Genomic DNA, 144,179 nt, shown 5'->3' on the forward strand with positions numbered 1-144,179 from the left:
TCGCAAATTAAACCGGAATCGGAAATATATTTTTTCCACTTTACATAGTCTTGTAGCTTGTTAAAAAATGTTCACCCCATATTAAAAGTACTCGTATGTAAATCGATTTTGTTTGTTTAGAGTTATAATAAATATAGTTTATTAATTTTTTTTTATATTTAATCTTAATATTTTTTTTTATTGAATTTCCACATTAATAATGTTTTATGTGTTTTTTTATATTATTCTTCTTTCTATTTTAATTTTATTAAATTTACTATATTTACAAATAATATGAATGAAGAAGGATTAAGGGGAAATTTTACATTTAAAAATAACTTAACTACTTAAGCGATCAAACATTGTTTGCTTGCATTTAAATTCAAACTAAATTCATGGAAAATATTTATTTAATATTTTATTTGCATGCACATCCATCCATCCATACCTACATACATATGTATGTTAATATGTTGGTTAAACTACTAAATAAAATTAATTAAAATTATATATACTACATATTTAAATATAACATTAATTATTATTGAAAAATATTAAAAATAAACACTTTTTACGCTCATTACTAGTTGAAAAAGCATAAAAATATTTTTTTTATATTTTTATTGTACATATATTAGTGTCTTTTTCTTAAACCTTAATTTAAATCGATCCTGTTTTCAAAACAAATATTTCAGGTGTTTTTAATTTATATTTAATACGCTTAAGAAAATGATCGTGCATTCGAAATTGTAAAAAATACAAGGCGAATTGTCAAACAGCAATGCAAAAAAGTTCAAACGTAGAAGAAATGTCAAAATCAAGACGAATTGTATGAGAACTGTCAGTTTATCGTCACGATAAAAAATAACCAGAGATGGAGAAAATGGGGAAAAGAGCTAGTTTCTTACTTGTCAGTTAAATATGTTAAAATTTTAACTTTGTAAAAGAAAAAGTGACATTGAAGTCAATAAAATGTATATTAAAAATTCTATTGACGTTAATAAAGCAGATCAACACAAAGAACAGAATTGTGCAGAATTGTTTATTTTATTTTTCAGCTGTTTGTGCTTTCGCATATTTTATTTAGGTTTAGCTCGCCAATGATGTTCAGTTAAACCTAGATTATATACTAAATAAACCATAAGTGAGAACACACAATTTTTAGTTTAATCAGGGTTTAAACAAATAATGTAGATTATCTTTATCCCAGAAACTAGCACTAAGTCTGACAGAAGACCTACATTAAACCACGGCGAATTAGGAATCAGATGATTTTATGTGGTCACCTTATTAATTCGGAAACATGAAATTATAATATGTGATCTTTATGTTCCTGTACTAGTAAAATTATTACAACAGCATTTGGTCAAACTTCCAACTAAATTGCAAAATTCTATTCTAATTTTCTATTTTCTTGCAGATTTCGATTTATAAAATATTTAAATAAATATTTCTATAAAAACTACGCCATGAAAAATTACTTAACATCTTAACATACATATCGTTTCCTTAATATACAAAGGCCAAAACTCGCGTTTTTTTAGGTGAGATTTTTTGGCTAATTATGATATAAGAGCGGACCATTTATCGATTAAGGTAAGAATATGTATATGCTGAAGTTTGGGGAAAAAAATCATGTTTGTTTTAAGCAGTTTATGAAAAATTCATTCTACGTATGAACTTTTTGTTTTTCTCTTTGAACAAATATTTATATAATAAAAAAACCTTTAATTTTGAAAAGATCACAGTAAAAAGTCAATACTTATTATTTAAAATATTTATTATAGTAATTTTAAATTAAATAATACTTTGTATAGCGTCTAGTTTTAATACAATTTTAAAAGAATACTTCGGGAGTACAATATAAAGAATTATTTAAAAAAAATTCAATTTATTCGAACAGTTTTCAAAAAAAAAAACAATGTGCACCAAGAGAATTCGAATTTCATGGAGTGTCAACTGAGAAAGAGAATATTTAACAAATACAGTGCCTAATTCATGAATATTTGGAATTAATATTTCTTTGTAATTATTTGTTTTTCTAACATTTTTAATCAATTTCCGCACCAAAAATCACTCTTTTGTTTTAATATATAAAACACTGTCAAATTAAAATCAGCAAAGCAGAATTATTAAATATTTTTGGAATTAATAAATTACACGGAATCTAAAGAACCTAAAACGATATCGATCGGAATAAAAACTACGGAGTTCAAACCATTCCGAAGAAAATGTGTGACAGGCCTGTATACATATATATACTACAATAAACAGGCCTGTCACACAATTCCATTCCGATAGGAAGTGGAATTAATTCCGCATTTTGCTTCTTTAGAAAAAGTAAAACGAAAATTTCTTTCGTAATGAAACCACTTTCAGTTTTCAAAGTGGAATAGATATTTCTTTGTATTTATTTGTTTTTCTAAACATTTTAATCAATTTGAGGAGCAGCAGAACAAAAGGTTTTTTTTCGCACATTTAAAATTTTTGGGAAAGTGAGTTTTATTTATTTCGCCCCCTTAAAAAACTGCATGAACCTGGAAATGAAGTTTTTACTTATCAATAGATACATTTAACTGCCATAAGTCACCAGATTAAATGTTAAGGTTTGATATAAAACCATTTTAATATCGGAAAAAGAACCTTTTGTTAAAAAATAAAGAAAAAAAGTACGTTTTGTTAAAAACAAAACCAAAAAGTATGTTTTTTATGAGATTTTTTTTAACGATAATATTTTAAATGAATGTTTTTAATCCTGATCTAATATATAAACAAATTACACATTGAAATTAAATATTTTTTTTTTCGTTTTATACTAGTGTTGTACTCTTTATTAAGTACAAATTTTTTTAGAACCCATTTACTTAGTAAAAAAATTTGCTGACTTGATTGTTTCTAGAAGATTTCAACCCAAATATTATTAAAAATACTAATTTTGTTTTAATATTAAAAATGTTGTCAATTTAAAATCAGAAATACAGAATTATTAAATATTTTTTGAATTAATAAGTTACACGGATTTTGAAGAACCTAAAACGAAATCGATCGGAATAAAAACTACGGAATTGAAACCATTCCGAACAAAATGTGTGACAGGCCTCAAAATATAGAGATTCAATTGAGCATCTTAATAAATCCATATTTTCGATTTATCCCAGGAAAAACTTTACTTACTTAGTAAGCCAGCAAGTAACTACTTATTATTTGACTGAAACACTATTTATCTTTGTTTGAGATTTTTAAAAAATTCATTCGAGATTTTTAAAAGCTTACAAATGTACTTACAATCAGTTGAGAAATAAGTAGTAAATTCACAACAAGAATATGTAGCTAAAAAAAACACACAAAAATATTGCCTTGTGTGGGAATCGAACAGTCACATTATTTGCTTGTGTTTGATAATCAAGCTGCTAACTCACTGCTCCATATACGAGTTATTTTATTGTAAGTTAACAATAGTTTTAACATCAACATATAAATGAATATGATATGAACAAAAAAATTAATGGCTTTGACAGGTGGCGAACCACTAACCTCCCGTTTTCCAGTCAAACACACTAGATAGCTGTGCTAAATGCAAAAGTTCATTACCAGCCTGTATAAAAATAAGTACTTATTCTAGTAAATAAAACCACTCATTACAAAATAATGCATGAAATGACTAGTTGTCATTACAAAAATTCATAAAATTTCGAAATAAAGTGCGGACTTGTTTTACTTTTTCCGAAGAAGCGAAATACGGAATTAATTCTACTTTCGATCGGAATGGAATTCTGTGACAGGCCTGATAAGTACATATATATTTTATAGAACTAACACAAACTGCGAAGGGTTTTGCTTAGTTTTTTATATACATATATTTTTTTATGTAAGAACTTTTTTTATAATCTATTTAATAACATATATAGTTTAACAAGAAAAATTAATCGAAGACGTCTTGAAATAAAAGCTCAATCAATTATTGAGGAAACTGCAGAATTATGCACAGAGTTTATTAGTTTTGAAAATGTATAAATAGATGCATTGTTTAATAATAGTAGATAATGAAAGAAGAAATTGCTTGATGGTCCATATATTACCACCTTTCGACTTTTTATCGCTCTGCACTCTACATTATATAGAAGAAATTTTACGAAAAAGTGATTAATTTTCGAGACAACTTCGAATCCTTTTGCATACTGGGTAGTCTCTGGTTACTTTAGAAAATCATTTGATACCGAAAATATTTAAAAATCTTAATGCAAGGTGCTCTTTAATATAGATGCTATACATATATTTAAATTGATAAATAAAGTAACACATTCTGGAAGAAACTTGTTTGTTGTTCTACATATTTAAATCAAATGAAAACGTACGTATGTAAGTAAATATTTTATAAAGTTACGTTTCGATTCCAAGTCTGTTTATTTATTTTAAAATATGTACAAATAAATTGTAATACATACCATCTACAAAAGACGGATTTATTTTTCTTTGAAATTTTATACAACACATCATATTTGTTACTATTATTATAAAGTATTAATCATTTTCGCAAAGCTCTTTCGTTTTCGAACTATGTATAAGGACAAATATAATTTTGATACTGTTGTATTTGTTTTATTATTATTATTATGAACTTATATACTTAAAAGTAAATATTATATAGGAATATAATATATGTATGTATATATGTAGTATATATTTAGTAGAATAAGAATATTTAAATACTTAAATAAATATACATTAAATTTTTAATTTAATATTAACTTAATAACACTACAAATCTTTTGTTTATTTTTTATTTATTTTTTTTATTTATTCATTTTTGTTTTAGCGCATGTAAATATAATTATAGGGGGTATTTTGACTGTATATAAAGTCGGTCTACGTTGTATTTGAATGTTATTTAATACGTTTTTTTTAAGGTTTTTTATTTTTTTAACTTTTGTAAATTCTTTATTTTCTTAATTATGGAAATAATTGAAAATGTTAGATTAAGGCTAGAGTTTTTTAAACTTAAATACAATTTTTGTTTGATCCTTCAAACAAATGCAAATATTTACAAAATTTTCATTTCCAAACAATACTATCGCAGCATTGGTAGATGTGAGTGTGTGTGTGTGTGTCTGTTGCTACACACGTGTGTATTTATGGCATGTGAATGGAGTGGAAATGAGTGAGTGAGTGGCTGGATGAATTGGATCCCTTGTATTATTTTAATTTTTCTGTTGTTTTTGTTTTAATTAAAAATCATATGTCATGCTGTAGAGTTGTAGTAGTTGTTGTCGTTGCTCTTGTGGTTTTAATAGAATTTTAGTTTTATTATTTTCTGTTATTATTTTTTGTTTTGCTAACTTTCCTTTGGTATAAACTTATTTGAGTAGAGTCGATGTCTACTTTTAAGGACCTTTTTCCCCTACACATGCATATACATACATCGAACATATACATTAAGGTATTTGGCTAGAAAATCCATCCAGAATCATCCAACTACCAAACAAACATACGTAATTGAAATACGTAGTATTTTACTTCAGGGCAACAAGTCCTTTTCGTTTGTTGTATTTTTTTTATTTTGTGTTGCTCCTCTTTGAAATGTAACATATAGCGAAAGCAACAACGGCAGCAGCAATAGCAATAGCAACAGCAACATTAAGGTTAAATACCACTGGACATACCAAGTTCTCTTGATCATTATGCTCGTCCTTGGATACTTGCGTAAATGTAAGCAAATATACTTGTATGTATGCGGCTGTGTGTGGCGTGTTTATATTTCTTTGTTATTTTCTGCTGTATCCTTCTCACTCTTCGAATCATTTTTGTTGTCGTTATACTTAGTTGTTTAAATGAATTTCCAAGTTTAAAATTATGTTTGATTCTTGTCAGTCACTTGTTTACCTGCTTGTTAATGTAGTAATTTTTTCGTTTTTTTTTCGCTTTTTTCCAGTTTAACTTTACTTTTTCCATCTCTCTATTTACATGCTTCCGACAGTTCATTTTTGTTCGTTTCCTACTTTTTTTGTTGAACAGTAACACAGTACTCAAGGTCTTTGTTTAACTCTATTCAACAACTTGATTATATACATACGTCGTCTGTCTATTTGTAAGCGTGTGTATGAGTGTTTGTGTGTGTGGGTATGAGAGTGTGTGTTGTTTCTATGATGTTATTAGGGCATCCTTGAGTGGGTTAGTGCTACTGTTGGGACCATTTGCTATGACAGCATTTGTTTGATTCGTTGCTATTGCTGGTGGTGTTGCTGTCATGGATGTGTTTGGTGGTGTTTCAGTATCACGCATTGTCAATGCACTTGTGTCTTCCACTGCATCCATGGCAACGACTAAATCCTTGCCTGATTCATTGGTATTGTTAATGATGTTGGTGGGAGTGTGGCTGTGAGTGCCGTTCTTACGGCTAATGTTTACAATATTGTTATCGCTTTTATTGGAATTGTTGACATTTTTGTTGTTGCTGATTGACGACATCGTTGTCGTCGACGTCGTTGTTTCGGTTGATGTCGCCGCTATTGATGTTGCCAGTTTTGAGGTGTTTGAAATAAGTATACCAGAGTATTTAATGCCGTTTAGTTCAAGGTTAACCACTAACTCTTGTTCGCCGTCGGAATTAGTACCTGCATGAGGAAACAAATAAAAATATTTAAAACTCTGAAGTACTCGTATGTCTTTCTTAAATAAGAACTTGTGAACCAAGTAACCAATACATATTTTATAAAAAATGCTTTTTATAACATACCTTTTCGTGTTAGACGAAATTGCATTCCAGAGAGCAAGTTCAATGCCTCGAATGGATCCAGCGAGGTAGAGTTACCCGTCGTCATATTGTCAGCGGTGTTAGTGTTAGTGTTGACCGTTGCTGTGTTGTGTTGCTGTTGAGTCTGCTTTGACAAGTGAATTTTCTTAGTAGATATGGGTGAAATGTGACCATTACCGGCCGATGCCGCTGAGGTGGAAGGGGAATTTTCAATGGCCGAATCGTCAGACTTGTCATTGTGAACACTGCTGTTACTGCCATGATGTCGAGGTGCTCGCAGCGAACTGCCATTTAAATGCTGGCGTTCGTTGGGGTCATCGTGCGACGAATTTGCTGTTGTATTATGGTCGCATCCGTCATCGTCGTTTTCTTCGTCAGCCTCAGCATCGGAATCGTGCTGGCCACCTTTATAGTGAAAGTTGGCCGCTGCGGCAGCAGCCGCCATGTCACTCATGCCGGGTGGTAAATAGAAACTGGCAGGAAATCCGGCACGTTTAGCAGGAGGAGGTTGGTGGTGAAAATCATTCTGTTCATTCATTTCCGGGCTGGGTTCGCGCTCACGCTCACGCTTTATTGAGGTCAGATTTGGTGGTGAATCCGAGAGGTTTAAAGCCTCGCTACTAGAATGAGTCAAATGTAAAGGTAATAAGGTGAAAAGAAATTCAACATACATATGGTGGATGTCTTCGCTAATACTGTTTACAGCTTTTCAACTTACCGTTGTGCTTCGCTAACAACATCATTACTTCCACCACTATTTACGTTGCCACCACCTTGTGGTGAAGTGTTGACAGAAGCTGGTGGGCTGGTGTTGTTATGGTACATTTGCCACAATGCCACACGTGACATTTCCAACGCATTCAAGGCTTCTCTTGTATTTATCTCGGGACTTTGAGATCTCTGACGCTGCTGCTGTTGGTGTTGTTGTTGCTGCTGTTGCTGTTGTTGTTGCTGCTGATGATGCTGGTGGTGCGGCGAAAGACCCATAGGTCCCGCACCATTGCTCATAGCATTTTGTTCCTTCTTAACTTGAATTAGCTTCAAATACTCGATCATACGCTGCTCAATTTCCTGTGTTACCAAATTCGGAACTTGACCAAACGAGGGAGCCATCAGTCTGTGGTGTGCAGCTGCAGCAGCTACTGCTGCCTGTGCTTGTTGGTTGTTAGCCGCATGTGTTACCAAAGCTAACGGAGACATCTGTTGCATGCCGCCTGGCAAAGATTGGCGAGCCATTTGAGGCTGCATGGTGAAAGAGAGAAGAAAATTATAGAAATATTCATTAGCTTCGATAAGAAATTAAATCTATGTATTTATACCAACCATTTGCATTTGATTGTGCATTGCCTCATATTGACCATAACTGGAACGACGTCCTTCCCGACGGTTGCCATCAATTGCAGCCTGTAATTCTGCTGGCGTACTTAGATTCTTCTTCTCGCATTCATATGGATACAAATATTTCATATATCTGAAATTAAAGTTAAAAATGTACATATAGTAAACCGTTTATAATATTAGATGTTTAAGCACTGTTCTAAACCGGTTTTTTTTTTGTAAAACGGTTAACCGGTGTGTTTTTTCAAAAACACACTTTTTTGGTTAAACCGGAAACCGGTTTTTTGGATACTCTTATATTAATTCTAAATAACTATATGAATATGCATACGCAGATTTAGTTTAAAAATGTAGTTGGCTAGCTCTGGTCTTTTTAGAAAAGTTTTAATACAAAATTAATCAAATTGATGGAATCGATTTGGTTTATAAACTCTGTCAAATCGACACAAGCATGATACAAGGATTTTTACTCATTGTCAGTCAATTGGTACGTGTGTACGACTGATAAAATACCACCTGTAGCGTTTTTCTCAAACACAAATAAAAATCTTTCATCTCTGCTTCTACATACATATATGGACGTTTTTTATTCTTTGACTCTCTCACTTTCAGTCAATGATCATGGCAAATATGTTTGAACAACCGGGACGTTGAGAAGTTTTAACATGTTTTCAACTTCCATTGGCGGCCGCATGTTTAAATCAATTTATTCTTTAAATCATTCATTATGATACTGATTATTTTAAACTCTGTATGTCTATAAATTTGGTCCTTTAATTTTGAAATATTTGTAGTTATGGTTAAAAATAAAAAAAACATTTGAATTCACTTTGCATCAATTATGAAGAAAGTAATGAATTATAAATTACCTTTCTATAGAATGAACTCTTTGGTGTTTCAGGCAAACTCAAATTATTGTAGGTATGTAAATTTGTGGTTGTTTTGTTTTTTTTTACATTTTTTTTGTTAATATTTTATTATTTGCTTTGCTTTGGCTTTTTGTTTATAATTCATCAACGCATACATGCAATATTTTGCATTTAATTTAATAAACACTTAAGAACTCAATCAATAAATGTATTAATGTACATACGTATGAATGTATCTACGTACGTACGAATGTACAAGAGTAAGTATTTATGCATGTATCTTAAAGTGTAAGTATTCAGCGTATGAATGTGTATATAAAAACTATTTAATTTTCTTTTTACTCATATAATGGTTATTTGTAAAACAAAAAACCAAGATTCATTTAAGTCTTAAGATGTTGTTTGTCTGTCCGTCCGTCCGTTCGTCCGTCCGCTCATGTATCCAATACAAATTTGTATCTTTAGCATCATTATCCTTTGTGTCTGGTTGTGCAAAGCATGTGTATTTTTGTTTTCTGTGTGTGAATGTTGTTTGTTCATGACTACACATTCTGTGAATTATCAAGTAAACATAACAGTTGAAAAGGAAGATTTTTCTTCAACTCGCTTACATTAACACTAAACAATGCACAGTGGTTCCTAAACCACTTTTCTGTCATACATTTGAAATTCCTTTTAAATATGAGGTTTAAATTTATATGGAATATATTAATTGTTAAAGCCAATCAAGCCTCTCAAATTCAAATACATAATGTAATAATGAATTTCTGTTAAACAAAATCTATACCCTGTCCCCAGTGTGCGATGTGAGACATGATGCTAATTATTATAAGCATGATTACGATAATTCATTACAAGTCACATACATACTACATATGTATGTATGTACTTATGTTTATTAAACCAGCCCTTAAAAAGTAGACTGGATTTTCTTATTTAGTTGCTAAAACTGATGGGATAACTAGAATCCTTGCCGGAAATCCATTTTAAGTTGTGAAATTGTGTAAACTAATTGTATGTACTTTTTAAGATATCTTCAAATGTTTTGCTATATAAATAATATTTCTTAAAAGTTTGAAATAAATCTTATCTTCTAAAAGATATAAATCATTAAAATATATACATAAGCAGCTAAAAATATTAATTACACCTCAGACATACCATTGAGTAGTAGTATGGATCTCTAAAGAAAAAAGTACTTTTTAAGATTGAAAGTACTAAATTATTTATATGCTGGATTCGCATATGGGCATTTCCATGTCATCGTACGTGACATTTGTACGCCTATGATGTGGAATAGATTTTGCAATAATAAGAGTATCAGAAAAGTAATTTGGTTTTTTACGTTCCATTCAGAGGGTACTATATTTAAAAAAAATAATAAGTTCTTTCTAAACATTGTTGTCCAAAATTAGGGTATATCGTATGTGACATAAAACGAAAGTAATTTTGGAGTACATTAAAAATATGCTAAAATTTGCGAATCGTAAGAGGCGTTATTTTTTCTTTTAATTTCTATCCGACATATTTAAATAAAAACAATCTTTGGATGATTTTATAATAAATAACATTTAATATCGTACGTGACATACCGCACGCGACAGAGAATACTCTTATAGTAAAACAATATATATTCTGTATATATATATATTAAAGGCCTTATTCATAAACAATTTTTAAATTGGTCGATTGGCCAGTGGACCGCACAACACACTACAGGGAAAATTCGTTCTTTAGCCGTACTGTCCGTATGTGAACAAACTTGCCGCTCAAGTCTTTCCTGTCATTTTCAACGTCGGAAAGTTCAAATCGAATGTCCACAAACATTACTCCCTCTTTCCTCCCTCCCATAACCTATTTTCCTAGTTCCAACACAATGCTTTTCATGAGTAGGGGTCCAAAAAAAAAAAATTAATTTACAACGTTTTAAAATCAAATTTTGTATGGAAATTTTGCTTTAAAACTTGTTTAAATTTAAATTTTTTTTTATGAATATGGGGGTAAAAAACTAAAAAATAACTGAATAATTATTCGGGTTCAAACAGCAAGCTGATAATAGCAAAAAAAAAACATCAGACCCAAATTCATTTTATACTACATGCTAATTGGGCGCTTAGTTTTCGCCGCCATCTTATCCTAAAACATACTAATTAAATTAAAAAATTAAATATGTAAAGTCAATTTAAATTACATATTATTTTTCACGTAGTACAATTTTAGTGTTTTCTCCTAATTAGATCATCATCTTGAAAAAAAGTTTTAAGGGTTCCAGTTTTTCAGTCGTGGTTATCATTCTCTTGGAATTGCCCATATAACGAGTTAATAGGTAAATGACATGTGGTTTTGATTTCGTAATTCAACTGTGAATTCAATAGGACATGCGCAAAGATTGAAGAAAGTATTGCTTCAAGTATGAACTTGTCTTAATAAAGTCATTGATTATGTAAGGGAGCTGGGTAAGCAATTAAGAATACCAAACGAATAATAGCTTAACGTCTCCTTTAACACACTCATGAAAAAGCTTATTTTATATAAAGTTTTGTGTTGGGAACCAAAGTTCATTTTGAGGAGGTGACTGTAATTTTTTTATGCATTTTTATGTGAACATTGGTTTTTTATTCAAACAAAATAGACGTAGATTCGTTCAAGAAATATCAGTGAAGTTTTAATTGAACTGTGAACATCCAACCAAGATAGAATTGAGTTTTTGGCTAAAGCAACTTAACTTTATTGTATATTGCATTTTCATTAGCATTTTATTTTGCAATTCAATTAACACAATGTTAAGTCAATATGCATGCCAAGAGTATTTAAATTTAAATTTGATTTTAAAGCACATTTCATTTCCTGTTTAAAATATTTAATTAATGTACCAAGTCGTACAATTATAATGATGATATGAAAAAACAAAGCTAAAATTAAATTTGTTTATTACAAGATAATATAATTTAGCAAATACAAAAAAAAAAAACATTTCCCAAATCAAATATCTATCCACATAGATGTTGGTTCTGTTTGTTTGTCATCTTTATTGAGTTGAGATGCATAAAGAATTTGTTTTTGAATTTTCTATTGTTTGTGGTGGAATTGTCTAGAGAAAAATTTCTTTACAGGTAAATAATTTTACCATCGTATCTCACTCACTAACCAAGATCACAACGCATCATTGCCATCATTGTCGCTGTTGTCATCATTATCATCTTATTAGCATTTGGTTGTGTCACTTTGTTTTTTTTTTTTCGAGTACAATGAATTTCATTTGAATTTTCAAGTATAAGTACTAGTGTATATGAGGGTGTGCGTGAGTATAAAGCATGCAACACCACCGTGCAACATACGTACATTAATAGTACGTATGTATGTAAGAACGTATAAGTATAAATATTAGTTGTAATGTTGATTTAGGCATGTCTACGAATGATGATAAATTTATGTATGTATGTATGTATGGATTTTTATTTACCATAAAAAGTTAAATAAAATTCTTATGAAAATTATTTTTTAAAGTGTTGTCTTTAATGCATGCAACTGCCAGCGACGCTTAATATCAAAGAGTTAAGTACACATACACTTATACGAATAATAATTCTTAATTCTTTGTAATAGACTTTGAAAATAGTAATTCAATTAGGATGGATTTTAAAAAAAAAACTATACTGTGTATGTGTGTACATAAATATATTCTTTTGAATTTTGTTATTATACTCGTATTTGTTTGACTGTGAAATAGTCAATCATTCTATTCAATAATATATTTTAGTTTGTAAACAGAACATACAACTAGATTTTTATTTAATAACTAGAGTAGCAGCCATGTTCCTTTGATTTGAAACGTACTACAAGTATGCCGAGCTTTCTTTGGAGAGCTTCAGATAGCTCTGAAAAGAAGCAAACACACATTGACGAGCATAGGAAATTATATTTATAACTTTATAAATCCAAATCAAATTGTGATTCGACTGTTCGGAATTCCGAGAGACTTAAGAGAATCTTGTATGTAGAATAATTCCAAAATCTTTCTACTCAATGTGGATTTACTGCATGTAACATGTCCGTACTGTACAATAACGGTCGAAAGAGTTCTTCTTTAATTCGAATTTCAGTCGTTCGAATTTACATATTTAAATGTTGTACATAGAAATTAGTCTTTTATACAAAACATATGAAATATTACTGCGGAAAGTTTCTAAAATCCGTACGATCAAGTCCCTGTATTTACATTGCAATTACAATTACAGCAACATTATAATTTAACACCTTTATTACAAACTGCCTATAACAAAAAGCAAAAATAAATGTTTAAAATGAAATCGTTTTATTCTACTACAATCTGGCATATCTCAAAAATATGAGCGAAGCTGCGCATTATTAGAAAACTCGATGGAGAAACGTTGAGCTGAATATGTATTGCAGTGCAAAATGGATTTAAATACATGGCACACTAGCACTATTCAATGTTTAAGTTCAATTCATCGCTGAACAAACACAAGTTCAAAACGAAAACTGTGAGAAACTATTTAAGAGTATTTTGTCTTACATATGTACACGTAATTGCCCAGTAAACAATTGCTGTCGACATGTAAGAGTTTTCTAAAAAAATAACCGAATTTTCTAAAATTCATACATTTCTGCAGATATTCTGGGGTATCATTGGATAATTATGTGACAAGTCTGCACATTTCCTGAAGGAAATTTGTGGTTTATTTGCTTCAATTAGAAACTATTTTACTTTTAAAATTCACAGACTGTGCTTTAAAAAGCTACTAATTTTTTTATTTTACCTAATATTCAACAACCAACCCGAAACTGTTCTAATGTACCTCATATTTCCGAATTAATTTAATTATTTTAATTGTAGAGCCTGTTTAGCTAATTTTTTAGGTCCCTGCTTGACTTCTTCTCAATTCCCTCTTGTATCTTCATCTTTAACAGAAAATTGTGGATACTCCAAATACTGTCCGGAATCGAAAATGAGTTTGATGACATTTTCGGTTGCGAATGCCGCGAGCAAATCTGTATTCGAATGTAAGTATGTAAATTTTCTTTTGGTGTATCATTAGCTTAGTGTACACTAGGGATGCCAAACGGGACTGGGTTTTACAAATCCCGGGGTTCGGGATTTTAGAAATGTAAATCCCGGGATCCCGGGATTTTTCGGGACCCCGGGATTTTTCGGGATCCCGGGATTTTTCGGGATTTCGGGATTTTTCGGGATTTTTCGGGACTTCGGGATTTTAGTTAAACGTCAAAAACATCAAATTCAACAATAAAAACTATTAATTTCATTAATATATTTAAGTAAAAATATAACAAATCAAAAACTAATGCATTAAATTAAAATAAAATGGTCCATGATTTCCCCTAGCTCCATACAATTGTCCCCCGGAGTACTGTTTGAGCAGTCATAAATATCTTGATTATGCGGCAATCCTTATAAAATTTTGCACAAAATAAGTTGTAAGTACTCTGAAATTATACTGTAGAGTACTGCGGAAATCAGGCTACATTTGCCCCTAGTCCCCTTCAGAAAATAACTTGAACATAAAGGGAGACGTGCTGCTCCCTGATTCAAATGAAAAAATCTGGCTGCGTTTGGATTCGAAGCGAGATTAGTATTATAAATATGCTGAAATTTAGCTTTCTAAGTATTTTGGGTGCTTCAAAAATCTTCCTAAAATATCAAAAATCTCATAATATTTCGGGATTTGTTAATCCCGAAAAATCCCGGGATTCTTTTTCACAAATCCCGGGATTCGGGAAATCCCGATCCCGAAAAATCCCGGGATTTTCGGGATCGGGATTTCGGGATTGGCATCCCTAGTGTACACACGTTACGTTTAAATCGTAATTAAGTAAAAATACACTCATTCTGGCCGACTTCGGCAAAAAATGTTTAATGGGTATAAAGTGCATGTACATTTACACGTCTTCAATAAATCAATATTCACGTACATACATGTTGTACTCGTACGTGAAAATATTAGGGTATCCATTCGAATAATGTTCTTGCGAATAGTTATTCGAATAAATTAAAAATGGACATTTTAGAATAATTCCAATCATATTATTAATTATTTCACATTCTTTATAATTTAAATTTAAATAAATAATAATGTCTTACATATATAGATGAAATTATTTTGACAAATTTCAAATAAGATATCCGACAAATAATTAAAATTAGATGGGGAGTTTCCATCACAGTAAATAAATGGCTCGATGGTATCTTCTTAATCACGCTATATGTATATATTTGTCTGTTACTGTTAAAATAAATAATATTAATCAAGATGTTAGCTCAGAATAATGTGGTTGGTATTAAACGTGATATTGATGATAACATTGTTGATTATTGCATTGAAATAAATGAAGAACATGTTCTTAAAATCTATATAAAAGATACTATTAATTAAACGTTAGACGATGCGACTTTATGTTCGAATTGACAAAGAGAAAAACTTTATTTAATAAATTCCAATTATTCCAATGATTCGAATAATTTTAAATATGTGATTGAGTTAAAATCTCTTATTCGTTTTATTTAAACAAAAGAAAAATCAAATAATTTGGATACCCTTGTAAATATACATACATAAGTAATATTCATATTCATATACATATCTATGTATTTGTAAGGAAATAATTGTATATGTATCAGTGAATACATATGTATACGTATGTTTGTACATATTTAATTTTATTTAACAACAAATAAACTTGTTATTTAGTGTATCAAGCTCAGCTATTGGTCGTTGGTTACTGTAACTTGAAAATAAAATGAGTACAATCACATTGTGCTCGTAATTGTATTACTGAATCTTTTTATATGTACATATCTATGTATGTATGTATGTGCAAATGTATCTATGTGGGTATATTATGACAGTGTGTTGATTAAATGTGAATGTGACGGCTAATTCGTGTATGAGCGCGAATAGAGAAATGAAAACAAATGTTTCAATGAAAGTAATACAATTAATTTTATGAACGCCATTTTTCATTTACATCTTTATTTATTTTTTAATTGTGAGTACTTAAATGTTTTATTTTTCATTTGACAGTTTAGCTTTAAACTCGCATCGAGTACAGGTTTATTCTACAGACTAAAGAAACCCTATTAAAAAATCATATAAAAAAATTAGCTAATGTTTAAACATACATATGCATGTACGTATTAAGGATTCTTTTAGATGAAGCGTCATGTCTACTAGCGTGTGCTTCTCGTCAAGTCATTGACACATACCACAACCAGTGCAAAACCAGACAATCAGCCATCAAAAAAAAAAGAAAAAACATCAACCAACAAATAAACTAACCATCCATCCAGTCCGTCTTGCTAACCCAACTACCGACCACCTCTGATATTTTCCAGTGTTATTATTACACCGTTACTACCACATTTTCCATGGAGTTTTAACTAAAAACTAAAGTTCATATATTTCCTCTTTTTTTTTGCTCATATTTTTGGTTGTTATTGTTGTTCGTTTTCTGGGTGTTGGTCTAAGTTATAGACCGAGACATAGAGACGCATAAAAATCATGTTTGAAACATGATTGACTGGCTGACAAACTGATGGCGGACCTTAAAATTTATAAAATGCAACAACTACAACGACTGCAATACATATTCAAACGCACACAAGATTTAATGCTGTGTTTCCTTTTACAATGTTGCTTTAGTGCAGCAACAAAATAAGCTATAAATTATGAATTAAATTTTATTATTTTTAATATTTACAGATACTTTGTACAAATAACTAAAACTGCACAATAATAACACTGTGCTACAAAGTGACATACATAGTGTTCTTTAAACTCTGCTTATCGATGGTAAACACATTTTGAGAAATAATTTCTTAAAATGAAGTAAACTCTCAACTTGAATGAGAACAACGTCAACTTCTTTTGCGCCACCCTAATATATAACAAGTAAGAGAGCTATATTCTTATATACCCTTCACCAAATTATACTTCAAAATACAAATTTGAAATATTTTTAGGTAAACAAAATTTATTTTTTTTTTCGAAAGTTTTTTTTTCATTTTTTGGAAAATTATTTTTTCGAATTGTTATTTTAAATTTTTTTTTGTAAATTTAAAATTTTTTTCCGATTTTGACCCATTGTAGGTCCAACTTACTATGGTCTTATATACGTCGTTGCAAAGGTCTTTGAAATATCTATCATATTGTCTATATTAATGACTTAGTAATTCAGATATAGGTAAAAATAGAGGTTGTCCTGGTTTTTTCCTCATATCTCAGCCATTTGTGGACCGATTTTGCTGATTTTAAATAGGAAACTTATCGAACGCATGTCTGACAGAATTATTGAATATTTGGATCCCGAAGATATCTGGGGTATTCGGAAAATTGATTTCAACAGACAGACGGACGGACATATCTTAATCGACTCCGCTATCTATAAGGATCCAGAATATATATACTTTATAGGGTCGGAAAATTATATTGTGGAAATTACAAACCGAATGACAAACTTCCCTTCACAAAGGTGAAGGGTATAAAAAAGCCTCTATAAAAATTAATTTGTGGTTGTTTTAATTTTTGCTTAGCATACTTTTATAAACTTTGGAATTTAAATAATTCTAAGTTGTGCATTTGAAATTTATTGGTACTTTTTTAAATCCCTAATACATCCTTGATATGTTTGATAATAGTAAAATTATCGGAGTTTCCAACATTGGATATACAAAAGATTGAACTTGAAATATTGCAGAACCACTTGCACATAATATTGAATTTTTGTTGATTCAAGTTTGTATACTTTGAAAGAACTGCAGTGTCAATAATAACGACAATAGCATAAACTAAATAATAAGTTAGTAGTAAGTTGTACATTGGTACATAGATCCAACATTCGCCGGGATCCTATATTTGCCAGAGATTTGTTTTATTGTTACACCAAAACAGTTGAGTACAATGTATTATCGTTGGCTGGCAACAATTTAGCTGCTGCTGCTGCCGTTGCCGATGTTATTGTTGCTGTAACCTTTTTATTATTTTACATTTTTATTGTTGTTAGACAATAAACGTCTGTTTAAAAACTAATTTCATTGTGGTTTGTCATAATCTGCCATCTTTTCATATTTCTAAATACATGAAATACAACTTGTATGAGAATGAATATTGTTTTTGTTGCCGTATTTTTGTATTTGCTCATGTAAAACTAAAACTAAATGTAAATTTTGTATTTGTATTCCTTTTTTTTATTATTATTGTTGTTGATGTTTAAATACTAAAATAGTAAAATAGTTTGATGTGGAAAATTTGCCCATTATTTAATAAATTTTACTGTCATTTATTTAGTACAAGTACCTACAAGTACAGGGTGGCGCAGAATGAGCTATATGGTTTGAATTCTGTATACCTTTTTTAATTATTATTATTTTGTTTGTTTTTTTTTCAGCATTTTGTGAAGAAGACTTGGGGGATTTGATTTTAATTAATAAATTAATTAATGGGCATTACACCCGAAATTTTAAGAAAAGTTATGGAAAATGTGTTAGAAGAGCAGTGATCGCACACTTATAGGATATCATTTTCAAAGCTTATATGATATCATTTTCGTATAGCTAATTCTGCGCCACCCTGTACATACATAAGTATATATGTATAAATGTACATACGAATACCAATATGAGAACAACTGGTATTATAACAATTAAGATTAAAAACTTACTGTGTACGTAGTGTGAACGCTGCACTTGTTATACTCGATGGCAGATGAAGTCCCTTTATGATTTCCTGCCACAGCTTTTTGTTAATAACATCGACGAGACCTCCTCGAGCAATCACTAAATTATACAGTTCATAAAGATCCAACACTGATTTTGCCATTATTGGTAAACGATTGATGGGTGTGCCTAGAAATATTAAAATATCAAATAAATATGTATGTTAAGTATACGGAACAGGTAAAATAAGTAATTTAATAATATTTTTTAATTAAAAAATATATCTATGTATAAAAGGTAATCTTAAATTTATATTTCACAATTTTAAAATAATTCATTTAGTTCTTACAATGGTTGTATGATATGCTGAATCTTAAAGATATTTTTATATTCTTATAAATGTTTGTACAGATTTTAATTCAAATGGTTTTATTATGTGGAATGTAAAATCAAAATTATAAATTTGAATATTAATAAAACATAATTATAAACCCAAGAATATGTGCTTAATTTTATGTAACGGTTGCGAAAATATTGTTGTCCAGCTAGATTTAAATTACGAAATTCTGCCATTATTGAGATTTCTAGTTTTCTAGAATTTAAATTTGAATAAAAAACAAATGATTTTTTTCGATTGCCCATATTATTAGTACATACATACATATGTATGAACATTTTTTAATAATCAATTGTTGTTTTTTTGTTTTATTTAATTACTGGTATAGAGTATACAAAAAAAAAAACACATATTTAATAGCAATCATACATATTTAACAACATTAAACAAGAAAAGAGTATAAATTATCAGAGAATCATTAAAAACAATTTAATGATCTTAAGTAGATCTTTAAACACCCTCACACATTATTGCCAACAAAAACAAAAGCAACAACAACAATAATAATACCAATAAACTAAATCGATAAACAATAAAAAGAAAAAAAACATCAACAACAAATTAATGAAAAGAAAACAGAAACAATTTATAATAAACAAAAAAAGTAATTTGTAGTTTCATTATGTTAAACGTTTTTTTTTTCAATTTTTATTGGTTGCATTTTATTTTATTCGATTTTTCTGTTTTGCTTTTAAATTTGATTTTTACAAATGAAATGAAACGTTTTCAGGCACACAGATCTGGGATGTAGCTATTGTTGTTGCTGTTGTTGTTGGTGCAACATTTATGGATATTTTTTTGTGTTTCTGATCTGTTTTTTTCTTTTTGGCATCGCTCAAAATATTTAGTGAGTTGTGATCTACTTAAATTATACAAGTATAAACAACAAATACTATCACTCGTAGTGTGTCTGTGTGCCTCAGTATGGATCGATGGATGGATGTATCTTGACGTATTGTACTCCTCGTGCGATGTGTTTTGTTGTTTTTAGAGTTGGCCCTAAAGGTATCAATCAAAATATATGTATGTTCGTTCATATATAAATGTATGTATGGAAATAAATCAATGTATGTACAAGAGAGTGTATGTGTGTGGTGCATACAAATATTTATGATGAATAACTGATACTGAAATAGCAAGGTTGATGGACATGTTGATTGTTGTACTGAGAAACCAAAAAATAAATATAAATTAATTTATATAAAAAGTCAATTTGTGCGCCAGCAAATGGATTTAACAATTAACAACACTCAATTGATTGGTGATCGTAAAAAAACAGTAAATTATTAAAAATCTAATCATCGATTTTATTGTAATGATTCTGTAAATGATATGTAAGTATGGAATAGTAATTATAATGGCTTATATGAAAATCCTACAATAATGCCAGTAAAAAGTTTTAAAAAAAATAATTCATTTATCAAAGGGGCAACTTTAAAAATATTTTGTGACTATTAAATCTAAAGAAAAATACTTTCGAGTTTCTGCAGAAAAAAATATTTTCAAAATATGTATGTTTTATCATTATCGTGATTTTACGGCAACTATATCAGAACTCGCTATAAATTATAAACCAACTGATGAAGTCATATAACTTCATCAGTTAATAATTCAGTTTGTTCATAGATGGCGCTGTTACACAAAACAGTAACCATTTCAATTCGCTTTGAAATGTCTAAAAATCAACATCCACAGTGAAATCTAGTGTATTGAAGCAGAGATGGCACTGTTGGCACAAATACAGGGACTAAAGAACTTATTAATATTTCGAATCTGAAAATAATAATAAAAAAGTCAGACAAGTTGTATATTCGGCATTGACGTTTAAAAATCCTGCATTTGTAGTAAAAACATTTTTTAGGGAAAGTGAATAGGGAAAGTGAATAGGAAAGTGAATAGGGTAATTTTAAAATATACAGGGTTGTATAACTACCCAGCAAAAACTTACATTGAAATGTAATAAGTTAAAATGCTAATATGTATAAATACTCTTCACCACTTATACATTGGCATTTTAACATATTATTTTAACACCGTGATGTCATTGGAGGCAAGTAAAATAAGTTATTACCACATTCGCTTACAAATAGGGGCAAATAAATAAGTATAACATACAAAATATTATTTTTCTTCTCATTCATATCACACGTGGATATTTTTAGAAAATATTTGAAAGTTTTCAAGATGTATTTTCAATTTGTATTAGATTTTAATCAACTAAAATTTAATCAATAAAACGTTAAAGCGTTTTATTATGAAATAATTCTGAATTTTGTAAATCAGCTCATAAACAAGTACTTATGTATCAGATTATATGCCAGCCATTACTAAATTACTTAAATGTAATGCAGGTGGTATGAAGTAGTCATTGAAAGGTAAGCTGTTCAGTAATTGCAAGTCATTAAATCTTAAGAAAAATCTAGAGTATGCAAATAAATAGAACAATTAAAAACTAACCAATAAAAATACACCTTCCAATAAGCAGCTCTCATTGTTGAGCTATTAATTGCTACAAAAGTACATACACACATTCAAAAAGCAAAAACCAAAATGAAATATTTTAAAAGACATAATCGAATTTAAATAAATATCTGCTGTAAATACTGTATTAATAAATACTAGACATTAAGTAAGAAATGTGAGGTACTTAAAGAAATGTGTATGTACAAATATTTTGCATATTATACCCTCCTGATATAAACTTTACAATTATGGCTTAATTAATAGTGTATTACAATACCCCCAAAAAAAGCCATAATGTGTTTAATTTTTTTTTATTTTAAACATTTCTGGTGTGACATTTAATCACTGACTACAATACGAACGAATATTATACATATGACTTTGATGACTTTTTCACAAGGGTCGTACATTGACTACTGTATGTACATTAGATGTGCCCTCAGATAATACATATGCTTTGGATGGGTCTTATTTTGTTCTTTAGCTGCTAAAACTAACTGCTGCAAAATTGGATAACTACAACCCGAGACGGAAATCGAATGAAAGTTGAAAAATTGGGTAATTTGATTTAATAAAAAAATTTTCTATTTAACTATGTATTATATTTTTAATATTCGCAATAAATCGTATCTTCTAGAGAAAATTAATCTAAAAATGTATACATTTATTATTTAAATATACATTTTTTTAGAGAAATCGAATAAAATTTACATTGTTTACACAATTTCACATCTTTCAAGCGATTTCTGGCATGGGTTCCCGTTATCCGATCATCCTTTAATTTTAATTTTAAAGACAAAATATCACTTATCTAAGGAAAATCTGTTTTTTAAGGGCTGGCCTAATGTACACAAGTCTTTATTTGGCATATGTGTACATATGTATGAGTTTTTGTATTTTGTTACATCAAGAGTAGTCAATACCGTCTTCCCCCAATTGTAGAAATTGTATAAGAAGAAAAATAAATAAATAAAATCAAAGAAATTTAATACACCAAATAACATAAATTAAAAACTCAACTAAAAGGGGGTCTTGCATAAGTAGAAAATTTTATTTTTATTTTGAGAAACGAGGTGTTTTTATTTTATTTTAATTTATCATTTATTTCAGTTTTTAATACTTCTCATACATTCTCACACCAAAGACGACAACAACGCAAACACACAATCACTCAGACAGTAATGTGTCACTTCAATCATTATTTTATTGAAAATGAACAACAACAACATCAAAAATGATCGCCATCAGTAGGAGCAACAAAATTGTGAAACATCACATCAACAGCAGCAGCAGCAACAAGATGTGAAACATGTGTTTTATTCATGCATTTAATTCATGTTGTTTTTGTTGTTTTGTTATTATTTTGTTGCTGCATACAATTACGATTTAAACTAAAGCAACTACAAAATTAAATAAGAATTTACATTATGTAGAGTACGCACATGGATACATATGAATATTAATATTTATGCATGTCTGCCACTAATGGTGGATTTATAAAGAAACTGTTGTTACGATTCAATGAATTGTCAAAGTGTCATTATCGTTTGTAATTTGATTGATATAAAGAATAATTTTTTAGTTCTAACAACCATAAAAAATTTCTGTTTTTGGTTGCACTTAAAATTGTTTTAATTTTTTTTTAATTATTACATATGTTTTTTCTTTCGATTGTTTCTTTTACTACTACATTTTTATTCTTCTAGATTCAAATGCATTTATGTAGGATTTTATTAAATGAAAAATGTTCCTCAAATGCATCAAATGTCATAAAGAATATTAGATTTTTAATATGAAAACATTTTGAAATCTACATTTATGAGGTGACAGATTTTGTCACATGCACTGATGGATGCAATATTGAAAATGTTTTTGGGTGTGTGTGTTTGTGTGAATCTGATCTACAAAGTGTATGTACATACATATTTTAAAAATGATATTAATGTTACTTACATAAATAATTATGTATTTACGTAAATAATAAATGAATTAAATTAAATTTAAATGTGCCTTGTGATGCATATAAAATTAGTTATGTTCTAGAAACCCACAGCAAATATGGAAAATTAAATTTTTTATATCAAAATAATATTGAAATATTTGGTAATTTTCAGAGAAATACTGCGCTATTTTTGAATATAAATATATAGTAGGAGAAATATACATCCATATTTATGTAAATCGGCCTTAAATAAATCAGAAATAAACCTAAAAATATTGAATGTTGCTGTCTTTTAGTCAAATTAACTGAACTATAATTTCTATAAAAAGTGTTATTTATTACCACCCTTTAACTATTTGAAATGTGTTTTAATGAAATCTTTTGTGTGAAGAAAATTTCTACTTTTCCTCCTCCCAAACATGCGACTGGTGTTCCGCCCGTCTATAAAATTGTTTATGCAAATAATAAAGAAAAATGTTCATATTAAAATACATTTATTAAAGCCGTAAATGAAATACGCTGCAATGTCACGTCCAAAATACATCATTATAAAACACTTAAAATTAATAAACAAACAAGTATTAAAAACTGACTAAAATATTTTTCAAAATCTTAAAATGATGTATGAGGTACATACTTATGTATGTATGTATGTATTTATTTATTTTTATTTAATTTTTCATTTTGCTTTTGTTTCACATTTACGAAATGAACAATAACGTTCATTTGACATTTAATTAACATAATTTTTATTATTAAAAGCATCTGAAAGAATAAACAACAACAATCATGAATATGTTTGAATGTACATATGTAGAATGTACGTTCGAAATTATTTTAATTTGAAATGCCACCGAATGCTCCTTGCAGCATCCAAACGTAGTTTTGTTTTTTTTTTTTGTAGAGAAAAAAAGTATAAATGAATGTCTGAGAGTGTGAATACATTGGGTAATAAAAACGAATTCAATGACGGACGGACGGTCGGTCGGACCGAGAGAGACAGAGTCACACACACAGGCAGGCAGACAGACAGACGGACACGCCAAATGAATGACTTTAGAAGTGACGAATCGTTCAAGTGTTGATCATGTCATTAGCAATCATGTTGACGTTGATGTGCTTGAGATTTTAATGAAAATGTTCATTTCATTTTCCCCTCAAAGTAGGAATAGCTATGTGTGTACATTAGATAGATGGACTCTACTAAATGCAGGAATGGAAGAGAAATCCAAATAGTAATAATTAAAATAATAAAAACAATCTACGAAAACAAAAAGAAGACGACTCAGCATGTGCATGTGCTGTTGCATATAATTTAGTACCATTTCATACCAAAAAGTACCAAAAAGTACCAAAAGACGTAAATATTTCAATTTCAACTTACATCCTTATTCCCAGTAATCTAGCTTCAATCGTGACTGTTTTGCAAGTTTAAATTAACAACCAATAATTTATATAAATTTTGTATCATTTATTAAATATAAATGGGAGGTACTATAAAAAATGTACTTTTAATATGATTTTCATCCAGAAAGTTGCATTTTGATACTTTTTAGTACTAAACATTACCGATCGTTTATGTGGTTTATTATTTATTTATTTTGTTTGTTTGTTTCTGTGGAATGAATAAATGTTGTTTTTGTTTAATGTAAAACAACAGTAATATTTAATGCATTTATAAATAATTTTATGGCCAGTCATAATACTCATAATAAAAATGCATGAAATTTATAATGAGACAGACGCCTTTAAATAAACATTTTCCTCGATCGCTCCCGTATGCAATGTTTTGACAGAGCAGCCACAACATTGACAATAAAAACAATTATCCCTCTTCTCTCTGTGTCTGTGGCTACTGTGATGTCATTGAAATTATTAATAATTACATATGTATGTACATATTTATTTGTATGGCCTACACAAAATATTAATTATAAATACGTAGTAGTATATGCTACAAAAATAAACAATATATACATATATAAAAACTCACCTCTTTTTTGCATAAATGAAAACAGATCATCAAGGAACTCTTTACGCTTCGGATCATCATTGATCTCGTACAACTGTAAATACAAAGATTTGAAAAGAAAAATAATTATTGAATAAATGATTATAGATCGGCAAATAGTAATAATAACAATAATAATAATTGAATAATACACATATGAATGTAGATAAAGAAGCACAATAATAGGTGACAATAGCAATAATAGGTGATAAATATTACAACAGACCCTCCAAGTCAAGTCAATAAGTACTTATGTATGGATGTGTATGTTTGTATAAAGTACACAATGGGACTATTATTAACATTATTAACCCTCAAGTGTCAGCATGCGCCTGTTCTGCATTCAAAAAAAAAAAACAAGAAAATCAATAAACTTACAAAGATACGAATGAATGAATAACAACAGCAAGAACAATAAAAAGTATGTAGTTTGTTGTATCTATCGGAGCTAAACACTCAAAACAATCACAACAACAAAACACAAAAAACGACAATAATAACCCGCAAATTTCATGACAAGGCAATCATTTTGTGCCCAAAAGACAAGATCATTATCGGACACAGTCTGATGTTCACCGACGTCAGTTTAGCACCACAGTAGCGCAGGGGTTTGTATTTTTTTTAATCTGGTTTTTGTTTTCTACAGCTCACAGGGTGGTGATGATGACAATGTATTGTTGGTTGGAATCGTACAGACTCAGATAGAGAGAGATAGGTAGAGTAAGAATGCCATAGAGAGATGGATTCATCATTGGTGGTTAGACTTGCCAACCGTCCCGTTTTCGACGGGACAGACCAGTTTTAGAGTCGAATGTCCCGTGTGCCGGCGATACTCTGAACGGGACGCCATTTGTCCCGTTTTGAAAAAAAAAACATAACTTTTTCATTAATTACCACAAAAAATATAAAGAAATCAAAAATTGGAAATACCAATAGACAAGAATGCTTTAATTTCTGAAATATAGTATTTTCTCAAAAAATCACTATTTAACAACATATTCTTACTCCATATTCATATTTTAAATTTATAAAAGCTTTATAAAATAAAATTTTCATACAAAATATTTTTTATAAACCTTTAGTGCATTAACTTCTATTATATATTAAACTAGCTGTCCCGGCAAACGTTGTTCTACCATAGCTCCCACAAAGTTTGAAGACTCCCACTATAATAGTACTCCAGATATGCATTAATAAATTTTTACTTTGTATCGGAGGTGCCATGCCCATTGTACCTATATAGGTCAATTGTGAATCTAAACCATCCAGGGACTCAAGATGAAGAAGATAATGTTTACAGTATACATTCATGAAACATAAATGGCACGATACTCGTTCTAGGATGCTTGTACCTTTAGTTAGAGCTGAGTTGTTGGTCCATTCCAATTTCAGAGCTAAGATGTGCTAAATTTGTTGAATTTATTACTTCAAATAAAGATTTAATAAAAGCTGATAAAATTGATTAAAAATATAAATTCAAAATTATGGACTGAAATAATTAAACTTTATTAAAGTTTATCGTAGTAAAATAAAAAAATGTGAAAGATTTTATAAACAATTTTTTGAAACAAATTAGATAAAATTATAAAAAATAAATTTTCAGACAAAATTTGAAAATCTCGCAGTCTTAATTATCCAGATATTTAAAATTGACTATGTACTTTGTATGGAAAGTGCCACACCCACTGTTCCGATCCAGACCATTTTTAGCTAAACTCCGTACAGTAATTAGAATTTGATTCATACTTAGTTTAAATACATTACAATTATAGTACTCCAGATATTCGAAATTATGTATTTACTTTATATGAGAGGTCCCACGCCCACTAACACAATATCATATTCACCCAAACTATGTAGAATAGTAAGGGTGATATTAGGGAAAAAATTTAAGACTTCCACTATTCGATAATTACTATTTACACTCTATGAAAGGTGCCACACCCCCTATTCCGATCAGTCCCATTTATGGTAAGACTTCATACACAGATAAGAAATTGGGTTGTATAAAGTTGTAAGACTTTCACAGTTATAGTTCTCCAGATATTCGAATATAACTATTTACTTTGTATGTGTCACGCCCATTTTTAGCCAAGATGTGCACAATTATACCGAAGTAAATTCTGCGAAGTTTTGCGTCTTTCACAGTTATAGTTCATCAGATATTCCATAATAATATTTCATAATATTTACTTTGTATGGGAAGTGCGACGAACACTTGAATTTTTAAAATAGCCTATTGGTCCATCCAGGTATAGGGGAACATACATAACAAATTTCAAGACCATCGGTCCAGTGGTTTATTCTGCTATAAGTCACAAACAAATAAACATATTCCTATAATATTAACTATTCCTATTTTATTTACGTTTATGTTTTTTTAAAGTCTAGATTGTTGACTTTAATAAATAAAATAGGACAATAATTATAAACGAATTTATTTGAATTTTTCCCAGATCATTTAGTGGTGTCCCGTTTTGGAAATTTCAAAAGGTGGCAAGTCTATTGGTGGTTGTCAACCTTTTTGTAGATTTTTACCTTTGCACACGAATACCAAGTAATTATCCGTAAAAAAAGGTGTGGAAAACTAAATGATTTTTAATTTGTTGTGATATTTTGTATACAAACAATAGCAACATTATGAATAGCTCTAATTAAGAGTAGCATAGCTTGTTTTATACTCATAATTGAAAAGAAGAAGGACACACAAATATCACGTTCCTTAGTGTCAGTAATGACACTAATCAAACGATCATATTGAGAGATTGTGGCAAACAAGGCGATCGTAAATAAATAGTTGTTGTGTAAAACAAAAAACAAAGAGACAGAAATATTTTCCAAAATCATTAATTTGTCTCAATTATGTGTTAAAACTGCAAATTATGGTCATAACGTGTGCTTAGCTACCGGTTATAAAATAAATGTTGCTTGCTGCAACACGCACATCATCTTACCAGTGTAGTGTAGAGTAGAGTAGAGTATTTAAACGACTGTAATTTAATATTTTGACGAACCCTGTAATCAAAAAAGCTCCCCAACTCACTCACACACAATATGTACAAACAAAAAACAAATATTTATGTATGATATGACTTTATAAACGATCACTGAAATTACATACATACATACATACATATTTATGTATGTATATACAAATAAACATTCGTACATATGCATCCACATACCCACAGGTAATTTGAACAAGTACTAAGTTGATTGAAATTTAACTGTCTTAAAGTCATAAAATACTGAAAATTAAAAATATCAGAAATCAGTTCGGTTCAAATTATTATTATTTTTTCTAGACAATCTGGATTATTTAAAAATTTTTAATTGTTATTATAATAAATCATTAAATTGAAATTTACAATCTAATTGCTTAACAAGCGACTTCATTGGTATCGCTTTCCAATGAGACGTCCCACTCCCTTGCCGAATGTAGCTCATGTATAGGGTGTTTTCAACTTTTTAGTTTACTTTGACAAGATAACAAATGAAAAATTATTATAATTTATTTATTCAAATAACGATGAATCAAATTGAAAAGAAGCAATACGATTTTGGAAAAAGTCTAATAACCGATCCCGAATAACCCCACTGAATACTATATTGATGATGAAGGAATATTTTAAAACGCCCACTTATTAGAACTCGCTCCTTTAAGATTTAATTGATTTTTAAATGCAATTAAGTTAAACTCATTTTGTTGGTTTAAATATTAAATATGTACATGAGCATTTTTATGATTAATATGATCCTAAACTTGTATATTGATTAGGGATGCCAAACGGAACTGGCTTTTACCAATTCCGGGATTTTTTTGGACTTCGGGATTTTTGTTTCATATCAAAAACATCAAATTCAAAAATGAAAACTATTTATTTTATAAATATATTTAAGTAAAAATATAACAAAAACAAAATTTGACTCAAAAGATATTTCATATTCTGAACTTTATGACAGTACGAAATCTATAACAAAATTAACAATTTTATAACTTTTGTATGGAAATTGATATTAAAAACATTTTTGTTATTGTCATAAAGTTCAGAATACGGGGGTTAATTTAAATAGGTTTGATAACAAAAGTAGTAACAAGTGTTTTCGTTTATACAATATTTTCTCTTTCACTACTTTTTACTTGAAAAAAATTTCCTAGTAAAAAATATTGTATTGATTTTTTTTTTAAATTAATAAAATTTTTTATGCTTGGATTTTGTTCGTTAACTCCTTATATTTTTGAGAAAATTTTTTATTGTTCTCTTATTAAACAAAAATATATAAAAGTAAGGTTTTATTTTATAACAAAAAATAATAAAATTCTATATATTTTTATATTCATATTATTCAATTATGGAGCTGATGAAAACATCCGTCATAGTCAACGTGAAATTACTAATAAACTTGTGTATAAGACTTTGAATGCTAAGGAGACCCGCTGCCTAACTGAAATGAAAAAATCTGTCTCCGTTAGGCTTTGAAATTAGTATTATAAGTATGCTTAAATTTAGCTTTCTAGGTATTTTGGAAGCTTCAATAATGTTCCAAAATATCAAAAATCACATAATTTTTTTTAACAAATCCGGGATTGGCATCCCTAATGTTGATATAAATATTATTTATATGTGAATGATCGAATGCGTAAAAAATTCGTATACATTTATAAGTATAACTATTTATCTATACATACGTATTAATTAATGTATGTATGTGGTTTTAAATGTAATCTTGTATACAATATCAAATTGTAATATTAAAAATATTTATTGCTGTTTTGATTTTCATTTAGACATCTACAAGGTATGAACAAAGAGAGTCATATCCACATATGTTTATAATAACCCAGCAAACATAAGGATCATATTATATTTCTAATTGGTTAGGTTTCCACCCCAAATTAATGTATTAATTGTTCGCTGTGTGGTTGGTGGAATATAAATAAAATAAAACTCAATTTAAATTTTATGAGCTCGCGGCATGCATCACCATTATTAAATTTTTGTTTTTTTTTTGTTAATGTACCACCAGTCTGTCATCATCGTGATATTCGTTGGTTGCACTACTCCCCAAAAAAAAAAAGAAACTAAAATGTTTGGTTCGTTGTTTCTTTAGCGATCGTTAAAAGGTAAAACCTCGAATGTGTGCGAGTGTGTTAGAGCTGGTTTACGAAGTTTACTCGTGCCTTTTTTTAGTAAAGTTCAGTTCAGTTGAGTTTGGGTTTCGTTTCAGCTTTTTCACTAAATACACAGATGCATTTGTATGAATATGGATCCATATGGCCATCAAAAAGTGAAATAAATATGAAAGAGATTCTACTCTAATGCTGACTGTTGATTTTTTTTAATTTTTCAGCTTTTTTTATTTTATTGTGTTTTTAATATTTATAATGCCTTTGGGAGGAGCAACACTTGTGTTTGGAAAACTAAAATAAATTAATGTACAACAACAACATTGCTAATCCAAAATGTTCTGATACAAACGGTTGTGGCAGATAAACAAATTTAATTCCAGTAAAGAGTTGCAATAATTTCATTGAGGATTATTTAAAAAAGTTTTTATTTTTCAATTTGTTCGCTTATATTTCCATTTTTGTTTTTATAATTTTGAAAATCTTTCGTAATCTCTCTTTCCTCTTTTCGAAAATTCTATAAAGTGTCAATCTTTTGAAGCATTTATAAACCCATTATCACAATAAATATTTAAGCTCTAACGTAAATTTATACAAAAATTATTTTAAGACAGTACATTGGATTTTTATATTCTTTACCATTTATTAAATTGAAATAACATATGTAAGTGATTTATAAAAATTGGATTAGATAGCGAGTTTATTTTGTTTAATCTAGTTAATGATCTATGCATAATAGTCATGAGCTTAATACGAAAAAAATTTATTGAAACATTTTACATAGAAATTGCATTCAAAGAGATTAATTACAATTAGTATAATAAGAAAACTGATTCAATTCAGGCATCTATCTTTCGCAGAACGTAATTTCTACAATATATTCTGAATATATTTTGGATCGATCCATATGGCCAAGATATAAGCGAAAACTGTTCTTTTGGTTCTAGTGAAATGTGTGATAACCTGATCCAAAGTTTACCTCTAATAAAGTATATAGTTTTGGGCGTGGCTTTAAATTTGCAAATATTTTAGCCTTTCAGATACTAAGTACAGAACATTGAATTTCGTGAAAAATATTTTTTAACCCGACATTTTGAAGAAAATCTGAAACATCTTGAAAAGTGCAAGTAAGGCATAATCCCGGACACATTAGCCAATTTTTCACAAAAACCAGACTGTCTGGGTCTCTCTTGTTAGGAAATCTATGTTAGGAAATCTAATAAAACTTGATAAGCCATTTATTCAAAGCTTTGAATTACTTGGCTAATGATATGCCCGAATAACAGTGTCATTTGTCTGACATACACGAATATAAATTATGTAATACATTTAATATATCTGTATAATTGTATTGCATTTTTTGCCTATACATAGAGGCCTGAAATATATAAAATAATAATCTCTGAAGGGGCTGGATAAACTACAAAAGTTAATTTATGGCAAAACTACAATGAAAATACTTATTCATTATTTCGAATACCTAGATATACATATGTACATACATAGGTATGAATATAAAGTACTAAATGTTCGAGAAATAGAAATGAGCCACATTATTTCCTGAGCCTTAATATACTTTCATGATTAAAGATTTTTAACTCCTTCTTAAAAAGTGGAGTTTTTCTACATTTTTCTTGAGTTTTTTGTGGTAATTTTGGTATTTATTTTTTTTTTAAATTTTTTTTGAATGTATTAAATAATGAAAACTAAAATGAATATGCCAACATTTTATACTTTTGTTTTTTTCATTATTTTATGATATATTTATGTTGTTGTTGTTGTTGTAATAAAATGAATGTTGCAGAAATGATGAATGTATGTACGTGTGCAGCAAGCAGTGTGTTGCATAAAACGTTGTTTATTTTGAACATCAACAGATTTGATGAATGCAACAAATACTCGTATTATGCGATGTCTACGATGGAGCAAAGAACCAAAACAAATGTATGCGCATGCATGCATGTTTATGTGCAAATGTTTGTATCTATGTATGTCCGTCCGTCCGTCCGTCTATCTGACTGCATGTAAGAGCTCATATGTGTATTAGGATGGCTCCAAAAACAATTTTGTGATCAACTAAAATAAAAGTTAAATTCATTTTAAGATACCGATTCTCAAAATATTTGTCTTGGCATCAGCATTTGATGAGCTGGATCTAAGGATAAAAATATCTTTTTTAAGGTTTTTTTGATTTTTTCATATTTCTCGCAAAGAAGAGCTTGTGCAATTACTAAAATTAAAGTTAAACAAACGAAACTTTTATTTTAGCTGGGAACTTTATTGTTCCTACATAGAAACGGGGCCATCCTAATGTGCATATGTTGGGGCGGTAGTTATGACTTGCTGAGTTCTTTTCTTTTATTTATTTTTTTTGTTATTTTATTTGAAAGTTTCGCATTTTGTGTTTTTATTTCCATTTGTTTGTATGTGTGTGATTAACCGTTGCACTTTTGTGTTGTAGGCGTAACACTTTGATATCAATCAAACAAGTATCCTGAGACTGAGACCATAAAGTGGAGTTATGTTCCCTTTGGTTTCTGTTTTTTTTTTTGTACATTTCAGTTTATTTAATCATTAAGTTGCGAAAAATACAACTAAACGAACTTCCATAAAGACTTAGACTGCCTGTATGAATGTTTTATCAACAACACCTCAGCTTAATTACCTCTTGAATTTGATCCTCGGAAATCAACATTTTGAGTAAGTTCTTCTTTGTTTGTTTTTATTTATTTCTTATGTATTTTTTTTTATTTTATTTCACTTTATTAAAATTAACAAATTTTCTTTTAAAATAATTTTTGTATTTATTTAATTTATTCTCATATTTTTTTATGTTTGATAATAAATTTTAATTTTTTTATTTGTTCACAATTTCACGATAGTTTTCACTTATTTTTTATTTTGTTTATTTGTCTTTTTTATTATTAATAATATTATTGTTAAACCGCTTTTAATAATTCGATGATGTTACAATATCAAAGGTCTTTAATCAACTAAAAATAGAGAGACGTACGCACAATCAACCAAACGTCATACAAATTCAAATAAATACACACTCTCTTACACACATACACACACTAAACCATCCAATTGCGTAGCCGCACGCACTTTCACTCACACACACACAAAAATGACATGTACCTACACATGTGGTACGTTCAAATACTCATTAGTTTTATTGACCTGAGCTCAAATCAAATCAAAACATACATATGAGTAATTTTATAGATACACAGATAGATAAATTGTCATGGTTTTAGTGTCATTATTAAAATGGAAACTTTGTTATTTGTGAGATACTGAGATACAAAATACACACTTCTACAAACACACACACCCAAATAAATGTTCTCCTAGTTGTTGTTTTGTGTATGTGTGATATTAATTATTTTATTATTAGCTGCTGTTGTTGTTGTTTTTTTTGTGTTTTTATAACTAACAACCCTTGTTATAACTAAGAGCTAAACCTGCCTCGAAAAAGAGACACAATAAACTCATAGATACACAGGCACTCACACACATAAATACGACACTATGTTGCTAATGTGGATAATTACAACAATAGTCGAGTAATAAAATTTAATAAAAATACAAAACCATATTAAATGCGGAAAATTTAGACCAATCATAAACATAGTACTCGTATAAGAGTAAAAAGGTTTAATTTTTTTACATCATTCGGGTAAAAGTGTATGTGTGTGTATCTATGCAGTACTTAAGTGAGTAATCCATATCTGTATAGCTACATATAAATATGGAATATAATCTGCCAAAGTAATAAAACTAATATACAACTAAAATCGTTGTATATCGTTTTATTATTTCAGTATTCGCTACCTAAACAAGTATTTATTACCTACACAACATGTATTTGGATTATTTTTAAACGTTAGATACGACGAATAGTTTGCATTTTGTATGTTTAGGAAACATGTCGAAGATCACAAATAGGACACTGTAAATAAGTAGTTGGCGTACATGTGATTTGATACTTTAGTTCCTGGAAAAATACAAAACAAAACACAATAATGAGCAGTTTTGTCCAGTCTTTCTATTATAAAATTTACATATGTGCATTAGGGTGGGCCAAAAAAATAAAAGTTTATTTCATTATAAGATACCGTTAAGGTTCCTAGTTTCCAGGACTTTTTTCTTTCCCGGGAGGAAATTAAAAAATTGTTTCTTTCCCGGGGATTCCCGGGATTTTTTAATACTAAATTAAACCAAAATCCAGAATTTTTTTTCGAATGAATTAACCAGGGTTTTAAAAGAAGTATAAAATAACTATATTTGGTTGTACAATGTTGGTTCAGCCTTTTTAAGGGTTTCTAATCTAATAGTAGCATCATTTTATCGGTATTGTCACAGTCGTAGTTTTAATCAGTATAAAATCAATAAATTGTTTGTTTAATTGAAAAACTTAAGAATTTCGACTATGTTAATTCTATAAACATGCGTAGTTAGAGATATTTTTAATATCTGAATATGAATAATATTCATTGAATATCTCTAAAAGTTGTAATGTTATTAAGAATTTTTCTGCTGTGGCTTGAGTTGAGTGAAAAAATTCCGTTATTTCTACCGTAATACTTCTTTGCCAACTAACTATCTGTTGCTAATTAGCAACAAATTTGTCCATCGAAAAGAATCTGAAAATTGTAACATTTAGAAGAAACAAACATTTCCTGAAAATTAACAAAAAAAATATTCCCAGGAATTCCCGGGAAATTTTTCCCGAATATTTTTGAATTTACATAAACATTTCCGATACGACATTGAAATAGCATCTCAAATTTCACATAATACCAATATTTCATGTTTCCTTTGCGAGAAATATGCGAAAAATCATAAAACCTTAAAAAAAATATTATTTTATCCTTTGATTCAGCTCACCTAATACTCAACCCAGGAAAAATTCTATTGCGGGATGATCTGCTCCTGGGAATATTTTTCCTCCATACAAACAGGCCACCCTAATATGTATGTATACATACTAAAATACATACATATGTTTGTTCTTGAATCATTGTCTTTTTACAATTCCTGTCTAATATTTGATTATACATAGATACATGCGCATATTTATATATACATATATATTCAAATATGTATTTTTGAGTATTTATTAATTCTTGGAAAATTCCTAGTTTAACTAATCTACTAAAACATGTTAGCAGGCATCTTACTAGTTATATTTGATTTAATATGTACTAACTGCCACATTTTGAAATCCAAATTTAGATATGGACTATGAGAAATAAAATATCCATCATTACTTAATTAAGATAATGTTTTAACCTTCGCTTTACCAATACAATGTGGGTGACCACATCGTTTTTATTGGTTTAATATTTTTTTTAATTTTGTTTCGATTTAAATTAAATTTATACTCACTGAACAAATTTTAAGGTTCTATAGAATTTAATAGAAACATTTTAAACTTTTTATAAGGTTTTTTAAATTTTTTAAAATTTCATTCGTCGCATATATTTATAAAAGTGTAGTGTCACTCGGGTGGGTATTGGTAAACCATGTACATAAAAAACCTTTGGTAAAGCGAAGGTTAAATAAAAATTATCTATCAGTTCAGAACAATTAACCAGGTTGGCTACCGATTCAAGAAGGCTAAAAGATATCGTTAATTCTAATTTGTCATTATGTTTAGTTTTAAAAAGTGTAGACACAATGGAAAATGAAGCTAGAGATAAAACTGTGCACAAATATCTAGAAAATCCGACTTTGTCAGGTTAAAAGATAGCCAATATCTGATTTTCGGCAGATATCAGGTCAAAATTTGTATGTCTCGGCAGCTCGACGTTGTGTGGCCTTTAAATATGAATACGTAAAATTGAAAAAATATTAATTTTGCAGGCAATCAGCATCTGCGGTTTGAAGAGTCAAGCTTTTCAGACATGTTTTTAAAGAATTGTTAAACGTAAATTGAAAAAGAGTGCAGGTACAGTAAATAACCGGATTTTGATGAGAACAAAGTGGAATAAATATGCTGGAATAACGGAAGAAGTGGGAAGAAAAGTTGTGCAGCTATTAATGGGAGTCATAAGAAGAAAAGCCAGAAAATTTATTCGCAATAAAGACACATAAACCTACAGTTATGTATATTTTTTAAATCGTAATAAATTACCTTTAATTTCATGTACAAAATGTTAACATACGTTGTTTCATTTAAAAGTTAATCCGTAAGGATTTTAAGTGGCCACTTCTTCATTAATTTCAATTAGTTTTTACTCACTTATCATTTCATTTATCTCGGTTTTTAGCCATGTGTAAAGTCCAATATTTCCATTTTATGTGCTAAAGGGTTGACCAGTTTGACTATGACCCAGTTTAATAAATTTTGGCACTAAAATATAGATTGATCCTCACATAACTTATCAGTGTGTTTTCTATTAAAATTTGGGGTATATCGATTTTGTCATTCCGTTTGTAACACATCAAAACTATTTGTCGCAGACCCATATTTGTATACATATTCCCGGTATTCAGAAGATTCTAAGACGATATGGCCCTCCGTATGTCTGTCTGTTGAAAGCACGGTGGGGCCAAAACGTAAATAAAGTTTGTTGATTATGCGCCAATCCTGATAAAATTTTGCAGAAGTACTTTCAAATTATACTGTAAAGTATGGCGAAAATTTATTATAAATAATATCATGATGAATACATAAGATGTATTCATTCTGTTTTGATAAGAATTTAATTTGTAGCAAACAACGATTCATTAGCTTTAATATGAGAACCAGAATAAGACAATCTGGCTAACTGTTCTAATGTTTATATACTACACCACCATAGTGAGGAGGGTATATTGGGTTAGTGCTTTTGTTTGTAATGTGCAAAAATGTTGTCCTAACCACCTTAAAGTATACCAATCTGCTCAGGATCACTTTCGATTAAGAGATGTCCGTCCGTCCATATAAACCTTGTCATCAAACTACAGGTCCTAATTATAAAGATAATTCGACAAAATTTGGCACAATATTGCTCTTATATTGCCCCAAGGACTAAGCCTATTGAATTTGGTTAGAATTGGTGCATTATTTCTCCTAGCCCCCACACAACTGACCTATCTGAATATGTTTTGTATATTGTTTTACTAAAGAAGATAAAATTTTATTTCGAATATCCAGTTCGACTTTATATCAAAGTAAAATTTAAATACTCATTACATATTATCAATAGGGTGTAAGAATCTAAAATATATCAATCCTTGTTAATTTATAGCCACTCTCAGAGGATCTCTCTCTTTGTCTAACTATTTTTAAAATTAGTAATATAAAATTTGGATATCTTATAGATACATATGTATGTACATCTATGCCAGGATACAAAAATAATAGAAGAATAATTTCTAAATATATGTATAAATACATTTACATATGTATAGGTAGAAAACTAAAATACAAACATACATAAGTGTTTTTTTTTATTTCAGTCGAGAGGGTTTTTCGTTATTATTTCTCATATTTTAACAGTTTTTTTCTGGATTGTATATTTCAAAATTAGTTTCATAAAATGTCAAGAGGTTTAAATATGTTTCATATTTTACTATCGTTACTCATAGTTGTTGTTGTTGTTGTTGTTTTTCGTGTTTTGTTGATTCTTATACTTGAAACAAGAACAACAACAAAAAAACTCATAAAATTAAATAAAATAAAAATATGTTAAACAGATTTGTCACCAAATGTCTGCATAATCTCATCTTACATTTAATACTTCGTTTTTATTTGTTATTTTTTATTCTTTATGTCCTTTAGTTTAATCGTCGCACATACTTATGATTGTGTACATGTGTTGGTTTATTCCAAGCTAACACGCTGGCCTGATCGTAAATCGGTAATGATTTGAAGATTTCGCAGGAATATTTTTCACATAATTAATTTGAAGTTTCAAAAAAATATAGAGAAATAATTCAGTTTGGATTATATTTGATATCAAATTAAATAATACATATAATTCACAAACGATTAACTTTGTGTATGCTGGGTTAGTAAGTATGTATGTATAAATTTGAGTGGCAATATTTTGTATGATATTTTCTTTATAATTTTTATAATCATATCGAGCTCTTAGCGCCAAATTATCGTAAGCGACAAAACACAAATTTTACTGAAGAAAGTTTTTTTGATTATTTTGAAATTTATACATAGAATTAAAAATTTTATGATGCGATATAATATAATTTCGTTCAAGCTATCTGTCTATTTTTCAAAAATATTTATAACTTTTGACAATTAAAAATTCATGGAATACTTTATTGAAAAATATGACAAAAAAATTTCACAGTTATATAGATTTTTCTAAGGAGTGAGATCGAAAAATTCTTAACACACGTTTTTCATTACATTTTTTAACCCAAGTATTATTTGAATTTTTTTTTGATCAAGTTACCTTTGAAAAACATGTCAGTTATTATGTGTAATGTCAATTATATTAATTTTTTTGTTAATCTGATTAAAATGAGTGACCAGAAAAAAGTGCGTACTGAAATTATTAAATATTTTCAACAAAACCCAACTTGGTCTTACAAAAAGTTGGCCAAGCATACAAAGGTCTGCCGTCAAACTGTTTCCAATGTTATTAAACAGTACCGGGAGAACTTGTCAGTTGATAGAAAACCTGGTTCAGGTAGAAGGAATGGTCCACATGATGTTTCTAAAGCCAAAAAAATAGAACGCATTTTCAAAAGAGCTCCCAACACATCCGGTAGGAAAGCAGCCCGGTTAGCTCAGTGCTCGGACTATTTGGTACGAAAAGTTAAAGCTAATGCAGGTTTAAAAACATACAAGGCTCAAAAAGTTCCTGACAGGAACGCTACTAAAAATTTAGAGGCCAAAAACAGAGCACGGAAATTGAAGTCAAGTTTTATAAAAAAATATTCTTGCTGCATAATGGATGACGAAACGTATGTTCTGGCAGATTTTTCGCAACTTCCAGGTCAAAAATTTTATGTTGCTGATGCTCGAGGGAATGTTGAAGAAAAGTTTAGGACCCAAAAGCAGACAAAATTTCCCAGAAAGTTCTTGGTATGGCAAGCAATATGCAGTTGCGGCAAAAGAAGCCACTCATTTGTTACAACGGGCTCTATAAATACCGAAATTTACATCAAGGAATGTTTACAAAAAAGGCTGCTTCCATTCATAAGACTTCATAATGTGTCCACTTATTTTTGGCCTGACTTGGCATCCTGTCACTATGGCAAACAAGCCCTTGAGTGGTACAAGAACAATAATGTGGTATTTGTACCAAGAGAGGCAAATCCTCCAAACTGCCCGGAGCTAAGGCCAGTGGAGAGATATTGGGCTCTTGTTAAAAGAGAATTGAAGAGTACAAAAAAGGTGTCCAAAAGTGTGGTAGATTTTAAACGGAGATGGACTACATGTTCGAGCAAAGTGACAGAAAGCACTATAAAAACGTTAATGGAAGGGTTTCCGAAAAAGGTTCAAAATTTCATCACTAGTGATTAAAACTATAAAAATAATTTTTTTTGTAAATTGTAATAATAATTTCAATCAAATAAAAAAAAAATTAAAGCTGTAAGTTTAGTGGTTTCTTTTTTATAAACATATATGTATGTTAAGAATTTTTCGATCTCACTCCTTATTTAAAATGGAAAAATAAAAACGAATTTTAAAATTTATTATCAGCAATCCCGCAATTCCCAAAAAAGTGTTGAAAAATTCCAAAAATGGGATTTTTATTTTTTGTTGGCTATAATATACATACCAGAGTCGGGGTTATCGGAACCCTTTACAAAATAATTAGAAACATATTGTGCCACCTAAAATCGGTTACTATATTTTGATATTGAATATGCGATTTGAGAATTTTTGCCCTAAAGTTTAATTTTACATAAAAAATGAGTTTTTTTTTTAATGGACTTGATCCCCTCGGTAACAACAATTTTTAATTTTTTTTCATTTTAAATATTTTATCGAAACTTAGATTCCAGAAAGTATAAATTCCTTATACATTATCTTAGACATTTTTTGCGATAACTTAAAAAGAAAAAAAGTTATTTTTTGCCAAAAAATTGGCGAAAAATCGACATTTTAAATTTTTTTAAATTCAAATGCATATAACTTTAGACTTAGTCATTATTGTTAAACAATTCTTTTTCTATTTGAGAAATACATGTGTTGTAAGTCCAACAGAGGAAAACTTGAGAAAATCGGGAAATATTTGGATACGCTGCTATCAAAAAACTGGAGTAGGGTGGGTAAAAATGTTGAAAATATAATTTTCAAATGCGAATATCTCCTAAGCTTAAGATATAATTGATAGCTACTACTAAGTTTTTTGTAGTGCTCGATGAGAAGATTCTATATGTGTAATGTTTTGGAAATCGGAACTCAAACCAAGAAATAGGATCATTTTAAAAATGTAACATACCCGAGGTGTCCTACTTTGAGGACCCTTGGTCGCGCCCATGGTAGACCTATGAGGTCTACTTAAATTCGAGAACACTTCTTCTTTGCGCATGTGAAATTTCATTCAAACCAATCTAACCATTTTGAAGTTACAGATTTATCCTCTTTTTTCTATACCACTGTGTGTCGCTTACGATAAAATTCGTTTACTGTAAAATGTAAACATTGACTTACGATAAAATCTTACCCCCTATAATTTTGAAGTTATTAACAATTTTGATATTCTGAGAAAGCGAAAACATCAGTTGGTCCATAAAATTTTAATTTTTGCAATAAAAAAAAAATTAAAATGTCGCTTACGATAATTTGGCGCTAAGGGCTCGATATCATCAATTTCTTATCAGCATTTGGGGTATTCACACGGTCTACTATTTGGTCATATTGTCCTAATTAAATTTAAAGAAATAGTGTTTATAAATTATCGATTTGTTTGATAACGATGTTCGAAGAGACCAATTTGACCGGGTAACCGACATTGAAAGGATTTTTTTTTAAGTTTCAATAATAAATGTTTAGATGTAGAAAACATAAAATACCCGGTATAATATAAAAATGTATTTAGTACTAGGAGGAAACAATCACATTAATCAAGTTTAATTTATGGAAAGAAGATAATGAAAGTCAATTTAATATTTGGCAAAATCAGTTTTGAATGAATCATTAATAAGATTTAGCCAAAACTTTTTGAAGTATACGGAATTTCATTACATCAGAGGTAGAATAATTGTTGAAATTCATTCTGAAAAAGTTTGTATATTAACTAATCATTCTCTGATATTTAGAATCATTGTAATGCGTGAAAATTTGTATTGATAAAGCAGCAGTTTAGACAATCAAACATTGATAATAAATAAAAAGAATTCAACTAAACACGCAAAATTTTAAAAACCGGTTAACCGAATGATAAAAATCGGTTAAACCAGTAAACCGAAAACAAACATTTTAAATTAACCGGCTCACAACGTATCAAAATTGTGAAGAAAGACCGGGTTTTAAGTTAACTGGTTTATAAACACTTTCCAATAAATGGATCAAAGATATCTAAAAAGAAAATCTCAGTCAGTGATATTTATTATCAATCAGCAAGCATCGGAATTGCGCTCACAGTTTTGTGGATTTGAGAATGAAAACACAACGCAACATTATAATAAAGGTATTGAAAGTTAATGATTTCCAAAATATATTGTTTGATTATTAATATCAAAAACCTTATAACAAAACAGAATAATAACCACTTTTCGACTCGTTATCGATTTGCACTCCACATAGGAAAACATGCATATTCTCGACATTATATCGGATTATATATCGAAGAAATTTTACAAAAAAGTGATCCATTTTCTTAACAACTTTGAATCATTTTGTGATATAACAAATACTTTAAAGAATATACGAAAAATAAATGCCAAAATCAATCTCACAATTTTTCCTTGCCTGCTGCTATTTAATTTTTGGCAATAATTTGGAATAAAATGAATTCTTAATATTATAATATGCAATCGGGAACTACCGAGTTTCAATGTAAAATTGGAAACATTTAAAGTTAAAACCGATCAACAGTATAAAATATTGCCCAAATTATTGGCAACATCTGAAATACTGAAATCATTACAAATTATTTTAATTTAATTAAATTACCTAATTTTGTTCACCTTTTCTTCATGCATATAACTTTAGAAATTTTAAAAATGGCATAAATAAAATTTTCCTTTTTTGTCCGCAGATATGACTGTTTAAATGTTACCCATCTTAAACATAAATTTAGATCAGAGCTTTGAATATTTAGAATGTGAAAGTAGACTTGTCGTATAAAATTTCCTAAAACGAGTAGAATTTATTCCTTATATCTGACCGGGAACACATAATGGTCGGGTCAATTTTTAATAACTCGAAAATGATTTTTGACTTTGACTCAAAATGTTTAAATTTTCAGTAGATGTCAAATGTTTGTGGTTACATTTTAAGATAATTTGAATATACGAATACATCATAGTAAGCAAATTCCATTTGAAAATATATACATTGTTTTTCTTTTAAATTTTTGGAATTATTGCAAATAAATCTAAATTCTCTGAAACTTTTCGATATTTTTTTTTTGTATTATTTTATCAACATAAGTCAGCTTTTACACAGGGTCAGTTTTCTTGAAGAAAAAAGTACACTTGTTTTCTCATTTTCACTATGGCGTCTATTAGGTTTTTACATACAAAATTGAACACAGACTGACTATCAGGGTTGTCAGATTTGTTTTACCTCCATCGCCAAAAGCTAAATGAAAAATCGCCAAAAGTCGCCAAAATAATTTTTTTGGAATTCTACATACATATTTTATGAATTATAAAGTCAATTTATTTCTGTTTAAATCTAGTGCATTAGTTATTTATATTAAATTGATATCAAAAGTTTTTTATTTCAAAAATTAATTGCAGTTTCATTATCACTGCATTTTATCTGGAGGCTGAAATCAATTGCAACACAATTTATTAACGTTCATACCTATAACTTATTATTCTTATCAATGAATCTAAAAGTTCGTATTGAATTTTATTACGTAAGCGTTGCTGGTTGGTAAAATTAACATGTTTAGAACGGCCAATGCTAAGCCTTTAACAATTCCAGCTGCATCGCAATAATTGTAAACTTGTGGCCAAAAATCTAACAAATTTGTTGAAATTTCACCTTTAAAGATCTAAGTTTAATTGATATATGCTAATTTTGAACATTACAATTCATATTCCCCTGCAGATACTTTTGGATTTAAATAAAGTTAATGAATGAATTGAAAATTCATTATATACTTTAAAAAGAGTTATATTTTCTGGTAATTGTTTAAGCATTTCTTTTAAAAGTTTTTTAAATACACAAAACAATTTTCTTTTAAAATTTCTATATCATATTCCTCCATTTTTATATTTTGTAATTCCGTTCCAAATTCTGTGCCAAAATCGATAGATTCCAATTCCAATAGCCAATTTTAATGAGCATATTAAGTTATCAATATTTCCATTATTATTTAAAAATGACGGCTTAAATATTTTAGAAGAAAAAATTAATATTGTTCAAACTATTTGATCGTGTATGCTACCTGCATCCATATGATCAGATAATACGTCATTAATTTTAATTATAAATTATTGGGTTAATAAATATCAAAGAATAATTTCTTCAAGAAAAACAAATAATTTGTTAAAAATCGTCGCCAATTGGAAATTTTGGTCGCCAAAGTCAATGAAAAATCGCCACGTTTGGCGAGAAATCGCCACATCCGACAGCCCTGCTGGCTATGTGTAAAATGACGAGCAAGTTTAAAAGTAAATCGAAGAGACTTGCGACACGAAAACTTGCCCTGTGTAAAAGCAGACTAACCCTCATTTTCTCAATCTCTGGTTATTTTTTATCGTGACGATAAACTGAAAGATCTCATAAAAAAAAAATGTTAATTGGAGGTTTATCGTTACGAAAAACTATAACCAGATATTGAGAAAATGGGGGTAACAGTATCAACTCAAAATACATCCAAATTTAAATAATCTTTATATGTAATTCTTCTGTACGTGTGTTAATAACTGAACTCCTCCTTAACGGCTGGGTCGATTTCGATGAAATTTGTTGTGTGTGTTTGAGTGGGTCCCTGGATGGTTTAGATTCACAATTGACCTATATAGGAACAATGGGCATGGCACCTCCCATACAAAGTAAAAATTTATTATTGCATATCTGGAGTACTATTATAGTGGGAGTCTTCAAACTTTGTGTGAGCTATGGCAGAACAACGTTTGCCGGGACAGCTTGTACTTTTATATAATATAATATTTTTAACTTGAATTAAGACTCAAATCAAAATAATACCTTTTTTATGAAAATGTACGATGCATTTCTATTTCAACTTTTGCATTAACTCAAAATAATATATTTTTGTTGATATAAAGGTAGTCACTACACTACCACGAAAATGGTCTCAAATGCGGTTTTCGAGATGAAAGAGTAATCGGAATACGTTGAAATTTTTACAGTAGATAGATATTGATGTTGTTAGTTGATTTTTTGCAAAAAGTGAAATTTTACAAATTTTGTGTTAATACTCTCTTGTTGATCAAGTATTTAGTATTGATTCCGGTTACGTTGTAATGTGTAAATAAAAATCCTGATATTTTTTAAAATCTTTTTACAATAACTAAACCGTTAAATCTTGTCGATTGCCACCTACATCCCAGGCGAATGTAACCCATAGTAAGGGCAGTTTCAACACTTTGATTCTTTTAAAAATCATAGTTTAATGCATGTTTATGTAAGACTCTGTAAAGTCACTGCCAACAAATGTTATACATATATAAAATCTCACAATTCAATAGTAAATCGTCTTAAATTTAGGGAAACTTTCTAAAAGCCACACAAAGAATTTCAAATTTGTTTGAAGAAACTAAATTGTAGCCAATTAAAATATGTATCTACATTTTGAAAGTACATGTCTATGTAGTTTTAAACAATTCAAAGAAAAAGTAATGAATGCCTTTTCCATTTTGATTAAATTTAAGCCAAATGAAAATAATAGATACTTATGTACTTCAAATTGAAAATCAACTAATAGTCAACTATAGAACTATAATTAAAGAAAAAATATAATTATTTTGTGCGAGTACTAAGTAAGAAAAAATAAATAAATAAAAAAAAACTACACACAATTGACATTGATTAATGAAAACGAAAAGAAGAAATATTTAAATATTCAAAAAAATATATGTAAAAATATATATATGCACATACATATGTATGTGTAATCGAGTGTATGTATGAGTATTTAGTAGACATGTTCAATGTCTATGTAGTAAGTAAGTATTTTCACCCTTTAAGATTAAAAATGGAAATTTAAAATTCAATTTACTAAACTTTAAAAATAAAATAAAAAACATATTAAGAAAAAAGTAACAATAAAATAAGACAAAAAACAACAACAACAATGTATCGAATATGAATATGAACCAAGTTGTATTCAATCTATTCAAGCAGCAACAGAAAACAGTCAACAACGAACCAACCGACCGACCGACATATTTTTTCCGTTTTTTTATGCTTCTCATATTCATACTCGTAGATACATCAACCAAATTTGACTTTTGTTGGTCTGAATGAGTAATTTTTAATAAACACACATACTTTAGTACTACATTTGTATGTAGTATGTGTGGATGGATTCCTTTTGCCGTGGTGTGTATAGGTAATCGTACGAATGTTTTAATATTCATACTAAATCCACAGTATTTTTTATAAATTAAATTTTTTATTATTTTTAGCATTTTATTTGTTTGTATGCGAGTGTACGTAATTACTGTTTAATGATATTTTAATATGGACTCGCACAATACACACACTCATGCACTTTTATACCTAAACATTCTGTAGAACTGAAAGTTATATCTTTCAGCGGAACTACGAAATATTCTAAAATGGAGAAGACTAAGTAGTTCCCAAAAAATCTAAATCAGTCAGATTCGCCTTTCAACATCTTCCCTGAAATTTATTTGAATAAGCAGACATGAGATTTAAATATAAGCGCGATATATTGCACGCCACTCTTTTCAATGACCAATGAGAAGTTTGAAGAATTCTTTAGCACGCTAGGAGGTCGGTTTCTGGCATGTGGCGACTGTAATGCCAAACACACCTACTGGGTCGCTTTATAAATCACTAGTTGATCGTAAAAATGGCCTGGATTGTGTGTCCCCTGGACAACCAACATACTGACCTTCTTATCCTAAAAAAATTCCTTATGCAATAGACTTTGGAATGATCAGAAGATATGATTTATCTTCTGATCATTCCCCAATTATAGTATCTTTTTACGGGAGCACTAACATTTCAAAACATATTACTTTAGAACAAATTGGCTTAAATATAAAATATATATCAGCAGTACAGATATTTATATTCAGCGTGAGGAAGATGTAGGTAAATGTGTCAATGACTTAACGTTGTATCGGCTCTAAATTATTCTAAGATTCAAATATTTCCTAAATCTAATACGTACATTTCCAATATGAATGAAATGGAATATTGTATGTGGGGGATTTCATGTCAAGTGAACTTCAGATCGGGATGAAAATGAATCAAGATTAGTCATATTGGATAGTAATTCAGGCACAATTTTTCAACCACATCGGTTAAGAACTCTCTGAGTTAGAGGGTGTCAAAATTTTACATTTTGGCCAAACTGGTGTTTCTTCTCATCCATTTAACCTATTACCTATTGTTCTTAGCAAAATGTGTCCCAAATAGTTTAGATAGCTATTTCTTCAATCTTTCGATTTTTTTTTCTGAAGCAAAAACTTTTTTGACTTTTTTTCAAAATGGGCATTTTTGTTCTTTTTTCTCAAAAGAAAGCTTAGATATTTTCCTTGAAGACCTATTTGGTCGCTTAGTGGGATGCGAGTTAAATATCTATCCAAATAAATGTTTTGTAACTCAAAACATAAAATTTTTGACTTTTTTTGCGAAATCGATTTCAAAAGTTGGTTGTTCACTTGACATGAAATACCCCATATACAATATATATGTACGCCTTTGTACAAATATCATTATATGTATATAAAGAATTGAATTAAAAATGTGAAAAAAGATCTTCAATTAGAAGAAGATAGCAGAAATAGAAAAATATCAAGTAGAGAGACAAATCTCTTTAAGGAATGCGGACGTTATGTATGATTCCTTCAAAAATCATCTACGAAATATATGGAAATTGAATTTCTGTTGCCAAAACTGAAGCCGTGTGTAGCACAGGATATAGAATAGTTGTACATGTTAATTGTAAACTCTTAAATTGTTACCAAATGAAATTGAAGAAACTAAAACTCAAGAAATATTGTTGATTTAGTCGGCTAAATATGGCACAAGTATGACTATGTATTTACAAATTAATTTTCATAATCTGAATACGAGAGCAACTCACGGGACTACAACCTAAAATATACATTGATAGACAGTCAAACAGACAGATAGACATACATACAGACAAACAGTCAGTCAGCCTGTCGTATTTTTACACAGGAAATGCCATCATTAATTAATTTAAAAATAGTTGTTATTTTGATTGATAAGTTATTTGTTTAAGACGACCAACAACAAATAAATTAGACGAAAACTTACTCATACATCATATAAATACATACATCCATACATAGGTACATATGTATATAGAAATAATCGAACTAAAACCCCCAAATAGCTTTGGGCGCATCAAACATCATTAAATATTTTAATATTTAGAGCAAAATTTCGGTTGTACGTTGTTCATCTTACAATTGTGTGTGAATATTTATGTATCATAAGCATTTAGTTTTCAATAGCAAATATAAAGAGTAACAAAACCCAAACAAAAAAATTAAAAACAAAATAATTAATTATTAGGTAACGCCTTCAAAATAGTGGATTTTATACGGTTCACTCACTCATTCACACACTTGTTTGTGAAAATTAACTGAAAAATAAAACAAAAACAATTAAATTAACTAAATTAACTAAAAAACAACAACGGCAGCATTCTCTTAATAATCTTTAAATGCCAACTGTACTTATTTATTTACATCAGTGCAAGTTATTAAGTACATATGTGAAACAAATTGATTCCATTTAATTTGTAGGCATTTTGAGTATTAAGAGATAATTTGTGTGTTCACAGGATTCGGCTCTTTCGGTAAATCAAATTTTCAACAGAAATGAAATTTGTTTAAACACAAATCTAAGCAAATACTTATATACCCTTCACTATATAAGAAATGTCTTAGCTGTTTATGCCTGTATCTTCATCAGGCACGTGTTAATCAAAAAGTGTCGTTGAAATTATTTCGCACGAAAATGGGCAGTTGTTGAAATTTGTGATATACGGCCGATTTCAATATCAAAATTTTCATGGATATAACTCATATACTGTTACCACATAGGTTATCTGTGTACTAAAAAGGGGCATCGTTAAATCCACATCCCTACCTATAAGGATCCGATTATATATACATTCGTAAATGTACAAATGTGCAAATGTACAAAGTTTCAAAATAGGTTTACAAGTGACCAATTGTGAAAAAGGGTATATGAAAGGGCATAGAAGCAAAGACTATAATGTCCATTTATTTAGTTTCTGTAATAAATGAGAAAATCATACATTTCTAATAGTTCTAATATCTTTCTAATATATAAAAATCTCACAATATTTTTCAGGAATATTTTTTTGTAAATTTTCGGGAAATCTTTGTCGGGAATTTCCTTATAAGTTTTCTTCTTAAAGTTGCAATATTAAGAATCGTTGCGATGGCCAAATTAGTTGCTAATTGAATTATTCTATTACATCCATATATTTGTTCGGTTCTAGCAACAGATAGTCAGCTGACAAAGAAGCATTACGGTTGAAATAATCCAGTTTTTTCACTCATCTCAAGCCACCGTAGACAAATTCGGTTATTAAGAACGAATGTAATTTAAGTTTAATTTAAGTTTTATGTTCTTAAAGCAATTATTAAAGGATATTTATATTTAGAGAAAGGAATAAGAATAATTAATAGTGGTTTAAATTTGTTTATCAACAATCTGATTTCTCATTTGAAACTAACTACGCATGTTTTATAGATTTGACATAGTCAACTTAAGAATTTAAGTTTTTTAATTGACAATACCGATCAAATGCCACTATTAAATTATAAACCCTTAAAAAGGTTGGACCAACATTGTACAACCAAATATAGTTATTTTATTTATACTTCTTTTAAAAGGCTGGTAAAAGTCTAAGACAATTTATTCGAAAAAAATTTTGGTTTAATTTAGTATTAAAAATTTTCCGGAAATTCCCAGGAATGAAAAGATTTTTTAGTTTCCTCCCGCTAATGGAAAAAGTCCGGGAATTTAGGAACCCTAGTTTGAACTCCTCCGAAACAGCTAAACCAATTTTTATGAAATTTTGTATGTATATTTGGGAACAATGAGTATAGGTCGTAGAGTATATTTCATACCGCTAGATCATTAGATCATCCATTTGTTTTAGTATTTTTTGCCAACAAATTTTGTTTCTCTTCATTTGGCATCAAAAACACCTATAATGCCAAATTCACTTAGAATACTTTCGATATTTTTTATTTAACAACCAAAATATTCACTAGAAATAATTGGTATGGCAGAACAACCTTTGCCGGGACAGCTAGTTAATTATATCTTTTGTAAGTCAGTATTTCAGAATTAAATGAAGATATGAAGCAAGTTTGAAACAAATTCATATAGAGGTTTTCGGGCAAATACGATAAAAAAATTGGCGATAAAAAAATTGCTACGTTTCAGATAGTTTGATTAGCTTTAAAATTAATCTTCTATATATATATAAAAATGGATGTTTGTATGTGGGTATGTATGTATAAATGTTCGAAATGAACTCAAAAACGGCTGGACCGTTTTTTGGGAAATTTTTGATTCGAAATTTTGAAGAGATGGTTTGTAAAGAAAAAAAATTCAAAAATTCCGGGTAAAATTCGGATTTTTTTTTAGCCCAGTCAACTGTAATAAAAAAAGCTCCCTAAAGTATGCAATACAAATTTAGATATTTTATTTGCAAATAAATAAGAACATGCAGGTGTGTGTGGGTTGGAAAAATTTGAAGAACTAACATTAGTAAATGCTACCATTTCATAAAAATGGACTCAAAAATAGCTGAACCGATTTTGATGAAATTTTCATGGAATCTTCAGAAAAGCCTTTTGGGTAACAGTCTAAAGTCAGATTTTTGATTTTCTTGCATATTAGTTGCATGAATAAGAAATTTTAATATGAAATCTAAGTATTAAAAAAACTAATATTTTAAATAAGCCTCCACTTTTAATAGAAAAAAATTAGAATCACGGCTTCAGCAAATGCATCGCAGTGCATCTTCATCGAGAGCTGCAGAGACACCTCAACAGTATATCGAAAGACCAAAAGCCAATCGCTCCCGGATTGGCTGTGGGATCGTGCAATTTTGGCATCAAAATATTATGATGTTAAACAAGCTCGATGACCAAATACAATTGAAAGTTCCTGGCGAAACAATAAAATACAAATACACAGTAATGGACGAAGAACAAGCCGTCAATTATACTACTGAATTTTTGAATTCTTTGGAACCAGACGAAATGCCACCACATGTATTAACATTGAAGGTTAGATCACCGACTTTGTCCGACACTGTATATGTATTAAAATCGAGATCGAGATCTAATATAAAACATTTGTTTTCTAAAGACCAGCAACGCGGACCGGTTTCAGCTAGTAATATACATATATGTTTGCTGGAGAAATACACAGATTTCTCAAGATTACTAGAATTACATATATACCATTCGAACTCAGTTTATATTCAATAAAGCTACTGGCTCATAAATGCATAAAAGTACGAAAACGTGGTTTTTGATCCGTAACTCAAGATTTGGAGGTGTTTGCCAAATTTCAAAAATAAAAAATAGTATCACATCCCAGGTATTTCTACTTCATTCTTTTTTCTATTACTCTGTTAACAGAGTTGGACTATTATATCAATTGTCACAATAAACCGATCTGCACTCCGAAATTCCCAAATAAAATTATTTATTTAAAGAAGTATAAACATTATTTAAATTATTCGAAGTCGTTTTACAGGCAAAAGGTTTGTTTTTGGGTAGAGATGGTCAAATGTGAAATACAAAATTAATAATTTCTATTGAGTTCGTACTCGTACTGGGTTATATAGTATATTAAAATGTCTGAGAACAATGTAATATATTCCAGCTATATCTACATTAGTGCAAATCAAAATATTGTGTAGAAGTTAAGAACTATGAAGACGATTTCAAATATAATAATTAATTTTGTTTGTAATCATCTGAAAGTCTTAGATTAACATTTCTGGTAAATTTAATTAAAAAACTACAGGTAGTCATTCCTAGAAAATCTACCTTGATAAAATATCAAAAAGTTCTATTGTATTTCAGGGTAAAGTAACGTAGAAACACATCAGTAGGGACATAAATACATTTAGTTTTTCTTACTAAAAGGATTAATTATATTAGCGATCTAAATGTTACGTGCATCAGTCTCTGTACGCGTTATTACCTGGTTGTAATACAAATATTTTTACTGCCACAAAAGAAACACCCACATTTGCCAAAAGATGCTGATCTACATACGTACATCCATTTATGTATTTACATGATCGTAGTATAACTGACAGATAGTATTGACACAAACGCGCAGACACACAGAAATCAAAGCAAATTCTGTCGCTTTCTAACAGATAATAGACGACGAACCACAATATTTCACCACAAAAGGTGTTAAGGTGGGTTTTAGGACTTTGCTCAGGATTATGCCAATGACCAGACAAATAGTATAAATCAATTTAGCGGCAAACTTTTAAAAGAAACTATAAATTCAATGCTTTAGTTTCATACTTATTTGTGCGTTGGTGTACGTGCGTGTGTACGAGTACAAAAATAACAAAAAAAGTTAAATTTTCGTTAAAAACGAATTAACGCACAGGATTCATCAGGGTCAATATTTATTAAAGCGTAGAACGAATGCAACTTTATGGCAAATAAAATTAAAACAACAAAATTCACACAAACACAATCAAACCGAATCAAAATAAAAACAATTACAAAATATTTAACACCGATGTACATATGGGCAATTCCATGAACATGTCAATCTAGACTAAAAAAAAATAAAAACCCCTGAAACTTTTTTCAAGATGAGTTGAATAGCAACAGTTTAAACTGACTATCTTCAGTATGTAATAGGCTGGGTTAACGGCGAAAACTAGGTGCCAATTTCTATGTAGTAAGAATATATATATATATTTTTTATTTGTTTTTTTAGTTTTTCATATATTTACAGAATATATATTTTAGTTATTTAATTTTATTTGACCTTTTAAATTTATTTTAATATAATAATTATTTATGCTTAAGGTCTTTTTTATAAAAATATTCAATTTTTATTTCAATATTTCGCTACACATTGATGTAGCGGAATATTGAAATAAAAATTAAATATTTTTATAAAAAAGACCTTAAGCATAAATAATTATTATATTAAAATATATATTTTATTACTATACTATGTTGTGTACGGTATTTTACGAACGATATTAAATTTTATTCATTATAAAAGCATCCAAAGATTATTTTTATTTAAATATGACGGGTTGCAAAGGAAAGATATTTGGTTTATTTTAAGAAATTAATAGAACAAAAAAACCTCCTACGATTCGTAGATTTTCGCATAATTTTAAAGCTACGAAAACCCATATTTCACTCGATATTTTGGATAATAATGTTTCGATTCTACTTATTTTTTTGAATATAGTAGAATCTGAATTACTCTTATTTTAGCTATTCCCCTCTATAGTCGTACAAAAGTCATGAACGATGATATGGAAATGCCCATATGTAATTATAACTCTAGATGTGTAAGTATCTACATTCCTTTCAATCTACAAATTATTTAACTAAATTAACAAAAGCAACAATAATACCATATACAAACAGGCACACATAATACATCCACATCCTGACCATGAATAAAACGTTTTAATTTGTTTAAGACAATTGAGAGTAAGATACATTTATTACATACATATTTGTAACTTTAGGTGTTTACGTAAATATGTATGTATGGCTGGATACACATGTACCTATAGAAGATACACACAGTTGTGCTGAAATTAATAACACTATGCTAGTAAGCCACCTGGGCTCGCCCTTAAAAACCAAATGAAATTCAAAAAAAAAAAAAAAATAGTATAATACTACATAATTTCAACCGATTTCAACGAACCAAAAACGCACAAAATTACAGTGATATTATGTTCTTACGAATCATCAATAACTTTCTGCTAGTTTTTGCTTATTTTAAAGAAATTAAATTTTGTTTCAGGAAACTTTTGCTTCAAAAATTATGATTTACTCAGAGTTTGGCAGAGTGGAAGTCAAAAACAAGAAAAAAATTAAATTATTAAAAACTTAATAAAATTTATGTTTTTTGTTATTAATTGTATCTTTTATTTGAATTCATATATAAGTGAATATTTTAGTTTTGGCCAAAAAAAGTGGCTCGCCAGACCTATGCGCAGTGGTATGAGAAAAAAAAGGGAAATAAATCTGTAACTTCTAAACCCTTAGTCCAATTTAAACGAAATTTCACAAAGAGGAAATGTTGTCGAGTTTTTAAGTTTTCCCTAATTAATTTGAAACCTAAAAGACATAATGTAGACATGTATATATCAATGGATAGAAGATTTTGTCTACTTTCCAATAATGTATATAACTTTTGACAGTGAACAAATTCATGGAATACTTTTTTGAAAAATATGACAAGAAATGCTTTTTAATAAGTTTTGGCATAGATACAAATTTTTCAAATTGAAATAAAATTTTTATGTATGAATATTTTGTAATGAAATTTTACACTTAAGGAGTGAGATCGAAAAATTCTTAACATACATATATGTTTATAAAAAAGAAACCACTAAACTTACAGCTTTAATTTTTTTTTTATTTGATTGAAATTATTATTACAATTTACAAAAAAAATTATTTTTATAGTTTTAATCACTAGTGATGAAATTTTGAACCTTTTTCGGAAACCCTTCCATTAACGTTTTTATAGTGCTTTCTGTCACTTTGCTCGAACATGTAGTCCATCTCCGTTTAAAATCTACCACACTTTTGGACACCTTTTTTGTACTCTTCAATTCTCTTTTAACAAGAGCCCAATATCTCTCCACTGGCCTTAGCTCCGGGCAGTTTGGAGGATTTGCCTCTCTTGGTACAAATACCACATTATTGTTCTTGTACCACTCAAGGGCTTGTTTGCCATAGTGACAGGATGCCAAGTCAGGCCAAAAATAAGTGGACACATTATGAAGTCTTATGAATGGAAGCAGCCTTTTTTGTAAACATTCCTTGATGTAAATTTCGGTATTTATAGAGCCCGTTGTAACAAATGAGTGGCTTCTTTTGCCGCAACTGCATATTGCTTGCCATACCAAGAACTTTCTGGGAAATTTTGTCTGCTTTTGGGTCCTAAACTTTTCTTCAACATTCCCTCGAGCATCAGCAACATAAAATTTTTGACCTGGAAGTTGCGAAAAATCTGCCAGAACATACGTTTCGTCATCCATTATGCAGCAAGAATATTTTTTTATAAAACTTGACTTCAATTTCCGTGCTCTGTTTTTGGCCTCTAAATTTTTAGTAGCGTTCCTGTCAGGAACTTTTTGAGCCTTGTATGTTTTTAAACCTGCATTAGCTTTAACTTTTCGTACCAAATAGTCCGAGCACTGAGCTAACCGGGCTGCTTTCCTACCGGATGTGTTGGGAGCTCTTTTGAAAATGCGTTCTATTTTTTTGGCTTTAGAAACATCATGTGGACCATTCCTTCTACCTGAACCAGCTTTTCTATCAACTGACAAGTTCTCCCGGTACTGTTTAATAACATTGGAAACAGTTTGACGGCAGACCTTTGTATGCTTGGCCAACTTTTTGTAAGACCAAGTTGGGTTTTGTTGAAAATATTTAATAATTTCAGTACGCACTTTTTTCTGGTCACTCATTTTAATCAGATTAACAAAAAAATTAATATAATTGACATTACACATAATAACTGACATGTTTTTCAAAGGTAACTTGATCAAAAAAAAATTCAAATAATACTTGGGTTAAAAAATGTAATGAAAAACGTGTGTTAAGAATTTTTCGATCTCACTCCTTATATTGAAAATGAAAAAATGAAAACAAATTTTGAAATTTGTAATCAGGAATCCCGTAATTCCCAAAAAAGTATTAAAAAAATTCAAAAAATTGGATTTTTTCGTTTTTTGGCTATAATATCCATACCAGGGGCCGGGTTATCGGAACCCTTTACAAAATAATTATTGGGCCATCTAAAATAGATTATTATAATTTGATATCGACTATGCGATTTGAGAATTTTTGCTCTAAAGTTGAATTTTACATAAAAAATAGGCATTTTTTGAATGGACCTGATCCCCTCGGTATCAAAAATTATAACTTTTTTTCATTTAAAATATTTGTACTTTTCAAAAAGTACAAATTCATTATACATCCTCTTAGAAATTTTTTAGATAACTTAAAAAGAATAAAAGTACTTTTTTCCCCAAAAAATAACGAAAAATCGCCTTTTTTATTTTTTTAAATTGAAATGCATGGAAATTATTTGATATATACATCTGTTGTTAATCCTATAAAAAAAGTGGAGAAAACCGGGAAATATTTGGAACCGCGGTCATCAAAAAACTGGATTAGGGTGGGTAAAAATGTTGAAAATTTAATTTTCAAATGCGAATATCTCCTAAGCTATAAAAGATAATTGATAAGGTTTTATGTAGTGCTCGATGAGAAGATTCTATATGTCTAAATATTTTGAAATCGGAACACAAACGAAGAAATAGGATCATTTTTAAAATTGAACATACCCGAGGTGTCCTACTTTAGGGACCCCTGGTCCCGCTCGTGAGGGGTCATCAGGTCCAAATTCAAAACTTAAACTCGACAACACTTTCTCTTTGCGCATGTGAAATTTCATTCAAAGTGGACCAAGGGTTTAGAAGTTACAGATTTATTTCCATCTTTTTTTTCTCATACCACTGTGCGGCATGAAAATTGGAAAATGAAGCTACACTGCACAGTAGCGATATAACTATTGACAATTTATGCAAATATGCAAATTGGCATAGCATAGTCGAATAGAGCATTAAAAAATCACGGTGTTATTTTTTCGCGGTTGTTAAAAAAGTTCACGCAGCAAACGCAATAAAGTTTTTCATGAAATATTTTCAATTATTATGAAATATAATGGCCCATAATCATAGTCAAAAATAAAGTACATTTTAAGAGAAGTAAACTCAACTTTAGGTCTATCATAGACAAGTTAAAGTATACTTCTGACGCTGAAGTCTAAATATATAACTAGCTGAAGTTGTTTTTAACTCGTTTAACAACAGCATCAGCTGTTCTTCGCCGAGTAAACAAGTTTGTCACAAAGTAAAAAATGTTTAAGTTACAAGATATTGGTAGAGATTTTGCAATTATTGAACAGTTATCAATAAAATTAGTACCAAAATATCGTAATTATGATATTAATCTTATCTTTTCCATTTTTCCACAACAAACAACTTTCTTTCTTTAAATGTCCCGGTTACTTTTATTGTTTACGTTTTTTGGATTTTTTTAATTTTGTTGTCAGCTCTTAATCGTTGCCACTTGTCTGTTTTTGTTGTATATTGTATGAAAACATTTTCTACATTTGCGGTAGCACCCAGTTAAAGTCGGATCAATTTAAAACATACTTTAATTTTGACTATGGTTGCAAATTAATAAAAAGCAGATTTTTATTTTAAAGTTGTTTTTAAAAAGAACCGACTTTAGTGTTTGACTATGATTATGGGCCAATATATTTTATTTTAATAATAACTGCGTACAGACTTCAAAAGATAATTTTTAAATAAGGGAAGTATCCCACACACTTGCAAAAAATATTATGAAATTATTTACACAAAGGGACCAATTTCATGGACCCAAGTGAGCTGGTTGATAACTAGCTGCCTTTATAACCTAACCTAACATAATTTTTCAGAGAAAAAAAAGTTTGGTTTATTTTACAAATTGGTGTAGGTGCGTGATGTTTTTGATTCCAAATGACATAAAAAAAATGATTTTCATTACTTATACAACATTGGCCATCACGTGGTGGTATGCCAAAAATTTTAACAAAATTAGTTATATGCCTACTTTACACAGTGGTATAGAAAAAAATAGAGGGAAAATAAATATGTAACTTCTAAACGGTAAGTCCGATTTGAATGAAATTTCACATTCACAAAGTGGAAGTGTTGTCGAGTTTATGTTTTGAAGTTGGATCTAATGGACCCATCAGGGGCGCGACCAAGGGTGCTCAAAGTAGGACACCTATAGGTATGTTACATATTTAAAACGATCCTATTTCTTCGTTTGTGTTCCGATTTCAAAAAATCTCCTCATCGAGCACTACAAAAAACCGTAGCCATCAATTATCTACTATAGCTTAGGAGCTATTCGCATTTGCAAATTAAATTTTCAACATTTTTACCCACCCTACTCCAGTTTTTTGATAACAGCGGATCCAAATATTTCCCGATTTTCTCCAGTTTTCCTTTATTGGAGTAACAACACAAATGTCAAATAGAAAAAGAATTATTTAAAAATAATGACGAAGTCCAAAGTTATATGCATTAGAATTTAAAAAAACAATTTAAAAAGGGGATTTTCCGCCAATTTTTCTTTTTAAGTTATCGCAAAAAATTTCTAAGAGGTTGTATAAAGAATTTATACTTTTTGAAAAGCTAACTTTTCATCAAATATTTTAAATGAAAAAAATTTAAAATTATTGATACCGAGGGGACCAGGTCCGTTCAGAAATCGGAACACAAACGAAGATATAGGATCGTTTTAAAAATGTAACATACCCGAGGTGTCCTACTTTGAGGACCCTTGGTCGCGGCTCTAGTGGGCCTATGAGTTCCAAGTTCAGAACTTAAACTTGACAACACTTATTATTTGTGCATGTGAAATTTCATTCAAATCGGACTTACCATTTAGAAGTTACATATTTATTTCCCTCTATTTTTTCTATACCACTGTGCGTTGTTAATTTTTTCTAAGCGTTTCTAGGCGCAAAAAATCAAACAAAAAAAATCTCTAAATAATTAAAATCTGTCTACAACTTACTTAAAGGTAATTTTATTCTATGTCTGGTAAATAGTTTTGGTTGGGTTGATATTCAGTTGGACATCATAACGTCTTCAAAACTCAGTTATGAAAACATAACTTGGTGTTAACGTGGCTACTACATATTGGATCCGATTTTAATAAATCACTCTTTCGTGAGTATTTCGAGGTTTCATTTAAAAATATTGAAAATTGCAGCTTGTTTTGCCGGCTATTTTTGTGACCACTGCTGCGCATACATGCGCGTATATACGCAAGTGGAAGTGTACTTTTATTAGTGGTTGCAACCAAAATGAGCATATGATATGCTCATTTTGGAGTCTCATCAATACATGGACAATGTATCATTTGTGTAACTACATTTATGTATGTTCATGTCCATATCCATGTGAGCGAGTAAATCGTTGATGGGCTTTGTTGGTTGGTAAACTTGCAATTTGTAAATTTATACCCGTACAATCGTAGTTTTAACACTTTACGGTGCCTTAATGCCCGTAAGCTGTTTCAGTTCACACTCTTCAAGTACTTACATGCGAAAGGCAAACGAGCAGGCCGTACAAGTACAATAAATTTCATAGCCATGAATTAATGTTAAAACGTAAACGTATTAATTAAAAACATTTAAAAATGAATATAAAAACACATATTTATAAATTTTTCTTATTTTATTTTAAATTATGTTACAGAAAAAAGGGGATTATTTTTGAGAATATAGACTAAATCTATAATATAGTCATATATATTTTATGATAAAATGCTTGACACCATTGGTGGTCATTGTAGCACATTCTCTCTTATTTTCAGATAATATTCTGATCGCCTAAAAATTCATATTGCTCGATGATACTTTTAATATTGAAAATCGCTTGTTGTAATATATCGTATGTGTTAAGAAGTTTTTAAATGATCTGCAACAGCATTTATCAAATTTCCTACAATTTAAAATTTGAAACAAAATTCATCATATTCTTATTTTTATTTAATGTTAAAAAAAAAAATGTAATAAATCAAGTTTCGAGGATTAATTTTTTTTTAAAAGAAACAAACCATTTACACACTTGAATGGAACTTTCTTAACACGAAATATTAGCAATTGTCTTAAATAATGATAATGGCTACAAAAACTCTAATATTTGGTATATTTTATGTGAACATTTAGGTACTACTTCATTTAAATTGAAGAGAAAGATAAAAATAAGACACAAACAAGTATTTAAACTCCTGATCTTTAAAGGTTTACAACCCCTTTTAAAAATTCACACTTCACAAGAATTTCACATTTCAACTCGCACTTGTGGTAAAAATAACATTATCTCTACGAGTAGAGTATGGAGAGATGAGTCGACTTGTTTGTTAATTGCTACAAGTTTTGATTGAGCAGCTTCATTAAAATCTTAAGTACATGAAAATAGTATGCAACTTAATGAGCAGTAGAAACCCTCACATGAGCACAACCACATAGAGAGAGAAGTATTTAGTACGTACGTACGTTGTGATGATAATGATCATTATAGATAAAATGATCGAGTGAGTGACTGGGAGAAACAAGTCTAGACATATTTGAATGCATCTACAGACAAATTAACACCTCTGATATAGAAAACCAAAATACGGAACCATACAAATTGTTGGCATTCTATTTATTACCGGTTTCGATATCTTTAGCAACGTTTATTAAAACACAATGTATACAAAGAATAATTATCAATAAACCAAGTACAGTCCAAAGTAAATACAACTTCGTAATCGAAGTTCCTTAATTGTTGAATTCATCCAATATACCATGCTTTTGTCCTACGTAATGATTAAAATGCAAACATATCTATAAAAAAAACAAAAAATATATTTATGAAAAAAATTACCTGTCGAACTTGTTTATATTGCTCTTCAAAGCTCCAGCCATTGTTCTGTTGTGAAGAATTTGATGTTTCGCTTGATGTTGATGAATTCGAGGCAGGATTTACTAAAACAAATTAAAACGAAAAACAAAAATAAATATTAAACTGGATGAAATATTTAAGAATATCTTAACTACATCGCTAATTTAATACTTTCATTCAGATTTTCGAAGTGGATGGAACTATAAAAGTTTTGTTCTTATAAATAAGTATTTACTACTGTCTTCATTAAGATTCACCAACAAAATCGTACCACTAGCTTACTCCTTTAAACATAACCATTCGTCGTTTCGACGAGCACTTTTATAGATGTGTGCCTAATATGGGGGCTAGGGTAACCCTAGCTCTATTAGCACTATTCACTTATCGCACTCGTTCAACAATAATGTATCAACTCAAAAACTTTGAGTATCCCTAATGGATCATAGAATATCCCTAACAATATTATTATAAAAGAAATTAATCGTTTATATAAGAAATTAAACGTATTTACAAATGTAAATAGTGCCAGGATTCGTAGAAAATATTGGTGCCAGAGCTAGGGTCAATTATGGACCGATCTTCACCATATTTTGTAATAAGATTTTTGGGTCCATTATATTTACTATGATTTATTTTTAACCCAATACATATTTATTTAAAAGGTTTTTAAGTTTGTGTCGCTATTCAGGGAGCATGTTTGTAGGGTTCTAGGTGAAATAATGGACCGAATCGAACTAATTTTTTTAACCTTCATTTTTATACCAAAATATGTACATATGCCAAATTGAATTAATTTATCTCCAAAATTGCCATCTGTATTTTGAACAAAAAAGTTACAGACTGGCAGACATACGCTCAGTGGCGCCAATTGAGTTTTTTCGTTGCAAAAATCATAACTTTTGAACCAAATGAGATAATCAAAAAATTTAAAAAGCATGTGATAGATAATTGATTGGTCTATGAAATGAGTGTTTGAGAATGGTTCTACGCTTTTCAGGAGCCTACTTATGGGTTAGCAAAGTTTAAATTTGTGGAAAAATAAATTTTATGGGAAGTAAAATTAAATATTTTTTTAAATTTATTTTTAAAGGCTTTTATGATTTAAAATTATTCCAGAAAAGATAAAAAAAAAAATTTTTTTTTAAAAAAATTTCTTTGGTTGGTTTTTCACGGATATATGTCATTTTTTAAAAATTTTACCTCTAGTAAAAATTGGGGCAAGGACGGGCAGCTGGAAATTTTTGCATTAGGTAAAGGAATATTCAAAGAACTTATTTTGGAAACATGACAAATATGGAAATGTTGAGAAATAATGAAAAAATGGATAGTTGGTAAATATCGATTTACCTGGACAAATACAAAGCAAACAGTACAATTTTTTTTATTCTTTTCTCAATAAATAGATCCATCAATAGAATCAAAAATAATGACGATCCGTTACCAAATTATATAAAATGGCCTGTTTTTTGAAAACTGAAAATCTGTCAACTTTGAAGTGCTATATCTTCTGAATCAAAAATCTGATTGTAATAAGAGTAGCATATTGTAAATCGCTGGATTTACTGTAAAATAGGTATATTCAATATTTTTTAATGACACGTGAAATTTTTGATTTTTGCAACCTCACGTGTTCTACGGGCGCCACTGTGAGACGTTAGATTTTATATTTCTTACTTACTAATGATCCTGAGCGTATTTTTAATACCATTTTTAAATATCTATAAATATTTTTATTGTGAATGCATGTCCTTTTTATGTTCAGATATATAATATATAGATATAAATTTTTGAAACAGTTTTTTTTTTAATTTTGCTCAATTCGATAAAAATAAATTTAAATTTTAATTTTATTTCGATTTTTTAAAATAGAAACATAAATATTCTATATCAAAGGTTATTTTTGGGAATATATTTGTTGCCAATCAAATGACTGCAGTGGGTCTCTCCGCTCCAAGGATTAAAGTTATGAAAAGTTATGTTCGTTATAAAAAATCGTGTTTAAAAATCGTTATGTATTTCATTTGATGTACATATTATGAATGTACAGAAATTAGTATTCAAGTCTATTTTAATTATGAAAAGTATTAATATACAGTATTGTAGACTCATAGTAACTTTAGTAGTAACTGAGTAACTCAAAATGAACTTACCATCTTTTGAACTGGGTGCCGTTGGGGAAGTAAATGAAAAGCTATTATGACTGCCATTGGGTACCGATGGTCCTCCCACTGAAGACGAAGAATTTACATTCAAATGTGAATTTATATTGTTACCGGCTTGAGCAGCCAGAGTCTGTGCGGCATGTGTGAATGATGCCATTGTTGTGGGTGGTATTGTGAATGCTGTATTTATTGGTGTTGGCAACACATTTGATCCAAAAGCAGCTGCATGCGCCGCAGCATATTCTTGATCCTACAAACAAATAAATATGTATAAAGGAATATACTTAATTCAAAAATATACTAATTTCGGCTATAAAACCGAGTGATGTATTCGCCTGTGTGGGCATCTGCGGCCCGTCAAAGACAAAACTTATTGAAAACAGATTAGAACAGCTGTACCTTTTCTTATCTTCTAAATATATAACTAGAACTATACAAATAACTCTCGTCTCGTTGAAGTTGTTGCCCATTCATTTAAAAAGTGTTAAAACAAACAACACAAATCATTTAGGTCCATAATTTTGGATGTATTTTTCACGTTAGCATGGTTTAAACAGACAGATAAGAGGCTTAAGAAAATTTACCGAAATATTATCGAGGTTTATACTTGGAGAAATCTGAATTTTTACTGTGGTATTGCAATTTTGAAAAAATAAAGCACAAGATAATAAAAATTAAAAAAGAAAAAATATATATAATAACCTCGTTGAAATTTAAATAATCTAAAAAAAGTTAAAAGCTATTGAGCTGTACATACAAACACTATTTAAGTACATTAGCAAATGAACCATTTACACTTACCATTAGGCCCACTTTCATATCACGTACTTGCATTTTAAGTTTCTCCAACACATCATTGTGCTGTAAATTTGGAATACCGTGCAAACTACCGATTCCCATGAAACTACCCAAGGCATTCAGTGGGTGGTTTGAAGGAAATTGATGATGATGACTGTATTAAATAATAAAAAAATTTGTTTTAAATTAATCATACAATATAAAAGATATGCATAAATGTACCAAGAATGCTAATAAAAACTTAAATGAAACTGTAAATAGATCTATTACAATATACTAACCTCATGGCCATATCATTGGGATGATCAGGACCACTCATATCACCGACAGTTCCCGCTCCGTTACTTGTCATGGATGTGTTTAAGCGCGATCCTACTCTAGAGATGTGATCCCCTTCTACTGAATCACAGTCACGCATTTCATCATCGGAATGGTCATCATGTGACTACAAAAAAAATAAGCATAAATGTGCAACGCAATAAATGTGGTGTATGCAACCATAGTGTTGTTTGTTATACATAAATAAAATAGGCGATATTAATTTGCAACATTTGTTGTAACAAGTAAAAATATTATGACCAACATTTATTTCGTCTTCATTTCTTTTACGACTCTTGTACTATTGTCGTAGCTCACTCACTTTCGATCAAAGTCATTATACGTGGCACCACAAACACCAGCCACATTCAAATGGTAGTGGGACACAATCGCACCTAATAGAGTCATTCACTATTAAATGAATGGTCGTCGTAGTGAACCTACTTACATACATACACACGTCGAATAATCGACACTCGTGAAAATAAATTTGTAAAACACGAAATGATCGAATAGAACGCAACTAAAATAAACAAGTAAGAGAGCTATATTCGGCTGTGCCGAATCTTATATACCCTTCACCAAATTATACTTCAAAATACAAATTTTAAATATTTTATTTATTTAAAAAAAAGTTTTTTTTTTCATTTTTTTTTAAATTATTCTTTTTTTTGAATTGTTAATTAAAATTTTTTTTTTTTTTGTTTTTTTCAAGTATTTTTTCTTCCGATTTTGACCCATTGAAGGTCCAACTGACAATGGTCTTATATACGTCGTTGCAAAGGTCTTTGAAATATCTATTATTAGATTTCCATATTGTCTATATTAATGACTTAGTAATCCAGATATAGGTCAAAAATAGGTAAAAAATCGAGGTTGTCCTGTTTTTTTCCTCATATCTCAACCATTAATGGACCGATTTTGCTGATTTTAAATAGGAAACTTCTCGAAAGCATGTCCCAATTATCGAAGATTTGGATCCCGAAGATATCTGGGGTCCTCTGAAAATTGATTTCAACAGACAGACAGAATATATATACTTTATAGGGTCAGAAAATTATATTGTGGAAATTACAAACGGAATGACAAACTTATATATACATAAAAACGAATATCAGGCGAAAACTCCCTAGATTTAAGTGAGCAATAATTAAATCATTGTTCATTCGATCGAAAATATGCCGGATTAGGGTTTTCAATTGTGTATTGTTTAAAATAATATCGTTCTGCAGTGGATCACTCTTTAGATACTGATAAATTTAGTCGAGGCTCTGTGTAAAGTATTTTTTAACGTTTTATTTATTGAATCTGCATTATTTCCTTATGCTGAACAAAATGTATTCAAATCCTATGACTAAATTAAAGCTGGTTGCTCCCCAGCAATAACCTTGATTAACAAATGAGCCTCATCTTAACAGGTTGGTAAATCAGCTGGAAGAACACCTGATCGCGTTTGGATCTGCGCGAAATAACTTACTAACATTACCGAAATAACTGCAATTCGCGTAACCGTTCAAATACCTTTACCTCTAAATAGCGTTACCGCTATTCTGTAAATAATTTTAAATTATTAAATTACAAATTTCTGATTTTATTGAAATAATGCCAAATGAATTTATAATGTAAAATGTTAACAAATATGTATATGTTAGCTTATTTTGAATTTTTGTGAACTTTATTAATCATTTAAGTTAGACAGACATTACCGTTACCGCTAAGCTACAGAAATTAACCAAAATACCGTTACCGCTAAGCTACCGTTACCGAAATAACAGCAAAGTAGCGTTATTTCGGTAACCGTTTCGAATCGGTAGCTAACATTGCTTTATAGTCAATGCTGGATTAACCAGAGAAAGACTCTTTTACTTTTCTCGTTTAAAAGTGGTACAATTTTATTTATTTTTCGAATAGCTTCGACAGACAATGAAGTAAACTAATTGGTACGAATAGAACGGCTAAATATTTACCTTGCGAATTTATCCATTTTGTCGGAAAAATTTCTGGTTTCAAGATTGTATTGAAACTAGAACAATTATTGCCACATTGGGTGGTGTGTTTTTAAACACAGCTAGATTTTAAAATCATTTCCTGGTGACTTTTTTCCAATTAATTATACTCTGCTACAAAATAAAATTTTTTGTCAGAACTTAAAAAGCGACCTTATGGTGGTTGTAGACCTAGATGAGGACATACTAAAACCGTTTTCAATGATTTTTAAACACCCTCAAAATTTTGAGTTATTTTGAAAAAACTATTTTAGGGTAAGTTGTAGTACTTTAGTACCTCTAACTCACACACTTTAACACAGATTTCAAAATTGTAAACAACTATGGATACGCAAAGAATTAAGCTTTCATAAAACGTATGCATAAAATATATATTCCAAAAAATTGTGTAAGTTTTTATAAAAAGTTTCGCTTTTAATTTTTCGTAAGTTTTAAAATTCAACAATTTTTTTCTATGAAAACCTATTTCGTTTTGCACAGTGTTTTAAAGACAATTATATAGACAAAAATGAGACATTAATTGTTAAAATCGGTTCATATTTGCAAAAGTTATATTGATCTTTTTCGAAGAAAGTTCGAAACAATTTACCTTGTAAATTAAAGATTGTACAAATATTTTTTTTAATAGTTCTTTGTTTTTTTTTATTTATATGCGCTGGGGGAGAAAATACTAAAAAGGTGTTTATGAAAAGTTGAATAACTTTTACAATGTTCATTCGATTTGAATAATTAGAACCTTTTTTTGTTAAGAACTAATTTTTCTTTATACATTGGTATAAATTTTTATAAGCTTTCATATCAGAATAAGCAATGAAAAGCGACTAAAATCAAAAAAGTTGATAAATTTTGTTTTTCTTTTAGACATTCTTAACAAAAAACTTACTTATAACTTACAAATGTATCAAAAAAGCACGTCATTTTAAACCGTAATTAGTTTTCTTTCCAAACCAGTTGAAAAATTTAAAGTCGGACAAAAACTATCTTCGCTACAGTTCGATAAGTGGAAGAACATCACTGAAAACGGTTTTTTTAGAATAACTTCTGAATTAACATGAACGTACCTTTAGTTCGGAACTGATTCAATTTATTGCCATTCTACCAATTATATTATCTTAATTGCATTACTACTATATTTCATTATAAAATTGTTTACTCTGATAAAGTTTCGTCGAATTTAAATGACTTACTCGCATTCGACGAGTGTAAGTAAAATGTAAGTAGACGACACGCGAATTTTGAGAGTAAAACGATCAATGATCAATACTAAAACGATCGATTGAACGATATGACAACAAAACTCTTTATGGTATTGTAGTGGAAATATTTGATTTTTTTCTCAGTTTTATTTGTTTGCAGCGGAACCAAGATTTCTTATTTTGGATCGCATTTGCTATAAATGCCAACAAAGTATGTCACATGCTGGGTTAACATGACGTTTACAAATTTAGTTTGTTGTTATTTTATTTTATGTTTGTGTTGTGTTGTGTTTTTTTATGCGCCACATCTTCTTAAGGAAATCACAAATAAAATTAAAAACGTGCTTTTTGGCTTAAAATCGCTCACACTTTTTTTTGACGTTGTTCAAAATAAACTACCTACAGTCCATTGAAGGATTTATTCTTCTAGGTTTGATTGTAAAGAGAATGTACAACTCAAATCATTCACTTAATATTTACATAATAAAATAATACGTTCCTTTAAAGATCTGTTGTGAGAATTCTTACGTGTTGAACTATGTATGCCTGGTTGCTTGGCTGGATTGTCGGTTTGTCTGTCCAACAAATCAAAGTTATTACCATGAATAATGTTGGGTAATTTTCTATAAAGTGACTTTAATTCATTAAATCTAAAACGCGTTCGAGTGGCTGAAGTGCATCTTGGCTGATCGGCCTATCGGTCGGTCGGTCGGTCACTCATAAGTGCACGAGAAATTAATGTATGAAAATGTATTATAGCAGCACCATATGTATTAAAGAAATAAAGTCCATACTTACTTAGTAACTTAGTCGTTACTTAATATTTCCGCAGTATTTTATTTTTCTATGACTTTTGTTTCTTCTTGTTTTAACACGATTGAGTGTTTTATAAAATTCAAATTAAAAAAATATAAAAACTATGTTTAATGATTGTAACAAATGTATGTTTTAAGGGATTTTAAAATGTATTTAAATATTTGTGCTAAAATCATTTGCAGTACATTGAACTTTAGCATTATTCCTTGTTGGTTTTTTGGTTGGTTTCATTCATTAAAACGATCGAATTAATGATCGATTAATTATTATTTATAAAACGTTTAGATGGTCGCTTATTTCGTTTGGTAGTTGTGGATACCATGAGTTTCATTCATTAAAAATATTACTAAACGATGCCATATATGTATGTATGTATTCATCTATTTATTCATTCATTCATTCGTCCATCCATCTCACTCCGATTGACTAAATTATGAATGAAAATATGATAAATGAATTGTCAAAATTCAATTTTGTATTGTTTTTATTTTAACCAGTTGTGATATGTTTTTGCCCCGCCATTTCGTGTATTTTCTTTATAATTTGTATTTGAAAAACACATACTAAGTATATTTATACAAAAGTATCATCAGTCTCCAGGGCACATTTTTGTTTATTTTATTTAATTAGGAACTTAACCTATTAAATAAAAAAGAAACATGTTATGACCTCTAGTAATGAATACTTAGATTATATTAAGAATTTGTGCGAAAATATGCAGACAATTTTAATTAAAAGTTCATTAACCACATAATATAGCAAATACATAGATAATAAATGTTTCTTTCTAATCGACTTCTAATCCATTAGTACATTTTGATAATGTACCAGGTATTTCTTTAACCGGATCGGGTTTTTGCGTTATTTGTCATCTATCGAAGTTTCTAACTAACCCCCATTAACAAAAACAACCTAACCTGGAGTTAGTATTGTCCACAGACCTTAATATTTTCTTAAAAAATTCATATTATTATTAATTTAATCCAAAACAATATTTTTGTTAAATTTGTGATTAAGCATTTTTGCAATTAAGATTAACTTCCAGTTAAGTTTCTATTGGTTATATGGGTAAGAGAATATTAGACCTGTTTTATTTTGAACACTAGTTTTATACCTTCACCATGATTTAAAGGGTATATAGTTTTTCATTCCGTTTGTAATTTCTACATTTTTCATTTGTGACCCCATAAAGTATATAGTATATGATAGATCGTTATAGCTGTTTTGGTTTTGTTAAAATTATTGTTACAATAACAAAACACATGCAAAATTTACACTCAAAGAACACGCTTGTAAGCACATACAATTTTCTGAAAATTAGTGAATTCACTTAATTGTGATAAATTCGAAAATAATCAATCGATTTTTCTGATCGATATCTCATTGTTTCTAATATATGTGGGTTTGTGATAAAGCAATAAACCTGAACAATTTCTGCCGTTTTCGTTTTTTCATGATTTTTTAAAACAAAAAAATTAGCTATTTTCACGTAAAAAATATATTTTTTGCTTCAATTTGTTGTTATAACTCCGAAACTACTGAACCGATTAAATCGCAATATATACAGTGGTTAATAAAACAATGGAAACTTTTCCAAATATTTCATTAGTGGCATTAAATCTGAATTTTTTTAAAAAATTTTAACATTTTTATAGTATTTTATTTGTATACTTTTATTAACTTAATTTAACAAAAAACAAAGGACATAATTAATTAAATTCTAAAAATGAGAAAACAAAATTAAAAGATTTCTTTATTACGGCATTGACAAAACAATGGAAACTTAGGTATTATTTTAACAAATATGGTCTAAACTTTGCAATAACTCAATATTTTGTTGGGTATCCCTTATTTTTTATAACTGCTACACATCGACGATGCATTGAACCAATTAAAGAGTCAATGGTCTCCTTTGAAATATTTTGCCATTCCCTTATAACCGCCTCCGATAAATCTTCCTTCCTGGTGTAATTTTGGGTCCTTATTTTACGATCTACAATTTCCCATAGATTTTCTATGGGATTGAGATCTGGCGATTGGGCAGGCCACTTCAAAACAAGTACCTCGTTGGATTGTAACCACTCGGTTACGGGTCGTTGTCGTGTTGGAATCTCCAAACTAGTTGCATATTTTCTTCAGCGTATGGATACATAACATCGTTTAATATGGTTCTGTATCCTATACCTGTCATGGTATCTTTTATAATATGAATTGGGACCATACCTTGCCCTGAAAAACATCCACATACCATAATATTGCCACCGCCAAACTTTACAGTCTTATTTGTGTACTTTGGATGTAATCTTTTTCCCTTTTGTCGTCTTACAAATGTTCTCCCATCACTGCCTCTTAAATTGTATTTAGATTCGTCGGAAAAGAGGACAGTATTCCATTTCTGTATCGACCAGTTTAAATGATCCCTGGCAAATTGTAGACGAGCACCAAGTCCAGCCTCATTTGCTCTGCGACTAACTGTTCGGGTACTTATTTCTAATTTTAAGCTATTAACAACCTCTCGAGGAGTTATTTTTGGGAATTTCTTGAACTCTCTCGGTATTAAATTATCTTGTCTAGGAGTAGTCTTACGAGGTCTTCCACCTAAATGTTGAGTTTTTACATAACCGGTCTCACGAAATATCTTTATAATTTTTGAAACTGCTGATTTATTTATTGAATATTTGTCACAGATACTTTTTTGTTTTAAACCAGCTTTAAAATTAATTAATTATGTTGTTTGTTTTTCAGTTAATTTATATAAATAAAACTATACAAGTAAAATACTAAAAAAAAAAATTTATTTAAAAAAAATATTTTAAATTTTGGGCTACATATGGAATATTTGGAAAAGTTTCCATTGTTTTGTCAGTCAATCGATTTTTTTGATCGATGTCTCATTTTGTTGCCATTATATGTGGAATTGTGATAAAGTAATAAACCTGAACAAGTTCTGCCGTTTTCTATTTTTCATGAGTTTTTTAAACCAACAAATTTTTCTATTTTCACGAAAAAATTTACATATTTTTTGCTTAAATTTGTTATTATAACTCCGAAACTACTGAACTACCGATTAAAACGCAATATATAAACAGATTAACCTTTAAATTTGAACTTTCAGAGTTTATTTCGGTAATATCGGACTAACCCTTTTTGAGTTATCATAAATTATGTGGAGAAACATCTACAAAAATTCGCAATTTTAGAAAAAAAAAAAAAATTAAAAAAAACTTCTCTATAGAATTTGGACCATATTTGTACTATTGGAACCACAATACATCAAAATTGTGTAGTAGTTTAAAAAGCCTCTAAAGTAGTTTAGATTTTGTTGCCTCGTGTTATTTATAAAATCAATGGCAGTACTTGACCACTTAATTTTCTAAGGGCCCTTATTACAACTTGCCTTTAAGTTCGAAATAGTAAAAGTTAACTTTAAGGGTACCTTTTTCTATTACTTAAAGTTAACTTTTACTATTACGAACTTGAAGACAAGTTGAAATAATGGCCGTAAGGCGTAAAATTATTGGACAATTAAATTTTTGTCTTCTAATGGTATTTTAAATTAATAAACTTAATTAAATTAATAAATTTACAAACATAACGTGCTTATGAGTGAAATAAGTAAGGAGGACAAATGCTATTTTACATTGATAGAGGAGACAAAGAAAAAGACACGTGTATCGGCGTTTTGAAAGTTTACATCTGCATTTCATTTGAGGGGGGTTAAAGTTTCCCAACTCTGGCACATTCTTGTTGTTAATCGGCATAAGAAACCATGTGATCCTAACATTTTAGGTATAAAATGAGTTCAGCAAATTTATGTAAAATGTTACTGAGAATATTTTTGAAAAATATGTTAACCCTGTAAATCCTCAAGGCATGGATCTTTTTTGCCTTTATTTTAAAAAAGAGCAAAAAACACCATTAAAACAGGGATTTAAGGGGTTAAAATGTTCCGCAAAAATATTATCCGTGAAATTTTACTATAAGTCCCTGAATACAAAAACCAGAAAGTCAGAATAAAACTAACTAACACAACAAGAGAGAACATTTATTAAGATTTTATTTTAAAGTACCCCAAAAATTTTGCATGAAAAAAAAAATAGTTCAAATTTAACTAAAAATCATAGGAAGTATTCATTAATTACATTTCTTTGGCTCTAGGTAATTCCACTTCATTACCATAGAATGTCCAGCATGGTGTTTTTTGCTCTTTTTTAAAAGAAGAACAAAAAAGACACATGCCTTGAGGATTTAGAGGGTTAATATATTCTACAAAAATGTTTTCCATAACATTGATATGGTCTTGAGTGAGTAATGATTTACAAATAATTTGATTTAAGGTTATAAAAACCTACTTTACATATATATTGTAAATGTTATCTTCTAACAGTAAAGTTTAATTTATTTATATTTTTAAATATTTCCTTATTTTATGTTACCCATCATACGTTTCATCCAATAATAAATATGGAACGTAATGGTGTTGATAACTATTTACAGTTAAAAATAATAATTATTCGTATATGTACTCTATTATTGAAATTGATTTGAAAACGTTTTCACAGCGCGTAATAAAAACAAGTAAGAAAGTATGGTCGGTCAAGCCCGACCATATAATACCCTACACCAAGTAAATGAGTAAAAATATTTTTCTTTTAAAATATCAATAATTTATATTTTTGAGTGATTTTTCGAAGGGGCCTTATATGGGAGCTATGATCAATTATGGACCGATCACCATAAAATTAGGTCGTGTGATTTATGTCTATATGAAAGTTATTTATGCTGAATTTTGTGTGTATACGAACATTTTTAAGTGATTTATGCACGTTAAAGTGATTTTCGGAAGCGGGTCTATATGGGAGCTATGACTAATTATGGACCGATCGTAACAAAATTTGGTGACATGAATTTTGTATATATAAAACTTATTTGGAGCGAAATTTGTGTAGATACATAGATAAATTAAACATTTATGACCGATAAAGTCCAATTTCGAGGGGACATTTGTATGGGGGCTAGGTGAAATAATGGACCGATTTCAGCCAGTTTCAATAGGCTTGGTCCTTGGGCCGAAAAAGTAATATGTACCAAATTTGATCGAAATATCTTCAAAATTGCGACCTGTACTCTGCGCACAAGGTTTACATGGACAGCCAGCCAGCCAGCCAGCCAGCCAGCCAGCCAGCCAGCCAGCCAACCAGACGGACGGACGGACGGACGGACGGACATCGTTTAATCGACTCAGAAAGTGATTCTAAGTCGATCGGTATACTTTAAGGTGGGTGTTAGACCAATATTTTTGGGCGTTACAAACATCTGCACAAACGCATAATACCCTCCCCACTATGGTGGTGTAGGGTATAAAAAGCAAAACTCATTAAGCTAAATTATATTTTTATCAATAAACAAAAACTACTCGTAATACACAACAAAAGTAATTACAATTTAATGTCATTTTCCAGTTTAATGTATGTATTCTTGTTAAAAAAAATTAAAAAAAACTACACTCCAGCCGCAGACACACGGAAATTTATACATTTATTCAATTGTATTACGAATGTTTTAGTTTTTAAATTTTCTTGTATTCATTTGTTTAACTATTTATTTTATTATTTTATACTTGTGAATATGAGTGTATATATGTTGTAGTTTGTTGTATATTTGAATTTTTCGTTGTTGTACCTGTAGGTGTCATGTTACGTATTGAATTCTGCAATGAATTGAATTCTATGCAGATCTGTCAGAGAATCACTTCTACAGTTCAGATTAATGACATTTTGTTAATAACAAATTTAATTGGCAAATATCTCAAGATAAACAGTGCTGTGGCACAGTTGGTGATACTAGTGGTAATTCTAGTGTCGCCTTAATTTGAAACATAGTATCTCTGATCATGTTTTTGTAACACCAAAATACATCGGGAAATAAAGACGTTGATTCAAGCAATGTTTTTTTGCTGAAAAAATCGAATATTTGATTACGTTGTCACAAAAAAACGTAATTTTTGTTTTAAAAATTATAAAAAAATGTGTTTTTTCACCAATAAATCTAACAAGCATATATTTTTTACGTTCATGTAGGATAAAATATGTAAAAAAAAAAAATAGAAAAAGTTTCAACTATAGAACGGTAGTAAATATGTAAATTGTTCTTTATGAGTAACCAGTAATGAAAAATGTTTTCTAGAAATACATTTAGAATTCGGATAGACTTTAAACAAACAGAACTGTGCCTTTGTAAGTCGAAAGTAAAATAGACATAATTTGAGAAGCGTTAAAAATACAAAAATAAAGTTTGTCCATAAAAAACGCATGTTTTAGACCCAAAATAAAAGAGCCCTTTCTGCATCTATATGCACTTCTCAAATAATTAATTCGTTAAAAACAGTATTCATTCTTTTAAATATTATTTTTAAGTTCTATGACATTTCAGAGATTGTGGTGTTTGGCTGATACTGCTGTTGTTGTTGGTTAATATTTCTGTTCGTTTCGTGGCACGGTGGCAAATGATAAATGCGTTTTCGCATACACAGTCGCTACCTGCACAATTCCAGCAGGTTTGCTTTGTTTTTTTCTCCTAATGAAAATAATTATTTTATGTAATTTAACCCACAGTTTGTGATACATTGTGTACATGTACATTAGACCTGCTCTTAAAAAATAGATTTGCTTTAGATGAGTTTTGTTTTGTTCTTTATTAACTAAAACTTAATGCAGCTAAATTTGAATCGAATAACGAGAATCTGTGCTTTTAAACTGAAATTTGTTATATCGGGTAAAAAAATGTATTTTTTATTTCTTAAACATTATTTCTTAAATCTTATTTCTAGAGAAAATTATCTTTCTAGAATGTACATATAGTTTTTCTCGATCACTTCGTTTTAGTAAAATAACGATATTCTTAAAGTTACAAATTCAACACATCATAAATATCGTCGCCTTAATAAGACAATAGTGTATAATTTTTTTGCCATTTCGAAATAATTGAGTTTAAAATTTCTGCGTCAGTAGACATCTAGAACAAAAGTAATATTTCAATTGATCTTTTGACACACTTTGTGGACCACATATAGAATCAGTTATGTAGATTCTTATTATGCAATAAAAAAATAATGGTGTATATGCTTATACGCTATTGTTTTATTGAGGGGACGATATGTTACTTTAATTCTAAAATTATTTATTTGAAAATTCCCCGGGAGTTTTTTCCCTTTTCGTTTTTTTAACATAGAATTTGAATAGGAAAAATGAGAAAAGGGAAAAAATTCCCGGGGATTTTTTTTTCATAATTGGGCTGTATATCTTTCAATCTGAAAAAGATTTGTAAAAATCCGTTTTAAATGGCTGAGTTACGGTAGTCTAAGATCAGTATGCTCTCCAACTAAAGCTAAATACTGTCAGCTATTTAACAAAATTAAAAACATGTTATCACAAAAATTAGGATATCTTATTAATTATTTAATTGATTTATATTTACTGTAGTGTTTTGGAAAACTTTTTCAGTATGATTTTTCACTAACATAAGAAACAACATTTTGCTGCTTCACGATCAAATTAGAGTGTGAAGAAAATTAAAATTTGTTAAAGAAAGAGCATTTTTGAAAGTCTATTTTAAAAAATCTCTTTTTCTGTTTAAAAGCTAAAACTGATTAAAAGCTAAAACTAACGTTCAACTTACGCATTTTGAAAACAGATTAGAGGGGGAGGGGGCTATGGCCAATTTTATTAAAATTCTTATTTTAGCAACAGGGGTCTCTACACAAAGTTTTATGATGCTAGCTCCCTTGGAAATAATTTTTGCCCCAATTTTGGCTTTTGGACACATAGTGCATTGTTCAATAAACTTCCGGCATTGGTTATCGGTATCCGATTGGCCTCAAAGTAGAAACAAAATAAGACCCATCCAAATAAATCTATTTTTGAAGGTCCGGTCTAATATTCATATACATGCATACATATGTATTTAATGGCAAATCGTATGTAAATATAGCGGTACATGCATTTATGTTTATTTGAACTTTTACACATGTATGAGTGTAAAATGAGTGGATGTGTGTATGTCGACTATGATATCGTCGTGAGTACATGTGTATTTGTGTAAAACATTCGTGTAAATTTTTGTAATTTACGAATGAGCGACTGAATGCTTGATAAAATTTCAATTAAAAATTGCCATTAAAACCATTTATATACAACCACAGACACAGTCACACACATGATATTCCTGTATGTATAAGTTTGTCCGTACATTTTCAAATTAAATAAATAATTAAAGAACAAACAAAATTCAACGGCAACAAATCAATATCAATGTGCATACAAACTTTCAAGTACATAGTATGTACAGACATTTATACATCTGTAAATATGTATACATAGTATGTATATGTATGTATATACATATTCACATGAAACAAGAATTGACGACAGAATTGATTTATTATAATTAGTTTAGTTTATATTATTCAGATTTTTTCTTTCACAAAATTAAAAAAAAAAAAAAAATTATCCAATATTTATTCGTACTAGTGTCATTACATTTAAATATTATATTTAAAAATGTAATTTACAAATTGGTATAGAGTTTAACCTCCTCAGTCCCAAGGAAAAACCAAGCGTCAGAAGTCTTCAAGGTATTTTTTATGCTTCTGGATGAAACAATAGAATAAAAAATTTGTTCGAGGACATAAAGGACGAATGGTCATTCGTAACCAAATGAAATAAAACAAGTAAGAGAGCTATATTCGGCTGTGCCGAATCTTATATACCCTTCACCAAATTATACTTCAAAATACAAGTTTTAAATATTTTCAGGTAAACAGAATTTTTTTTGGAATTTATATTTTAAAATTTTTTTTTTTAAAATTTAAATAATTTTTTGGTTTTTTAATTTTTTTTTTTGGTGAAAAAAATCGTGTTAAAAAAATATGTTTTTTGATTTTGACCCATTGTAGGTCCAACCTACTATGGTCTTATATACGTCATTGCAAAGGTCTTTGAAATATCATTAGATATCCATATTGTCTATATTAATGACTTAGTAATCCAGATATAGGTAAAAATCGAGGTTGTCCTGGTTTTTCCTCATATCTCAGACATTTGTGGACCGATTTTGCTGATTTTAAATAGGAAACTTCTCGGAAGCATGACAGAATTATTGAAGACTTGGATCCCGACGATAACTAGGGTCTTCAGAAAATTGATTTCAATCAGACGGACATGGCTTGATCGACTCCGCTATCTATAAGGATCCAGAATATATATACTTTATAGGGTCGGAAAATTATATTGTGGAAATTACCAAGAAGGTGAAGGGTATAAAAACTTGTTTATTTAGAAATTTTTATTTTCTGGATGAAAATAAAAATTTGTGACTCTTTCCATTAATTCTTCCGCTATTTCCTCTTCAAAAGTCCAACAGTTTTGTTCCACCTAATTTTCTTCATCATCAGCAATATCTTCAATATCGCATTCCAACAATCTGTTGCTCTGTAAATTTACTTGGCATTTTTTTCGTAATAGGTTCCAAATGTGCAGTGGGCTGGACATGTAAAAAAAATTCTCAAATAAGGGCCTAACAATAAATTTAATGAACATGTACCGCGATTATTGAATTGTTAACAATAAAATTATCATATATTTCTTAGCTTTTATACTTCACAACTTAAAAATAAATGAATTGAAATGGTTAAGTGCTCATGAAAACTGATCACAAAATTATTTAAAAATTAAAAATCAGGTCTGCAGACGTTTGACAAATGTCCAGTATGCTGCACGCCAGGACCGAGGAGGTTAATGAAAAACTTTACTGGAAAAGGGTTGAGGGCAGGTGGGTTTAAGTTTAAGCTTGTTGAAGATAGAAATTCATATGTACTTCCTATTTTGTCAAAAAGAAGTACAGGGAAGAGCTTGATATTTAAAATGATGCCTTAAGTAATATTGAAGAAAACTTAAACTAGAATCAAGTGATCAAAAGTAATTCATGTCACCGTTTTTTCCACTTGCGAAAATGCGAACTTTCCCACAATCACAACATCAACATACATATATAACACGTATGGTTGTTCCGACAAAATTAATTTAAATAATATGCAATGCATATTAATACAAATTCTCAATTATGTATAGCATCTTTATGTTTGAGTTTAATGATCAGGTTGAGAACCCTTCAACCTGATTTCAAAGGAATCTGCAAGAAATGCAATGACATTGATACCAGTCAACAATAAAAACGACATACATATGTATTAAATATATACTTATATAAGTAATAACAAAAATAAATACATATGTATGTATGTACGGACGTGGAAATCAATATATAAACTATGTACTAAATAGTAATGGTAAATTGTATTTGTATCTGATGATGGCGATGGCAGGTTTCATTTCATTTTATGTTCGCTACACATCAAAGATTTCTTAGAAATTCTCACAAACCGAAACAATGAACAATAAATGTTGTTAATGTTTTTTTATTAATGTTTTAAGCTTTAGAATTTTCGGTATTGATTTGGCACTCTGTTTGGTGGCTGTGTTTTTTTTAGACCAATGCAATGTGGTTGGTTGTGTTTAAATTGAAAATTCTCAATTCGCAATACATAGTCACAGTTGCGCTTCATTTGCACCCTATAAGAAAGACTACAATACGAGTGAATAAATGTTAATATCTATGACTGTTCACTAGGGCTATAACTTTTTTACATTTTTTGCAAATATCAAAATGGCCCTAGCATTGTTGAATATACCATTGAAAGTTATTTAAAAAAATGGTAAGTTCGCCCACAAAACGTACATTTTTTTTATTATTTTTTTTTATTATTTTTTTTTATTATTTTTTTTCATCTAAAAAAAGCAAATAATTTTTGTTTATAAATATATCAACCTGGCTCAAATCTATTTTTAAAATTTTCGATAACATATCTGCTGTTTTACTATAAAAAATAAAAAAAAAGTAATAAAAATTTTGACTTTCAAAAATCAATGCAATACCTATTAAAAAGTATTTAGAATTTAGTGGTTGGGACCGTGCCCGGTTCGGACATCGCCCGACCATATAATACCCTACACTGAGTAAATGAGCAAAACATTTTTCTTTTAAAATGTCAATAACTTATTTTCGTGAATGATTTTGAAAAGTGGATCTTATATGGGAGCTATGACTAATTATGGACCGATCGTCATGAAATTATAATAGGTAGTGTTTAGGGTATTCAAATTATTCGATTTGTCTCTTGTTCGAATAAAACGTATAATTCGAATAAGAGATTTTAACTTGTTCGAATAATTCGATCACACGTTTAAAATTAATCGAATTATTCGAATAATTTAACTTTTTTTAAAAAAGTGAAGAATAAAGTTTTAATGTAGGTTTCTTAATACTTGATTGAAAGAGAAAAAAAAATTTGGGCTAGTTGCACATGATCATGAATTCAATTACAATATAAACCTATTAAGAATAAGAACTTTTTGATTTATAACAAATTGTATTATACCCTCAAGCTCTATCAATATTGCCGTGTCTTTGATTAATCAAGTAGTCTTAGGGAATTACACAAATATGTCAAAAGTTTGATATCATTGTCAGCGAACGTGGCTAATTTGAAGTCAGACAGTGCATGATTTACGCATTAATAAATACGCAAAAAGTTTACTACCATGATAGACAAAGATGTCCAACGACATTAAACATCCCAGCAAAAACTTTACTTACCTAGTAAGCCAGCAAGTATAATTGGAGCAAAGCTATAACTACTTATTATTTGACTGAAACACTACTTACCGTTGTTCGAGATTTTTAAAAAATTCAGGGGTCAAGCTTACAAATGTACTTACAATCAGTTGAGAAATAAGTAGTAAATTCACAACAAGAATATGTAGCTAAAAAAAAACACAAAAAATATTGCCTTGTGTGGGAATCGAACAGTCACATTATTTGCTTGTGTTTGATAGTCAAGCTGCTAACTCACTGCTCCATGTACGAGTTATTTTATTGTAAGTTAACAATAGTTTTAACATCAACATATAAATGAATATGATATGAACAAAAAAATTAATGGCTTTGACAGGTGGCGAACCACTAACCTCCCGTTTTCCAGTCAAACACACTAGATAGCTGTGCTAAATGCAAACGTTCCTTACCAGCCTGTATAAAAATAAGTACTTATTCTAGTAAATAAAATAATGTGCATGAAATAACTAGTTGTCATTACAAAAATTCACAAAATTTTTGCTGGGATCATGTATAAGACGAACTCCATGTTTTTCTTGCACAAAAACGTGAGTTATCAATATTTTGTGTTTATCATTAAATTTAAAATTTAAAAAAAAAATTTAAAATTTAAACAATTTTTTAAAATTTAAACAATGTTTTAAAGCAAAATTTCCATACAAAATTTGATTTTAAAACGCTGTTTAAATTTAAAATTTGTTTATGAATACGGCCGTAAATGTTTTTTCGAAACGATTTTTTGAAATACCGAATGATTTCAATAATATTTTGAATTTGAAAAGTGTTAACACTCAGTTATTTTATTCAGTACACTTTATTTTCATTGGTTCAAGTCCTAAATTAAACATTCTGAAAGACTTGTTTTTAGAATTGTAACTTCTTGCAATAATATTTATATATTTACAGAAGGAGCTATCGGAACACTCATCTACAGTGATCGAAAGAATCCCTTTATCTTTAGTTATTTGTCGAATTTCAGACACAATAAAATTTTTGTAAGTCATTATTACTTATTTTAAATTTGGAATTATGAACAATTTTAAGCAATTTAATAAATTTAAATACATATGTACATTTATTCGTTTTATTCGATTATTCTACATAAAATTGGTCGAATTATTCGTTATTCGAAAATGGGCATTATTAAATTCTTCGAATAATTATTCGAAATAAATTATTCGATTAATCGAACGATCATTATTCGAATGAATACCCTACTAGTGTTTTATATGTCTATATGAAATATATTTCTGTTGAATTTGTGGATACTAACATTTTTAAGAGATTTATGATCGATTATGTTTAAGAGATTTATGATTTTCGGAAGCAAGCCTTATATGGGAGCTATGACTAATTATACATACATCGATCATCAGAAAATTAGTTGCCATAAATTCTGTATATATAAACATTATTTGAGTAGATACCAATATAAATTAAAATTTTTTACTGATAATGTCCTATTTCCGGAGGACATTATGGGAGCTAGGTGAAATAATGGACCGATTCAGCCAGTTTCAATAGGTTTCGTCCTTGCGTAGAAAAAAGGGATTTTCGAAATATCAATAAAATTGCGAATTGTACTTTGCGCACAAGCTTTACATGGACAGCCAGCCAGCCCGCCATCCAACCAGACGGACGGGCGGACGGACGGACATCGTTTAATCGACTTAGAAAGTGATTCTGAATCGGTATACTTTAAAAAAACACAATATCCTTTCCACTATGGTAGTGTACACTCTAATAAATTTTAATGTAAATTTCCTACATTAATAGTAGGAAACTTTTCTCCTTCTATAATTATGGTAAAAATACATGTTGTAAGTAAATTCAAATATTTTTTTTGAGAACAAATGGTTTTTGTGTTTTTTTATAAATAAAATGTTGACAATTTGTATATTAAAAGTTTAAATTAATGTGTAAACATAAAATATTATAAAAATTGAAAATACAACGTTTTGTTTGTAGTTTTGCTGAAAAAAGTATGTAATTGATTTTGATAAACATATTGTGCTTACATTTACGCATATTGTGTAATTTTACATGAAAACTTACATACATTATAGTAGTAGATTTACATGCATTTTTTTAGAGTGTAGGGTATAAATATATGTCTGCTGACATTAAAATTATGGAAGTATTGCACATGTACGAGTATTTACGATTTTCATATTTTCTATTGTGACCAGTGTCCGTAAATCCTCCATATGTAAAATGCAAATAGTACTACATACTCATTCAATATGTGAAACAGTCAACCTTTTCAAATTCAAAGAAAGAGAAAGCGAGCTGCGCAGTAAACCGATCATGTGTTTGAGCCCAGGAAAAACACATTTAATGTCATTATGGCAGCGAAGTGTTTTTCCACTCGAAAATTCATTATTTTCTTTTATTTAATCTGCTCTAGTCCATAAATCTGGTTAATGCTGTTGTTGTCCTTGTAGATTTTGTGCGCCGCGCCGTTTATTTAATTATTTCCTAGAATCTTAATAAACAAATATTATAATACAAGGAACCCCTACTTGTGTTTTGTTTTTTACTTACTTAGCTACATACAAATATGTACAAATGTATGTGTGTATCTGTGTGTTTTAAAGTAGCTAAATAAGATGATAATGCGACAATGCCTTTAATTTGTTTGTACGAACAGTATCTTCAGTTAGCATAATGCATTCGATCATGCTGCGTACAGTTTGGGTCTAAGTTGATCCTTTTTCCTTTTCCTTTTTTGTTTTAATATCAATGAGTTTTATAGGTGACTACAAATAACATGCTCTAAAATCAAATACATACTAGCAGAGCCACACACAGATACGCATCCATACATACACTCGTATTTTGATGTTGAAGTGATTCTGTTGTTCCATTGTAGCACATGCGGTAGTCATGTGATAAACAGATTAGGGATGGGATAAACATTTTCTTTTCTCTCGTCCTCTTTCTATTCGGTAACTAACCATGAAAAATTATAACGATAACGGGATTTTCACGCCTATTGAGGAGACTATTGGTAACTATTTGACAAAAATACTAATTTCAACTAGTATTTAATAGTAAAAGAAAAAATTGTCTACATTAACTAGTTTTGGTAAGTTTTAGGTTTCTATCTAGTATTTTTTCTCTCGTCTAAAGACTGTTAGGTGGAAATTTAGGGCTGAAAATATGATTAAAGGGAATTTTAGGGAGAATTATAAAATGTTTATTGTGAAATTATGTAAAAAAAAAGGAATAAACTTTGTAGAATTTTTACAAAATCACTGAATATTTTATATATGTAGAAATAAAATCTTTAATTATGTCTTGCCATTTCAGGCATTTTTTAAAATCAAAGGAAAATTCCAATGCAACAAAATTCTGTAAAATTCATACAAATCGCACTAACTGATATTAAAGGAAAGTTCAAAATCTTGGTATATTAGGAGCTAAAAAAAAATATGTATGGCTTTCATTGTTGGAGGTTCTAGTAATATGTAAAATTATGGCAATACCATAGAGAAATGCATATAGAGCAGAAACTCTGTTCTACTAAGTGATTGCGAATGTATTTGTAAAATAAACTATGTATATAAAAACACAAACAACAATCGTATGTGTGATTTACTGACTATTTTTGGGTTTATTTCTTTTTTAGTTTTAGCTTTATGTGTATTTCTCCATCTACCTTTAGAAATGTGGATTTCCACTCAAAATTTCTGATTTTCTGAACACTGTTCAAGCAACCTTCAAAGAAGAAAGACAAGCAACCGTATGCGGAAAAAATAGCAAAAACTAGTTTTGACGCTGACCAAAGAAAAAAATCTTCTGTTATACGTTTTTCAGGACTTATTTCAAATTACTACATATATGTTTTGTCATAATACATACTTTAAAAAACTATTTTAAAATCTGACTTTTAATTATTTCAAAATGTTAACAAAAGAAGAACCTATAAAAATATATTTAACATTTTCGATAATTTTTTCTTTTTGCAATTATCTGCTGCAAATTGAAAATTTTGACTTTTTTGGAATTTGATCCTCAATTTTACCTAATTATTAGGAAATGTGTACGCATTGTGAAAAGAAAGGTCTTCTTAATTGTCAGAGCATCCAACTGACACGCCCAAACGATTTTTGAGTTTTTCAACAAAAAATGTACCCAATATTTTTTTATTTAGGATTTTATAAAGATTTTATATAATATTTGGTTTAACGTTAGAAAAAAAAATTGAGCTTTTTGTTCTGTTGCATTTTTTCCGCATACATTATTACACCATTTCTGATTTGTAAGAGAAACACATCTTGGTGCTTCTCTTATGTCTGCTCATTCTTATGAGTATTGTATAATTACTAAAGAGAGTGTAAGAAAGTAAGTGGATTATACAAGTTATTGCATATATCCCAAAACAGAAAAAGCTCCGTTTTTAAATGGATATTGCATATTTGATATAATACAGGGATTTTACCAAAAGAACCTTCTTCCATTGGATTAGTTTATTGGAAAGTTAGAGACGGGATTGATAGTAGTTTATGAAGAATAATGGGTATAGGGAAATAATGGGTCTATTAATGATGGCAACAGAACTAAAGTTCCATTTCCAAAATGGTATTACAGATGGCAACTGGCAGCTATCATTTCCTGTTGCTAAATTAGCAACCAGATATTTGTAGTTGCCCTCTGGCAACGCAATTGAAGTTCGGTTGCAATCCTCAATCGACAGATAAGAAAAAATAGTTTCCTAATTCACTATATACCTATTATTAAACCACTTAATTCTTATCATTCAGGCCTTGACTCCTTGTAGCTTGCTTCTCCAGGATAGATCAGTAGTTATAATTATTATCCTATTACAGTGACTGAACTATCAATAGTTCAATAGGAGCATGGTAAACATTTTATGACACAATTTATTGTTTATATGAGTAGGTGAAATGCAAAACTCGCTCGTTACATATAAACCGAATTTTGGGAAAACACGAAAAACATGTAGCGGCTGATTATATGGACCAAATTAGTCGAATGTTTTAAATTCTTAGATGTTACTCCATTCTTGATTAAAACTCTACAATTGAAAAAATTAAATAAACTGCATCATTGAGAAGGACTGCCAGAATCAATAGTTGTCTCAATTTTTTTGAATTTTTGTAACGAACGAGTTTTGCATATCACCTACTCATATACAGTAGCGAGCATAAAAAATGCAACGCCATGCAATGTGATTTTCAACAGCACTGATTTTGCTCAAAAAGATATCCAATTGTCCACATCTGCTGTTTTTATATTCTTATTGATCATTGGCAATTATTGTATAACATTTTGTCCAATATTTTTTTACGTTAGGATAATTATAAAATTTTTAGTAAAAACAGTGGTAAAATTTTGTAATTTTTATAATGTTAAAAAAATAATTATAAAAAATTGCTAAAAACAGCAAAAATCAACTATTGTTTGAATATTTAAATTGAAAATCGTTTATTTTTGGATCCATAATTGATATTGCTCTTAAATCTTTTGTATGTTATTCGTAATTTAGTTGTCGAAAATAAAAAAAATTCGAGTACATTCGGACTCGGAAAAGTATAAGAGATAGCCGAGCGCTTTTCAAAACTATAAAAATCTTTTAAATCGGATAGGAAACAAAAAAATTGCACGTGTTTAAAAATTGTACATATCGAAGGTACCCTACTTAGAGCACCCATAGCGCCGCCCATGGATCATTTGTATGGCCCATTTTAATAAATTAAACTCGAATACTCCTTATCTACGCCCGCGTCAAATTTTATACCGATCGGACCAGCAGTTTAGAAATGCCAGATTTATTTCCAAAAAAATTTGATTCTGCCCCACTGTGACCTGTTAAAAAAAGTTAAACTGTTGACTACTTGTAAACTTATCCTATGGATACCATTTTTGTATAAGAAATATATTTTGGCGGTTTACTTTTGACTAATAGTACAATTATAGATGATATTTATTTACTAGACAACACTGGTAAACAAACAGATTTGCAAGTATGCATTACATGGCGTAAAAATAGTTATTGCTTTAAAAACCATCTACATAATTCCTACAAAACGATACAACATTTTTATTCGAATAGAAGTACAATGCAATCGTACATATTTACATAGTACATATTTAGATACATAAATACATATGAATGAGTATATGAAAAGAGATTCATGTGTGAGAATGTATGTATGCCTTTATCGGTTTGTATTTATCGGTTCCATACGGTATTTAAAACAAGACGTGAAATGAAAAATAAAAACTAAATGCGCGAAAATAAAACCAGTTTTTAAAATAACCCTTGTTTTAGACCGCCACCATGATCATCCTTTATAAAACAAACGTTGCCAAATAAAACCTTAGAGTCGATATAATCTATAAGATACATATGTACATATTCACATATAAACATACACTCGTCGCTACGATGCCTCCATACGAGTGAGGTTTAGTACTCATCGTTACACTCGTTTATTTGACTGTACGATGGTACAGGAATATCAAAGTACTTAATTACTCGAATGATGTGCAATATTCATGTATTATATCTACGTACGTACATATGCATGTATGATGTATCTATGTATCTACATATGTAGGTAACAATTAAACGTATTTAACTATGTTAATCGTCTCATTGTAGATACTTAAACATACCTTCCTTCATACATTTATAATTTAAGTTGTTATTTTCGCTCTATGTTACGGTTTTAATTGCAACACATTTAACACAAAACTATAGATACATACTTATTTGTACAAGCACATGTACATACATTAGAGCGATTCACTTCGTATTGAGAGGAAAAAATATCAACAAAAAAACATTTAATTTTTTTTTTTTAAATATTTGTATTTTCTCCCAAAACAACACATATAATATGCGGTCTTATATGAAAGGACTCTTGCGTCTGGAAGACGTCCAAGCTTGCCCTTAATATAGAGATGTTATATAATTTTTCAATGATTTTTTATTAAAACGTTTATTATTTTGAAAGTGAAAATTTAATTGATTTGAGAAATACTTAGTTTGTTAATAAAAAAATCCTTGAATTATGTAACATCTCTATATTAAGGCAAGCTTGGATATGAATAATATAGCGTTGTATGCGGCTGGAAGAGCCCTTTCAAATGATACCCCATATTATATGTAAAAACTATGTAAAAAAAAAATACAAATTAAATTTTAAAAATTAAATATATATGAAAAATGTTTACTCAAAAAAGCTGAGTTTTAAAGGCGCATAACTTTAAAATACGAGCTAACTTTTTAAAACTCTTTGGGGGTTTTGGTCTACTGATGTTCTACTATCACTTCCCGTTGCTCTCATTCGGGAAAGATTTAATGACCCGAAATTTGATGCACAGTGTAATAAGCTTACAAAATGAAAACAAAACATATTTTAACCCATTTTGCCTAAATGTACTTTGAAGTACACTATCATCTTTGTAATAATATATTTTTTACCTATTGGCAAACTCGCATACCCAGTATAACGGTGAATTATTTCCTGTTCTCATTGTGGTGTTTATTTATGTCGTAAGGATAAAAAATACTGTTTCGTAAAATACCATAAAGTAAACTTGTAATAGAAAATGTTATAAAAGTTACAAAACAAATCGATAATACAATTTTGTTTATATTTTTGCTAATGCTGACCCAACGGTACCAGGTCCCTTTCGGATCCTTACAGGTTCTTTTCGGTTTCTTGCAGGTCCTCCACAAAGTTAAAATTTTGTAAATATCTTTCTGAAGTCCTTATTTTCAATATTTCATAAAAAAATAATACTTTTTCAACGATTTATAGACTTGGTCCACAAGGGGTTAATATAGAAAGGCCCTAACTCGAGTTTTTTTTTTGTAAGTCTAGATTTTCGTTTATTTCGATAAATGGTCCTCTCATATATCATATTTAGTCAAAAAAATCTCGACATACAAAAACACGAGTTAGGGCCTTTCCATATTAAGGTAACGATATATAAGTATTAGGGTATCCAAATTATTCGATTTATCTTTTGTTCGAATAAAACTAATATTTCGAATAAGAGATTTCAACTTGTTAATTTAAATTTGTATAAATAATGTAAAATATTAAGTATTTTCTTCGTCAAGTCGTTCGTAACATTCACCATCACTTTCAATAATACTTTCTTCTGAGTTAACATTTTTATTAGAATTATTTATTATTACAAAAAAGTTATCACAAACGGTATTTTTAATAAAATCGCAACAATGCCTTGAGGCACCCTTCACCTTTTTGCAACTGGTTCCTAAACTTAATTTGCAAATTGGTTTCTGATTAATGTTCTGAGTTTATTGGGTCATAATTACCCTAGCTAATTCCCCGGACTTTATCAATCCCGGGAAACGGTAAAAAAAATTTATTAAATTTTTTAAGACTACAATAAATTAATCCAAAAACCAGTAAATAATTTAAAATTATAAATAGGTCAAAATTCTAGTTTTATTACAAGCTTTAAGAATTCCGACGAGAAGTTAAATCTGGAAAAAAATGCGTAATTAGTTTCGAAAGATAACTTTTTCAAATCAAAATCTCTGTAACCAAATTTACACCAATAGTATTGTAATTATTTTCCCTAAATATGAATATCCTTACAAGTTTTAATGTTAAGCATCTTAATAATTCCTTTAAAAACTAAAGATTTCAATATGTATTAAGTCGTCCTACTAGAAAAGTTTATTTTCCTGTTTTAGATAAACATTTTTCTGGCTTTGGAAACAGGGAAAATGGTTTTGATTGTGATAACCGAATTAAATGATAACAAAATGACTGAACAATTTTAGTTAATTAATTCTTCTGTGTCAACTGATTTTCTGTTGCTAGCTAGTAGGGTTCCTAATATCCCGGTTTCCTTTCCCGGTAGGAAATTAAAAAAATCATTTCATTCCCGGGAATTTTTTAATGCTAAATTAAACCAAAACCCAATAAATTTCGTCCGAATAAATTGCCCTACAATTTTACCAACGCTTTAAAAAATGACTATATTTGATTGTGAAATGTTGGGCCAACCTTTTTAAGGGTTTCTAATTTAATAGTGGCATTTCATCGGTAGCTTCAATCGGCATAAACTCAATAAATTCTTTGATTAATTAAAAAACTTAAGAATTTCGATTATGTTAAACTGTAAAACATTCGTAGTTAGTTTCGAAATTGAAATTTTTCAAATCAGATTGTAGATAAACAAATTTAAACCACTATTATTGTTATTATTTTCTCTAAATATGAATATCCTTAAAAGTTATAATGTTGTGGGTAGTAGGCACCTTAAGGACATAACATTTCAATTTGATTCATTTTTTTCTACTATGGCTTGATTTGTGTGAAAAAAAATTCGGTAATTTCCACGGCAATGCTTCTTTGCCAACTGACTATCTGTTGCTAGAACCAAACAAATCTATGGATATAATATTATAATTCAATTAGCAACAAATGTGACCATTTCAACAAATCTGAATACTGTAATTTTAAGAAGAAAACATATAAAGAAATTAAATACTAGATATCTCTAGATTAAATGAAATCATTCGTCTTCGGATACATGTATGATGTTGCCATAATGATTCGATCGATTGTTATAATTGCCTTGTTGATATTTAAATATTCGTATTTTATGAAGGTGACTTCGGATTTTATAGATTTAAGATGTATTTGAAATTTAATAATGTCTACTTTAGACTACATACATAATTAAAAAAAGTATTTTTTTGCATGCATGATGCAATTACTGTTAACTTAAATTTTAAATTATTTTCAAATAATTTTAAAAACACTGTGAAATATTGTCTGGGCTGAGAAAAGATATAAAAGAAAAATTAAAATTTAAACCAGTATAATTGACATTAATTTTTCTAAATATGAATATCCATAGATATTTTAATGTTAAGCATTTTAAAACATTCTTGAAGAACTGATAATTTCAATTTGTATTAAGTCGACCAACTAGAAAGTAAATTTTCTAGTTTTAAATAAATATTATTCTTTTCCTATTTTAATTAGTTATTCTCTTATGTGGGCTTTCAAGGTCCTTATTGTATTTAAATGTAAACAAAAGAAATTATTTAATTTTTCATCTGACGTTGCACTGTTTATTTTTCAGCATCTTCAGGGATAGTTTTTATTGAATCTGGCAACGATATGTAGACAACACAAAAAAGTAATAATTACAACCATTTGAAATAGTCTTAATTCTATGATTTTACTTAAACGAATAAATGCAAAAATAATCAAAATTAAATATCACAGTACAATCTTACAAATAATATCACAGATGAAATCAAATTACTACACTTAAAATTACAATATTGCAATTGTGTAGTTAGCATTTTTCTGTTTGATAACCGAATTTATTAATAAATGTGCGAATTTCATATGTTGTAAATTATGTGTGAACTTCAGATAAAAGTTTTATTAATAATAGTTGATAGATAGTTTTAACAAATTCAATTAATCTGTTAGATTGAATAAATCGGGAAAATTTAAGTCACCTTAAGATGCACTAATAAATTTTTATTTAGACTTGCAAAAAAGTTCTCTAGAGCAATCTATTATCATCCTAAACTACTTATATTTGCAGTTTTCTAAAATTCAGAATTTTTACTATATGGCGAGAGAAACAACGCGAAGCTGACATAGGAGTCGATATATATTCCCATATTTAGAGGAGCAGTCACAAACATTTTGATCAGATACGAATCTGAAATGATATTAGAGTTGTAGGTGTTTAAAGGCTTTTTAAATTCGGCCTGCTGTTTGGCATAAAGCCCATACATCGTTAATAAAACCTGGAACGCTGCTTGCCTTTACAACTATAAATGAAAACCCAGACGGTTGCAATTAACATTTTGCAAAAAAACTGAATAAACAAAAAATGGTCTTCTGTTATTTTCGAAAGTAAGTATATGTATAATGTTAAGGGAGTCTTCAAAAGGTAAAATCATAAATCATTTTTTGCATTTTCTTAAATTAGTCACTAAAACTTAATAATTTTGAGCATATTCTGAAAAGTATATTTATATATATTTGTCTCCAAAAAATTTCGAGATTTGCGTTTGGAAGGAAACTGAAAACCTAAGTTATAGAATTTTCGGGTTTTTTCTCGTATTCAGCACACCATTTGAGTGGTTAAAGTATTTAAGACAGCATTTGTTAAGGTTCATCGCCACACATTTGAATATTGGTACGAACTTGTTTTGGGTCACAGACCCTCATTTGGGAACAGTCAGTACTTAGTACTTGTACATTTCTATACAAAAATATATTAGCAAATAGATTTTTTGCAGCCTATTTTTATTGCGTAAAAATGTTTAATTATGAAAACCAATTTTATGTTTTATTCAGTTATTAAATTACTTCACACATATTTACATACATTCATACATATACATATATGTATTTATGTTGCAAGAATACCCGTTTACTTACGTAGGGCATAAAGTTGCACATATGCATGTATGAGCAACTTTGAATTTACCATCATAATACATATTATATGCGTTTATTAGCCACGCCCCTATATGCATATAAATGCATATTCATACACATACATACATACATACATAAATAAATATACATTTGTATCTGTGGTTGTTGGTTGGTGGTACTCGTATAAAAAAAATAAAAACAAGACATCCATATTTATATAAACATGTGTGTGCATGACTGCATGTTTATTTTATTAGCATTTTGATAATTACTTTTTTTAATGATTTCATTTTAGTAGTTGATTTTTCTTGAACGTCTGTTTTTCTTTTCTCCTTAGTTATTTATTTTCGTCTCCTTCTTCTTCATATTCATATTCATGTTTTACTTTGCACCGTTGCCGTTTAATTAGCATTTTTATTCGTTCACTTATTTTACGAATATGCAGTGAATGTGTGCATGTATTTCATGAATATTTGTATGTACATATGTATGTACAATGAACATACAGTCATATGAAATTTTTTCTTTTATTAAATAATATTGTATAAAAATATTTTGCGAAATGTCTATAGCTGTCTTCAAAATAATAGCAGTGCTGAAATAATTTGCATTCATACGCAATTTATTTCAAGTCGAAGTCAGATGTGCTGAATTTTACAACATATTTCAGCTCATTTTGATAGGTGCTCTGCAGCACCATATGTACATTTCGCGAAGTTTTGTTCAGCCCCAACTTGTACCGTCAGCTTGAAGATTGGTTTTTAAATGAAGAGAATATCTACCGTTATTGTTTTGTTTAGAGCTTTTATAAAAAATGAGAAATCAAAATATAATTAATATTAATATGAAAATAGAAAATGATTTCTCAATATAAATTTGGATTTTCTTAATTACAACTTGTAGTTTAAAAAAATCAGGTAAAAAGTTAACAAATGATAAAAAAACAGCTTAATAATACTGTACAACACAAAAAAAATTATAAGGTCCGACCAATAAATTTTGATAGAGGAGACAAAAAAAAAGATACGTGTATCGGCGTTTTTAAAGTTTACATCTGAATTTCATTTGATGTAACTCTGGCACATTCTTATTGTTAATCGACATAAGAAACCATGCGATCCTTACATTTTAGATTAGTGATCAGCGTTGCCACTCATAAAATATTTTTCCTACCAAATTTCTAATTAAAAACTACCAAAGCCTACCAAAACCTACCAAATTTAAAATATTTGAGAAATGCTATATGAATTCGTTTCAAAATTAATAGTTAACTTAAAATTATATTATTGCTGCTATAAAATTATCCAGAGGAAGAATGATATTGAAGCAGAGTTTAACACATATTATTAGAAAATAAAAGTTTTGAGAGCCCTTTGGCATTTTTTGAACTCAACACTACTAAATAAATACACATTTACCTGACTAAACTAAATATTTTAGAAAATGCTATCTTCATATTTTGCAAATATGTAGTTTTATTATTTTGGCTTAACATAAGTAGTTTTTTCGTTATTATTTTAATTATTTTGTTCTTAAAAATACTTATGTATTCAGAAATATCGTAGCCTACCAAAATACGACAAATATAGGAACAAACCAACCAAACTACCAAAAGTCAATTTGTTAACTTCAAACTACCAATTTTGGTCCAATTGGACCAAAGCGGCAACGCTGTTAGTGATAGTGAGTTAAAAAATTTTGCTCTAACTTGCAACTTTTTTTTTGCACTAATTTGAGTGCAACAACAAATTTTGCACTAAATTTTAATTTCAAAATAAATTAACTTTAGTTTTCGATAATGTTTCGTACACATGTTTTCCATGGCCATACAAAATTTCATTCGAAATTCGCTTTAGTTTGGTTTCATAAAGGTTCAAAGTTCATATTTTTTAATTGATGCGTGCAAAATACCTAAAGTAAAACTGTAAATAACTTTTCAAGTGTTAGTCAGATTTTATCATTTTTGATCTCACAATAAAGCAAATGATTTTTTCAAGAAATCCATAGTCCTTAGTCAAAGTCTATCTTAAAAAATCCATCTTCCATTTGTCAAATATTTTACTTCAATATGAGCCATTGCACGATTAATAATTAATATGTATGTATATAAGATTCAGAATGGGAGAAAATTCTCGAGATAATTTATATATATATTATATTATATTATATTATATTATATTATATTATATTATATTATATTATATTATATTATATTATATTATATTATATTATATTATATTATATTATATTATATTATATTATATTATATTATATTATATTATATTATATTATATTATATTATATTATATTATATTATATTATATTATATTATATTATATTATATTATATTATATTATATTATATTATATTATATTATATTATATTATATTATATTATATTATATTATATTATATTATATTATATTATATTATATTATATTATATTATATTATATTATATTATATTATATTATATTATATTATATTATATTATATTATATTATATTATATTATATTATATTATATTATATTATATTATATTATATTATATTATATTATATTATATTATATTATATTATATTATATTATATTATATTATATTATATTATATTATATTATATTATATTATATTATATTATATTATATTATATTATATTATATTATATTATATTATATTATATTATATTATATTATATTATATTATATTATATTATATTATATTATATTATATTATATTATATTATATTATATTATATTATATTATATTATATTATATTATATTATATTATATTATATTATATTATATTATATTATATTATATTATATTATATTATATTATATTATATTATATTATATTATATTATATTATATTATATTATATTATATTATATTATATTATATTATATTATATTATATTATATTATATTATATTATATTATATTATATTATATTATATTATATTATATTATATTATATTATATTATATTATATTATATTATATTATATTATATTATATTATATTATATTATATTATATTATATTATATTATATTATATTATATTATATTATATTATATTATATTATATTATATTATATTATATTATATTATATTATATTATATTATATTATATTATATTATATTATATTATATTATATTATATTATATTATATTATATTATATTATATTATATTATATTATATTATATTATATTATATTATATTATATTATATTATATTATATTATATTATATTATATTATATTATATTATATTATATTATATTATATTATATTATATTATATTATATTATATTATATTATATTATATTATATTATATTATATTATATTATATTATATTATATTATATTATATTATATTATATTATATTATATTATATTATATTATATTATATTATATTATATTATATTATATTATATTATATTATATTATATTATATTATATTATATTATATTATATTATATTATATTATATTATATTATATTATATTATATTATATTATATTATATTATATTATATTATATTATATTATATTATATTATATTATATTATATTATATTATATTATATTATATTATATTATATTATATTATATTATATTATATTATATTATATTATATTATATTATATTATATTATATTATATTATATTATATTATATTATATTATATTATATTATATTATATTATATTATATTATATTATATTATATTATATTATATTATATTATATTATATTATATTATATTATATTATATTATATTATATTATATTATATTATATTATATTATATTATATTATATTATATTATATTATATTATATTATATTATATTATATTATATTATATTATATTATATTATATTATATTATATTATATTATATTATATTATATTATATTATATTATATTATATTATATTATATTATATTATATTATATTATATTATATTATATTATATTATATTATATTATATTATATTATATTATATTATATTATATTATATTATATTATATTATATTATATTATATTATATTATATTATATTATATTATATTATATTATATTATATTATATTATATTATATTATATTATATTATATTATATTATATTATATTATATTATATTATATTATATTATATTATATTATATTATATTATATTATATTATATTATATTATATTATATTATATTATATTATATTATATTATATTATATTATATTATATTATATTATATTATATTATATTATATTATATTATATTATATTATATTATATTATATTATATTATATTATATTATATTATATTATATTATATTATATTATATTATATTATATTATATTATATTATATTATATTATATTATATTATATTATATTATATTATATTATATTATATTATATTATATTATATTATATTATATTATATTATATTATATTATATACTAATTGTCCAGTTTTTATAAACTTAGTCTTATATTAATCCTTGAAACCCAGTATGCAAAATGATTCGAAGTTATATCGAAAATGAATAATTTTTTCGTAAAATTTTATCGATATAGACTTCGATATAATGTCGAGAATATGTTTTCCTAAGTAGTGTGCAGAGCGATAATGCGTCGAAAATCGTTTATTATTCTGATTCTAATTTTTTATCGATATAAAATGATTCGATTTCGATTAAATATATGAACAATTTTGTGTACTTTATACTCTCAGTTTATATATCGTCACCTTAATAAAACAATAGTGTATACTTTTTTGCATTTCGAAATAACTTAGTTTAAAATTTTTGTGTTAGTAGACATCTGGGACAACAGTAATATTTCAATTGATCTTTTGACCCATTTTGTGGAAGTAGAATTTCACCAAATTTTGACCACATTTAGAATCAGTTATGTAGATTGTTATTATGCAATAAAAATAATAATGGTGTATATGCTTATACACTATTGTTTTATTGAGGAGACGATATATTAAGTTTCTATAAGAAATCAATTTAAAAAAGTATACGTTATTATATTTATAACGACTTATTAAAATTTAAATATATTCAATAATTTATTTTATTAAATTTAATTACAATTACCATATATTAAACTTCTTGGAAACAGTAAATACATGATTAATAGCCTGTGTGATCCTTAATTTGACAAGAAAAGGATTATTACCGAGCGGTTTACTGTTTCCAACAAAATCTCCTGTGTTCTGTATATTCACAAGGATTGGCCAAAGTTGACGTTTTAAGTTTTTAAAATTCAAAGAAATTCAGGCCGTATTGCATATAGTCTCCACCCCCATGCTCAATTTTGGTATCCGTGTTGGTGTGTTTCTTAAAGTGCGAATGAAATTTTGAGCAAATCATTTGCTGCAGCATATGTTATTCCATGTTCAAAGGACCATAGAGCAATTTCTTCTTGAAATGATGCATACCTTTATTTATTCCATACCTTTAATATTATCCAATAATGTTGCGTAATTATTCGCGTTAAACTTTATTTATTTTTTTTTATTTAGGATTATGTTACTGATAGGATAAGAAATAAAATTTTATTTTCTCACAAATTGACAAAAGAATAATATGAATTTGTCAATTTGTGAAAAAATAAAATTTTACATTCAAAAAAATGGGTATCGAAAATTATTCTCCTTTTCCATAAAATGTTACAATAATATTCTAAAAAATGTAGATTGGATAGAGCATCATATACTACGTTTATACGCACGGCTTATTTGCAAATAAAAATATTTCAATTAGAAAAAAATGCCGCATAAACAGCGAATTCATTTTTTATTTGCGAATAGCTATAACTCACGAAAACAATTCCTGATTAACGACACTATTTGCAAATAAGATTTTAAGCATTGCCATATGTTTTAACGCTTTTAGTTTATTAAGACGTTTTTTAAATATTTTATTGCGTTTTTGAATTAATTGGATTGCAAGACGGACAAGAATTTTTGATTCTATAATTTTTACATTTAAAAAAATAAAAAATGTATCATATTTTATTCAATAAAAGAGCTACCAAATAATTACATTTTACCATCCGGCATCTCATAAAAACAAAAATTTTCCGTAACTAATGTGACATATAAACAGTGAGTTAGTTAATTGCAAATAATTTTTATTTGCGAATAGGCTACGTATAAACGTAGTAATAATAAATTCATATTTTTTAATAAATTCATTTTTATCAGAAAAAGTATATTTGGTGTGGTTAGGGTCCTTTGAGGAAGGAATTAATGTCCTTAATTATCGAATTGTGTTTTCATAAAGAAAAATAATTTTCTAAATCAGTAAAGAAATTTACAGAATCAGATAAAATTTTTTTCGAATTTTGTAAATTTAAACAACAAATTTCGGAAAAATTTAATTAAAAGCAAAAAATATTTTTTTATTTCTTAATTTATTTTTTATTGTACAATATTTGAAATTTGATAGAATCCAAACCATTGCAAATTTTAAATTTTATTACCACAGAAGTGGTAAGTTACGATAACTTTTAAATTTTGTTTCCTCCCTTATAAATCCGTGTCTGGCAAGTTTATGTTGATGATATTTTGCTGATATATAATAATAATCTTGTAGTAAGGAGAAGAAATAACACCTTCTCTATCTCCAAAGTAAAATTAAGCTTTATAAATTTAAAAAGTTGCATTTGTGCACTCATCACAAAAGTATGTATGTGTTTACATTTATACAAAATATTTACAACATTCAACCATAAATAAGTACTTGCAGTCAAAAAAACAAAACAAACAATAATAAAAAAAACAGAAATCAAAAAGCCAAAATAAAAATTGAAAGAAAAAACCCCATTTAAAATATACAGTCACAAACTCTTACATACACACATAAATATGTATCTAAAATGTAGATAGGTTTTTTTTGTTTAAATCTCATGCGAGATTTTGAAGATTTAATGTGGGAACCATTTACACTGACGCCCAGCACGTGTTAATGTTGCTGTTAAACGAAACAAAATTATTGTTTTATGTTGTTGCTGTTTGTTTGTTTCCCATTCAGTCGACTCTCGCAACTCTCTCAAAAAATTACAATGGCTTTTCTTCCTGGTCAACAAATGATTTAAATGTTCTAATGGAAATTCTTTTCACAACAAAAAGATTTTAACAAATTTAAGAATGTGAAATCTTTTGTTTTACGATTTAAAGATTTATTAGTATGAAGAAATGAAAACAATATGAATTTGAACATAAAAAAATTATGTTTTACGATTTAAAGATTTATTAGTATGAAGAAATGAAAACAATATGAATTTGAACATAAAAAAATTAAATAGTGATCTTAAAGAACCGATTACAATCCTAATCATATTAATGATTGATACCGCACTCACATTGTTTGAGAACCAGGAGTTTTGTAATAAATTATTTGACTATATGTTCACCACACACACACACACAACACATTCGAATAAATTACATTTAAATTGATTTAAATCAAATTCAGGTCACATAAACACATCACATCTATCTACTCATTCATATACAAATACATAAAATGTTATGACTACAAGCTACTAGTAGATTAAAACGATAAATTATGCCAAACGACGCTAATTCTTTATATTTTGCAGTTTATTTCATTAGTTTTGTTTATTTTATAATTTCTTAGAAATTAAAGAAATATCAACCATAAAAATTTATGCGTTTTTAAGTGCCAGTATTTTTTGTTTAGAACTAAATGAATATTTTGCCAAAAATACATTTTTTTCTATTTTATTTTTATTATTATTATTGTGGTGGTTTTATATAAAAATTCAAAATATTTTATAATTAACACACAATTTTAATTATCATTGTGAGTGTGTCTACTCGAATACTTTGCACATGTACTCTGGGTGTTAATGTTAATGTTAGTACACTGCCCAGACCAGCCCGTATAATAGAGTGAAATTCAAAAGTTCCCACAAATTTAAAAAGATTTATAATCAATCGATTTTCGTTTCAAATCTTTCACATGTGGGAGAGATGCTTAATTACTACACCATGGTATATTTACTACTTATACACACATATATATCGAAACGGAAATACATAAATCGTATTTCTTAATTGGAATGTATTTAATGTCAGCAAAGGAATAAATAAACAATCTATAATTTTTATATTCGATCAACTCTTTATTATCAGGCCTGTCAATTAAGTTTCAGCTTCTTTAGATTTCGTTGAATTTTGTTTTGTTTTAAGTCTAAAATGGTTTTCGGAAGTAGGCCTTAAATGGGAGCTATGATCAATTATGATCTGAATACATATATGTGGATCGGTTCCCTTAAAATTTGCTAGAACGAATTAAGAAACTTTAAGTGTTTTTAGATGTGAGCGTTATATGGGAGATATTACGAATTATGGTCCGATCGTCATAGGTCAATTAGGTGACATGACTTCTGGGTATATGAAACTCTTTTGTGTTGAATTTTATTTGAATATCAACATTTTTAAGAGATTTATGCTTGCTAAAAGCGGATGTGGGCCTTCGTGCAGAAACACCATCCTACGAAACGTAACATCACTTTTCATAAGTTTATAGGAGAAGCAAAAAACGATATAAAATGAAAACTACTTGTGATATTGAAACAAAATTTTCAAATCTGAATTACAATGACACTAGAAATATATTTTATAAAAAAAATAATTTTTTCAAAGCATACTTTAAGATATGTGGGTTATGTGTTTTTGAATTGTTGTTTTCTGAAACAAAAAAACGTATCATCAATATAAATTTTTATGAAAAAATAAAAACTTAAATAAAAATATTTTTTCTATTTTAAATAAAAGCAGTTTATATATACATATGTACATTTTTAAGTTTTTATGTTTTTTATTTTAATTACTAACAACTACTTTTGTAAAGTAAAAAAAGGTACTTCATTAAATTTTCATAAAGACTGAAAAAAATATTCAGTTTCAAAAAATTTATTCAAAAAAAATTAGGATACTACCTAAAATAAGGTAAAAACGATTTATTAATTAATTACTCAAAGCGTATACGTTATTTTCTTTAAGAAAATCATGTACTTGATGATAATTTAGTTTCAATTTTGGTTATAACTTGGTTATTTTTGATACACACAAAAAACAATTTCCTAAACCGTTTCAATTCAAATATTTGTCACATATTGAACTGGTTTCAATTATTTCATAATTAAATCAAGTAGTCATTTGCTCAAAAACAAAATTTCTTGATATTTTCTATTGAATTTTGAGTTTTGAATTTGATTATTTTGACAATTGAATATACAATTTTCGTTATTGGTTGAATTTCAAATACAAAAATTATTGAATTGATAATTTTCGTAATTGAAAACACATTTTTGTTATTTTTGGTGTTTCAATTACGAAAATTATCTATTCAATAATTGATATTAATTCTAACAGCGTCTATAATAAACTAAACTGACTGCAATCGCTGCCACTATTTATATACAGCGCCATCTTCCAGTATCTTCATGAATAATCTGAACGGACAAAACTAGAATGTTCTATTTTTAGAGCTAATGTTACCATACTTACAAACAATGCCAATAACTGTGTTTATAAACATGATGAATGTTGCAAGCAGTTGTAACAGACAGTTAAATTCAAATTGCAATTTCGTAGTGGGCCTTATATCGGTGCTATGATGTATTATGGTCCGATCCGTACAAAGTTTTTAAATATATTTTTTTTTGGATATTTATATAAATCAGAAATTTATAACCGATAAACTCCTATTTCGGGAAGACATTTGTACGGTGGCAATGTGAAATAATAGATCAACTTTCAATAGGTTTCGTTATTCGGCTGAAAAAAACATGTACTAAAATTTATCAAATTATATTCAAATCGACTCAGAAAGTGATTGTGAATTGACTAATATTTATGGCTTTTACAAATACTAGAACACACTTAAAAAAGATTCGTTGGAATAATAAAATAAAATATATATTTGGTCAATTCACAAGGTCATAATGTCCTAATATTTCACAATGGTTTGAAAATATTGTTATTGCCTTCCAAGCTAAAAATGTCCTAAAATAATAGCAAAAAACCTGCACCGAACGCCTAAGAGTCGGTTAAGCCGAGGCGCCGATTCGTGAAATATTAGGGCATTATGATAATATTATTGTCCAATTGTAATAATTGCGTTTGCTTATACCAGGGAAAGTTTTATAGCAATTCGAGGTCAAATGAGATTGTTCTGAATTGTTGCGGATCCAATACCCATTCCTTGAAACGGTTCTGTTGACAGTTCTTTAATCAATTAAATACATTGAAATTGTCACCATCGCGATGTAACAAGTTCTAAACAATCATCTGCAAATTGTATCTTATCGACAATGTCAGAAGTGATTATTTATGTAAAATTCATCATGTGATGGTATGAAAGACTCCTCCACATTTCAGTGTTTTGACACCTGTTTTGTTTTTTAATAAGCGCTTAATTTTGAGTTTATAAATATTTAACTATTTTAGAAAATCTGTTGCGAAATGTCATGAAGTTTTTTGAGAAAACATCGATTAAAGAAAGTAGACATACAGTGATATCTCAATTAGCAAAATAAAAGAATTATACGTTTTCAATTAAAAGTTAAAGTAGTCCTTAGCTAGATAATTCCAATGCATACAACGCTGAAATGATGTTCAGAAATTTCCTGAGTCCCTCGGCATTAACTGTTAAATGAGAAATTTTTTAATTTATTTATTTTCAATTAAACAAAAATTTAATAACAATAGAAAAAAACAACATCAACAAGTTCTGAAATAATAAAAATAAACATTAAGCAACAGTACACGCGTCGGCATTGTAAAATGTAATGATTACTCATCAATTAAATCATACAAACTTAAATTGTTTTAACAAAAAAAGTGGAAAAAACAATATTTAACAGAAAAAGCTATTAAATTTTTATAAGACTTAATAAACAATGACAGCGCAGAGAGAGGTTTGGTTTATTAGGAAACAAAAATCAATTCCCATTTAATATTCATTTAAGTTGCTAACAAATAATTCAAATATTTGAACAATTAATTTACGTGTGAACACCATCAACTATAAAAACACAACGAAACGAAACAAAAATTATGATTAAAATAAAAATTAAATACATATATTTACTCTTAATAGTAATAAAAAAAATACCTAAAAATATAAAACAAAAAAATACCTAAAAATATAAAACAAAACCGTCGAAACCAGTTAATAGAAATAAATTTTAAACATTTTCAATTAATGCTGGCTCAACAACAACATCAGAACAAACAGCTGGTTGTTTAGTTCAGATTGTTGCTAAAGATCAATGAATGAATGAATGAATGAATGAATGGATGAATAGATGGTGTGGGACCCCTTAAAAATATTCACACATTGACATGATTATACACTAAGAAGTATAAAGACTACGTCAGTGGCGTCACAGTCATATCGTCTTCATCAAAAATCAATACAAGTCATTCACATCATATGTAACAATTCGAAACCGAAATGTACATTAATACATCAATGTATCGTTTGCTACAATTCTAATATCAATTTGTATACTATGTATATCATAAAAAATCCACTATTTTACCGTGGATCTTTAAACTTTGTCTAAATTTGCGAATAAAATCGCGAGTTTTTCAAACTATGAAAATTTAAGAATATATGAACAAAATATGAAGACCTAAAGAACATTTCTGGGCGATGTACAGAGGGATTGGATTCATACATTTTTGTGCAAAAAATATAAGGAGTGGTTGTAGAGCATAGAAGTTTGGCACCGAGATTTATATGGACTAAATTAAGAAAAATATTAAATTTTATCATAATCGTCCAGCCCCATAATTAGAAAAACTCAACCATAGATAATGTAATTTGTCCGTTGAAGTGAGTGAACATACCTACATTCTTATACTTGTACATATTTATACAATTTCATGTGTGTGTTTGTAAGTTTAGATGTTTTTGTTACTTTGTGTTAAAACCGTCACTATTTTATAGATTTATTTGTTTGTTTGTTTGTTTATCTTCTCTTAATAAATATGTATCTATCTACAATACATTATGTATGTGGAATTTATAAGGTGGAACGTTGAGGGGCAGAAGTAGAAGTATAAAAAGAGTTTATTTACCATGATCATTTTCATAGAAATCATATTTTGTTTACTAATTTAGTTAAGTGATAATTTTAATATTTAGTTTTTTTTTCTTAAATTTCCTAACAATACACTTTTATTGTTAATTGTATGGGAATTTTTAAATCGATTTTGATTTATGAACAATTGTTGTTTACTCAACGTATTAGATACGAAATTTAAATTGCTGTGAACCACTTGTTATTTAAATACATTTGTATATGTAAAGACATGTATTTATGTATGGATTTGTGTTTGTAGATATAGATTGAAATATTTAATCGACCTGACTACCTACTTAATTGTGTCTCTCTAATTATTTTCTAATCACTAATGAGTAGAGCTCTAAAAAAGCAAAAACAGCACTATAAAATAAAAAATATGACCAAAAAATATACGAGGGTCGCTCAAGTCCGTGACTTTTTTAATTTCCCACCTCTTAACTGAAAACGCAATACTGCTCCTGTCAACAGGCATCTATCACTTGACTCCTGTCAAAATTTTAACAAGCTGCGTAAATTGAGGAGAAAATTTAAAAAAGTGTATTTGGCGTGCTCATTCTTTTTTTCTGAAAAACCATCACTCAAACCATGGCCAATCTTGATAAATGCTGTTGGAACTCTGCACCATAAATTTCAATAGCAAACAAGTGGTTTACTGAATTTCGTTGTGGCTGTACAAGCACGGAAGAAGCCGAACGTCCGCGAGGCTCAGTTGAGGTCTCTACACCCGAAACAATTGAAATAATTCAAGATATGGACGATCGGGTATGAGAAAGCTTTTCAGAAGCTGAGTGCCGCTCACAATCTACCACAAACGCAATCGGGTGACAACATCGCAGTAGTGTTTGGCGTTGTTCAACTCCAATGGACGAGTTTTTGCTCCGTTTTGTAACCGTGGACGAAACGTGGATGCACCACAGCACATCAGAAACAAAACAGTGTGTTTATTGGTCCTAAAGAAGGACAAGGTCAGTTTGTTAGCCAATTAAGTATGGCGACCATTATTTGGGATGCACGTGGTATAATCCACATGGACTACCTTCAAAAAGGTAAAACAAGCAATAGGAATAAAATGTCAACTTATTAGGTCGATTTAATAAAAAAAATCTTTTCTAGCAGGACAATGCAAGGGTGCACACTAGGGTGGAGCGATTTTTATTTTTTTCTTAATCGCTTTGGAATACCCGTTAACTATAAATATATTTTTTAACTGAAATATGAATTTAGTTTTTCAAGTAAAAATGTGATTTTTTTTAATTATTGGATATAATTATATTGCCCTAACAATACATAAAAATATTTATATTCAACATAAACTAAAGTTTATAAAGTATAAGGTTGTTTAATGACCATATGAAAAATAGGCAATTTTTTGATTTTCAATTGTGTTGGGGCACGTCAAATCATCAAAATAGGTAAGTAATCTTTCATACGTTTAACTTACTCATTAAAAGGCAACTTTATATCGCTATTCCATTGAAAACAAACAAAAAATTTCATACATTATCGCTCCACCTTAGTGCACACATGTGCAGTTTCCATGGAAAAAATCCAAATTGCTCCCTCATCCGCCTTAGCAGCGTTGCCACTCATAAAATATTTTTCCTACCAAATTTCTAATTAAAACTACCAAAGCCTACCAAAACCTACCAAATTTAAAATATTTGAGAAATGCTATATGAATTCGTTTCAAAATTAATAGTTAAAATTATATTATTGCTGCTATAAAATTATCCAGAGGAAGAATGATATTGAAGCAGAGTTTAACACATATTATTAGAAAATAAAAGTTTTGAGAGCCCTTAGGCATTTTTTGAACTCAACACTACTAAATAAATACACATTTACCTGACTAAACTAAATATTTTAGAAAATGCTATCTTCATATTTTGCAAATATGTAGTTTTATTATTTTGGCTTAACATAAGTAGTTTTTTCGTTATTATTTTAATTATTTTGTTCTTAAAAATACTTCTGTATTCAGAAATATCGTAGCCTACCAAAATACCATAAATATCGGAACAAACCAACCAAACTACCAAAAGTCAATTTGTTAACTTCAAACTACCAATTTTGGTCCAATTGGACCAAAGCGGCAACGCTGCGCCTTAGTCTCCGGATTTAGCACGGAATGACGGAATGACGCAATGACTTCTAAACCTGAAGAAATGGCTCTGCGCAAAGAAATTTGACTCTAATGACGAAATCATGTCACAATCATATACCTATTGTCATGATCTCGACAAATATTTTTTTGAAGGTATAAAAAAAATTGAAGAAAAATAAAATGATGTTTTATCAAAAAACCTGTGTTTCATTTAAAAAATTCAGAGACTTATTCACCTTCGTATACGCCAGAGCTTCAAATTAATTAATTCAATTTGAGCTTAATTGACTAAAATCTTAATTCGGAATTAAAAAGTTCATTCCCAAAATTTAATAGAATTCATTAATGGTCGAATTGGTTCATAATGGAATTCATTCAACCTTTAAATTATGAAATTTTTATTAATTCAAATCTAATACAAGTTGTATAATAATATTTTGTAATCATTCAACATATTTTGTTAAGCTATTTTGTAATTGAAGTAAAGAAAACTTGAATGATTCCATAAGGAATTAATTCTATAAATGAAAGAGTTCAATACCTTTGGACTACTAAGTAATTAATTCGTGCTATATGAATTAATTCTTTCGAAACTTTGATGTACACTAAGATCTGCGTTGTTATTTTGTATCAGAAAATGCGACATAAACTGAAAGGACGTAATTCGAATTACTCATTTCATATATTTATGTATTTAAACAGTTTTCTTATTAGTTAGTTCTATAACAAATATTTTATCAAAAAGTTTGTAAATTTAAAGAAAGTTTGTAAATTTAAAGAAAAAAGCCATAAGGATGCATTTTATTTTCCATTTATTCCAATCAGTGCTTTCAATTAATTATTCATATAAATAGGTAAAAATTATTTTGTTACAAGTTTTTGGAAACAGAAAAAATAATTCCATATGATCTTGATCATAGCATCTTCGAAAATTCCAGTTTTTTCGACTAAACTGCAAGATACTATGTATGCGGATTTCGGGCTAATTTAGAATACAACTGCATAAATTAGATACTTTATTTTTTCCTTTTATAAAATCCATAATAAAATGTTTTAAAGCATTTCAATTAAGTGATACTTCTTGGTACCGTGAAATAGCTCCCAAATGAAATAACTCCCAATGAAATAATTCCCAATGAAATAATTCCCATGAAAAATGAAATAATTCCCAAACTTGAAAAATGAAATAACTACCAAAGGGTAAAATTAAATTACTCCCAATAATCGGCGGTTTCATAATTTTTAAAATATTAGTGCCAAAAAAGCAAAATAACTCCCAATGAAATAAATCCCAATATAAATGAAATAATTCCCAATCCGAAGCAATTTATTTATGTAATCTAAAAAAAGGAACTACAAAAGTGAAATTATTCTTCGCTTACCAAACATTTTTTGCATTGCGGGCCTATAGCGTAGCGCAAAGTTTTTCTCCTCTGGGTGTATTAAAAACTGGCTTCGGTCAGATAAGTATTATGCATTGTAGTGCGCTAAGATTTTCTCCTCCTTCGCTCAGAAAAGATTTCTTTCATTGCAGAAAGGTTTTATAATATTTCAGAAATCCGATTTTCATTTCGCACCAGATTAAGAAATCGTTGCAACCTAACAAAGGCCGACGATGTAAAAAGAATCTTTTCTGAGCGAAGCCTGTTTTTGATACACCCCAGAGGAGAAAACCTTTGCGACCGACCAAAGGCCGGCAATGCAAAATACTATTCTGAGCGAAGCCAGTTTTTGATACAACCCAGAGGAGAAAACCTTAGCGACACGCTAAGTTATTTCACGGTACCCTACTTCTTTACTTAAAAGAAAATTAATTTTTTTTTTGTAAATATTAACGTGTAACGTGTATGTAAATATTAACGTGTAACGTATTCATTTTGGACAATTTTTCAATTTGACTAAAAACGGTTTTGTATCCTTTAGACTCGATGGAATCAGAAAATATTAGATTGTTCCTTTCGTAATACCGAAAAATTCGTATTATTAAACAACATATTTTTTTTATTAAATCAAAACTTTTCTATTGTATTAACATGTCACAAGTATAAAATTTTCATAAAAGCCATTTTTTAATTTGGAAATTTTTTTATGATTTTCAACAATTTGTTATGATTAAAAATTCCTTATTAATTTTCAATATAGCAAACATAAATAGCAAAACATAAAAATGTCCTCATGTTAAGTTTGCGCGAATCAGCTGTTTTCTGTTTAATTTAATATATCTATCTATATATATAAAAATAAAAAGGTCCATGTATATAATCGCATCACGTGAGAACGGCTGGAGCGATTTGTCCGATTTTTTTTCGATTCGAAATTTTCAGGAGATAGTTTGTAAAGAAATAAAATTAAAAAATTCCTTGTAAAACTCGGAAATTTTAAGTTTTTAATATATTGCCTCCTTTTCACTTCTCATTTTTCTTAATAAGATACATTTTTTGTAGAAACTTGAAGAGCTATCAACACTGCCTACTTTTCACTACTCAATTTAAATATCTATAGATGAAATACAAATCATTAGTAAATAGCTACCGAGCGAAGCTATTAAGAAATAAAAATCAATTGAATATAAATGTTGTATGATTGTGTGATTTCGTAACAGAACGAAATAGCAGATTTTAAATTTATAAAATCTACAAAAACTTTTGTTGAATTTATTTTTCTTTGACATTTTTTTAAAAAAGTGGTTTCATAAAACACGTCGCTTAAACAGGAAACATTTAAATGAGTTCCATCGTTTGTTCCATAGAATTTGTTTTCATTAAAAAATTTATGATTTTAAATTTATGAAATGTTGAAAAACTTTTTTTAAAGCATTATTTCTATTTGACATTTTTATCAAATACAAATTGACTGTTTAACATTGCACAATATACAATTGGGAAACTTAAGCGTTTAAATGAATACCCTTAAACATTTTTTTATTTCAAAATAATAATAAGAAACGCTTATATTTCTATATCGTCCCCTCAATAAAACAACAGTGTATTGATTGCATAATAAGAATCTACATAACTGGTTCTATATGAGGTCAAAATTTGGTGAAAATCTACTTCCACAAAGTGGGTCAAAAGATCAATTGAAATATTACTTTTGTTCCAGATGTCTACTAACTAACACAAAAATTTGTCACTCAATTATTTCGAAATGGCAAAAAAATTATACACTATTTTTTTTTTTTATTAAGGGGACGATATACTATTTGAAATTTTATAAATTTATCTCATAATAACAATATATTAAGTTATGTTTAATGAAATAAAATTACGACGGTAAAAACGAACAAAATATATGTAGTATTTTTATAGCTGCTAAATAGTTTATATCAAATGCACAATCTTACCATATCATCCCCTAGCTCCGAATCACGTTCATTTATATTTGAACGCCCGGTGCAGTCCATGGTATTTAGTTGCATTAGGTGCAAAATTTTGCTAGATTTATTTTAAAACTTTTGTAAAAATAAACAAACTCGTTAAATAACTTATTAAAGCACTGATTCCGCCTAATTTTTACACTGTCAACAACCACAGAATCAATACAATTTGGATTGACCGTAACTAATATCGTAAATGTAAAGCAGCAGTCAGTGGTACTGGAAAGGGGGAGAGAGCGAGAGGTCAGTTGTGTTGGATCAGCAGCCACTTTATATGAACAGCAAGTAGAATAAACCGTTACACATTTTAATAATATTTGTTTTTTTTAAAGAATGACACGTTAAAAACAAATTAAATAAGATCCAAATTGTTTTTTGTTTGTTTATTTTTCTGGTTCTTTTATTGGTTTCTCTTTTCGTATATTTTTTTTAAATACCGTCGGAATAATGTATTATTTAGATAAATTATTATTCAGAAAATAGACAATAATATTTTGTGCTTAATTTAAATAAATACGATTTTGTTGTTGTTTATAATACTCGTACTTGATTACACTGAATTTGTTTATAAATATGTGAACATATGTAAATATTTGTTTAATTGTTAGTTATGTAGGTATGTATGAATATTTTGCACTTTCACTGGTATGTGGTATTTTTACACTTTTTCATAATTTTTAATTAATTATTTATCGGTTTTCAATTAAATTTATAGCATTATTTTATTTAGGTAGTTATAATTTATTTGATATTAATAAACACTTTTTATCATTGATTCCGCACAAAACGACGTCGTTGCATGGACGACGACGATCACAAACCGAATGAGAAATAGAAGCAGACTGCAAATGAAACTACAAAAAAAAACAAAAACAATTGGTTGGAATGAGAAGGGGAAACAAGAATTTAATTCGATTCAAATTGGAATCAAATAGAGAAATGAAACACACACATCCATTCATTTTCACTCTTCTTATTCTCCTTCTAATCGGATTGGTGTTAGTGAGCGGTACTATAGTTTTGTTTTCTTCTGTTTTTTTTGGTGGATGACGATTGAATTAGCGCACAAAAAGATACAAAAAAATGTCGACAACTGAAATGTTGAATAAAACTAAGAAGAAGAACAACAACAACCTGAGCAACAATACGATAAATAACTGCTTTATATAAATTTCAATTGGATTTGTGTTATTGTTGTTGCTGTTGTTTTTGTTGGGCCATAAATAAAGTGTTTCATGTTCCCAAGACGTTCCATTTCTTGTCTGTCAACAACACTTTCCGTCTGAACCAGTGTAACCATTTTGGCATTTTTGCAGCTAAATTTAACATTTTTATTATACGCTCCAGCATGAGCGACAACTGATTTTTAATAATACAGCTTGTATTATTAAATGGGCAGTTCCATGTCATAGTACGTGACATTTGTACGTCTATAGAGTGGAATAGATTTTGCAAATATAAGAGTACCTGAAAAATAATTTGATCTTTATGTTCCATTCAGAGGGTACTATATTTAAAAAAAAATAATAAGTTCTTTCGAAACATTGTTGTCCAAAATATCGAGCGAAATAAGGATTTGAGGCACATGTAGAAATATGCGACAATTTGCGAACCGTGAGAGGCGTTATATTTACTTATAATTTCTTACACTAAACCAAAAAATTTTCCGTTACAATCCGTCATACTTAACCCTCCGTTAGTCGCAATCATTTTCAATCGAGACTAGTCGCAATGTATAAAATTGATATCAATAAAAGAAAAGCGCGTTTGAAAATAATCTCGTCACTTTTTATTACGAAAACATGAAAACAATTCAAAGTAATTGAAAGAGTAATCAAAATAAAATTGCAGTCAAAATATATTTTTATCAAAAAATTGTTTAAAAATTAGGGTGTTTGAAAATACAAAATTTTTTGCATGTATCAACCAGATCAGTTGAGACTAACCGAGGGTTAAAAAAAACAATCTTTGGATGATTTAATAATAAATAAAATTTAATATCGTACCAACGTGACAAATTTTTCTCTTATAGTAAAAAAATATGTATATATTCTGTAAATATGTATATGTGCACAAAAACTAAAAAAATAAATATAAATTATATATTCGGTTTCAATAAACAACTTGATAATAGATAAAAAAAAACAATCAAAGTCAAATTCATTTCATACTACATGCTAATTGGGAGCATAGTTTTCGGCACAATCTTAGCCTAAAACATACCAATTAAATTAAAAAATTAACTATTGTCAGTTTAAACTATTATTTTTGCCCTTAAAATGTTGTAATAAGCTCTAAACACTTTCACATAGTAACATTTTTTTCTCCTATCCAAATCATCTTGAAAAAAGTTTCAACAGTTTTTGTTTTTTCAGTCGTGGTTATCATTCTCGTGGAATTCCACATACATACAGTGGTGGCCAGGAATTTAAGACAAAAATTGTTTGCTTAATTCCACGTGATTGTCAATTATTTTTGCAAATGTTTCCACAAATATGTATGCATGAGGACTGTTTTAACACACAAGTGTATTTTATTCGACTGTGTCAATTCATACATATTCACCATGAACACATAAAATTTTTCTACAACTTGACCAAAATTCGTATTTTTAGTTCCATTAGTTTCGGTCATATCATGTTATTAACAGCGGATGTTCGCTGAGGTGGGTCAACGTATTTCCACATATCTTTGTCCATATATGTTTTACCGATTTTTCCAAACATTTTTCAGAAACTAGAAACATAATTAATAAATTTCATACCCTTAGAGGTCCTTTTATTTTGGCTCTATCGCACTTAAAGTTCAGTTGATGAAAAAAATTCAAGTATTTGTCTTAAATTGGTGGCCACCACTGTATGAGGTATTAAAGAATGTTTTTATTTTAAAGGCACATGTCTGCTATTTGCTATGGAATATAATATCATTATAATGTCCGCACGTATGCGAGAGGTCCGGGCGATGGCCTGGGTTATTTTCAAGACATCGTTCGAATGGGGGTTATTGATGAGATTTTGTTAAATCGCTCACGAAAAAGTCTTGATGATCAATTCAGTATATGCTGAATTTGCCACCTATTGAACTTCATGTGGGTTTCCCTATTTACACGTATATCGTTTAAAAGGTTATGGTAGCACATTATTTATTAATAATGTGCTACCACCCAAAAAATGTGCTAATACTCAAATGCATTACAATTTTATAGAAAAACTCGTATATACTTCTACACAGGATTTTGTATAGGCAATAACTAAAGAATCCTGTAGTATCCTCTGACCATTTTGCAACTGTTGGTTAATCGGATATCTCAATTATCCTTTCCCAACTCGACCCTGGCGATTATTATAAAAACAAATACAGTAGAAGACAAAACAGAATAGCGACCCTATAATTCTGAAAGGGCATGTTGAGTAGATAATTTTTGTAGAATAAACTTATAGTCCAGCTGGTCTGAATTTTTTTTACAGTGGGTGAAAGTTTTAATTTTTTGGTCGAAAGGAGCATGATACTAAACGAAATAAACGTTGTAAGTTAATGTCTGAGAGAATTCTTATTGTCAGAGTTATATTATGGAATTTTATGAGGATCATTTTTATGGAAGCTCCTTTCTTTAGGGGTCAATTTGTATATTAAACCATCATGCCATACTTTATCAAAAGCTTGAGAAATGTCGATAAAGAGAGCGGAACAATATTTCTTTTCCTCAAACGCTTTTCTTACAATATTTACAAGTCTATGGGTTTGTCCGATAGTACTGTGTTTTCTTCTAAAACCAAATTGATGATTCCGAATACAATTGTTTTCAATTAACATCGGGTACATATTAGACAATAGGCTTATTGATCTGTATGATTCTACTTTTGTGTGATCTTTGTCCGGCTAGGTATCATGGTAACCAGTGAAACCTTCCATTCTGGAGGATAATATTCAAGGCGTAATATATCATTAAAAATAATAAGAATTATTTTTATAGCTATCCGGGGTAGCTCTATAAGCATCTTGTTACTGATTTTGTCAGTACCAGGTGCTTTCTTGGAGTTTAAATCAGTAATGCGCAGCCCATACCACAATTGTGGAAAATAAAATCACACGTATTCTTATGCTCTTACATTTTAGTAGTCGTTGTCCACTCAACGAGACAACACTGGTGTATGACTTTTTCTTTATTTTTTTAGTTTTTGTATTTGTGTGTTTGTAGGTGCACTGAATAAAATAAAGAATTGAATGTGTTGGTGAGAGTAAGTGTATTGGTGAGAGGATTTATTTTTGCGAACCTCTGGTTTAAATCAAGAATAACCTTTTCGATCTCTTCACGACTGCTCTAAAATGGGGTAAAACAGGTGGCAACTCAATTGCTTCATTTGATGTGTTTGGTGTAAATACTTTTATCAAATGATTAACAAACAGATTCCCTTTTTCAATATCATTTCTTGCCCAACCACCACTTGAATTTCGCAAGGGGGGCTTACATATGACAGGTCTTTTAAGAATTTCTGTTGCTCGCCATAATGAGTAATCCGATTGCGGGGTTGCGTCCAGGCTTTCAAAATATTTATTCAATGATTCCATTTTTCGAAATTCCAAGAGCTTTTTAAGTCTTTTTATACAATCTTTAAGATTCGATTTGAGTTGGCTGGATCTATGTAATTGACACTCTCTTCGTGCAATTACCACTCTTGTAAAAAAAAAATAAATAAACCTAAATAACTCTTGACATAAAAGTGATAACCTACATATGTATTTATGTTTGTAGATCTTCTCAAGGACTATTTATATTTAAAATATCAGCTCATTCGGATCATAAATAGATTTTTGGCGATGTTTTTGAAAAATGTGAGAACCAAGGTGGCGTGTAATTTTTCTACAACAACTTTGGTAGACTTTGTACACCCTCACTGAAATTTTTCGGCAACCATTTTCGTGGAATGTTTTAATCCTTAAATGTACTTTTTGAAAGGATTTTATTTGATTTTCTCGAAAAAGGGGTCAAATTGACCACTAAATAGTGGAGCTTCCATAAAAATTATCCTCATAAAATTCCGCAATATTTTAGTATCATGCTCCCTGCGATCAAAAAAATAAAACTTTGACCCACTGTAAAAAAAATTCAGACCAGCTGGACTATAAGTTTATTGTACAAAAATTATCTACTCAACATGCCCTTTCAGAATTATAGGGTCGCTATTCTGTTACAATCAAAAAGTCTCAATTTGTTGGACAGTATTATTTTTTGCACATAACAACTGGTCTGAAAACATTTTCCTTTTGTTAATTGTTAAGCACTCTATTTACTATTATCTGGTAACTCACTCTGAAACAAACAGAACTTTTATAAGTTTTTTGGATCACATATGAACGTCCACCGAAGCTATCTTCTGCTGATACTCGAATTGCAAGACGCTTAATCGTTTCAGGAGCCACAAATACTGCACTTTCCACTGCAATTAGATTAATTAAGTGCTTGGAGAAGCCCATGGAGTAAACGTCGGTGACAAAACAATTCGAAGATGTCTTAAAAATAACGGACTTAAAGCAAGAGCGATTATAAAAAAAAACAGTTTTAAGTCAAAGCATCGTAAGGCTCGATTAAAGTGGTGTCAGATGGACACACATGGACATGGGATGATAAACGCGTTGTGGTACAAGATCGCAACATATGTCAAAACAATGAAATTTAGGGGTGGATCAATCATGGTTTGGGGATATTTTCGTGGCAATGAGCTCGGTATAGTATTTCCATATTGGAGGACTCTTATCTCCCGAGTCTGGATATATTCGGTGTTGAACGTGGTCAACAAGAAATATTTATGCAGACAATGATCCTAAGAAAACCTAAAAAATAACAAAAAAAATGGTTTGTTGATAACGGAATCAACCTGCTCGAATGACGTTCTCAGTCCATAGATTTAAACCCTGTGGAGCACCTTTGGACAATTTTGAAACGGAAAATTTTTGCCGAAAAAGACACTCCATGACCCGCAGTTGAATTGTGGGAGCGAGACCTTCTAGCATGGCAAAATATAAGCCCAAACATTTCGGAAAATCTTGTAAATAGTATTCCAGAAAGAATCAAAGCTCTAAAAAAATCACATGGTGGTCATACAAAATATTAATTTTAAAATTACTGTTTTTGAAACAAGGGACAAAACTGTTGACACCGACTTTTGTTTTAAAAATAGTATATTGTATTTAATCCAATTTTTAAATTTAGTTTTTGTGCATTGTTTAAGTTAGTAAATTGATATTCTTTTAAAATTACTTAATATTATTCTTGTACATAGTTAATAATGAAATTCTTCAGTAATACAAACATTTCGTGACTTTTTGTGAACGGGTTTGTCTTCAACTGTACATCAAAGTGTAGAAAATTGTGTTGTCTTTTAAAAATAGGGATTTAAAATTTTAAGATTTTTTGCAAAAACAAAACAAAAATATTTTCAGTTAATTTCTTGTGCATATGAACATTATTTTTATTAAGCGATACAATTTTCATTTACATATAAAAAATAATACAATTTTAACGATATAGGTACAGAATTTTTAATTAAAAATGCTATACTGGAAAAAAGTTTAAGATTTGCAACTGAAAATGCAGAAATTCCCAAAAACCTTTTAAATAATCCCAAAAGTGAGATTTTTTATATTATTTCAATTTTACTACCATTACAAAATAATTCAGGTCATACATACAATGGGTAATGGTATTTTCTATCCCCAGATCTTAATTACTACCATGAAAATGGGGTTTAATTACTTTCCAGACGTTTAATAATGTTTACTCTGAAAATATAGTACATATGTATGTAGTAAGTAAGTAGTTTTAGGATTTAGAACTAAAAATGCAAAGAAAAATTATTTTTTAAACATAGTCGAATATTTTTTACTAAATTGTGTGTTAAATATTGATAATTGAATATAAATAGGTATGTTCTGTTTTTTAATTACGAAAACTGAATTTTCTACAGCTTTAATTTTGTCAAAAATTCATTTCCACCTGCAAAATTTCGATTATAATCGTGGCAAAACAAATTACCAAAAGTCAATTTATTAATTTCAAACTACCAATTGGACCTAAACGGCAACGGACTGTAAGCATATCTGATAAATTTTGAATTAAAATTGTATAATTATGAACGTACATATTTGCACAGTATTTTTGCATATACACATACGCAGTTTTGTATCTATGTGTGTATTGAACCTAATAGTATCGCACGAATACAAAACCTGTTTGAGTTTTTGCACGACCAATTGTTTTGATTCCATTTTGTTTCGTTTGTTAAACTTTTGCAAATATTTCCTCAATTCTCACCCATCTGAACGTCCAACTGCTTTGTTTTGTGAGTTTCTTATCCCATTGTTCCCCATGTTAGGTTGTTTGTGATTTATTTATACTTTTAGGTTAAAAAAAGTGCAAAAAAAATCAATTTTTGATTACCACTGGGATCTACAAATAAAAAAGAAAACGTTTTCTACGATTTGCTGTTTAATATCTTTTGTATTGTGGCTGTTGTTGTTGTATTATTATTATTATTTTACACATACAATTTGTTTGTTATAAATTAATTTTCTTCTACTCTCTTCTCTCTTAGTGCTTTCGCATGCCGGCTCTTTCTTTCCTTCATCTTTGTTTATTTCGTTATTGTTTTCGATGTTTTTATCATCATTTCGTTTTATTTTGTTGTTGTTGCTGTATAAAATTTATTTCATCGTTGCGCAGCCAATCGGAGTTCGTTGTTTCGTTTGCCAGCCAGGTGGTGGTTGTGATAGTTGGTTGGTTTGTTGTTGCTGCTGCTGTATCTGCTGGTTGCTTTTGATTCCGTTTCATCAATTCAAATTGGAAATTGTAATCTTTGTATGAATATAAAAAAAATGGATTTTGTTCTCTCTCGATTATGCGCCTCGCCCGCTTCGTTCGTTTCTTTCGTCGACTGTTTTTTTGTATTTATTCGTTATGCCAATCAATCGAAGTTTGTATGTATGTAGTGTGCTAAGAAATTTTGTATCTACATATCGGCATTTCCATGTCATCGTACACGACATTTGTACGCCTATAGTATGGAATTAGAGTGATCAAATATTTGACATATAAAAAAAATCGGTTTTCGAATAATTCGAAAAAGCGTAATTTTTAAAAAACCGTTTTCCGGGTTTTTCTATCAAAAACCGGTTCGAATAACCTGTTTTTTAGCTTTTTTTGTCAATTTATGAATTGAAGTATAAATTAAGCATAAACTATTTGTATACCCTTCACCTTCGTGAGAAGGGTATATATAAGTTTTTCATTCCGTTTGTAATTTCTACATTTTTCATTTCCGACCCTATAAAGTATATATATTCTGGATCCTTATAGATAGCGGAGTCGATTAAGCCATGCCCGCCTGTCTGTCCGTCGGTCTGTTGAAATCAATTTTCTGAAGACCCCAGATATCTTCGGGATCCAAATCTTCAATAATTCTGTCAGACATGCTTTCGAGAAGTTTGCTATTTAAAATCAGCAAAATCGGTCCATAAATAACGGAGATATGAGCAAAAAACCGGGACAACCTCGATTTTTGACCTATTTTTGATCTACAGTGGTGGCCAGGAATTTAAGACAAAAATTGTTTGCTAAATTCCATGTAATTGTCAATTATTTTTTCAAATATTTCCACAAATATGTATGCATGAGGACTGTTTTAACACTCAAGTGTGTTTTATTCGACTGTATCAATTCATACATATTCACCACGAACTCATAAGATTTTTCTACAACTTGACCAACATTTTTTTTTAAATAAACATATTTTCTCACAATTATAAAATTATATTTTTATTATTATAAAATATTCGGACCAAATTTCGTATTTTTAGTTCCATTAGTTTCGGTCATATCATGTTATTAACAGCGGATGTTCTCTGAGGTGGGTCAACGTATTTCCACATAAATTTGTCCATATATGTTTTACCGATTTTTCCAAACATTTTTCAGAAACTAGAAACATTATTAATAAATTTCATACCCTTAGAGGTCCTTTTATTTTGGCTCTATCGCACTTAAAATTCAGTTGATAAAAAAAATGCAAGTATTTGTCTTAAATTGGTGGCCACCACTGTATATCTGGATTACTAAGTCATTAATATAGACAATATGGATATTTAATGATAGATATTTCAAAGTCCATTGCAACGATGTAGATAAGGCTATAGTAACTTGGACCTGCAATGGGTCAAAATCGGGAAAAATATTTGTTCATCAAAAAATAAATAAAATTCATAAATTTTTTTTTCAAAAAAAAAAAAATTTTAAAACTAAAAAAAAAAATTTAAAAAAAAAAATTTTTTAAAAATTTGGAAAAAACTTTTTTTAAAAAAATAAAAAACAATTTTTTATATAAAATAACACGTTCACTTATAAATTGTGTTCGCGTACTTGATAATTTGTACAAATTATAACTGGAAGTTACGGGATTCCGTTATTTTACTTTTAAAAACTTGTAACGAGAGAGCAATAGAGTGTTAAAAGTGACAGTTCGTAGATAGAGAACATGATATTTTTTACTGGACATTTTTTGTCCAGTAAAAAATATCAACATAAAAAATATGTTTAAAACATGGTTGCAAATGTAAACAAAACAAAAATATTTAAAATAAATACAATTTACCAGTTTTGCAAAGAAAAGTAGTAAAATAACACAAAACAAACGTTTTAAATTGATGTATAATAAAATACAACTTATTTTTACAAATTGTTGTTCGCGTACTTTTTTTGGATTATTTTTCAGATTGAGAGTAATTTATTTTTACTCTCTAAAATAATGTTACTGGATATTTTTGTTGTTAATTAACCCAGGCCTACTTTGAAACTACGCCTTGGTCTTGATATATAACTTGTAAATGGCATTTAACATGAAATCATAACACACATTTAGAAGAATAGTATTGTTTAAATAATCGCTAATTATAATAATTATTAAAGTTAATCTCAAAATTAATAAAAAAAAATATTCGATTTTGTGGAATAATTCGAGACAAAAAACCCGGTTTGTCGAATAACTCGAAAACCGATTTGACCGGAAAATTGCAAAAAAAAACGGTTTTTCGAATAATTCGAAAACCGGTTTGACCACTCTAAACATGAAAAAGTTTTGAATAAAATACCTTTAGACATAGAGAAAATATAAATAGAGCGGATACTCCCCTGTCAAAGACCTATCTCATTTGTCAAAAACCTAATTGGTGAGAATGCATTAGTAAAAAAACTATGTGAAAACAAAAACAACACTCGTATGTGTAAAATTTTTGAGTAATTTTTGTGTTTGAGTTTTTTTCTAATTTCCGCTCTATGTATAGGTGAATTCCAAATTGTATGTATGCAATGCAACCTTAAAAAGTCGATCTTAACGCAACCGTGTAAACTTTGATAATGTTTCATATCGCAAAATGTATGAAAAAGTAAAAACAGTATGATAAGTTTTTTTAAATTTTAACTACGCGTTTGCATGCTTTGTCTAGATAAAGATATGACTGCATTGCATACATACATTTTGAAATGCATCCTATATTTTCTCTATGCCTTTAGACTATTTGCTGCTATAAAAATATATCCAAAAGATAATTAAATATGCAACAAAATGGATAAATATACTAAATATATGCATTTAAAAGAAAAATATGCAAGATATGCAACAACAAATCGATGCCAACAATTTCGATTCCGAAAGATTTTTTTTTTAAACTTTTTATTTATTTATTGAATCTACCTATATCATTAGGCCTAACAATAAGTGATTAAATCTTATAACTAAAATTAAAACTAATTGCTCTCTAAAGAGAGCATTGCTTGATGCATGGACCTCATCTTAGTGGGGTGGTAGATCTCTTCTACAAAGCCTTGATCTGGTTTGGCTCTGTGCGAGAAGACGAGCAAGCGGATTTGGGTGGGATTGCAGTTTCAGTATATATTTATCGCGGACTTTCTTAAACTCATCCTTCACTAGTGGCACTTCCAAGTCCCTGTGGATGTTTTCATTTCTTATGTACCATGGTGCACCCGTCATGGTCCTAAGAATTTTCGACTGGGCCCTCTGTATAAGCTCAATACCAAATTGGTTTTAAAATGATTTTATACAGGGTGACTTTATAGTCCAGGCTTAACTTTGATTGGTCACTTATTAACCAGTGAAGGCTAGATGCTTTTAACTTCATGTAAAGTCTCTTGGTTTCTATATGACGGCGCCAAGTAAGTCTTCTATCTAAGTGAATACCAAGGTATGTAACATAATCAGCATCCCCTCCTCAGTGTGAACGTAACATGTTTGCTTTTTAACTCATTTACACGTATTCTCCATTTGTTTAACCATGTTTCCACACATCTTAAATACCCAATTGGTAAATACCCTGTAAAATGGGTAAATTGGGTAATAATGGGTAAATATCCGGGTATTTACCCAAAAGCTGGGTATAAACTATGTTTTAGAAAATTGGTGAACAAACACGTTGTGCAGCAAAACTTCATGAATTTTAAAATAAATAGGAATTTAAATGCTTACAGAGCACTTGAAAAATAACAATTTAAGAAAATAACTCTATTATGTATGTATATTTCTTTTATATTTATTTTTGCAACATTACACTATGCACTGCTAATCACTGAATGATCCGTGGTCAGTTAAACTCCGAAAATAATTCAAAGATGAATGATGTGTAGAATGGGTGGAAGGTTTTTCCTCAAATGAATTAGCAGAGTTGATGATTTCATCCTCAGCCGGTATAATTTTTAGGGAAGTTTCCTTTTGTCGTATGTCCTTGTTGACGAGATTCCAATTATGAGATATAAAACATTATTTTCTGCTATTATCTGCAGTTAATCTGTTTCGTTTTTTGAGTGCTGAATGAGCGTTCAGTGGCACCTGATGTACATGGGGGAGTCAATATATGAACTGCGATTCTGCTTAATTCTGTGATATTTCTGAGATATTTCTTTTATGCGGCTCCAAACAAAATTTTTAAACCACAAATACCCTCTAGCTTTACAGTTCGCTAAGCCCACCATTATATTTATATTCAAATTGTTACACACGTGGTGTTGAAAACAATAAAATAAATGAGTAATTTAAAATAATGTTTTAGCTGATTGACAATCGGAAATTGCTAGATGCAGCATTTCAAATGCTTTTTATAAATACCCAAATAAAAAGGTATTTACTTGGTATTTATCCAATGTGTGGGTAAATACCGGGTAGAATCCCATCACTATTTATGAGTAGATGGTGGCACCAAACATTTTATTTTATATACCAGGCTTTTGTGCCATACTTTGTCGAAGGCTTAAGCGACATCCAAAAATATTGCTGAACAATATTTCTTTAATTCAAAGAATTTTCTTATCTCTCCGGTTATACAATTAACTTGTTCGATTGTCCCGTGGCGTTCCCGGAAACCAAATTGATGAACTGGTATTATATTTTTCTCATTTAAAAATGGTATGACTTTCTTTTGGAAAACTTTTTCGAACAGTTTCGATAAGCAAGGAAGCAAGCTTATTGGTCTATAGGAGGATGGTACGGTCAAGTCTTTACCTGGCTTTGGTATCATTATTATCTAAGAAGTTTTCCAATTTATCGGAAAAACTCCATGTTTAAAGATCGCATTAAATATTGTAGATAGCACAATTATTGCCACACTCGGTAGGTTTTTAATCATAGTAGGTGTAACAGAATCATTTCCAGGTGATTTTTTTTAATATTATATTATCCTTGATTACTTCGTTAATGTCTTCTGGGCTTATAGCTAATATGTCATCATTACATAATGTTGACTCAGGTGGCTCTTTAAGTTCAAAAACAGTTGTTGGCGAGTTTGGTTGAAAGACTGTACTTAAGTGAACGGCAATATATTTTAGGCTTTTTCCTCCGTGTTGCGAGCCCAGGTACCGACAGCTTTCCTTAAAGGGCTATGCCCCTCTACCAGTGGCTTGATATTTTTCGTTGCCTTCCAAAGAGAAAAAATTTTTTACTTTGAATGTAATTTCTATTTCTGCGATCCTCTTCTAATTGAAGGGCTTTTTTCAGGTCTTTACTAGCAGCAGACAGCCTCAGCTTTGCAGCAGGTGATCTATTTTGTTGCCATTCTCTTCTGAGTTTTCTCTTTTCTAAAAGAAGTCGTTCAATATCTGAGTTTGAAATGTGCATATCATTTTTAGGAAATATTTGACTCTTTGAATGATTTAGAGCCGATACAATTAATGACGTAATGTCACTGACACTTTTATCTATATCTTCCTCACACTGAATACAAAGATCTGTGTGGATATGACTGCTTATATATTTTTAATATTTAAGCCAATTGGTTTTAAAGTAATATGTTTCAGTATGAAATTTTGAAATGTTAGTCATCCCCTAATAAGATACAGTACGGGCTCGATTTGTGCAACTACCTATTATTGCAACTGACCGATTAGCGCAACAGCCTATTTTTTAACATTAGAGTCTTTATAACTGCAACTTTTTTCAAAAAACAGACGCGATAAGTGCAACATTATTTTTTTTTCATATGTAATATTTTTTTTAATCAGAAGCGTAATTCAAAACTATTTGCCAAATCATAGGCACCTAAAAAATACTTTCATGACGACACTGCTCTCATAAAGAATTTTGGCTGTTCGCAGTTATTTTTTATTAAAATATTTGTTTATTTATTCGAGTACATATTATATTTATTTACACCATTTATTTTTACTTTGTTTTGTTTAATAAATGAATTAATTACTTTTTGTTAATTAAATTGCATGTTTTTGTTAAAAAAATAATAAAAAATACTAGCGTATATAGTGGTTGCTTATTGCAACATTTCGAATATCGCAACAACCTCGATTTCCTTTCGGTTGCGCAAATCGAGCCCGTACTGTACTATAATTGGGGAATGATCAGAAGATAAATCATATGACATTTCTGTAGATATTGAATTTCGATTAATATTTTTTGTTATGGCAAAGTCTATGAGATCAGGAATTTTTTTAGGATCAGCAGGCCAGTATGTTGGTTGTCCAGGTGACACCGGTGACACGGAAAGATAAATTGTCAAAAGTGATTTTGAGTTACTGACTACAAACATGCATTTTCATAGAAATCCTTGCCCGCATAATTACATATATTTTCACTCATACTTACTCGATTGTGGTAGAAAAATAAGTAGAATTTGATGAAAATGCTAATTATTTTTGATCGAGATGTCCCAAAAGTAATCCATTATATACTTTAGTAGAGTTATTTATAGAATTACATATGTATTTACAAACATACAAAATAAAAAAAAGTAAGTCGCAGCCAGGAGTTGATCCGTATATGCATATGAATAAAAAAAAACAAAAAAAAAATATTAGTACAATTTTTAATTTACAAGGTAATTTTTTTCGAACTATTTTCGAAAAAGTTTAATAACTTTTGCAAAGATAAACCGATTTTAACAAGTAATGTCTCATTTTTGTCTACATAAAATTGTCTTTAAAACACTGTGCAAAAAGAAATAGGTTTTCACATAAAAAAGTGTTGTTTTGTAGCAGAGTGTAATCTTAAATATTTATGTCTCTCGGCGGGAGCTAGGTTTTAATTTTGGACCCATACTTTCTTTTGGAAATTTTCTTAGAATTTTGTGTAGATTCCAATTTTGCTATATGCCTGTCACGTTATTACTCAGCAACTTTTAGGACTTCGTATAATACCCTTTGTTTGTTATGACCTCCGAACATCGTTTTGGCATAGATTCTATAAGATTTGTTAGTACTGTGGTTGGTATTGATTCCCACTCTCATTTTAAGCAATTTAAAAGGTCCTGCTTATTACTTAGTCCAATCCAAATCTTTAATCCCATTAGCTGATAACCAATATTTGACCAACTTTGACAAGTGTTTGGGGTCATTGTCATGCTGTAAAACTCATCGATGTGGCATTTACCATTCGACTTATTGAAGAATGTGATTGGCTAAAATGTCCCTGCAAAAAAAAAGATACATTTTTGTTTGTATTTCGACAATAGAGCTAAATCCACTCGACGAAAATCAAGTCCACACTATTACATTTTCAGTCCCATGCTTTATTGTGCCTTTACAATAACGTGGATGTAATCGCTTTTCAATGGTTTTTATTTTCGTTGTTGAAATATTCATGGAATTTCCCATATGTATGTGTAAATATGTTTTGTATGTATGTATGTACATTGTACATATATACAGCTCTTGTTTAGGTTATAAAATATAAATACATACTATGTAGGTAAGTATGTATGTACATCCAACTTTGTATCTGACAGCACGCCCTTTTCATTATTGTAATATATATTTCATATGTACATACATATCCACAAATGTTTGTTTAAATCTACCAATAAAAATTAATTAATTAAAGAATTAATTTTTTAAACGCTTTAAATTCTAAAGCACACGTACCTAATAGATATGGAAAATATAATTTTTGTTCAGCAACAAAATATTATTCAATCCTCAGGTAAACACAGAAATTTAAATTTATAATTACATATTTTACTGTTAACTAAAAATATACAAAGATAGAATTTAAAAAACAGTGTTGGAAAAAATAATAGGACGTGCAGAAATTTCTATATTTTCTTATAATTTTATGAATTCCTTAGTAAAAACCACCAATTTATGATGCGCTTGATTGTGTTAATATGTAGATATAAAAAATATTAAACAAATTCCAAATATTAGATACTTATTATTAGAATTTACTTATTATTTAAATTTGCCATCCCCGATATGTATTACCCCCTGTCTATAATTGACAAATATTTATCATAACTATTAATGATGTTTGTTGGCAAGACAAAGTTATCTGTGCAAAAGTACTAACTAACGAAGCAATAATACTAATAAAAGGAGACTATACCTGATAATTTTTGACTATTTTTGATTTTGACTAATGACGATATCACAAATTTTTTAAAAAGATCTGTTAGACTTATGTAGTACGTCATGACTATTAAAAATGTCACTTTAAATTATGTTTATTTACTATCATAAAGAGTGAGTTTAAAAAAACTTGTATTAAGTTAAATAAAACTTAAACCGTTCAATATAAAAATTCTCAAAAATACATAAATTTATTCAAATATTGTACAAATTCATTAAACATTAGAATATTGGCATATTCCTTCCATTAATGATTTTATAGTTGCTTCCGTTACCTTATTGGACGAGGTGGTCCACTTACGCTTAAAATCGGACATATCCTAGATACCTTTCCTGTGTTCTTTAATTCTTTTTTTACAAGAGCCCAATACCTTTCCACAGGCCGAAGTTCTGGACAGTTAGGTGGATTTGCCTCCCGAGCTTTTTTTTCCATTGTAGCATGAAATAGCATGCCAAATCGGGACAGAAATATGAAGGTACTCTGCGCTGTTTTAAGAAAGGTAATGGCCGTTTTTGTATACACTCCGTAATATATATTTCTGTGTTTGTCGTGCCTGATGTTACAAATAATTGTCTTCTTTTGCCATAACTGCTAATGACTTGCAACACAAGAAACTTCTTTTGGAATTTTGTTTGTTTTTTTGTCCGATATTGTACTTGATCATTGCTTTCCGATCTGGAACTTCTGAACCTCAGACTACTGCAACCCAGCATCAGGTTCGACTCTGCGCACAAAAGAATCAGAGCATTTAACTTTAAGCGCTGCTTTTCTGAATGAAGTGTTTGGTGCTCTTCGAAAGTGTTGTTCGACTTCTTTTGCCTTACCAATATATGTTAAACCTTTTTTCTTCCTGATCTAGGTTTCCTTTCAATGTTCAAGTATTCCTTATACTGTTTAATGGTTTTTGAAACAGTTTGACGATGAACCTTGAAATCTTTTGCTATTTTTATTGGATTTTTTTTTTAAAAAATTTAAATATTTTGTCACGTACTTTTATTCGGTGACCATTTTTAACCCTAGCTCTGGCACCAATAATTTTCTACGAATTCTGGCAATATTTACATTTGTAAATAAGTGTAATTTCTAATATATTCATATGTATATTATTGTTAAGTATATTAAAAAACCGTTAGGGATACAGGTAAAGCTGTCCATAACATCAACACAATAGGCCTAGGCTGCTTATGAAGTCAATTATTCTGTTTATTGGGAGATCTGACATCAAAGCTCCTCCAATGTACTTCACTCCGCACTACCCTACCATAAGGGAATCCCAATGCACATTCTCAGATATATGATTGGTTGGTTGACGTGGTAGTTCCCTGTTCGCGAACAATCAAGTAGGGAACAATCGTCAGAAGTAGTGTCATTTACATCGTAATGAATACTAAAATTTTTAAATGTTATTCCCAATAGGTCATTAAGTCTAGACCCAGATACCTACTAAGGTTGACTAATATGTAGTTGCCCAGAAATCTGTGCATTTTGAATCTCAGGAATGGGGATTCGCAGAGAAGGTGGAATATCGTGACACTTATGGCACTTATGACTAAGTAACCATCATAATGTCAACGAGTACTTTTTAGAGATCTTATAGAGTAAATGACGACACTCCTTATATCAGGAGAGGATAAGTCCCCAGGTGCCCTCTGGCTAATCGACATAACAATGATCATCAATTTGCCTCCAAAACATTAACGAAATAACAGTTGTAAATGAAACATATTTTTAAATGCTAACTTGATTAAAAAAAATAATTTGTTGGTCCATGGATAAGTTGTGGCTTGAATAGTGTATAAAAGTTTTTTTACTCACTCTTTAGCATGAATTGTATATTAAGTGTATTAACATTAACTGGTGGCATTATCTGAGATTACACAGAATTATTAAATTATTGCATAAATTTGTTCAATTATTTGTTCATTTATTTGTTGGTTCTATTTTAAACTTTAATATTTTTTTTTAATTAATTTAATTATTTTTTTAATTGGTTGAAGAATGTCCTCAATTTGGACAATTTTGAAACCCTTTTATTTCGAATGGTGGGATGTCATGTTCTTCTATGGATTATGTTAAGCTGCACGGTAAGTACAAACATGTTAGATTGTATATAAATGTCTGTAATTTTAAAGTCTTTGTAAGTATTAATAAGAAGCAAGCGTTATGGATGTGTAAATGCGGAATCCGATGTATGAAATACATTTTCTTTTTGAGATGACATTCCTTAGGTACGTACGATTGTATTCCTTTTTAAAATGTCCTTAATTTGATGTAATTTTTCTTTTACCATCCATTAGATCTTTTTTTTTTGGAATGCGTGCCCGAGCTGACCCCGTTAAAGTTTTGTGGATTCTAATAATTGTTGATTCTGATATTCCCAACTTATTATTCCGATTGATCTTAGGGATAATAATTCCATTTTCGAGTAAGTACTGGTTCAGACTAGGGTTCTATAAGTCGATTGTTCGAACAATCGACTTTTTGCTGAAAAAAGTCGAAAAGTCGAAATCGACTTTTTGGTCGGAAAAAAAGCGAACAATCGATTATGTTATCTCAAAAGTCGAATAGTCGATAAAAGTCGAAAAAAGTCGAATAGTCGATGAAAGTCGAAAATAGTCGATAAAAGTCGAAAAAAGTCGAATAGTCGATAAAAGTCGACTTTTTAGATTGTTAAAAAAAATATTTTTTTTTTTTTAACGCTTTATTGATTTATTGAATCTGTCTATTTTGACCTTACAATAAGTATTTAAATCTTATAACTAAAATTAAAACTATTTGCTCTTCAGCAAGAGAGCCATAATGGTAAACTGTCACTCATCTTAGCGGGGTGGTAGATCTGCTCTACGGAGCCTGGATCGGGTTTGGGTCTGCACAAGTTGTCTTGCAAGCGTATTGGGATGGTTTCGCAGCTTCACAATATATTTCTCACGGACTTTCTTGAACTCTTCCTTTACCAATGTCACTTCTAGGTCTCTGTGGATGTTTTCATTTCTTATGTACCATGGTGCTCCCGTCATGGTCCTAAGAATTTTAGATTGGGCCCTCTGTATAAGATCAATACTGGTGTTGCTAGCCATTCCCCATAATTGAATTCCATATGTCCAAATTGGTTTTAAAATGGTCTTATACAGGATGACTTTATATTCAAGGCTTAATTTTGATTGGTTACTGATTAACCAATGAAAGCTAGAGGCTTTTAACTTCATGTGAAGTCTCTTGGTTTCTATGTGTCGGCGCCAAGTAAGCCGTCTATCCAGATGAATACCAAGGTAGGTGACATAATCAGACTGCGGTATATTAACGTTGTTGAGTGTGACAGGTGGGCAATTTCCTCTTCTTAGAGCGAACGTAACATGTTTACTTTTCAGCTCATTTACCTTTATTCGCCAGTTTTTCAACCATGACTCCACACGTACGAGGTAATTCTGCAGTTGACTAGATGCCATGAGTGGGTTTTCGTCTGAGCTAATAATGGCGGTATCATCAGCAAATGTTGAAATTGTTAGTTTATCGCACGTAGGGAGGTCGGAGGTGTAAATCAAATATAGCGTAGGTCCTAGTACACTTCCCTGTGGAACGCCAGCTCCAATCTTGTATTCTCTCGTCACATAATCATTGTACTTAACTCTGAAAAGTCTATTCGATAAATAAGACTCCAGCAATTTATGAGTACATAGTGGTAGTAAACATTTGATTTTATGTACTAGACCCTTATGCCATACCTTGTCAAAAGCCTGAGCAACGTCTAAAAAGACGGCAGAACAATATTTCTTTAATTCAAAAGATTTTCTAATCTCTCCAGTTAAACGATTGACCTGTTCAATGGTGCCATGATGTTCACGGAAACCAAATTGGTGTACTGGGATAATGTTTCCATCATTCAAAAAAGGTATTATCTTTTCCTGGAATATTTTCTCGAATATCTTCGACAAACAAGGGAGTAGGCTAATAGGTCTATAAGAAGATGGCAGGGTTAAATCTTTACCCGTTTTATGTATCATTATTATTTGAGAAATTTTCCAATTTTTTGGATAAATTCCTAGTTTCAAGATCGCATTAAACAATATAGATAGCACAATTATTGCCACATTTGGTAGGTTCTTAATCATTGATGGCGTTATTAAATCATATCCCGGTGATTTTTTCAAGTCTAATTTATTTTTAATTACTCTATTAACATCCTCAGGACTAATATCGAATTGGGCTGCATTCGCCATTGTTGAAGCTGGCAGTTCTTCTAGTTCAAACTCATTTGCCGTGGATTGGGTTGAAATACTTCACTTAAATGTTCAGCAAATACTGAGGCTTTTTCTATAGCACTTCGTGCCCAGGTTTCGTCAGCTTTTCTTAAAGCGCTTTGTGCCTCTACCGGTGGCTTAATGTTCCTCGTTGCCTTCCAAAGAGAGAAATTTGTGTATTTTGTACTCGTCAAACTTTTAATATAATTTTCGTTTATGCGATCCTCTTCTAAATGAAGGGCTCTTTTCAGTTTACGTACTGCTGCGGACAGCCTCTGCTTTGCAGCAGGTGATCTATTATGTTGCCATTCTCTTCTGAGTCTTCTCTTTTCGAGAAGAAGTCTTTCAATATCCGAACTTGAAATAGGTGTATTAGTTTTTGGAGGGATCTGGCACCTAGAGTGTTCCAGAGCCGAAACAATCAATGACGTGAAGTCATTGACGGTCCTATCTATGTCTTCCTCACACTGTAAATTAGGATTTGTGTGGATATGACTGCTGATATATTTCCTATATTTTAGCCAATTTGTGTTAAAATACAAAGAGTCCTTAGGAAATCTTGGGATGTTGGGTCTCTCCCAATAATTAATAATTACAGGAGAGTGGTCAGAAGACAGATCATAGGATATTTCTGTGGATGTTGCATTCCGAATAATATTTCTGCATATGGCGAAGACTTTTAGATCAGGAATTTTTCTAGGATCAGTTGGCCAATAAGTTGGGTGTCCAGGAGACACGAAATCTAAGCAATTTTTGCGATCAACTAGAGCAATTTGGTACACTTGCATTTTTTGTAGTGTATGCTAATATAAATAATAAATGTTTATAAATTAAAGCTATTGCTAAACATTAAAAAAAGTAAATGTAGAAACTATGTATTTGTTACAAGAAATGGTAAAAAATTTAAAAAAGTCGGAAAGTCGAAAATAGTCTAAAAAAGTCGAAAATAGTCTAAAAAACTTGAAAATAGTCTAAAAAATTCGAAAATAGTCTAAAAAAGTCGATTTAACTAAAAAGTCGCAAGTTCGAAAAGTCGAATTTTATAAATCACCAAAAGTTGAAAGTTCGAAAAGTCGACTTTTTAAAAAACGAAAAAAGTCGAAAGTTCGAAAAGTCGACTTTTTAAAAAACGGAAAAAGTCGACTTTTTGTTTCAGCTATAGAACCCTAGTTCAGACGAGAGAATTTGTTCAATACGATGTAGAATTTCTTTGTTTTTGTTTCACCCCAAGGTCAAACTGCAACGTTAGTTAAAAGCTGCCACCGAGATGATGCCATGTTTATTTTTAGTTTCTAGTTAAATTATAAGTACTTATGAATATACTTTACATACATTACATACATTACATACATTACATACATTACATACATTACATACATTACATACATTACATACATTACATACATTACATACATTACATACATTACATACATTACATACATTACATACATTACATACATTACATACATTACATACATTACATACATTACATACATTACATACATTACATACATTACATACATTACATACATTACATACATTACATACATTACATACATTACATACATTACATACATTACATACATTACATACATTACATACATTACATACATTACATACATTACATACATTACATACATTACATACATTACATACATTACATACATTACATACATTACATGTTAATTAATTTTAAGCTTTTAAATGTATATGTTTATACAATATGTAAAATAATTATAATAATGAAATACAATTAAAAAATTGCCAATTAATTTCAGAATTGTGTTAATTAATATTTTAATAAAATTTAGTGCAAAATTGCAATTACAAACATAATTGATTCAATTAAAAACTTAATTGAAATTTGTGCAGAAATTCAATTATTTCATTTAATACTAATTTAATTGGTTTTTTAATACTATTTTTGTCAATTAAACTTTTTAATTTCCAATTAATTAATAGTATCATTTTGATGATTGGAGCAAAATCAAACATATTATTAATTAATATAATCAATTTCGTAATTGAAACTCATTTTTATTTTTTTCTGTGTAATAGATTTGTTTTGGATGCCTGTCCCTTTTCAAAATGACATCCCTCGAGGCCTTTCCCCTCTTCTGTGAATAATTTGGACATTGGGGTTTATACCATAGCAGAACACATTCCGAGGTTCTAAACAATCGACAAAGATATACAGATACAGTTCCAACATTTACCCGATTGTGAACCTAAATAAACTTCAAAGTTTTTATCAACTTTTGTATACGTGTCGTAACTGAGCAATTCGTGTAATCTTCAAGTGCAGAAGCACATGCCTGACTTCGGGTCTTAAATTCCGTCGAATTGTTTCAAAAAAGCTCAAAATCTGAAAATTGCATCATATAATTAATCGAAGTTCTCGTTGGGGTTTTGTGACTCTGTAAAATTTCGATTTTAATGTCAATGTTCCTATAATAGTACTTATATTGGCGTTTCAAAGTATCGCACGAAGCATCCGAAACTACTTTAACCCTTATCCTGTACACATGGGTCAAAATTGCCCAAACTATTTTTTATGCTTCAAACCAGGATGTGGCTTCTTTTGCCCGAAACGTTAAAATAGCACGAAATATTCAGAATGTAATAAATATATTTGTAAGAATCATTCCGATACGCGTATAACATGCCATGAGTGTGAAAAACATAATCAGAAATAATGTAATTGCATTTTATTTGTGGAGTACTGGATAAGGGTTAACGCTTTGCCTTCGAAATGGTTGTGAGCATATTAAAACAATAGATGAAAATCACTTCTTAAATTTTGGCGTTACTTAAATTATGAATCGATAAGCACAAAATGTTTAAGTGATTCATTTATATCTAAAACTTATTTTTGGAAAACTAAAATTGTGTGCATATCACAATCAAGCATTTATGACCGATAAAGTGCAATTTCGGGAGGACACATATATGGCGTGAAATAATTTTACCGATTTTTTCCAGTTTCCAAATTTTATCGAAATATCTTAAAAATAGTGACTATGGGAATTCCCGAATAAATCTTCATAGACTTTTACCAGCGTTTTAAAAGAAGCCCATGTTTTTAAGAGTTTATAATAAGAAATTGATTAAAAAACATAAGACTATATTAAATCTGAAAAAAATTTACGTAGATCGTTTCGAAAGAGACATTTAAAATCAGATTGTATATAAACAAATTTAAACTACAATTATTCTTATTATCTACATATATATATATATATTAATGTACATATGTGTGTTTATTTGTTTTTCTGTGACTTATAGGAGCCTAAATCACTGAACCGATCCTTTTGAATTTTTGTTACTGTATGTTCCTCTATATCTGAAAGGAACAATAGGATACTTTGCTTAAAAGGAAAAAGTTATTATGGAATATCTGGTGAAACTGGTGACATACAATTGTGAAAGCCGAAAAAATTCGCGAAATTTTCTTCGGTACCATTGTGCGCTTCTTGGCTGAAAATGGGCGGAATTGGGCGTGGTACCACCCATACCAAGTAAATGGTTATTTTCTAATATCTACAAAACTAGTTATAATTGTGACAGTCTTTAAATTTTATACGAATAATTTTCTTATCAGTGCATGAAGTTTAACAAAATCGAAACAGGGGTTGTGGACCCTCCCATACAAAGTAAATAGTTATTTTCGAATATCGAAATCTTACCCAAATATCGCACTTATTATTGTACATAGTTTGGATGATAATGGGCGTGATTGTATTAGTGGGCGTGGCACCTATCATACAAAGTAAATAGTTATTTTCCAATATCTCGAAAACTATAATTTTGAAAGTCTTCAAACTTTATATGAATCAATTTCGTATTACTGCATGAAGTCAACTCCCATACAAAGTAAAAAGATATTTCTAAAATCTTGAGAACTGTAATTACGAGATTATTCAAACTTTGGCCGAATAGCTCATTTTACATACATACATATATTTGTTCAACTTTAAACATTTATAATAAATAAATATGGATATAAAGCGAGTTTTATTTTAGCTCATATTTTTCAAATCGATGGGAAATTCAACTAATAAATTGGTGATTTGTGGTGTTCACGGTAATCGATGCTTGAAATCAGGACATTCCCGCGGAAAGCAACACCATTGGCAATACTACTTTATACCAACTAATATATAACGAGCAGCAAACAAATTACAACTATTAACTATTAAATCAATATAGCTTAGGGCTACAATTAGAAAAAGGTAGAACAATAAGAGATGGAATACATCAAATAACCATTCCCATTTCTATAATAGCTGTCAAATTATTCTACTTAATTACCATCAGTTTATTTATGTATTTCAATAGATACACATGCGCTTATGTACATGTTTGCGTTTACATATAAAATATGAACCTGTACAGTAGACATTCAACATTTTAATTTTGAAGTGGCACTGAAGTCAAACAAAAAAGGTACTATTTTGAGATTAAAAGAAATAAAAGTATAATCTAGATAATTCGGATTATTCATATTATTTTAACTTCCAGATTTATTTGAACTTTCTTTCCTCATTAAATACAAGTTATTTTTATTAAAGGGAGCCTAAATATTTTTAGTTACAACGGCCGTTAATTAAATATTCATAAATGCCGCAAAATCCTGTTCCTTTCTGTTGGCCAAGCAGATAGCTGATTAGAAAATATACAAGAATGCACTCACCGAATATAAGGAAGTCAAAAAGGTGAACAGGCGCCACTATTGCGAAAATTGTGTACCGAAGGCGACAAGGCTGCAGAAAGCTATATCACAAATTCATATTAATAGTATTCATAAGTCTTTATATGTCTCTTCCAACAGATAGGATCGGTTTCCAATTTGTTAAAACCGAAACTGCGGTTGGAAAAACCATCTACCGCCATTTGCCGCTGTTTATAAAAATTTATTTCCAGACAGCGTATAACTTAAAAATTTGGATATTTATACCCTAAACCTCCATAGTGGGGAAGGTATATTGGGTTAGTGCTGATGTTTATAACGAGCAAAAATATTGTTCCAACACCCACCTTATTGTGTACCAATCTGCTCAGGATCACTTTCTGAGTCGATTAAGCGATGTCCGTCCGTCCGTCTGTCCTTCTGTCAATGTAAACCTTTTAATCAAATTACAGTTTCCAATTTTAAAGAAAATTCGACAAAATTTGGTACAAGCTTTTCTCTTGTTGGTTATAATCGGTCCATTATTTCTCCTAGCCCCCATACGATTGCCCTATCTGAAAATAGTTAAGCTGTCATAAAAATCTTATTTATATAGATATCCAAAACAAATTCAGCACAAATAAGTTTTATATAAGCCGAAATCGCACAACCAAATTTTGTGTCGATCGGTCTTTAATTAGACATAGCTCCCATATAAGGCCAACTTCCGAAAATCACTTTTATGTTGTGAACACTCACACAGCAAGAATTTTATTATTTTTTTAAGTAATTTTCTTAAATGTATTAATATGAATTATTTTGTTTATTTAAAGTAAGTTTCTAAATAAATGTATCTTGAACAGACTGATGCAATTATCGCTTAATTTCAAGATCCGCCTATAGCCATGCATATATTTCCTGTCACTAGAGGTGGGTGTGGCAGTAAGCGGATTGACTTGAAATGATTACTAAAGTCTTAGGTGAGCATTTATGTGACCTATTTGAAACTCAGAAACTTATTATTTCCCGGTGATCATCAACCACAGTAGTACTTTAATCCACCTACTGGAAATGGGCGTGGTACTGCCCGATTGACTTAATTTTTTTACTGAAGACTGAAAAGCTCATTATTATCATCTGTACGAAATTTGAAAGGTCTAGCTGGAAAAAAATATTTAAGTTGGACTATAATGATTTTCATGATCTTAAAAAAATCAAAAAATTCTCTGAGGAGCGTATTCGGATTATATGACATTACATACATTACATACATTACATACATTACATACATTACATACATTACATACATTACATACATTACATACATTACATACATTACATACATTACATACATTACATACATTACATACATTACATACATTACATACATTACATACATTACATACATTACATACATTACATACATTACATACATTACATACATTACATACATTACATACATTACATACATTACATACATTACATACATTACATACATTACATACATTACATACATTACATACATTACATACATTACATACATTACATACATTACATACATTACATACATTACATACATTACATACATTACATACATTACATACATTACATACATTACATACATTACATACATTACATGTTAATTAATTTTAAGCTTTTAAATGTATATGTTTATACAATATGTAAAATAATTATAATAATGAAATACAATTAAAAAATTGCCAATTAATTTCAGAATTGTGTTAATTAATATTTTAATAAAATTTAGTGCAAAATTGCAATTACAAACATAATTGATTCAATTAAAAACTTAATTGAAATTTGTGCAGAAATTCAATTATTTCATTTAATACTAATTTAATTGGTTTTTTAATACTATTTTTGTCAATTAAACTTTTTAATTTCCAATTAATTAATAGTATCATTTTGATGATTGGAGCAAAATCAAACATATTATTAATTAATATAATCAATTTCGTAATTGAAACTCATTTTTATTTTTTTCTGTGTAATAGATTTGTTTTGGATGCCTGTCCCTTTTCAAAATGACATCCCTCGAGGCCTTTCCCCTCTTCTGTGAATAATTTGGACATTGGGGTTTATACCATAGCAGAACACATTCCGAGGTTCTAAACAATCGACAAAGATATACAGATACAGTTCCAACATTTACCCGATTGTGAACCTAAATAAACTTCAAAGTTTTTATCAACTTTTGTATACGTGTCGTAACTGAGCAATTCGTGTAATCTTCAAGTGCAGAAGCACATGCCTGACTTCGGGTCTTAAATTCCGTCGAATTGTTTCAAAAAAGCTCAAAATCTGAAAATTGCATCATATAATTAATCGAAGTTCTCGTTGGGGTTTTGTGACTCTGTAAAATTTCGATTTTAATGTCAATGTTCCTATAATAGTACTTATATTGGCGTTTCAAAGTATCGCACGAAGCATCCGAAACTACTTTAACCCTTATCCTGTACACATGGGTCAAAATTGCCCAAACTATTTTTTATGCTTCAAACCAGGATGTGGCTTCTTTTGCCCGAAACGTTAAAATAGCACGAAATATTCAGAATGTAATAAATATATTTGTAAGAATCATTCCGATACGCGTATAACATGCCATGAGTGTGAAAAACATAATCAGAAATAATGTAATTGCATTTTATTTGTGGAGTACTGGATAAGGGTTAACGCTTTGCCTTCGAAATGGTTGTGAGCATATTAAAACAATAGATGAAAATCACTTCTTAAATTTTGGCGTTACTTAAATTATGAATCGATAAGCACAAAATGTTTAAGTGATTCATTTATATCTAAAACTTATTTTTGGAAAACTAAAATTGTGTGCATATCACAATCAAGCATTTATGACCGATAAAGTGCAATTTCGGGAGGACACATATATGGCGTGAAATAATTTTACCGATTTTTTCCAGTTTCCAAATTTTATCGAAATATCTTAAAAATAGTGACTATGGGAATTCCCGAATAAATCTTCATAGACTTTTACCAGCGTTTTAAAAGAAGCCCATGTTTTTAAGAGTTTATAATAAGAAATTGATTAAAAAACATAAGACTATATTAAATCTGAAAAAAATTTACGTAGATCGTTTCGAAAGAGACATTTAAAATCAGATTGTATATAAACAAATTTAAACTACAATTATTCTTATTATCTACATATATATATATATATTAATGTACATATGTGTGTTTATTTGTTTTTCTGTGACTTATAGGAGCCTAAATCACTGAACCGATCCTTTTGAATTTTTGTTACTGTATGTTCCTCTATATCTGAAAGGAACAATAGGATACTTTGCTTAAAAGGAAAAAGTTATTATGGAATATCTGGTGAAACTGGTGACATACAATTGTGAAAGCCGAAAAAATTCGCGAAATTTTCTTCGGTACCATTGTGCGCTTCTTGGCTGAAAATGGGCGGAATTGGGCGTGGTACCACCCATACCAAGTAAATGGTTATTTTCTAATATCTACAAAACTAGTTATAATTGTGACAGTCTTTAAATTTTATACGAATAATTTTCTTATCAGTGCATGAAGTTTAACAAAATCGAAACAGGGGTTGTGGACCCTCCCATACAAAGTAAATAGTTATTTTCGAATATCGAAATCTTACCCAAATATCGCACTTATTATTGTACATAGTTTGGATGATAATGGGCGTGATTGTATTAGTGGGCGTGGCACCTATCATACAAAGTAAATAGTTATTTTCCAATATCTCGAAAACTATAATTTTGAAAGTCTTCAAACTTTATATGAATCAATTTCGTATTACTGCATGAAGTCAACTCCCATACAAAGTAAAAAGATATTTCTAAAATCTTGAGAACTGTAATTACGAGATTATTCAAACTTTGGCCGAATAGCTCATTTTACATACATACATATATTTGTTCAACTTTAAACATTTATAATAAATAAATATGGATATAAAGCGAGTTTTATTTTAGCTCATATTTTTCAAATCGATGGGAAATTCAACTAATAAATTGGTGATTTGTGGTGTTCACGGTAATCGATGCTTGAAATCAGGACATTCCCGCGGAAAGCAACACCATTGGCAATACTACTTTATACCAACTAATATATAACGAGCAGCAAACAAATTACAACTATTAACTATTAAATCAATATAGCTTAGGGCTACAATTAGAAAAAGGTAGAACAATAAGAGATGGAATACATCAAATAACCATTCCCATTTCTATAATAGCTGTCAAATTATTCTACTTAATTACCATCAGTTTATTTATGTATTTCAATAGATACACATGCGCTTATGTACATGTTTGCGTTTACATATAAAATATGAACCTGTACAGTAGACATTCAACATTTTAATTTTGAAGTGGCACTGAAGTCAAACAAAAAAGGTACTATTTTGAGATTAAAAGAAATAAAAGTATAATCTAGATAATTCGGATTATTCATATTATTTTAACTTCCAGATTTATTTGAACTTTCTTTCCTCATTAAATACAAGTTATTTTTATTAAAGGGAGCCTAAATATTTTTAGTTACAACGGCCGTTAATTAAATATTCATAAATGCCGCAAAATCCTGTTCCTTTCTGTTGGCCAAGCAGATAGCTGATTAGAAAATATACAAGAATGCACTCACCGAATATAAGGAAGTCAAAAAGGTGAACAGGCGCCACTATTGCGAAAATTGTGTACCGAAGGCGACAAGGCTGCAGAAAGCTATATCACAAATTCATATTAATAGTATTCATAAGTCTTTATATGTCTCTTCCAACAGATAGGATCGGTTTCCAATTTGTTAAAACCGAAACTGCGGTTGGAAAAACCATCTACCGCCATTTGCCGCTGTTTATAAAAATTTATTTCCAGACAGCGTATAACTTAAAAATTTGGATATTTATACCCTAAACCTCCATAGTGGGGAAGGTATATTGGGTTAGTGCTGATGTTTATAACGAGCAAAAATATTGTTCCAACACCCACCTTATTGTGTACCAATCTGCTCAGGATCACTTTCTGAGTCGATTAAGCGATGTCCGTCCGTCCGTCTGTCCTTCTGTCAATGTAAACCTTTTAATCAAATTACAGTTTCCAATTTTAAAGAAAATTCGACAAAATTTGGTACAAGCTTTTCTCTTGTTGGTTATAATCGGTCCATTATTTCTCCTAGCCCCCATACGATTGCCCTATCTGAAAATAGTTAAGCTGTCATAAAAATCTTATTTATATAGATATCCAAAACAAATTCAGCACAAATAAGTTTTATATAAGCCGAAATCGCACAACCAAATTTTGTGTCGATCGGTCTTTAATTAGACATAGCTCCCATATAAGGCCAACTTCCGAAAATCACTTTTATGTTGTGAACACTCACACAGCAAGAATTTTATTATTTTTTTAAGTAATTTTCTTAAATGTATTAATATGAATTATTTTGTTTATTTAAAGTAAGTTTCTAAATAAATGTATCTTGAACAGACTGATGCAATTATCGCTTAATTTCAAGATCCGCCTATAGCCATGCATATATTTCCTGTCACTAGAGGTGGGTGTGGCAGTAAGCGGATTGACTTGAAATGATTACTAAAGTCTTAGGTGAGCATTTATGTGACCTATTTGAAACTCAGAAACTTATTATTTCCCGGTGATCATCAACCACAGTAGTACTTTAATCCACCTACTGGAAATGGGCGTGGTACTGCCCGATTGACTTAATTTTTTTACTGAAGACTGAAAAGCTCATTATTATCATCTGTACGAAATTTGAAAGGTCTAGCTGGAAAAAAATATTTAAGTTGGACTATAATGATTTTCATGATCTTAAAAAAATCAAAAAATTCTCTGAGGAGCGTATTCGGATTATATGATGTCTCGATATCGGAAAAATGCAGCAGGCTCATAATCTAACATTAAAATGGTGCGAGGAAAGGGGGCTGATAACTAATCCTTGTGCCATTTACAGAGCTCATATCGCTGAAAACAAATTATTGAGGTTATCCCAGAAAAACTAATGACTAGACACAAAAAAATATCGAGGCTATATTATCTAAGCTTAAATAGTTAATTTCTTTTTATATGAAAACTAAAAACTAAGTTTTATTATCTATGCCAATAGGTAATTCAAACAATACACTTTACATAAAAACTATGTTAATATAACTATTGGAATTAGTAAGTTGATGTTTGGTATCTTCTTCGATGTTTTTTTTGTTTTGTTTATTTTAATGTCAATTGAAAATATTTTTGGTGCAAAAGGGTATGTATAAAATTATCTTAAATTTTTGTTATATTAACTAATAAACTTTGTAAATGCTATTCTAACCTTGCACTTAGTTAAATTTATACTTGCTGAATTCACAACAATTTGTATTGTGTATCTTGTATTAAATACAATTTTTGTTTATTAGTTTGTGAACACCCATTGTATATTGTATGAATGTTTTTGAAAGCGTAGTATGTATAACAAGTAGACCGACTCTCATTTTTTCAAATTACTCTCTCACATATACGGGTACTATGTGTGCTCAGAGAAATTTATAGCTGTATACCAATACAACTTCTTAAAAACATACAAAATAAAAGTGTATAAGTGTATTTAATTTTTGTATGAAAATTTCCAACAACAAGCTTACACTATTGTATTTGAATTCAATAACACACTCGATACAATGATACAAGGTGAATTCAGCAACTATGTTTTTAGGAAATATAACCTATGGATTTTTTTGTGTGTAGCAATTACTGAAGAACTTACTTTTAAATAACTACTTCATACCCTCTGCATTACTTAGAAGTAGCTTTGGTATGTAGTACTTTTTAACATATTTATGATTAATTATTCATTATAAAATTCATGTAACATTTGAATGAAAATCAATGAGTTAAAATACCAATACAGTACTTTTCGCTTATAGTCTATTCCGCTTAAAGGGCAAAAACGAATGTAAGCCAAAACAGTCCTATTCACTTGCAGGTTTTTTTACAAATTTCATACAAATTATTTGTTCTAAAGTCCACTTCGCCTATAGTCCATTTTCGTTTAAAGGCCAAATATTCTTTGTATACATAACTAATATTGTATAGAAAAAAATTTCATATAGTCCACTCTGATGACGAATTTCTTTGTCAAGGAATCTTGAGTGATGGTGATATTTTTTGGACGATGTGGCTTCGGAAAAATAGAATCATTTATTGTAAAATCTCCTTTTTAAAAACATATAAAATAATAATATGTAAAGGTTTTTGTTTCAATTATTGATTTTATTTAAATCAATATTTGATTATATTTTAAATAAACTTTTATTTTCTTTAAAAAAGTGGTTTTATTGCAGAAAGTACATAACTTGTATATAGTCCAAAGTGTGTATTATATCAGGATTCAGTTATAATCCATAAAGTGGCTTAAAATGAAATTCGATTATAGTCCTAATTCGCTGTCCACAAAAATTGTGCAACTGTAGTAGTGGACTATAAGCGAAAACTTGACTGATTCATTACTTTGCAATGTAAGTTTTTGCAGGGATGTTCTACACGATCAAGAAAACCAGCTCACTGCTGGCTCTTCATTGAATAAGGCATATCGCATCATCATATGCACATATGCCATTGGCGCTATTTTGTACATTCTTTCCATAGTAAATGATGAGGCTTGTTAATGCGAAATTCACTTACCGGTGATATCTGACATAAAATACAGTAACTTGGTGGTGCACATTCGTATCTCAGTAGTATATTTGAGAATGACTTGTTGGCAAGAAATAGCTTATCAAGTTTAGATCACAGACGGATCCAAACAGGTTGATGGTGACACCGGAAGGTATATTTATGGACTAAATTTGGGAAAATATCTTTCAATCTATCAGATGAAAATTAACGACATCTTCATTTGTAAGTCATTCTTGTGATGTCGGATAGCCAGGCCTCGTTAATCTCCCCACCATTGCACTATACGTTAAACGGCTACCAAAACTGTGCTAAAGTCCAATATTTCAAATGCAAATATTGCACTTTTTTAATGCCATTTTTTAACCAATACTCCAAATTAACTATGTCAGCTATTTGTTTTTTGTAAATATTAAATTCCGTTTGACAACACGCAGTCAAAGACATTGCATTGTAATCACTTAATAAATTTTGTTGAAAAGCCTGTATTGCTTTCAAACTTTCAAATGGGGAACAATAAATTAAGTAAGTAAGTAATGTTTTTTGTTAAAAAATGTGATAAAATTGGTTAACTTGCTTGAAATAAAGCAACTTTTTTAACATAACCTTAAAAGTGCTGCGACTGTTTTCAAAATGTAACTTCGTGGAAGCTTTTAAAATATCGGCAAAGTTCGGTAGAAATGCAATCAGAAATGAATATATTGAAATGTTATAATTTTCATTTACTTTCAATAGCCATTTTTAGCCGTTTTCGAATAATACTATTTTTTTAGGTTATTGTTTGAAATTTGGCTTAACGAAAATTCAAAAAAAGACAAATTTTATGTCGTTTTCAAACATGTAGTGGACAAAATTGAAGTTAACATATTTTCAGATATAACGCAAACAATGCATTTCTTATATCCTACACCACCATAATGGGGAGGGTATTATGCGTTTGTGCAGATGTTTGTAATGTCCAATAATATTAGTCTAAGACCCACCTTAATATGGTACATATAATTTTCTCGGCCCAAGAACTGTTCCGAAAAGATATGCTTATTTTCAAAATCTTTTGGACATCTAATGAAATCAACTTTATTGTCGCTATATTACTTGTCTTGTATTTAGCAATTGTTATTGAGCCATCGATTTTTCTATTGCCAAAAGCTATCAAAAAATCGATGGCACAATATCAAAAAACTTTGGCCTTACAAATCGACCCACTCTAATATATTAGAGGTTTATACCTGATGTAGTGTAAACGCTTAGTATAAACGCTTTTAGAAACGGGAATTTCCATTCAAAGGTAACAAATGAGGATGTTTTTTTAAATGTAAGCATTCAAAGTTTTATTGCTTTAATAACAATAAATATCCATTCTTCAGTAATATGTATAATATACATATAAAACTTTGAATGCTTACATTTAAAAAAACATCCTCATTTGTTACCTTTGAATGGAAATTCCCGCTTCTGAAAGCGTTTACACTTCATCAGGTATAAACCTTAATATTTATAAACAATTATTGAAAAAAATATGCATTTCTTGACATCCCCTAATTGCTACAAATAATTTCAGTTTGAATTTATAAACAATCCATCTATGTTCCTGTACGAATTCTATTTAACTACTCAAAATAAATTAAAGCACAAACCGAACATTGATTAATTATTTCTAAGATAAATTACAGTTCGTTCCTGATGAGAAGGGTAACAAATGAAAGTTTAAGTATCAAAAAACATTTGTATTGCTGTAAATTTATGTACATACATACTATAAATTGTTGTATGTATTTACAAGTATATAAGAAATTAATGTTGAAACATACATAAAGAATATACTGTTGTGCTAATGTATTAGACAAAAAAATAACCAAAACTCCCTCTAGAATAAAAGTTATATCGAAGTTAATAAGGGGAAAAATACTTTTTTTAAATTAAATTTTTCAGACTTTAATTAGTGCTCTTATAGACAATAAAAATTCATTAGAAAATATGCATAACTGATAAAAAGAGATTATTTAAGTTAAATATTATATTAAATAAAATAAATCCTCGGCTGACGCATCAGTGTTTCCATGCCCTTGTCAACGGTTTGTTTCTCGATGTCATACGAATTGGCGATACTTGCTTAAGGATCAGGATCTTTAACGACAACCACAAGTATAACGTGTTCAAATAGATGGGGGCAAAATGACATAACCGAGTTGTCAGTTAACACTATAACCGTACTTAGATTGATGGGAAAGAGTATATTAATTTTGTAAATTTTTAAAATGATACTTGGACCACCATGTGTACATACATACATATGTGACATTAATAACACTGTTTATTTCGTTAATTCTTATTGTTTCTTTTTTCCGAAAATATCCCACGATTTTTCGTTTCGTCATCAATATATTTCCTGTCAAATATTGTTATTTTTTTTTTATTATTTATTGTTGTTATTGTTTATAAATATTGTGTGAGATGTATGGATAGATGTATATTTAAAACTTTTCAATCGCAATTTCACACCTCATTCATATTTAAATGATTGTTGAACAATAATTGGTATTGTTGAGCCGACAAATATCTAGTTAAATATTTGGGCATAAAACAGTTTGCCTTTGTTTTGTGTATGTGCTTAGAAAATAATAAACGTACATCCGTTAGTTTAAATTTATCATAGAAAACACACAGATATGTATGTATGTTTGTTCGTTTTATACATATATTTACAAGCAACTATACATTATCTTATTATATTTGAATAGATAGATATTTATTTAATGTTGGGCTATAGATCAATAACGTACTTTCCAATTTAGACAAGTTAAAATTATGCAAAATATTACAGTACATATTTAATTTAATGGCTGGATATAGTTTTGAAACGCATAACGCTTTGGTATTCCGGCATCGATATTCTATGAAACCCGATTACAAGTGCTAATATTTACAAAATCTTACAAAAATTCTAAAAAAATATTTT

General features: G+C 29.0%; 1 protein-coding gene across 1 annotated transcript; it reads right to left on the reverse strand.

Moving 5' to 3' along the window:
- Nucleotides 1–4,800: 4,800 nt before the first annotated feature.
- Nucleotides 4,801–109,529, reverse strand: retn (retained). The gene is made up of 11 exons (XM_065513357.1): nt 108,700–109,529; nt 63,906–64,069; nt 63,628–63,778; nt 62,815–63,076; nt 60,647–60,747; nt 25,424–25,496; nt 18,634–18,817; nt 8,054–8,201; nt 7,449–7,972; nt 6,713–7,350; nt 4,801–6,590 (listed from the first exon to the last, which is right to left on the reverse strand). The coding sequence occupies exons 1-11, from the start codon at nt 108,772–108,774 to the stop codon at nt 6,118–6,120; spliced, it is 2,793 nt and encodes a 930-aa protein (XP_065369429.1). The 5' UTR covers nt 108,775–109,529; the 3' UTR covers nt 4,801–6,117.
- Between the last annotated feature and the right edge of the window lie 34,650 nt (nt 109,530–144,179).

The sequence above is a fragment of the Calliphora vicina genome, chromosome 5, assembly GCF_958450345.1.
Source record: "Calliphora vicina chromosome 5, idCalVici1.1, whole genome shotgun sequence".
NCBI classification, from domain to species: domain Eukaryota; kingdom Metazoa; phylum Arthropoda; class Insecta; order Diptera; family Calliphoridae; genus Calliphora; species Calliphora vicina.

Bases quoted from the DNA above. Each gene is read 5' to 3' on its own strand.
- retn (XM_065513357.1), bottom strand. From the start codon at position 108,774: ATGCAACTAAATACCATGGACTGCACCGGGCGTTCAAATATAAATGAA. The intron at 7,973-8,053 runs GTTGGTATAAAT...TTCACCATGCAG, and splicing joins TGCACAATCAAATGCAAATG to CCTCAAATGGCTCGCCAATC. The intron at 7,351-7,448 runs GTAAGTTGAAAA...GACTCATTCTAG, and splicing joins GTTGTTAGCGAAGCACAACG to TAGCGAGGCTTTAAACCTCT.